Below are 142251 nucleotides of genomic sequence, written 5' to 3' on the forward strand. Positions count from 1 at the left end.
CTGGACAAATCTAATAGCCTGTATTATTAGATTCTGAAAGATTCAGAGCCTTTCCAGGAGAGTTTGAAGAAAGATGATAATTTCTGCCTCGGTCAGTTAGGGTAACCTCATAAGAAACAGACTCATAAAATACAGGGTACATGGGAAGTGGAAATTTACAAAAAACTGTTTAATAAGTTTTGGGGGCTTACAAACACCTGTGCTGGGGCCTCCGCAAAGGGTAAATGTAAATTTACATCAGCAGTGACTCGCCCCCAGTGGCCTGAATGTGTCCATTCAGCCTCCTGTTTGCAGGCCCTAACTCTGGGCGGCCGTCTGTACACATTCCCTCTCACTCTCTCACCATACTCACCAAAGCCCTCCCTTGTACCAGGTCCATGCCAGCCAGCTGTATGTGCAAAGGCACAAAGGGGTGCTGGGAAATGCAAGTTGCTCAGTGTGGCTGGAGCATAAAATTATGCCACTTTTCCTACTTTCTTTTCATCCCACAATAGTGCGATTTGATCAAATTAACTGACATTGTTGAGGACCTATTAGGTGACAAGGACCGTCCTGGGGTACACAGAGCTCTCGGTCAGTCCTCCATCTTTAGGGAAATTAATACAGGTTAAATAGCAACACAAGGTGGTTTAGAGGCACTTCAAAACCAATACCAGCAGGTGTGACAGGCAGGACATATTGACATGATTTTTGTCAGTCATGAAATGTGTGTGCTGAGAGAAGGAAGAAGTCACTCTTGCTTTGCAGAAGAGGAAGCAGAGCTTGATGGTGAAAGTTCAGACTCTGGTACCAAGTTACTCAAGAATTACCTTCCTCCCAGGTAGACTGCATCTTCTCCAAGCCACCACAAGCCCACTGCTGGGGCTGTAGGTTTCAAGACTTAACAGGAGCAAGTCTGAAAATTTCCTGGTTGGGTTTAGCCAACAATCACAGGTCCTTCTGTTAAACATTTTGGGAGCAGGTAAATGGGGATACCCACTCTTTAAGCTGTCCTGTTAATTTTGAATGTAACCCAAGTCTATTTGTCACATTTTCAAAAGCTTTTCTTATGAACTCTGTATCAGTTAGCTATTGCTGCGTAACAAATCATCCTAAAACCTAGTGGCTTAAACAATAGCCGTGTTCTTTGCCCACAAATCTGTATTCTGGGCTAGTTTCTTGTAGGCAGTTCTTTAGCTGGTCTCACCTGGAGTCACTTCTGTGACCGCCATCATCTGGAGACCTAAATGGGACTAGATGATCCAAACTGGCCTCACTCACATGGCTAATGACTCATCTGAGATGGCCAGACAGCTGGGGGCCTTTCCCTGTTGCCTGTCCAGTAGTCCAGACTTTTTTATGTGGCAGTTTGTTTCCACGAAGAGGCAAAGGCAGAAGCTGCCAGGCTTGTTAAGGCCTCAGCCTGGAAATAGCACAGTGTCACTTGTGCCACACTCTATTGGTCAAAGCCAATCACAAGGCCAGCCCAGTTGGACCGGAGGAGAAATAGACTCCACCTCTTCTTGGGAAGAGCGGCATGGGCATACAGGGATGGGGGAGATTTTTGGTGGCCATTTTTGCACGTAATCTACCACTGCTCCCTGGGTTTCATTTTTGCTGTCTCTATATACAAATTTTAATTCAGCCCATGTTACTGCATTTAACCTTTCCAACAAACCTTTAAAAGAACATTGCCTCCATTTTATGATGAGAAAACTGAGGCTTAGAGAGGTCAAACAATTTGTCCACTGTCACAGCAGAGCAGAGAATCAAGCTGGACCGATGCTAGCGCTATGGAGTGTCGGCTTCTGCTGTGCCTTCCCCAGAACGAAGGTCGGTGCTCTTCCTCAGGGAGGCCCACCCTGGAGTCCAGTAACCACCAAACCATTTCCGAATTAACTCCCATGAGGTACGGGGAGTATGTTATGTTATGTAAATTAAAGCAAAGTGGACAACTCTCTGGATGTTTTAATTATTTTAGTAATCTAAGGATCCCTATAACAGACTTTATAACCTCTCAAGAGGTATTCATTTAAGGATGCAATACTTTTATTTGAAGAATTTTGTCCAGCCAAAGATCAAGTCTTTGATGCTATTTCTCCAAATATAGTTTGATAATCATTCACTCTTTCCTTTTATTTTGCTTTGCCTAGGCTAAAAGCTGGCAGCTTCTGGAGAAAGAACACTTTTTCATGGAGAAAGCTGTTTGGGAAAATCTAAACTCCCCCCTCCTCTTTTTTTACTGGATGATTAAAGAAAAATAATCCAAGGTCAGCTTTACATTTGTCACCCAGTGGGTGAAAATGTCACAGGCTGACCACGGAGGGATTTGTCTCCATGGAAATTCTGTTTTCAGCAGGAGAGTTGATTCCGTGATGCTGTAGACACCTCAGTGCTGAGCAGGTAGATGCCGATGGACAATCCATCAGGGACTCTATCTGCGCTTGAGGACTGCGGCCACTGAACATTTTGGACTTGGCTGCCTTCTCATCCCTCTTCCACAGCGGCTGATCTCAGTCTCCAAAACAGAAAATTCTCACATCTTAATTTTACTGTGGGCATTTGATCCAGTGCTTGAGATAAATATAACCCTGTGTAGTACGGAGAAGGTTTAATGGGAAATGGTTGGCATTCTTTCTTGGTCAAGGCCTGGGGAAAGGAGAGAGGGAGAGAGAGAGGGAGGGGGAGGGAGAGAGAGAGAGAGAGAGAGAAGGAGAGAGAGAGAGGGAGAGGCAAACAGCAGTGAGGGAGACAAAAGCAGAGATAAGCAAGGCTCCACGGCAGCCTTGCCTCCAGAACTTGACACTGGCCAGACCCCAGCCAGCATGGTTGTCCTGAATCCAATGACTTTGGGAATTTATCTTCAGCTTTTCTTCCGCTTTATCGTGTCGCAGCCCACTTTCATCAACAGCGTCCTCCCAATTTCAGCAGGTAAATGATGACCACAACTTTCCTCTCTTCCATCTGTCGGGGGCCGGGGAGGAAGAAAGATGGCTTTGCAATGTGTCCTGATATTTTTCCCATTCTACTGTCTGTGGAGGGAGGCTGGGGGCAGACGGTCAACCCAGCAGCGTCCTGTCACCCGAGCTTGTCTCAGAAGCCCCTTCTGTCCTTGTTCCAAATGGCCCCCACCCAGCTGCTCAAAACCAGAGACCCTTTACAAATGTCTTCTGCCTCTCCCACTTCTCCCCGTTTGCTGCATGATTTCATTTTGGTTGGGAATTGTAAGGAGCTTAAAAGAGACAGAGAGAAGCGCAAGTGAGAGAGAAGTGAATCCCCGACGTTTCTATAAATACATCCCTGACCCCTTCTGAAGGCGGCTTAACTCAATGGGGATGTGGTGGAGCGAACACGCCTCTGCCCCACTCACGCAGCATCCACCACCAGGACCATCCCACCAGAAGGAAAGGGAGTCCAGTTGATTCTCCGGGGGGCCAGGGGCTCCCTTGCAGCCTCGGAACTAGGTCTTCCATTTCTCCAGCCCTGTCTGCTTTCCTGTTGTGCCTTCTCTCCCTGGGGTGGGACTTCTGCCTTGATAAGGCAGCTGGAGGTCCCGGGAGAAGGGGGCTTTCTGGGGAGAGATGGAGGGGTTCCAGATTGACAGCCAGGCTTTGAGCGCGGTGTGTCCACCAGGTGTAGGGCTGGGCGATTTGGAGAAAGGGGCTTTTTCTGCCAGCCTGCCAACCTTTTCTGAGGGCACCAGGCTGTTGCCCTTGTCCTAACCGACCCAGAGCAGGGGGAAGTATCGGGTTACCCGCATGGCCTATTAAAACCTTTCTGAGGAAACTCAGATGCCTCTGGAGGGCTGGAGGGAGGCAGGCAGACCCCAGGCTTTGCTGCCTTGTCCCGTCACAGCCTCCCTCCGTGCACCTCAGCCACCCTTGGCTCTCCCCAGCAACGCCAGTTTCAGCCATGCCCTGCAACACGAATCTCATAACTACTTTAATGGAGGAAGAAATTTCACTCTCAGGGCCTTTGCTGGAAACACAGGCTCTCAGAGAGGGCACATTTCTGAATCCAGTCCCCGACCTCTCTCCATTCATAAAATCAGCTCATTGACATGTCGTGCTGCCAACGTTTGTGGGCCCTGAAGGAAGGACTCGGAGAAGGGCATGGGCTAATTATAAAAGTGTGAGGAACTGAAGACGGGGGGAAGAGAATTTGTGGAGAATACTGGGGTGGGGGGGGGAGTGAGAAGTGGGCAGGAAAGGTGGGTGTTTGTGCCACCATGGGTGTGTGCCAACATGCCCCTACAGGTTCAAGTTGAGAGCAGCAAGCTTCTGAGTGTGTGTGTCATTGTCCCCCTATTCAAGGGGGAAGCTTGGGAGTTGATTTGGTCTAACTTGGTGGTTCTTAAGCTTGTTTGGGCCATAGATCCAGCACATTTGAGAATCTGCTGAAGGCCCAGAACTTACGGTAACTTGGGTTTCTGGTCCAGCTCTGCCTCTGTGGGCTCTGACTTCTGGAAGACAGTTGACCTTAGACTGGAAGCATCATGTGGGCAGGGACTGCATCTGTCTTGTACATTATCACCGTTTCCCCAGGGTCAGAACAGTCCCTGGCACGTGGTGGGTGCTCAATAAATATTGGGTGACTGGATGAGTGAATGAAGGAATAAAAACTTTCTCATCCATAGATGGGGGTTTGCCATCATTTTGTGTCAGTTAATTTAGAGAGAGCCAAAATGGCTAATGAGTTCTGAAAGTTAGAAAGAGAAGAAGCTCTGATTTCCTCTGAACTCGTGGCCTTAGAGAGAGCCCTGGCACCGCTTAGACGTCTCTTGGTAAGCTTCTGTACGGTACCAGTCAGGGTAAGGCTCTAGGTAAGGCTGTGTATGGTACAGATCAAGGTAACAGCAGGAAAAAGCAACAGCTCAGATGGTTCTGATGAAAAAACTTGAATGCAGGGACCACTCTCAAAGGTGTGGGTGGGGTTAAGGGAACCACCAAGGAATGCTGAGCAATTAGCGGTGGAGGGAAGCCTTTGTCGCCCTGTGCTTGAAAGGACAAGACGGGGAAAGGGGCAAATGGATCCCAGGAAGATTTGCGACCTTGGAGGAGGGGCCCCTGAGCAGGACCGTTGATCACAGAGGGACCCAAAGCAGGGAGAAAGGGGAGAAGAAATACCCCAATCTCTCGCCTCCAATCCAACCACCTCTTGGCAGTGCCTCCCATTGGCCAAGCCCAACCTGAAGCCAGGGGGCGGGGGAGCCCCTTGATGCCGTCTATGCTGGTTGGCTCTGGGCGCAGAATGAAGGAAGGAGGGGAACGTGGGATAGCTAGCCCACACATCCATAGGCACTGCCTCGGGAACTGCTAAATCCGGATCTTCTGGCTGGGAATGTGGTCTTTAGACATTTGGCAAAACAATGAGGTAGACCCACGGGGAGTCACTAAGGTGACAGCTCAATAGAACAAAAAATACCCGCTTTCTCCTGGAGAGTCACTTGGCTTTGTCCCCTTCATTTCATCTCCAGGGCTTACCTGAGAGCCCAGTTCAGACATAAACGTATGGGGACTGTTCCCTGACACGGGAGAACTTTAATACTTTACAATGCTTTCCAACAATTCGATGTGAAATAGTCTACATTCGGAAGCTTGTAGATTTTCACTCTTCTGAAGAAGACAAGCCCTGTGCACATGGAAACAAGGGCCACAAGGAAGACCTTTTTATTCCACCCACCACCCCTTAGTGAGGGCCTACGGTGTGCCTGGCATGGCGCTGAGTGCTGCAGGGGACCCAGAGACAGGGGGGACACCACCTCTACTCTGGGGAACCCGTGGTCACCTGCTGCTGAAACACGGGCAGCACAGGCCGTGCACTGAGTACCCCAGAGAGGGCACTGATGGAGGAAGAGCTCCTTCAGGCCTGCGGGCTAGGCTTGCCTTCTCTCTTCAGCAAACACTGTATTCCAACAGTGCCCGACACAGCACCAGCTGTCTGGATCAGATGAGCATTACCTGGCAACACACTGCAGGTCTCAGAGGAGAACCTGGAAGGGCGCAAAAAGCATCCAAGAGGCCAAAGTTGATGATAGAAATCCCAGCACTAAAGCACATGCATTTGATTCACAGAAAACGAGCTCAGGCCCTTACTCCAAGCCGATCGACTCTCCCTTTGGGCACCTTGCTAACAGGCATGGAGAGCAGGTTTCTTGAAGGGTGCTGAATTAGCTGTAGCACATTAGATTGCGGGCGGGGGGTGCTGCTGCTTAAGATAGACACGTGACAACAACAAAAAAGACAGCTGATAAAACTGATTATGGGAAAAACGATAGAGAACGAGGGGATAGTTCTGAGATCAAAAAGAATAGGCTGGAGTTATTTCTGGAGCCTCCTTTCTGTGTGTAAGTCCTGAAGGCATCATTGGCTTCCAGCACATTGACTGGTTTCATTGAGATGGCCCTGAATGACCCAGGGAAGACTGAATTGTGTTCATTTTATTTTATTTCAGAGGGCAGATAAGTGTCAGATGTATTTTAGAATGATTTCTATTGAACATGCCCCTAAAATTAAAAACGTCGGGAGCCCGAACTTTGGTGTATTGTTTTGACCATTGTGGGTAATAAATCACGCTAACATTCAGTGGCTTAAACAACAAGCATTTATCACTGAAGTTCATGTGTTTGTGGGCCAACCAAGGAGCAGCTGATCTAGCCCGGGTTTGGCTGGCCCTGGCTGGGCTCACTATGGGTCTGTGGGTTGACTCGGCTCCAATATCCATCCACACATGTAGCTCAGGAGTTGTACAGTTTCTAGAATGTGGTGGCACAGACCCAAGGACAATAATATCTATGGCAGGGCAGACCTTCCAGACATTTCAATTTATGTAATTCTCACTGCACTCCTGGGATAGGTGTGGGGGTCACTCCTACTTTTCAGATGAGGAAATGGAGGCTCAGAGAGGTTAAGTGACTTGCCCAAGATCACACAGCTGGTGTGTGGGAAAGCTGGAGACTGGAATCCGGCCTTCTGATAAGTGTGAGGTTTTTGCCAATGTAGACCAAATTTACTTATGGCCGTGGATAAATAGTGATATTATTAGCTTTTGAAGTCCTGCAGGCTATCCTCCTGTCCTCTGGAAACTCAGCTCTAGATTCTTTATTCTCCGTTCCCTCCTACCTTCTCCTGAGGATATCAGTGCCCAAGGGTCTTAGCAAAAGATTGAAGATTATTTTATACTAAAGTGTGTATGACTTGCCAGGGTTCTGGTTTATCTTTCCTTTGAAGGTATTTGTATTTTAACAGGGATTTAAGATCTCAGCTAAAGGATTCTCTAGAGAGATGAGCTTCATGCAGGGTATTTTGGAGGATGAGGCCTTCCTGGAGTCAAGGAAGGGAATACCACTTCACAGACATTCTCTTCAGCCATTGTGAATGAACCTACCCTAAACCCACGCAGACACATGCGGCTTCCTTCTTCCACCGTAGGATTTCTCAGGCAGGCAGGGACTCTTCAGATGAGATTTGGGTCCAGGTCTCAGGGACCAGATGGTGAGAAGACCTAAATCTCATTCTGCAGAGTGAGATCATGTAGAAGGATGTGGATTCTGTCCGGGTGCCGAAATCTCCTCCTGTTGGCCCCTGGGCTATGACCCACAGCAGGCGTTTTGCAGCCTATGGGACATGATGTCTGGCCCTGTGCGCCCCTGCCTGGAAGCCAGCCAGGGCTCCGCTTAGGAACCAATCATGTGCTTGGCAGTAGATGATGGGCCATTTATTTGCGTCTGATGCTGATCAGCTATTGTTTAATGTTCCATAATGCACTTCCCAGCCGTCTCCTCCGATTTAGCTCCACATATTTCCTCTGGATAATACAATCAGAGAGGGTTCTGAACTTAGAGGGCTCTCCAGGGGTCTCAGCTTTCCCAGTTCACCCCATCCCAAGCCTCTGAATAAAGCAGTGGACTCATCTCCAGCCCAGACAGAGAGAGATGGGATGTACGAATGGGGGGCTTTCCCTTCAGATACCCAGGGCCAGGCCCCTTCATTGCCCTTCGCCACACTCAAGCCTGCTTTCCTCAGATCCACACCCACCACTCCTGCAACCATATGAAACAATGCACTTCCAGAAGGAACAGAAAGCCCCTCTGGCTTCAGTGAGTCTCCAGATAAGCTGGTGCCCGGCTTCTGGAAATGCAGTTCACATTCTAAGTGCTACTGGTATTGCTCTTACAATTGGTACCAATGATCCCCAAACCTCTCATTTTGCAAAGCATTTTCACAGCTACAGCTGTATCTGCTCTTCACAGCGGTTCCTACTGTGTGGGGTCCTGGGTTTGAATCCTGACTCTGTTAGTTATTTGCTGCGATCGTGGGACGGTCACACCACAATTGTGGCGAGCCCCAAATTCTTCATCTAAGTGGCTAAACTAGTCTCTGGTGCACAGGATTGCTATGAGGATTTATTCGTTCATCAAACACTTAGTAAGTGCCAACTGTGTACCTGGACCTGGGGTGCAGCACTGAGCAGACAAAAATATCCCACCGCGTGGAGCTCCTATCGTCCCCTGGGAAGAACTCGTCCAGGCCGGCCGGCTGGTCCCAGGAGGTGAATGAAAGACACCTGCAGCAGCACCGCACCCCTATCCAGCCTCCCAAGCACCAGATCCAGGCTTTTGTTTAACCGTGTTCAGCCTTCATGTTGTACTAAAAAAACAGACAGAAAGATATTTTTTTTTTTTTTAAGATTTTATTATTTTCCTTTTTCTCCCCAAAGCCCCCCGGTACATAGTTGTATATTCTTCGTTGTGGGTTCTTCTAGTTGTGGCATGTGGGACGCTGCTCAGCGTGGTCTGATGAGCAGTGCCATGTCCGCGCCCAGGATTCGAACCAACGAAACACTGGGCCGCCTGCAGCGGAGCGCGCGAACTTAACCACTCGGCCACGGGGCCAGCCCCAGACAGAAAGATATTTTTAAAACTTGCTTTAGTTGGTAACTTTTAAGAATTGAGTGACTTAGTTTTTCAAAATGTATTTCTGATGTCTCTTGAAAAAAAGCTGTCTTGAAAACCAGGACAACCTGGCAGTCAGATATGGCAACGACTTTGGAATGGAGCAGCAGGTGGTCGCTCAGCCCCGGCTCCCAAGTCCCCACTGTGCCCTGTTGTCTTACACCTGGTCCACCTTCCTTAATCCACTCACCTGTCCAGCCCCATCTGGGCATGTGACTTTTTGGCCTCTGGGATCAGAAGCCCTGCTGGCTCGGATTTTGCCTCCTCCTTCTTTAACAGCCTTGGGACATTTTTCCTGAATTCCCAAGCTCTGCAAAGCTCATTTTGAAAGTCTATGTTCTAGATCAGCGGTTCTCGAACTACACCACTGGTTCTCAGCCCTGGCTTGACACAAGAATCACCTGGACTGCTTTACAGAAGCCCAGTGTCCAGGCTGAACAGATCAATTAACTCAGAATCTCTGGGGCATAGGATTGGGCCCACATAGTGTTTAAAGCTCACTAGGTGATTCTGATGACTAGCCAGGGTTAACCAGTCAACTAGAACTAACATCAGAATTACCTGGAAGGTTTGTTAAAATACAGACTGCTGGGTCCCACCTGCAGAGTTTCTGATTCAGCAGGTTTGGAGTGGGGCCCAAGAGTTTGCATTTCTAATAGGATTCCAGGTGCTGCTGATGCTGCTGGTCCATGGACCACTCTTTAAGAACCCTTGCTGAAGATCACCTCTGAGTTCTTAGATTAGTTCCTTGTGGCCACTCAGTGGTCACATTACCTTCTTCTTCAGTGTCAAACCTTCCTCTGCTCTCTCTTATAAGGATATTGTGGTTACATTTAGGGCCCACCTGGATAGTCTCCCCATCTTAAACTTCTAAATTTAATCACACCTGCAAAGTTCCTTTGCCATGTAAGGTAACATCACAGGTTCCAGGAATTAGGATCTGGACCCTTTGGGGCCATCGTTCAGTCTGCCGCAGTTACCTTTTCTCCTGAGTAGAGTGACCCAGGAGTGCTTTCTTTAAGTGACATCAGAATCAAAGGCGTATATACTGTCCTCATCTGGATTTCTCCCCAGAGCAGACCCTGAGCCCAGGATTTGGGTGCACATAATTTATTTGGGAGGTGATCGCAGAAGGGCAGCGAGACAGGGAAGGGAAGTCAGCGAGGGCACGATGATGAGCAGATTGCTGCTGTGGGCAGCTGGGGCTCAGTCCTACTGGGGACCTTGGGGAGACAGACTAAGATATCGATACACCCTCTCCTGGGGACGTGCTTGCCCCAGGCAGCTTCCACAGCTGGAGAAGCTCTCTGGCATAGTCACAAGTGCTTGTGGCAGGAGCTAGAAGCCCATGGGCCCAATGAAGCTGAGGGGTATGGGCAGGGAAGTGGCAGCACCTGCTGTGGATTCTGTACTGTGAGAGAGCTGCAGGAACTCAGCTACCTTGCACTGAGCACTTTCTGTTTGCCAGACTCTTAGCCTATATGACTTCTAATCATCATGACAATTTCACAAGCCATTTGTGCCCCCGTTTTACCAAAGAGGAAAGTAACATTCAGAGAGGTGCAGTCACTTGTCTGAGGGCACACAGTGCCAGGACCAAAATTCCAAATCAGGACTTTCTGACTCCAAAATCATTACAGAGGCAGAGTAGTCTGGTGATTAGGGGTAGGGCCTCTAGGTTCAAATCTGGTGTTTCCTTTAGCTTTGTGATGCAGGGCAGGCAAATTGTCCTGTGTGTGCCTCAGTTTCCCCATCTATAAAATAGGGTTAAAGGTAGGGTTTAACTCATAAAGCAGTTGTGAAGATTCCGTGGGCTAATTATGAACATAAAGTACTTAAAATAGGGCCTGGTATATAATATGTGATGTATAGACGTTTGCTGTCATTATTTCCTGAACCTCACAGTGTCTCTACACATGCCAAGAGGCCATAATTTCCCCTAAGATGCATTTGTGTTAAAAGGCAAAAGTCCCAAACAATAACTTTTTGCTTAAAATATTCAGTGAGTTAAGGCAGAAAGAGGTGGCTCGACTTTTATCTGTTTTGCGTCTATAAACCAGTCCCTAAAGCAGGGACGCGGTGACCAGGAAAGGAGGCTCTTCTCGGGGTGACCGGCTTTCCCAGATGGCTTTAAAAATACACCTGGCCCTATTCCATCTCCCAGCCTACGAGTGTTTAGCTCCATTCAAGCCGGCACTTAGGTCCCCATGGCAACCAACATAAGCACACGCACGAGGCGGGTGTTGGGAGCTAGCGACAGCTGACGGAGAGGCCTCGTGGCTGCTGAGGGCTTTGCACCGTGAACCAGCTGGGGTCTGAAAAAGAGAGAGGAAAGAGGAGAAGGAAACATGAATGCCAGTGGGACAGGCTCCTCCCCTGCTGGGCCTCCCGACTCATCCTGCTGTGCCGCTTACCTGGCCTTCTTGGCGTCTTTCTGAGAAGTCTGGAGAAAGCCCAGGAACTTTTCTGCTGCAGCTGGTAGTTCTTTCTTGGGGCACATGCTCCAGGAGGGACCTTTCAGGGATCTCAGACCTGGCATGTGGATTCTCAGGGACTCAGAGTGTAGGGGATGGGGCGATCATGGCCATCCTACCTATAGAAACCTACCTGCCTGACTGGGACTTTCTTACTTTCACATGACTAAGGTTTGTTCAAGTGTTTGAACTTGTCCCCTATGTGAGGGGCCTGTGGAGTGAGGCATTGTGGTTGAGGGTTCAAAGTGGCCTGCCCCTTTGTGCACAAACAGAACTGGCTCAGTTTCTGAGATCATCTGTTCTGAGGTGGACCTTATGAAGTGGCCCCCAAAAGTCTTCCAAATTCTCTGTGGTCATCCAGAAACCAATTCTCTAGCGGTGAGATTAATGTTCAGGGTTTAGGGGGGCTCCAAGCAAGGACAATGATCCTTTTCCCTCCTGTCCATCTTTCTGAGAGCTGTGTCGGGTAAGGTCATGGTAGGGCAAGTTAACAGTGGAGAAGATGAATGTCTTCTGTTTCCAGGGAGCGGCAGGGCCCTGAGGGAACCGTGTGGCTGTGGGTGGCACGTCCTCTACTCTCTGTGTCTGCCCGTAGAAAGTGAAGCGTGGGAGGCCGAGATGGCTGTCTGGACAATTTGGGCCTTGGAGATGTTTTCCCCAAAGTATCTGAGGTACATAGTTGCTACTCTTTTTTTCTTCACTTTTGGGAGTCAGCTGCCCCGCCCGCACTTCCTCCACTGGGCAGCCCTGAGAGTAAGAGTGCGCCTGCCCGACAGGTGTGGCGCTGGCCACATGGTGATTGCTGCTAAGGATCTCTGTTCAGGCCCATCTAGAAGCAGGGTTGACAGTTTGCCTGTTTACTGATGTTCTTTGAGAGGTATCGCAGTGCAGCAATAAGGCTCTGAGGTAAAATTTGAGAAACCTGGGTTATTTCTCTAGACCTGCATTAACTTCTGGGACATTGTGTAGTATTGTGTTGGACCAGCCATTTGCTCTCTGTGAGACTCAGTTTCCTCATCTGTAAAATGAAGGGATGGACCGGATTTTAAAGATCCCATTAGCCATAGACTTTCTCTGGCTTTGAGGCTAACAAGTTGCTTGCTAATTTACAGAACTCACACCTGCACAAAGAAGGGTTCTTGGCACATGTTTCTCCTCTGAGCATTGACACCTGAGAATCCATGATGTGAGAGTAAAAGGCGTGGGGTTCACGTTCGGATAGCTCTGGACTTGAGTGACAGCTTTGTGACCCACTAGCTGAGTGATCTTGGCCAAGTGGTTTAATTTCTTAACACCTCAGCGTCCTCTGTAAAATGGGGACGATAAGAGTACCTGGCTCATTAAGGCGGAGAGGATTAAATGAGCTCATGGGTGCAGAGCTGTGCAGTGCATCTGGGACACTGTTAAGCTCTCAGTTACTGGCTGCCACCATTATTCCAACTGGTGGTGAGAGAGCTGGAATCCAGGCCACTTCCTCCTCCTGGGATGCTTCATTTCTGCTGTAATCCCACCTCCTCTTATTCAGTGGCTGCAAAGATTTGCTCACGGTGCCGAAGATTCCAGTTCCAGAATTCAGAGTCTCCCTCAAAAGCCTGAGGCTGAGCGGGGACATCACAGCACATGGGCGTTGGAATCAGAGGTCCGGGCTCAGAAGTTCCATGGGACCCTGAATGTCAGAGCCTCAGTTTTGCTTACCTGGAAAAGGTGGACATTATAGCAGGGAATTCAAGGGGTTGTGTGAGGATCAAGGAGAAAGCATGGGAGGGCCCAGCTCTGAGCCAACAGAGTGCGTACTCAGGAGTTGTTGTCCCTTGAGGGGCAACACTGAACTTTCACGAGCTGGAAAGCGTGGGCTCACACGTGAGGTTAATTTCTTACCGTACCGAGTCTTCAGCAGAAAGGCCTGCTGCCGGGCCAAGTCTACCCGCAGGTGGCCCTCCCTGAGGCTGTGACAGAGAAAGCTTCTCACTTCCCCAGACAGGGTCAGCTTCCCAGGAAACCCCCCAAGACCCTGCAGTGCTGACAGCGTCCACCCTATGGAAACTGTGCAATGCTGTGCAGAACCTGGCTGGTAAGACGAGCCCCTCCCCATCTCCAGTTCATCCGTGTCAGGAGAGCGGGGCCTCTGTCCACGCAGCATCTGCCTTGCCCGGAATGTCAGTCTTGCCCCCTTCAAAATCGATGGCAGGTGCCAAGTCACCAGGCTTGCCAGCATGGGTCCTCCTGGGCAATTGGGGGAAGATTATTAAATAGGAAATCTTCAAATGGAATGCCAGTCAACGGTGGCTGATTTGCCACCGTTGCTCAATTTTCTGGCCATATACCCATCTACCGCCACTTTGCATTTTGTGCAATTTTTTTCTAAATGAGGCAATAAAATCCATTTGAATTGATTCAGATCCTCTTTATGAGTAGTACTATTAATATTATGAGCTTGTCAAATCTGTCTCTCGTCTCTGAATTAATTATAACGATTACTTGAGACCTATAGCCTTTGATATACTTCCTGCCAATCAAAGGACCAATATTTATTGCACCTCCTACTACATACTTAACTATTATATTGAACAGGAAGATTCGTAAGACAGACTAACTCAAGGAGCCCATAGTCTATTTGTGGCACTAAAGTGACACAGATGAAAGAGTGAATGAGGAGGGGAGTGGATCGCCATGGCGGGATCTCAGGGTGCACCAGTGGTGGGGTTTGTATGAGAGCAGAGCAATTAAGGCGAGGAGACAACTGGTCTGGGTTCAAGTCATGATCCTGCTGCTTAGCTGGGCACTTCTTTGAGCCTCAGTTTACTTATCTGTCAAATGGAGAAAACATTAGCAACCGTTAAGGCTGTTCTAGGCCAGCGCTTAGCACATATAAGTGCTCAGCACACGTCACCAAGTGTTGTGAGAGTTGATGTTTGCAGGCTACATAAAGGTAATTTAAAGAACGTTTCTGTTTTCTGCTTCAAATCACAGATAAAACGTCTTCTGGAAAAGAAGCAAACAAACAAATGTACCTCTTACACCAGAATGAATTACGAATGAATTAAGATTTAAATATAAACTATGAAGTGATAAAATTATTAGAAGAAACCCTGGGAGATTTGGGGGGTAACTTTAATGGGGGGAAACCCCAGAAACCATAAAAAAAGTCTTCTGCAGTAAATTCTACTCCATAAAAAGAAAAAATTTGTGTGTGGGAAAAACAATCAAAAACAAAGTCAAAAGGCCAAATCAAACTGGGGAAAATATTTGCAAATCACATAATAAAATGCTACTTTCCTTAGATATACGGAAAAAATTGTAAGAGAAGACCAACAACCTAATGGAAAAAAGTACAAATGTCTCTAAAACTCGTGAAAATATCCCAGCCTCATTCCCCATAAGAGAAATGCAAATTAAAACCACACTGAAGCACTGTTCTTCATCTCTCAGGCGGGCGAAATTCAAAAGGTCTGACCTCACGTGTGCTGGCTAGGGTGTTGGAAACAGACTCTCTCATCCTCTGCCCCGACATGGAGGGAATGAGGATTGATGGAGGCTTTGTGGAGATGAACTAGGCAACGTGTGAAAATTACAAATGCACACACTCTTGGACTCAGCAATTCTCCCCTAGGAAGTCATCCAATGGACACACCTACCAACATACACAAAGATGCACGTGGAAGGCTATTTTGTTGTGTCCTTGTTTACATCAGCAAATGTTTGCAAATCACCCAAATGCACATCAGTAGGGGGCAAGGGCAACAAATTATGGTTCTTCCAAATGAAGGAATATTATGCAGCCATAGAAAGGAATGTTGGATGCAGTGTATGTAGTTACACAGAATAATCTTTTAGAAATATGGTGAAGAAACCACGAGAGAGGACCATGTGTATAGTATTATATTACAATAACCCTTTGAGTGAGAGGGGAAAATAATATACCTATCTGTTTTCTCCTGTATGCATAAAATATTCATGGAAGTATACACAGAAGACTAAATAACTGATAGTAAATCATTGGATCTGGGACAGGGGTGGGAGAGTTTTTATGTATACCTGTTTATACTTTTTGAATTTGGAATCACAGGAATGTATGACCCACTCGAAATAATTCAACAAAATTCCACATATCCATACAAAACAGAGCCTCTCATGTGGAGCACAGGGTGGGATTTTTCTGTCTTTAGTAGTCTGTTAGAACCGAATTTGCAGTGGGAATTGAGATCTCAGAGAATTTCCAGAATGGTAGGGCTGCAAAAAGCCTAAGGCGTATCTTGCCAATGTGTTCAATTGAGAAGTTCTATTTCTCAGTTGAGTTCAAGGGGGTCAGCCCGAGGTCACCAACTTTCTGGAATCCAGGGATTTGAGTGACTCTGTGAGACCAATGGGTAGAAATGTCTGTCTGTGCCCGGGGGCTCCTGGGGCCCCTGCTTCCCACCTCCCCACCCGTGGACACTCAGACGACAAATACTGAGGGTGAAGGGCAGGGTTGGGGGGTGCTCTAGGGAGAGGGTTAAGTGAGCCACGTGGTTTTGAATCACGAGCGTCCGTAGAGCTAAAATATCACCATGGAAAAATGAAATCCTGCAAATGTAGGCGGTTGGAAACACAGGGTCTTTCCACTCAGCCCCAGTTGTCAGCAGGGGTTGGAAATAACCCACCCTTTGGGCCCGATGCAATGGCAGGTTTCGTCTCTGACCAATGGCCAGATCTCCCGAATAACTCTAGAGACCGGGCTCCCCTGTCGAGCCATAGCAGAAGATTTAATAGCGCTCGCTGATTTATGCTGGCTGCTGTAATCGAATTCAGAGCCAAGGCGCAGCCAGCCTCGGGGAGGTTTCTTGATGTTTCCTTGGCTCCTAATAACATTGTCTCCTCCTTCCTCTCTATTTACCACAGGCCATTTTGTCAAATTAGGACTTGAACTCGAAAAAGCAGATGCCTTCCTTTAGATAAGGTCCAAAAAAATTCCCCTGTGGGAGGAAAAGAAAATGGGCGTGTCTCCTTGAACCTATGCACAATCAGAGGAGTCGCTTCTGATACATGACTTATTATAACATAACGACCCATAGGAGATGACTTCCTTTCATCCTCGTGGCTAGGCCACACTTTTCCTCCTCAAGGGATCCCTTTGAGGGCGCAGAGGAGAACGTCCTGCTCAAGTCCTTCGTGGAGATTCAGTTACCTGCTCGAGCTCTTCTCCAGGTAGTGCTAGTGCCCTAGCTCTGTGCTGCTCCGGGGGCCCCCAGATATTTGCCAACAAGGGCCTTAGACCCACCCACCCCCAATCCTGCCCTTGTGGAGGTGTCTTCCAGTTCTCTGTTGCCTACTTAACATTTTTTAATTTTATTCTTTTTTATTATGAAAAATTTCAAACATTCAAAAAAGTGGAAAGCATTCTCCAGGGAACATCACTGTGCCTACTGTTACGGGCTGACATGTTCCCTGCACGTGCGTATGTTGAAGCCCTAACCCCCAGTGCCTTAGAATGCGACTGTATTTGGAGACCGGTGCTTTAAAGAGGTGATGAGGGTTAACTAAGGCCATGTGGGTGGCCCGAATCCAAACTGACTGGTGTCCTGAAAAGAAGAGGATTTGGATGCTCACAGAGACACCGGGGATGCAGAACAAGAGGAAAGGCCATGTGAGGACACAGGCAGAAGCAGGCCGTCTGCCAGCCCAGGAGCGAGGCCTCAGAAGAAACTAGACCTTATGAAACCTTCACCTTGGACTCCAGCTTCCAAAACTGTGCAGAATAAATTTCTATTGTTTAAGCCGCCCAGGGACTTCATTATGGCAGCCCTAGCAAAGAGACAGACGGCCACTCAGACCCTGCGATGGTCGTCATTCTGCTGGGTTGGCTCTATCATACAGCTGCTTACCCACCTATGTTGTTTTCTGTTGGATTTCAAAATGAGTTGCACATTCGTTGCCCACTTCGAAGAGTAAACTCTGCAACAGAGAAGGTAAATGCACATTTGACGGAAGGCCACTGGCGCCTGTGACTGAACCCTCTCCGTGGCTAGGATAGTCAGGGAGGCAACTAGAACTGTCTACTCATGACTTTGCAAACCAGGAAGCTAGGCCCCAAAGATGAGTAAGTGTAGAGTTTGACTAGAAAGACACGGAGCTGGGTGTTGGTTAACCCCTCCAACCCCAGCTGGCTGAGACACCGCCTGCCGTTTTTTCTGAGGTTCTCTGCTCCTTCTTTCTGGCTGGGGTGTGTGGGAGTGGGGAGAGGTCTTGGTGCTGGTAACCAAGTATCCAGAAGTCTCCAGGGTCAGACATCTGGATTCACTCCTGGCCTACTGCATCCTGGCTGTGTGTGACCTTAGATGCATCCCTAAATCTCTGAGCCTTGTCTGAAAAGGAGGACACTAATCCACACCTGTGGGGTTGCTGAGGGGATCAGAGAAAGATATTGAATGCTCCTGAATGTTCCCACGGTTGGCGCCTCATGGCCAGGTTAGGGTAATGCTGTCTGCTGTAACAAACAAGCGCCAACATTTTAGTGACATAATGTAATAGAAGTTTATTTTCTGCTCACCCAACAGTCCAGTGTCCATAGCTGGGGGCAGCTCGCCTCCACACTGGCAGTCAGGGATGCAGGCCCTCTCTTTCTGTGGCTCCACCATCCCCCAGGGCCTGAGTCCTCTGCATCTAGGCAGAACTGTGGTAAGAAGAGTCATGTGCCCCAGCGGGTTGTCACTGCAGCTGCTCCTCAGGGACAGCTCTGGGCTGTGGGAGGGGAGCACACGTTTTGGGGGATGCCAGCCTTCTCTGCACAGCCCCATTGCTGAAGAGGTCCTTGACATAAAGTCAGGGGCTAGGAGTTGGGAGTGGAGAGAGCCTGCCGGCCAGGGAAAGGCCAGGTCACAGGGAAAGGGCCCTGCTCCAGGAGAGCGGTAGGAACAGCAGGAGTCGGGGGAGGGGTCGGATGGAGAGCTGTCCCCTAGGGGCTGGGTAAGGGGCTGTGTGCAACATTCCTTTTGAACTCTCACCCCAATTCTGTACTAGCTGTGTGGCCTGGACCAAGTGACTTGGCTTCTCCAAGAGTCCTTTCCTCCTCTGTGAAATGAGGATAATCATGCTGTGAGGATTAAATGCAATAAAGCGTGGGAAGTGTGGAACCCAGTGCTGTCATTGTTTCACGCCGAGGACTTTGCTAAACCAGGGTCAGCAAGTATGCAGCACAGCTGCCACTCCTTCCTCTCATCTTAGGAAGTGCAATACTAATCAGCCACCACCCTCCTTCCTCAGAGTCTTTCTTTTTTTTTTTTTTTGAGGAAGATTAGCCCTGAGCTAACATCTGCTGCCAATCTTCCTCTTTTTGCTGAGGAAGACTGGCCCTGAGCTAACATCCGTGCCCATCTTCCTCCACTTTATATGTGGGACGCCTGCCACAGCATGGCTTGCCAAGTGGTGCCATGTCCGCACCCAGGATCTGAACCGGCAAAGCCCCAGGCCGCCAAAGCGGAACGTGCGCACTTAACCACTGTGCCACCGGGCCGGAACCCCTCAGAGTCTTTCTTAACACAGTGTTCCAGGAAATCTCTATGAATCAGTTCAAGTTAGCAGATGAGATGAAAACTCTGCCCTCCAGAGGCTCGACCATGGGCTTATTCATCTCTGTATCCTGGTGAATTGCAAAGACTTGACACACAGTAAGTGTTCAATAAATGTTTGTGGGCTGAAGTAGAATCTGTATAGGGCTCCCCTGAGTAAAACAGTCAATCTGGAGGTCATGCTAAAGAAAAAATTATTCTGACACTTGTCAAAATGATAAGGAAGACTTTGTTTAAGACTATTGCCATTGGTGGCAAGGCTATCTCAATAGGGAGGAGAGATTGGGCTCAATTCCGAATGCAACAGGAGCAAGTGGGGATTTATAACTGAGGAGTGTGATGGGGCATGGGTGGATAGAAAATCACTAAGAGGAGATGTCAAGGGGAGGGGAATTCTTGCTAAACCCACTTAACAGGATCCTTGCTGAAGGCAGGCCTGGGTGATCAGATATCAAGGGGGTGGGGAGTGGATGAGGAATTTGATCAGATATCTTGAGTGTGATCAGATATCAAGGGTGAGGATTCTCTCTACACTGGCTTAGCAGAACTCTTGCTAAAACCGGTCTCTGTGAGGATGAACACGGATGCCCAAGTTCGTGGCCTTGTTGAGAGCGTGATCAAAGTTTGGTCAAAGAGAGAGTCTTTGTCAGTGGGAAGGTAGAACCCATGTCCTCCAACCTACTTCTCTGCCTGCCCAGGTTTGGGGAGGTGACAGCAGACTTGAGGTGCCCTGGGGCTGGTGGGACCCTAAGCTCTGCCCTCAGACACGTGGTTGTCTTTGCCTCACACTGGGAGCTCTGGGTCCTTGGGAAGGGTGCTGAGTTATCCAAGCCATGGCATGTCTGTGTGCAGCAGGGGTGGGAGACACAGAAGGGGGAAGACACTAAGCAGACTCCACTCTGGTGGGGATCAGCAGGGAACAGTCCTGCCTGTGGCCACAGTGGGGACAGGAACTTCTGGAACAGTGCCCAGAGAGGCAGTATTCCAGAAGTGGTCTTCTGGCCTGGTTGATAAATCCCAGAGCTGCAATTAAGACAAAATACTGTGAATATGACACCTGCTGACAGCTGCAGGAAGGCCCCGGAAACTTTTATTATGAATTAGATTTCGCAGGCAGCTCTGCTGTGGTGAGCTGGTGCTTGGGCAAGGAACCTGAGCCACTCAGCAGGCTGGCGGCCTCCGGGGCAAGGATTGCTCTCTAGGGGAGAGGGGGCGAGAGTGATCCTCCATCCGTGTCCAGGGCCCCTAGGAAGGACCATTTGTGTCTTAGGAGTCATAGCCCCCGGTAGAAGCCAGAGCTGGAAAGGGCGTAGAGCTCATCTGGTGCAACGCTCCCGTTTTACATTTGGGGAAACCAAGGCCCAGTGGGGAAGTGAGTTATCCACGGTCACATAGCAAGTTACTGGCCACACCAGGGCTGGAGACCAGGGTCCCTAATCCCAGGCTGGCACGCTTGGCTGAAGGGCAGGTAACAGTAGTCAAGCATACATCCAGGCACTTGGCTTAAGGAAATTCAACTGTTGATGCTTGGAGAAACAGAGACAGAGAATGAGACAACGTAAGAGATAGGGAGACAGAGAGAATGGGACTGAGACAGGAAAGGGAGTTGCAGAAAAAGAGAAGCATAGAAAGGAGAAAGACAGAAAGAGAGGTTTGTGAGCCTGAGTCGTTAGGTTCAAAAGAGAGATGCAGACACCCGCAGAGCTAGCCAAATCTCAGCGACTGTCTAGTCCAGTCGCCTTTGTTTTTACAATAATGAAACAAAGTATAGCTGAATGTTTCGCATGTGTAAACCTTTTAAGGAAAAGCTTGATGCCAAATGCAAGAAAGTCAATGCTCATTTTGAAATGAGGTTTGAAAAATGAAGAGCTGCAGGAATATGACCCAGCATGGGGGAATTTACGAAAATGGGATGCAGATGGTGTTTCTGCAACTGTCTGGGATCCAGGACTGAGCACTTCATGCCCTCCGTGCTGCTTTCCCTGACGTCTTAGACCCTGTGTTTCTAAGAACAGAGGGAAATGCCCCAGAGAAGGAACAGAGCCTAACTCTTTCCTCTCTGACTCCTCCCACCTTGGTACCAGCAAATCTCTCTGCTTTCAAAGCTCAACGCAAATGCCACCTCTTCCAGGAAGCTTTCCCTGATTGCTCACTTGTAGCCCCCTGCCCCAACTGGTACCCATCACTTCCTGCTGTAAATCCCTCTGGACACCCCAGCCCCATGTTAGCCACTTCTCTTTTTCTACCTTGTATGATAGTTATCTACGAAAATGTTGGTGAAAGAGCCCCTACTCTGTGCCAGGAGCCCCAAAAGCCTTAGCTCTAATCTTCACAAGAAACTAGCGAGGTGTGTTTCGCTATACCCGCTTTACAGATAAGAAAGCTGAGACTCAGAGAGAGTGGATAACTTCCTCAACGTCGTTCAGCTAGGAAGTGGCAAAACCAGGACTCCAGCTCCAAGTTTGCCCTACTCTTTCCACGACACTGACCGTCACAGCCAGACGGCAGGAATGTGTCTAGTCAGTGTCCGGCACACATCTGAGGAGAGTGTGTTTCTGAATGAATGAAGCAGTAAATGAACACAGGAACTCTCCTTTCTTTGGGAAGCTGTTGCTCGGGGCTCAGTGAACTACAGCTGTGGGCCAGGTCCAGCTGGCCTCCTATTTTGTAATAAAGTTTTATTGCAACACAGGCACACTCCATCTTTTATGCACTGTCTCTGGCTGCTTTTGTGGATAACTGCAGAGTTATGTTGCGACAGAGGCCATGTGGCCCATACAGCCTAAAATGTTTACTATCTGGCTCTTTCCAGAAGAAGTTGCAGACTCCTGCTATAGCTTATGGTCTTCACTAAGCCGGTCAAAACAACAGTGCTTATTGCTAAGTACTAATAATCTTGTCTTTCATGATCTGGAATATCGTGAGTGTGCATTGGGTACGCCTGTAAAGTGTCAGCAGATTTCCACGTGTATCTCATATATGCCGCTTTATTAGCTTACAGGCAGGCTTCATCTAAAAAGGTTTGCTCTGCGGGCCCTTTGGAAATACAGTATATACATATGTATATTTTTTGAATTAAGTTTGGCTTGGTTGGCAGCACCTTGGCACAGGCGTGATGAAAGCTGAGGGATCCTGGCAGTGAAGACCTTCGCTGAGGCAGAGGAGGGCGCCCTCCCTCCAGGCCCATGGCGGTGGGGGTGCCTTTGAGGCTTGCCAGAACAGTATTGACAGGGCAGTTTTTGCACCGTGTGAAAAGCAGCCTGTTGATGCATCACACTCGTTTCCTAGCTGCTCACGGGGGCAATCAGTTTGCCAGGCTCCCACCCTCACCTCCTCCTCTGGGCCAGGGGCACACTTTCTCTCCCCAGCCTAGTGCAGGCTCCTGAGAGGCCGGAGCACTGCCTCCCCGTTCCTGCTCCCAGGAGCTCAGCGCTGGCCTCTGGACCCCTGGCATCTGGGGCAGACGCAACACCAAGGCAGGGATTGGCCGACTCCCACCCCAGATGCCCAGCAGGCCAGGCGCTGGGAGCGCTCGGGGGCGTGACAAATCTCAGCCTGTTGCTGGCTGTGTTCCGCGGCCAGTCGGCCCTGGGGGTGGCCCACAATGACGGGCCCATCACTCAGCCTTACTCATCTGCTCACCATTTCAGGATTGCTCTGTTACTCAGCTTGCTGCTGGGGTGAGTTGTGTGAATGTGTGTGTGCGTGCGCTTGTATGTGCATGTGCGGTTTTGGAAAAAAAGACTCTCAGACAGCTGACTGGTTCTGGGAGTTTCGGTAGCCTTTAAATCTTAAACTTCTCAGCAGTGTTGGAATTGCACCATAAAGGGGTTTGACAGTGGAGTCTGTGGGGACCTTGGCATCCACGCGTGCGTGTGTGTGTGTGCACTTGTGTGTGCTCCTCTTGTGACCTTGATTTCGGAGGGGCAGGCTGGCAGCTGCTGCTCTCTTGGCTTTGAAGCAACATCGTGTTCTGTGGTCCGGGGCTGCCCCTGGCAGCGGGTGGAGAGATGCTCTCCATCACTGTCCGGGCTGACTGGCTTGGGGTCATGCAGCTCACTGTCCCACGGGCAGAAGCCACCAAACGGCCTAATCGTTTTCTTTGTAGGTTGTGTCCTCCCTTGCCCCCTATGCCTGCTCAGAGCGAATTGCAAGACGGCCGACTCCTAACGTGCCTTTCAGAGAAGTTGGAATACCTTCAACTTTTAGGATCAGAATTTGTTTTTCAGGGGTGATAGGGGTGGGGCTTGAAGGAAAGCTGTTGGTGAGGCCAACTCCGGAATACATGAATCAGGGAAAAGCAGGCAAGTTACAGCCAGTTAACGTGAGAACTTCACTGTAGCTGAGCCATCCGACTCATGGTCAGAACACTTAGTGATGTCGCAGAGCGTGTGCCCTTCACCTCTCCTCTCCTTGGGCTCCTTCTGGTGCAAGTTCCAACAGGCAGGGCATGGCCCAAAGCAGGAGGAGGAGGAAGCAGGAAGTAGAACAGTCTATCAACTCCATGAGCCGTTGCAGAATAGTGAGCGTATGGCTGCACCTGTAATTTTCCCAGCCTGCAAAGGCAGGATGTTTATGTCACTTCTTTCCTTTGGTGGCTTCTAATGGCACATTTGCTTGATTTGAGGGGGTGCTGCTTGGTGAAAAAAAAAGAGGCAGAAATGGGGAAAGGCTTTCTCGAGTACCCTGTTGACAGGCTGGTCTTGTGAGTGGGAGATCCAGATGGACACAGTGGTGATCCTGGTGTTGTATGTACAAAGAGGACTTTGGAGATGGTTTGGGCCAAACTCCTTGTGGTACAGATGGGGAAACCGAGTCTCAGACTGAAGAAGGGAGTCATGCCAGGTTGCAGCATCACTTGCACTCAGACTCGCACTCTTTGATCCACGCCCCTATATTTCCAAGACTAAGTTGGAGCGAATCACTTTCCAAGGATTTACCCAAGAGTCAAGTGGGTATTGAGTCCAAAGGGCAAAGCCAACATCAACAACAGCAAAAATCCCCCCAAAAGTTCGCCAAAAGCCTGTGCTAGACTCAGCATTGTTTACCCATGATTTGGCACTGCAGTGGCCACATCAATATGACCTTGGTGTCTTTAAGTCAGGGCAAGGGGTCCTGAAATTCTGTGATAGTTGGCATTTCCAAGGCAGCTGCCTGGGGTGGAGCCACGTAGCGCACCCAGGTTTCTGCAGGCCCCGTGTACACACACACACGATTGTTTCCATTACAACAGAGTCTGCTGGGGCTTCTCCAGGCTGGGCCCTGAGCTCAGACATGATTCCACGGGGGCAGCAGAGTCCTGAGAGAGACCCACAGGCCACTTGGATGACACCAAAATAGACATGTGAAGTCCTGGCTTAGCTGACTGGGAGGGAGGGGTGGGGAGGAAGCTGTTCCCAAACACGTCCACCTGATGGAAATATTCTGAGCTGGAATGAGCTGTAAATAAACTAGACTGTGCTAAAAACAAATATCTCCAGGGAGTTGGGGGGGCGGGCAGAAATAGCCAGTCTTCACCTGCTGAAAATGAAGTTAAGTCAAGGAGGAAAGGGCGGGGAGGGCCAAGGAGGGAGGAACAATGCGGATGCCTCAACAGGAAAGCAACTGATGCTTTGTTTTCACTGAGGAGTTCTCTGGTTTCCAGGAAGAAATGAGAGAAGTGATTGCTTTCAGTGATACAGATCTTTCAACAGTAGAAGGCCGCACAGGGTGTGGGGTGAAGGGAGGCATTGGAGGCCATATATGGTCTGGAAAAATAAATGGTGAGGCGTGCAAATTAGCCCTGTGAACCTGCCAGCCTCCCAGGTGCTCCTGGCTGGGAGAGGCTTTGCGGAAAACCATAGCCTCAGCGCTTAGCTGTCTGCTGAGGCCAAACAGAGGCAAAGGAGCCTGCAGCCCCAGGTTGCAGGGAGGGTTCTGGAGTGCTGGTGCGTGTCTGCCAGCTTCTCCACACGCCCCAGGCAGGGAGGAGCAACGGAAGCTGCCCACTCCTAGCCTACTCAACACTCCAGGAAAGAAACTTGGAGAAACTTGAGGAGAAGGCAAGTTTTGTAACAATACAGCCATATTATCTTACCACAGAGAAAGAGAACAGCAGCCCATGACAGCTGGAGTAGGGCTGCCACTCACAGCCAGGCCATGGTGTCCTCCTGTTGAACATACACCGTTTCACGGAACGTGTCAAGGCCACTCTGTGACTTTGATGGATCAGGACAAAAACAAGGCCACCCTGTAACCACATCGGACACAGACAAACCAAGACTATCGTAAACCACAAAGATGACCAACTATCCCTTTCTCCGTGATCGTGAGTGACCGCTGCTTCTTGACCATCACAGCCTCGGTCTCGCTCCGGTCTTCTCCTCGTCCAGATAAGAGTTCAGATACTCAGTCATAGACTAGCCCTTGCTTCCCCACAGCAACCCATCCAGAGCAGAGCCAGACCGTGCCTCCTCATCGTCTCGCCCAGCATCACCTAGCAAAAGCCTAAATCCTAGAATAAATCCTTTCTCACACCCTCTCGCCGAGATGCCCCACGGTTCCCCTGGTGTGCACCCTCCCTGTGGCGATGAGTCAAGAAAGCCAGCTTTGTTCAACCTCAGGTGCGTTCCTGGTGGGCTTGGGTGGAGAGCATTGATACTGTAGGTCTCAGGTGGTTGTTAGGGGCCACCTCGCCGCCTTCTTGGCTCCTGACCTGTATTTCCACCTCCATGCAGTCATAGCACGGAGATTGAGAGGAAGGACTCCTGGTTCTGGCGCTTACTAGTTGCATGACCTTGGGCAAGTTGCTTCACCTCTTTGACTTTGTTAACTGATCTGTAAGATGGGGGTGATGATGTTGATGACAATAATAGTACTTAACTCTCAGGGTTGCTCTGAGGATTAGGTGAATTTATACGTGCAAAGCACTTACATGGGCCCTGGCATATAGTAAAATTTTTTTAAATTAATTCAGCAAACATTTGTGGAATACCCAGTGTATGCCAAGTCCTGTGCTAGATGCAGGGATAAAAAGTGGCTCCCGTCCTCCCAGAAAGCACAGTTTCGCCAGAGAGACACAAGGAGACAGTTCCACCCCATGGATAAGAGCTAACATCAGGCAAACCCGGAGAAAAGCATAGCAGGACCCTTCAAGTTTGGCCTGGGAATCAAGGAAAGCTTCCTGGTGGAGGCAGCCCAGTGCCTGGTAAAGCCTGTGCTCAAATGAACAAATGTCTAACACTGAATTTGGCAGCTTTGCCCACAAACTGGTGCCTCCTCGGACTTTCCCGTCTCCTCCTCTGACCACTGTTGCCCCAGGTCCCCTGTAGCATCAAAACCACCCTTGAGTCTTCCTCCTCTTCCACTCCTGCAGCACATTGGCCCCCAGATTCTTTCTCCCCAGGAATGTCTGCATCGGCCCCTTCCTTTTTGTCCTCATTGCTTCCATGCCAGTGTTGGCCCTGACAGGCCACCTGCACATCCGGCCTGCTGCCTGCTCCCCATTCTCCAAGCTCTCCTCACCCCACCTTTCCTGCACACAGTCCTTTCCACTGCCACTTTGATCCTGTCACTCCCTTACTCAGCACCTTCTGTGGCTCCCTACTGCTCTTTGAATAAAGCCCAAACCTTTCTGTGGGCGATCAAAAACTGTACTGTCTAGCCCCGAACCAACTTTCCAGCCTTCCCCACTCCCAACTATTCTTTCAAGAGCCTCCTTTCCCTTTAGACCAACACCTTGAAACGTCTTGCCTCTGTGCTATATTTAACATATACGGGGTGCCTGCCTGCCGTTGCCCCCTTCCAGAGAACCTTCTCCCACAGCCTCAATTGAGCAGCAACAGATCCAGAGATCCCGCTGAAGACCTGGCCTGGGTGGGTTCTGCTCGGCTGTCCCAGCGACCTGAACTTGGCTGGAAAAGATGAGCAGAGCAGTCAGAGTCCCTGCCATGGATGTTTGAAATAAGAGCCACAGAGGGCTGTTCCAGCCAAAAGAGATGAAAGAGTTGAAGCAAGACTGGTCAGCCGTCATGGGGGGATGGGGAGAGTGAAAATGCTAAAGAAGATAGAATGGAAACAGATGCACAGAAAGAAGCATGAAAGAGAAGAGGGAGAGAGAAGGGAGGAGGAAGAGGGAGAGAAATACAAGGAAAGTGTCATGTCCCTACTGGAACATGGAGTCTTCCTTCCTTCCATCACCCTCTCCCCATCCAGGCCTTCAAGGCTTTGCTCAAGTACCCATGACTTCCCCAGATATTTCCTGAGTCTGGAAAACTTTCTGCCTTATTCTTCCCTCATCTTCTAGAACCAACATGAATGCCACCTTTTCCAGAAAGCCTTCCATGTCCCTCCCAGCGGGCAATCGCCTCTTTCTTGCTTCTCTAAATTCCTTTGATTCCTTGTTAACTTACACGGCCGGGTCGGGGCGGGGGGGGGGGGGGGGGCAGATGCTGCCTTGGTGCTGCGGTGCCAGATTCTGTGGAACCATTTGTGACCAAGCCAATCACAAAGTATGGGATAAGCCAACTGTTTCTCGCAGAGCCACTTCAGAAATTTTCATTTCCGGTTGTCACAACGGCTGGGGTGGGTGGCATCACTGCCTTTGTTGAGCTGGGCCCGGGATGAGGGGTGGCCTGCAATGGGTGGGACAGAATCATGCACCAAGAATGGTTCCATGTCCTACAGGTCTTGGAAATGTCACATGGAATATTCATACCTGTATATAATTATCTCATCCTAGAGCCTAATTCTCCTTCACATCAACATTTTTTGAACTATAATATTAAACTGAGTTTTCTGAGACTACAGCTACTGAGTAATTATTGGGCTTTGTTCAGTTTGAAGTGTTACCTAGTCTGGTTTATCATTTGAGAAAATCACTTCACATGGTGGACGCACCCCTTGTAGCATTTGAGTTGCCGATGCTACGACCTGTATTTGTAGCTGTCACATTCTCTGTGAGTCCATGGGTCGGTGTAAATATCCAACTATATCGTGTTTTCTGATGTACTTGTGCCTGACCACTTACAATCAAAAGATACATTTTTCTATCATAAATTGCTTTTCTTATATCTTTTATATTACATTCACAGCATTATATTGATTTTTAAAAATTGCATAGGTATGCTGTGTTATTTATGAATTTCATTTCAGGATAATGAAGGTGTCTTTACAAAATATTTCTCACAAAAATGGGCATTGGATCTGAGAGGGCTGAGGATCATTGGCCCAGGCCAGTGAAATGCTCTTCCATTGAAGGTGTGAGGGTGTGGATGTGCATGGAGCGACCATTCCTGGGAGCTCTGGGGCTGACACAAGTGGCCTGCACAACCTGATGACTTCTGGGGAGCACCCAGCACTTGCCTGATGTCTGAAGGCAGGTCCTGGAACACAGGGTGGAAACGTAGGTGAGCACTGGTCCCTGGGAGACAAGACTGAAAACTGGGTTCAGAGTTGAGAGGCATGTGGTGGATGACGCGCCCGTCTTCTGTGAGGTCAGAGGCTTGGTGAAAGGGTGGAGGTGAGGGTACCGTCATGGGACCAAAACTGGGAACTGAAAATTACAGCTTTTGGCAATTGTGGGTATTATGGCTATGAATATTCTAGTACATGTGTTCTGGTGAACACGCACCCACTTTTCTGTTGGTAAATAACTAAGAGGGAAACTGCTGGGCTATAATGTACACCTATATTCAGATTTAGTAGACAATGCTGAGCAGTTTTCCAAAGAGGGTGAACCAATTGATACCCTCTCCAGCCAATGTATGAGAGTTCTGTCGTTCTCCGGCCTTGCCAACATTGCTATTTTCCTTCCTTTGCATTTTAGCCGTTCTGGTGGGTGTGGAGTGGTATCAACCCCAAGTTCAGCAGCAGCAGAATAGATAAGGATTTGTGGTCTAGTCACACAGTGGACCTCTATTCAGCAGTAACTACTACAAACAACCACCTGATGACCCCCACAAACACTGTGTTGAGCAAAAGAAGGCAAACACAAGAGTTCATACTGTATGATTCCATTCATATAAAGTCCCCAAACAGGCACAATGAATCCCTAGGGTTAGAAGTCAGGGTGGTGGGGAGGGAGCAGCGCAGAGATTGGAGAGGAGCTGGCGGGGCTTCTGGAGGCTGGGGAGTCCTGTGGTCTGTGTCTTGATCCAGGTGCTGGTTTCTACGGTGTGTTCATTTGTAGAAATCTACTGGGCTATATACTTTCGATCTATGTCCTTTTTGTAAGTTTCAACGTTGAACATATATTAACATTGTATACGTGAAAATGTCACATGTGACATTGAACGTGTGACAATGTGAGACTCCATGTGACAATGAAACTACAAGGGTTCAGGGCCCTCCCTTCATCTCCTCACCATCTATGCATTGAGACTTTAAAGTGTAACTCTCTAGTGAGCATGGGTGACACCGAATGTGTGTGTAGAGCCTGGTGTCAAATATGTGTTTGAAATCATGGCTCCAGGTCTCTTGTAATCATGCTACCTCCCGCCCTGGCTGAACAATTCCTTCTGAGAACAACATCAAAGCTATTAACAAACACTTCCTTCTCCTCAGCTACTGGGGCACATTAGGAGTCCCTTTGAACTTTGCACTCTTTGCCACATCTACAAAGTGACAAGTCAGTCTCTGAAGAAGGGGAAATGGACCTTATAACAGTCTCAGCGTTCATAACCTCTGCTCGTTTATTAACCACCTTAATCTAGCAAGGGCCAGGGAGGACTACGCCAAGTAGCAAACAGGAGTTACGCTCACATCTAATGGTTAGAAATCAGATGTGGGAGTCTGGGTGGCCACGTGGGTCTCCCTTTGGCTTGGTGGGCATGACATAGGCCCGATAGCACTGACCCCATGCTAATGAGCAGCAGTTTTCTCTGCACAGCCCTTCCCGGCCTGGATCAGAAGAAGCGTGGCAGCCACAAAGCATGCTGCCTGCTGACGCCCCCTCCACCCCCACTGTTCCCACCACCATTCTTCAGAGGGGGCCGAAGTCCGGTGAGTACCTTAGGACTCGTGAGAGAACAGAAATGCGGCTGGTCGGTGCCCACTGCACAGCCCCACCCCGCTGCCCCACCACTCGAATTGAGCTGCCTCCAGAAGCTTTTCTGAGGGACCAACCCTTTTCTCGCTGAGCCCTGGATGGACGTTTTTCGGTTTCTGGTGTGTGTCCATTCTCCCACTGTCTTAAATAGGTTACGGAGGGAGATTCTTCTCAGCAGGGACTTGCATGTGGCAAACTGCCTCATCTTCCTGGAAACAATGAGATGAATTTATAACTTTCTGGGCTGCCATCAGCTGCTCAGATATGGAATTTCCTCTTTTGTACTCATTCTCTCCAAGTATTTATGAAATTCCCTTCCACAGCCCATATCTAACATGGACAATTTCCATGAAGTGACACGGGAAATGGTCCTCCTGTAGCCATAATGAGTTGTGAGAGGGAACAGAATTTGAAAATAAAGGAAAAGGTGAGGAAAAGAGCAGGGTTTGGGAAGCTGACCTAAAAAACAACAGACTGGGGCATTCTAGGGACTTGGAATTCACAGATCTTTCTAGAAACTCTTAGACCTGTACTGTCCAATACAGTAGTTACTAGCAATATGTGGCTATTGAACACTTTTAATGTGGCTAGTTTGAGTTGAGATGTGCTGGATGTATAAAATACATGCTGGATTTTGAAGACAGTGTGAAAAAAAGAATGTAAAATATCTCAGTAATTTTTTTATATTGAGCATATTCTGAAGTGATAATATTTGGGGTATATTGGGTTAAATAAAATATGTTATTAAAATTAATTTGACTTGTTTCCTTTTACCTTTTTAATGTGGCTACCAGAAAATTTTAAACTACCTATGTGGCTCACACTGGCGGCTCACATTTTACTTCTATTGGTCAGTGTTGTCCTAGACATTGGATAAAGTCCCCAGAAATGAGCTTCCTAACTCCATCCAAAGTGGCCATTGTATCTCTGTAATCCATTCAAGCCAGGCACATCTCAAGAGCGGATGAGAGAATAGAAACTGGTGGCCCTGAAGGTCGTCTTCTTGGGACACCCATTGGGGTATTAGGGAAGTGCCAGTTTTAGGAGCTGGACTATGGGGCAGTTCTGTGTCCAGCGTGGTGACTCTTCTTTTGTCCCCCAAGTCTGACCTATAACCCTGTGTTGCTTTGCATTGAAGCTTCTCTCCCCAGACATGAACAATCTCATCCTGGAACTCGAGACCGCGCAGTCCCCTTGCGTGCAAGGGTCACTTGGCTCCCCTGGGCCTCCCGGCCCCCAGGTGGGTGCACTCCTCCAGACCCCATCCCGCTGTCTTCTGTTCAGAGCAGCGAAGCCTGCTGGGCAGAGCCTCTTAGGGCTGCTCCTCTTAGCATGATATGGGGGCTGTTTTTCCTTCTCCACCTCCAGAGCCACATGCATAGAACACTGGTTCTTCTCCAGGTGAATTCTGTCCGCCAGCCTTGACTTTCTTATCTCTGCCATGGGGACAATAAGTGCCCCTGCAGTACTGGATTTTGAGGGGGACCAAACGGAGTTCTGCCTAGATGGATGTGGTTATAATTATAGTTATCATCAGACAAACACTTGATGACAATGGGTTGCCCTTTATGTGACCATTGACCCCACCAGGGGACCCAGAGGAGCCTCCAAGCAGTGCAGGAAAGTGGAAGCAAACAGGAACTTATTATCCTGAGCTCATTTGGCCCCCAGATACTGCTCCCAAGCAGCCTACCTCTCCCCACCAAAGCTAAAGGGAAGAGTGAGGAGCAGACAAAATGCTAGAGAAAGGATTTTCTAGGCAAACAAGAGTACCCTCCAAAGACCCTGTCCCACAGACTCCCAGCTCCTTGGGCCTGACTGGGAGAGGGGCTCCATCGAGGAGGAACATTCCCTGGCCTGGGGCGCTGGGCCTTCCATGGAGAAAAGAAAGAGGGTACAGGAGCAGTCAGTTCCCCAAGTGCCTTAGGAATTATGTCACCCCTCCTGGGTAACCCCTCCTGTGGCTCCCATCATGGGAAGACTAAGAGACAAACTCCCACCCTGGATTACAAAGCTCCACATGAGGGGGCCCAGGCTGTATCTCTTATGTCATCTTGTACAACCAACATTGTCCACTGACACAGACACAGTGTGTCTCTTGAGTCCTCAAGCTCCCACGCTTTTTCCAGCCTTAGGTCCTTGGTGCTTGTGGCTCCGGCTGTTTGGAATGTTCTTCCCTCTAGGTTTTACCATGGCCAGCTCCTTTGTCACTAGGAACTCAGTTTACACGCCGCCTCCTCAGAAAGGCCTTCCTCAACCACTCAGGCTACGGTAGCCTTCTCCATCACTCTCCATCCCAATGACCTATTTTAATTCTCTGCATAATTTTCTCATGCTGTCATAGTTTTCTTATTTGGTTTTTTGTCCCTGGTCCCTTTGGTCTCCCCTCTGTGAAATGTAAGCTCCGTGGCAGGGGTTGGCAAACTATGGCCCCCGGGTCAAATCCAGCGGCAGCCTGTCTTTGTCGTCAAAGTTGTACTGTCTCTGGCTGCTTTTGCCCTACGAGGGCAGAGCCGAGTAGTTGTGACAGAGGTGCTGTATCAGAGGCATGGCCGAAGCCATTTACTGTCTGGCTCTTGACAGAAAGAGTCAATGAGAGCAGGGTCTATGAGAGCAGTGGCGTTGTCTATCTTGTACGTACTGTGTGCCCAGTCTACACCAGTGCATGGGTTGTAGAAGGTTCTCCATAAATATTTGTTGAGTGCAATAAAGAAAACAGGACGTTGAATGCCGAGTTGGCCAGAGGCTGCCACAGAGGAGCTAAGTCTGCAGAAAGACACGATGGGCATCCTGAGGAACACGTCTCTGGAGGGTGTCTCTCTTCCCACCTCCCGCAGGCCACGCTCACAGCTCTCAGAGGGTGTGAGAACCCACAGACACGGGAAAGAGAGGGGCATTCTCTGTGGGCCTCAGACCAGCAGCTCTCCTGTCACACTTGCACATCCCTAAACTCACGCAATCTGCTTTGAGTCACATGGAGGCTGTGCTGCCCAACTCCGGGGGACTTTGCAGCCACCTCCGTTCCTTTAGAACACAGTGTGAGTGCGGTCACCACGCAAAGTGAGATCTGTGGACCAGCACCATAAGCCTCCTCTGGGAGCTTGTTAGAAATGCAGAATCTCATCCTGTCCCCACCACACACACCCCCGGCCAATCAGAATCTGCATTTTAACGAGATCCCTGAGTGAATCCCCTGCACGTCAGACTTTGAGAAGCACTGAGCTGGAACACAATGGCCTGGTAAAACAGTTCCAGGCCATTTCAAGAAAAGGATAAAACCAAGGCTTGGGAATCAGAAGAGAATGGGATGGAAACTCTCCTTCCTTCCCTCCCCAAAACAGAAGGAAAATAAACCAAAGACGGCAATTCCCAAATTTACCTGCACATTAGAATCTCCTGGAAGCTTCAAAAAGTCCTGAGGCCTGTGCCCCTCTCCCTGAGATTGGGATGTAGTTGGCCTGGGCTCTGGCCTGGTCTTTGGGACTTTTAAAAGATCCCCCAGGGGATTCTAACGTGCAGATACACTTGGGGACCACTGGCTGAGGGGGGTGTTTGTCATTTGGACAAGTCTCATAGAAATCCTATTTCAAACAGTCCTTGTATTAGGCCTGTTCACTTGCAGATCTTGGAGATGAAGTAGTGGCCTGGGGGGGTTGATGGATTTCCTCTCTGCTCTTCTGGGGCTTTTGGAAAACAGTTAGCCAGCTGAGCATTTCACAGGGGTGTGAGCAGAAAGCAGCTAGCTGTGTTCTGTTGTGGGTGTGCCAAGCTTTAGTGCAATGGGTGCTAGGGTCCCTGAGCTGGAGTCTGCCCCACTCCTGTGGCTGAGTAATGGGTCAAAAATGCACTATTTACTTGCCCACATTCTTAACATCTTAAAGAAAGAAGACTTTTTCTGTACCTGGTACCCAAAGATTGATTCACCCTGGGAATTTCTAAGTCGACTGCTTCTATGTGCAAAGCATAACTTCCCTCTTGTCAGGGCCCCAGGGAAGCTTGGTGAGAGGAGCAGAAAAGACATGAGTGGTGGTGAAGCATCTTTTTTTCAGCAGACAGCATTTCTTCAGGACTCTCTAGTTGCTCTCACCAAAGGCTCAGGATGTTCCTGGCAACACAAGGGTTCCAGGGAGAAAACTAAAATCACAGAGAGTAGACATGAGTGTGTTACAACCACTGGAAACACAGCTCAGAGACAGCTGGAAGAAGAGGAATAGAGAAGAGAAGAATGTGCTGGAAGGCACGAGAGGGTCCTTCATGGGGTCCCTGGAGCCCTCAGTTTACTTAGAGAAGGAGACTGCTATAGGAACCCTGTACCCCAAGACCCCCCTCCCAGTCCTGCCTCCCTCACCACCGGTCCTGCCTTGGTTTGATGTGTACTTTCTTCACTTCTTCCCTTGATTGTGTAGGGTCCACCGGGGCTTCCTGGCAAGACAGGACCAAAGGGAGAAAAGGTATGAGCCACTTTCGTCGACCTACCTCTTCTTGGTAATTCCAGCCTGTTTTCTGGGGGTGCCACTAAGAATTTTCTGGTTGATATTTTAAACCATGCGCTAATTCAGCCTTAGTGTGTGAGGCTAGGCTCCATGATGACTGGGCTGCTGCTGCAGGTATGGAGTCCCATTGGTGTATTTCAAGCTGGCCCAGTGAGATGGCAGGGATGCTGTGAGTGGCCAAGTGACCAAGCCACATGATCATGCCCAGTCATCAGCCTTACCAAGCCCTCTGCTTCCAGAACTTCTCTTCCAAAGCAGCCTCGGCTTACCCGTCTTCTCCATCCACAGGGGGAGCTTGGCCGACCAGGAAGGAAGGTATGGTCCATGCTGTTCTGTGCTCCATGTGTATGTGTGTATGTGCACTCCTAGGGGTGGGGGAGCTACCAATGTGCTTTCACAGCCCCCAGTACCCAAGTGGACAATGATGGCACTGCCATCCTGATGTTGACAGTAGCAGCCTTGCTGTCTCTGCCCACTCCTTCATTTGGAAGCTGAAGCCTGCTCATGACTTCTTCCAGAGGCTGCCAAGCCTGGCCAAATTTCCCCCAGTCTCTGATCATCTCACCCTGCCATCCATCAGAGAAACCCCTCAAGGCCCCAGCCAGCGGCACAAAATGACTCTCACTGTCTGTTTGATTAAACTGGAATAAAGTACCAAACAGATAGAAACAAATGGCTTTTGCTTTTTGGCCCAGCTGGAATAAATGGGAGTTGCTTAAGGTTGCAAGGACTCTGAGTGAACCAAACACATGTTATCAAGACTCTCCTTTGTGTCAGGAAGGAGTAAACCAGCAACCACTCGCTACAGTCAATAGATACTGGAAGTGAAATTCTGGGTCTTGGTGGTAGAAAGAGATACAAAAATTTGCCCAAGAAAGATGTTTATAGTTCTAAATATAAATTACTATTTTTCTGGTTAAGTTTTATACAAATGGTTTCACTATCAATAAGAGCCTCAAACAGACCTTTTCAAGGCAAAGTTACAGCCCTTTAGGATACAAATGACAACTCCAGCCAAGGCACAGTGGCTATTTGAAGGGCTGGGCTGGAAGGGATTCTGGTATGGTTTCCATGCTCAGAACTAACGAGGGCCATAATTGATAAGTGATGTCTGCCATGAATGTGGGTGGCAAGAGTAGAAATGAATACACATACCAGCATTGTGATCTCTAGTTTAGGGGCTAAGCCTTCCACATGTCTAGCTAGGCCTACTGTGAAATTAGCCAGTGGGTGCAGAGGTCAGGATAGCCCCAAATCCCTGCTCCTAATCTCTTACAGTGTGCACTCTCCCATAGCCCCTGGCTTAGGTTGGGTTCCTTGGAAGCAGAGACAGAGATGGCACATGCCATGTGCAAGTGAATTAATTATTAAGGGAGCTCTCTCAAGAGGAGCCTGAGAGGAGGGGGGAGCCGGATGAGGTGGGGGAAGAAGCCCAGCATGGATGTGGTATCAGGTGATATCCAGCTTCAGCCTCATCTCTAGGACAGCTTGGGAGTGTGAATTGCACCATACAGTTTATCCTGCCTTGAGGTAAGGGGGCTGGGCTATTAGCTGCAGGAAGGGGAAGTACATAAATTGCTGGGCAACCCCAATTGCCCACAGGCAAACTCCACAGTTGCAGGTTGCAGGAATGAGCTGTAGAAGAAAGGAAGGTAGCCGCTGTGGGGTGGGCATGCCGAGCAGGTGAAAAATATCTAAAGGGAGTACCCACAGCATCTGCTACTGCTGCCCAAACATAATCCTATCCCATTGTGCACCGCACCCTTGGGGTGAAACTATTGGAATTCAGGGGACATTTGTGTGAGTGTGGGTGAGTGGAGGTGATAAATATTGAAAAACCAAGAAGTTTAGAATCCCTTCCTTACCACTTTCCATTTCTTGAGTAGAATAAGATTTTGTGTGTAGACAATGTGACACCAAGGGATTTAATTTATACCTAAGTGACTCAACTCTTTAAGCTACCAGTCTTTGGAGGTTGGGGATGGGAGTCCTGGGGGCCGTTCTTAGAGGCTCCATACTCCCCTCTGGGCCCCAGAGATAAATCCTACTTCCTGGAAGGAGGGAAACAAACCCAGTTGTCTTGACTTTTGTCTTTCGTCTTTGAAGGGAAGACCTGGCCCCCCGGGTGTTCCTGGCATGCCTGGGCCTGTCGGCTGGCCTGGCCCCGAAGGACCCAGGGTAAGTGGCAAGCTCTCAGGGCTCATATGGTATCAGAGCGTGAGGAGAGAAGATGGCAGCTCCCCTGGCCCCTGGTACGTAGTCAGTGAAACTCACTTCCTCAAGAGAGGGGGAAAGAAGAGAACACGAGGACTGCCCAGAGGTCTCCAAACACTTCCTCCTTCACTTGGGCTGCAAGACCTTGGTTAGTCCAACAGCTCAGACCCTGTGGGAGGAGAAATAAGAGGCTGCTCCCCTCTTTCACAGGGTCCCTGGTTCTCCTTTGTCCTGTGAGCATGCAACTCTTTGATTTCCCTGAGATGACCCAGTAGGGGCTGGCGTCTGGGAAGCTGTTGGCCTGCTGTGTTGATTTGGCAGGGGGCGGAGGGTTGAGGGGACGGGCGTTGGCTGGCTGGAACAACTGAAATCCTACATTCAGAGAGAGATTGCCAAGTGCTGATGAAATCTCCTTCCTCAGGCAAGTTATGGATAGCTAACATCCACACCTGTGCCTTTGTTTATGTTCTTCTCACTGTTGGTCATAGACTATTGGGTGCACAGGCTGTGACTTGGAAATGTGACCTGTAGAAGTCGGGAGGTGGGCCAGAGAATGTCACTTTCTGCTCTGATTTGCTTACTGGTTGTATTTATTATGGGAATAGAAGGTTGTGTTTCCAGTCCCCTTAGGAAAAGTCCCAAGGATATTTCTATAAAAATCTACTGTATGTAGCTGAGGTGTCCAATATGGTAGCCACTCACCATATGTGACTTTCAAGCCCTTGAAATGTGGCTAGTGCAACTAAGGAACTGAATTCTTAAATGGTAATTAATTTAAATTTGAATTTTAAAACTTTCACTCAGTTCAGTTGGGTTTGCAAATGTGTAGGTGTGTTAGGAGCAACTTGAGTGTGTGAACCTGCTTGGCTGCAAACCTAGGCTGAGAGTACAGGAGATGTCTGAAAGCCCCACCCTATGCAACGAGCAAAGCGGGTAGTTTGTTTGGGTGCTGTCACCTTGTTCTCTGAGGCTCCAGTGCCACCACACTCTCTCTCCCACCATCTCACAACCCTCTCTAGGAAAAGATCAAGCTTCAGTCCACTCACAACATCTTAGTGAGCATTCAGTTTGGGGATCTGATCCCCTTGGGGCAATTTCATTTTATATTTAATCTCAAATACCAGAATGAAGTGTGGATCGTGGAGCCTTGGGCCCCTGGGAGTGAGCAAGGGGCATTTGGGGACTTCAGATTCACAAACAAGCCCCAATGTCCCCAGTTCCATCCCAATCTTGCCCTGACTCTCCTGGTTCATTTTCATCACTGTAGGTCTTTTTTTTCCTCTTCTTCTTCTAATTCCCACAGGGTGAAAAAGGTGACCTGGGTATGACGGGCTTGCCAGGGTCAAGAGGACCAATGGGCTCCAAGGTCAGTGTGTGGTCCAGATGGACATTCCCAGGTCTTCTCACTAAGGCCCTGGAGCAGCTGCTATCTACAAAGACAGGGACTGGGTGGGGCTGCCATCCTGGGCTGGGGAAGGTCACAGACGTTGGAGAGTCTGGAAAGCCAGAGTGCTTGTCTTTACCAGCCCTTTGGGGGATGTCATGCCCAGGGATCCAGGAGCATAAGGATGCCATTCCTGCTGTTCTCCTGGGCAGCAAGGGTCAAGCCTCTGGACAACAAAGCAGATGGAAACCTTTGTTCAGGCCTTTGCAGGGGTAAGACAAGTAATGTTGTTTTTCGGCCTGGTGTACACACAGTCCTCAGGGACATCTTTGTGTTTACTGCTGCAACCCCCGTAAAACTTCCAGGGAATGTGGAGACACATGGCATCACTGCATTCAGGAATTCCTTCCACTCTTGCACCAAACCCAAAGGTCATACAGGGCTGGTTGTAAATGCACTTTCTGCTTTTTTTTAGGGCTACCCTGGATCCAGAGGGGAAAAGGTTAGTGCTTGTCTCTGAGGGCTTCCCAGAACCTGGTCTGGGTTATGGGCTCCGGGGTCAGTGATGAGCAGAGAATGGCTGAGGTCTCTCTTTAGTCAGCGACTGCAGCAACCGGTCCTAGATAGTCCCCTGTCCCTTGTCAGTGGGCTGAGAGAGAAGCGAGGGGCCTCCTGAGGCAGGGCAAGTGGCTTAGGGAGGAGCTCCCAATGGAGGTAGGTGCCCCTCCCGTGGAGCAGATGAGCGAGTGAAGGTTGTGCCAGGTGGAGAATGAACGCAGCTTGCATGGGGGTGCTGGAGGACGGTGGCCAACGTGTGTCTTCAGACCAAGCTTCCACCTCACAACCTTCTCATCGGTCAACAACCAAACCAAACCAAACCAAAACACAGCCAGAACCTGGGGACAAATTTCTTATAGGAGGAGAGAGGATCTGGGACCCAGAATTTATGTGAGTTGTCCTTTATTAATGCAAGAGGTCTTTGGGGTCCAAATAGAAGGTAGATCACAAAGCATTCCTTCCCCGGGCAAGTCACCTAAGGTCTGAGCCTGTTTCTTTGCCTGTGAAATGAGGGTGTCAGCTTAGGGACCTTTCAGTTGGAAAGGCTCCACTTTTCCCCCATGCTATTAACTGATTGACTCTCTCCTGTGGTTTCCTCCTAGGGATCCAGAGGTGAAAGGGGTGACTTGGGTCCCAAAGGAGAAAAGGTAATGGCCACTGCATAGAGATGATCAACTACACAAGTGACTGGCTGCCAGGGCTCCATCCTGAAAATGACCCGGCTCTTCCACAGCCCTCGCCCACGTTCTTTCAGAGGCGTTCACTGTATTTGTTGCTCTCTTTACAGGGTTTCCCGGGATTTCCTGGAATGTTGGGGCAGAAAGTAAGTACCTAGAAATCGTAAAAATAGGCCTCCGTAACAAATTAGACCCTCCAAGCACAGCAAAAAGAGGTCTGCCGCTCTGTCCATGAGGCCAGGAAACTGGTTTTCACCGTGGAAGATTCTGCTTTGAAAGAGAAGCAAGCTGCTAAACATGCTGGTGAGAGGGTGCAGGATGGTCTGAGACCTCCCTCCAGTTCAGTGGGAGGGAAAGGACGCCCATCTAGGTGGAGAGAGCCCCTTCTTTGCATTTCCTACCTCTGGGAGGGCCATGGTAATGTTCAAAAGCAGAACGCGTTATGACGAGGGACACAGATCTCAGCTGCGGTGGTCAAGGGTCCCAGTGAGAGGCGCAGGTACCTTTGGCTTAATGCCACTGCTCACTACACCCAGCTCAGCGCTCCTGCACGGGTGCCACACGTACTGCCAGAGGTACTCAGGGTCATTTTAGCTGAGTGACAGCAAACATTTTTTATTTTGATAGTTAAATATTTAGTGGGATTTCATGGACATCTTGTTTGGGACAAGGCTTAATTTAAAAAAGGAGTTAATTCAGTTGGTTTAAAGAAAAGCATTCAGTAAATAACAGAGTAGTGTGCAGATATGACAAAAATTGTGGAGGTGGCAATTGACTGGTAGATTTTTTTGAAACTTATCCTTACGGTTAAGTTCTGGGGAAGAGGAAGAGGAGGCTGGTGAGGGGAGATGTCAGAGAATAAAGAGAGAGAGTGCATAAATGCCGCTGAGCACAGCTCCTGATCTAACATCGGAACGGTGGCTCCTTGTACTGTAAGGCATTGACACGGGAAACTGTTATTTATTTATTTTTTCTTTTTTTTAATTTCTTTTCTTTTCTTTTTTTTTTTTTTTGAGAAAGACTAGCCCTAAGCTAACATCTACCAATCCTCCTCCTTTTGCTGAGGAAGCCTGGCCCTGAGCTAACATCCGTGCCCATCTTCCTCTACTTTATACGTGGACAACCACCACAGCATGGCTCGACAAGCGGTGCCATGTCGGAATGCAGGATCCGAAACTGGTGCACCCCGGGCCGCCAAAGTGGAACGTGCGCACTTAACCACTGCGCCACCGGGCCAGCCCCCGGGAAACTGTTATTTTTACCTTGGCCTCCAAGCATAATATTCTTCAAACATGCAAATGGGATGCTTTCTTAGAATTCTAAGTTTTTTTCAAGTTCGCCTTAATGTTTTATTTTCCAAATTTGAATAAACAATTTTATCTGACCTTCTCCCAGTCAGCAGAGCATATTTAAACAATTTCAATCATCTGACATTAATTTATTATAGTTTATAACTGTCTTAAGCTGTCAAAAACGCTGCTCCTTCTCCCCTAGGTGGAGAGTTGGATTAAAAATAAATAGATTAATTATATAAACAAGTTAAAGGAAACGTTAAGAGAGAAAAAATAATTTTATCTTAAAATATTTAGGTTAGGTTTTCATTCAGAGCAACAGTGAATATCAAAGTATAATAAAACACTGTAAAATTAAATATGACAGCTTCTCTGGTCTCTGCACCATTTGCTAGACTTGCCATCTAGAGTTCTCTTTCCCTTTCATGGCAGGCTGATTTAAGACAGAGCTGATATGATAACCGTAATTAGGTCTTAGGAGAGAAATTAGATCAAGAAATTACTGGCTGCTTCCAGCTGATGAAGAGAAGGGCCACACTTCCTTCGAACAATCTTTTCCAAAATATGATACTGTTATGCTGCTGTTTGCTCCCAGCCAAACAAGACACCCTTTGGCCCGTTCTAAACAGCCGGGGAAAATTGTGCAAACATCTCCATGGCCACGTAGACTCCATCCTATCCTCTCACTCTCTCATTGCCTGGAATACTGAAGGACATGACAGGTTGGAAAGAAAGCATAGGTTTAAGGACAATTCTGCTTGAGGCAAGATATTGGTAGGTTGGGTAGGGACAAATTTGTTACATTAGCTGAGCCAACGGATAACTTCAGAGCTTTATGCTTGAGGCTTACTGTATATTGGTGTTCCCTGGAATTTTCCATTGTGTTATACCTCTTCTGACCTCCGTGTGAAAAGCTGTTGCAGTGTTTATTGTTTTCCCCGAGTGGCTGGGACAGCTCTTCATGGCCACTGGCTGCTGACTAACAGAAACTCTCATAGTTGCTGTTGCTAAACTTAGCTTGTTGGCAGTGCATTCTGGGCCATGGAGGGATTACTGGAGGTAGGGATGATGCCCTGTGGGTTCATGATCCAAAGAAACAGCAAGTGGGCCTGGAATCCTAGAAGAACATGGGGAGAAAGGAAAAAAAACTAAAAAGGAGCCGTGAGTTTTATGAAAGAGCAAACAAACCATGGAATTCTAAAGTTGGTGTGTGTGGTTCTGATAGTTCAAAATAGGGCTTTTCAATTAGGACTATTGTGTACATAGCTTCCCAGGCCTTTTACAATAATTATATTGAGTATTTGAACGTATGTCTGGAACATCTCTCCCCAAAAGAGTTTTCATCTAAATCAAATGGAAGTGAGCTGGAACCCAAAGCAATTTTTACTGAAGAGTGGGAAAATATACAACCCTAAGTAAAGCTCATTACATGAGCAGGAACTTTGGGAAGTTCCTGCTCATATAGTTTCAAAACTGTGTCCAATCATTCAAAAACCCATAGATTTTAATTTATGCTACAAAAAACACTGAAACACAGCATAAAATTTCAACTAAAAGTGAAAGCATTTTTCCCTAGCAGCTTGTGGTGTCACAGGCACATGTGTGACTGAAATGCAGGGGCCTCCCACTTTGGCCATTCTGGAGGGTGACTTGGGACAACAAAATATGTGGTGCTGGGAGCTGGCTTTCTCAGATAATGTCACCCACCCAGGGTAACCTTCTCCTTTCCTTCTTCTTCCTTGAGAATCCTATCTGCCTTTCACATGACCTCATCACTTTCCCAGTCTCCCAGAGCAGCCCACTTGGAAGGGATTTGGAGCCATCAAGTACACTGCCCTCGTGGCCAATGATTGGATAGACCTGTAGAGATGTACCTGCTCCACGTACCCTAATTCCTGTCTTGCATCTCTTTCTTCCTTCCAGGGTGAAATGGGTCCAAAGGGTGAGCCTGGGATAGCAGGACACCGGGGACCCACAGGAAGACCAGGAAAACGAGGCAAGCAGGTAACCATCCCAGGGCTCACACACCTATGCGGTCAGACCCTCCTGGCCTGTGGTGAGGCAGCCGGGTGGAGTCTATCAGAGATGTTCCATAAAGCCAGTCTCCAGCATCCTCTGGGCTGATGGGCAGAAGCAACATCACTTTGAGGACCTCATGGCTTCTCTAGGCTGGCCATAGTTTGAGGAGGATGGGATAGGATGCTCTGATCCAACTCTGTCCAAGGCTAGAAGCAAGAGTGGATCTTTGGATCATAAGAACAGATCTATCTTGACTAAAGCAACTGGGATGGAAACCAAATCTGGTCATTTACCCAGAACACCTGCTTTTTGCCTCAATGCCCCAGACACAAATGGAGTTTTGGAGAACAGCGCAGATATTTCCCTGCTGTTGAAGGGTCTTCTGGGTCTCAACAGTAGTGTGGTTTTGCCCACTCAGGATCCCAATTTGTAAGTGATCCACTTTATTGGCACTATTAAAGGGTTGGGGAAATTTTTCATTCAGAATTCCCCCTGGTAGCAGGCTCTCATGTCAAACCATGTGATATGAGACGGAGAGGAAGGATGAAGGTACATTTGCTTTGGTTGGCTTAGAGCCACCTGAGGGCTCAGAGAAACCTCTCATCTTTGTCCCCATGGACAGTCTTTCCAGAGAGATGTGCCCTTCTATGTGTTTGGTTGTCAGTTTGTTGGCTTTTTACCTCCTTTCTCATTATAAATGTAATATATGATCATTACAGAAAACTTGGAAAATTCACAAAAATAGGAGGGAAATCATCTAAAGACCTAAGACCCAAGACCCAAGCAGAACCACTGTTACCATTTTGATATATTTGTTTTGAGTATTGTTTCTTTTGTGAACTTTCTAGTGTTTTGTTTCTTTGATATCCAATATAGTTATTACATCCTAAATTTTTAACTTAAAATCACTATCTACACATTTTTGCTTGTTACTTCAGATATTCATTAAGAATTTTTAAGTAACTTTTATAAATGTCTGCATCAGATTTTAGTAAATGAGTAAGCAATAGATTGTTTGGACATGAGCGACCTAACCAAGTTATATATGATGCTGAGAGGCAAATATCTTTGGGCACAAAACTTTTTCCATTCTGATATTTCCATTCTTTTCTTAGGCTAGATCCCTGGTTCTCAAACTTTAGCTTACATCAGAATCACCTGAGGGGGCTGCTTAAATACAGATTCCTTGCCTCTCATTGTCCCCAATGCCTAGGCCTTACTTTCAAAAGATTCTGGTATAATTGACCCGGATCTTTAGCATGGGTTGTTATTTTTTTATTTTTATTTTTTGCTGAGGAAGATTAGCCCTGACCTAACATCTGTGACAACATTCCTCCACTTTTATATGTGGGTCGCCTGCCACAGCACCGCTGACAAGTGGTGTAGGTCTATGCCTGGGATCCGAACCCATGAACCCAGCCCACCAATGTGGAGCGTGCCAAACTTAACCACTATGCCATGGCCAGCCCCAGGTTGTTATTTTATTTTTAAAGCTCTCCATGTGATTCTAATATGCAGCTAGGGTTTGGAACCATGAAGCCAATTCTGGTCTTTTCCAAGAGAATTTAGGAATGACACAGGCTCCAACCTGGATAACTCAGATTCTACAATCACTTTTGAAGTCACAAGATGCCAGTTCAATTTTCAAAGTTTTACAATGGGTGGCATGATCATGGCTTTACAATGATGCCACAGAGAGCAATTTCCTAAGGACTAGGCTTAGAAAAATAAGGAAAAAAGGGAAATCTTTTTCCTAAAATCATTTTCTTCCCTACTGCTGATTTCCATCCAGAACTTTTTACGCCTGGGGTTCAAGAAGCCTGTTGCTTCTATCCTCTAGTTCTTTTCTTGGGCAGTGTTTGCCTTTTCCTGGTGAGGACTGAAGCCAAGAAGGCTATTTCTTGACCCTGCTGAGAGTGATTTGGTTGCAACAAGCTTAAAAATGACGCCAGAACATGTCTGGGAGCTCAGAGAAGTTAGGGAAACGAGCTGATCCTTTCTAGAAGATGTTATAAACCACCTAAGTGTTCTCCAAACCCTCAGTGCCTTTCCAGTCAGCAGATACTTGAGTTGTTGGCCTCGGAAGCCTGCTATGGTACTTTCTTTTTATCGTGAATTAATTTCCTAGTGGAATCTTACATGTCGTGTGTTTGTTGGGCCAGTGGTGCTGAGAGTTTCTGGAGGTTATTATAAGTCAATCTAAACCCTGGAAGCAGAAATCCAGAAGGGACTTCAGGAGGTTAGGATTTCAGAGCCGGAGGATTTTAGAGACCAGCTCATCCAATTCCCTCCATTTGGTTAAAAGAACTCTGAGGACCAGGGAAGTGGAGTGGCCGGCCCAGGACCCTCAGCTAAGCCACTTCCAGGTCAGGATTAGAACTTAGGGAGTTGAGACCTGCTTTTCCCCACAACTCATCATCTCTCCACCTGCTTCATGCTTCGGGACCTGCCTTCAAGTAGATCCAAGACAGTAGCTCTTGACTTTACTACAAAACCTTTAGTTAAAAAGACAGAGCAGCCTCCTTGAAAGGGATCATAGGCTTTGTGGCAATAAAGGAATAAAGAATGCTTTTCCTGGAAAGTGCTGCTCGGTGAGTTCTGCTCATAGAGACATGGGTTGTTCTGAGTAGGTGACCCGTTAAGCAGAATATTCCATTACTGCTGGTGTCAGAATTAAGGAGCATTTCCAGCTCCTTCAAGCTGTGCACTTCCTGTGCTCATAGCCAGCTGACATGGCTGTTAGAAAAACAAGCCTTAACTGTGGCTATATTAAGATGGTGTGACTTCCTTTGCCATTCTGGGACCCGTCTTGGTTACTTCAAGGAATGCTTCAGCTTGGGCAAAGGCTTAAGAACTCCCTCCACCAGGATGAAATTGGAAACAAACTCTGACCTCACAGGTCCCATATTAAGAATTTAGGAACTCCTTGGACATTGCTGAGAGAGCCCCCAGGGCCATGTTGACAAGGCAGCAGGTCACATGTCACCGTTGTGATTGGAAGGAGTGCCCAGTATGCCTGCTTCCCAGACTTGGGGAAGATTATGTTTCATCACGGGGGCAAGCCTGCCAAGACACAAGTGTAGAAGAGGGATCCAGGCCAAAGATGTCGGGCATCAATCACTGTCCTGGTTAGGCCTGGGGCAAGAGCAGACAACTAGCAAATTGTTTGGAGAAAGAACCTACAGCACGCACCAGCCTTAGTTTCTGGGGTTATTCTTAGGGGCAGCCCTGAGAAGCGAATGTTTGCTCTTGACCCTCCCACACAGGCAGCAAAGAGGACACCCCATGTGGAATGGCTATTGCTGCAGGTATGCCTCTCTTTAAGAAACCAGGACTTTTCTAAACATGTGAAAAAGTTGCAACCAAGCCGGTTGCTATGATAATCAGCTTGCCCCACATAGCCCTTGGTTCTGTGCAAGCTGCTTTTCCCCCTCTGAGATCTTTGTTAGCCTCACAACAAACTTATGCATGTATATGTTTACTGTCTCCATTTTACAGATGAGAAAACTCAGGCACAAAACAGTGACATGAGTTAGCCAGGATCTCATGGCCAAGGTGAAAACCCAGATCTCCTGACTTATAGCTCAACAACACTGCTTCCTTTTTGTGTTTTCAGCTTCTTCCTCCTCCCTCATTTAATCTGAGGAAGAGAGGTCAACAAGACAGATTCCAGCCCACAGGGAGTCTCGTGAGGAAACATTGATGAAATGAGCACATACATGATAGTGTAGTTATGATCTGGATTAAATGCCATGAAGGAGAAGGGCCACGTTCTGAGAGGCTGTGATGGGGAGGACTGGCTCAGTCTAGCAAGGTTGGGGAAGGCTTTGCTGCAGTACGTTTTAGCTGAGAACTGAAGGATGCGGGGAGTTAACTAGGCAGAGCGGAGGGGAGAGGAGTTTGGGGGAGTGAGAAGGGTCTTGAGGAGGGAAATAAAAGGCACGGTGCTCTTGAAGACCAAAAACACTAAAAGGCTGGCCAGGATGAGACTGGAAAGCCCAGTCATGTGGGGCTTTGTAGACTGAAGTAAGGAGCTGAGTCTTTATCCTGAGAACAATGGGAAGTCATTGGGTGGAAACAGCTCTTGTGAGGAAATAGAAATGGTCCTGACGAGCAGGCAGAAGGCCTGAGTTCTAGGCCCGACTCTGCCGCCTCCATGCTAGGTGAGTGGCAAAAAGCCCTGCTCTTTTCTGAGTCTCTGTTTCCTCATCTACCCAGTGAGAGAGTGGGTTGGGTTGGTTCCTTGAGCTGCCATGTGCCATGTTTCCAGGATGGAGCAAGAAGTAATGTCTGCCAACTTGCAACCATCACAGTCTCAAATGTCGCTTGCCCTGAGCTTTTTAGGAGCTTGGTGGTCAAGAGCTCTGGGGCCGCATCCTGCCCTGGGCTCTTACTCCAAAGTGCAGGGTGGCCCCTGATTTAGAGATAAATGGGGCAGGAAGTTGCCGTGTCATGCTGTCATAACGGGCTCTGCCTTTCTCTCTGTCAGGGGCAGAAGGGAGATAGTGGAGTTGTGGGACCACCAGGCAAGCCTGGGCCTTCTGGTCTTCCTGGCCGTCCAGGTCCCCCAGGACCCCCGGGCCCCCCATCGGCAGGTAAGAGCTGCCCTGCTTCACTGGACCTACAGTGTCACCCTTCTGGCCAGCCTCCCTGGAGAGGGTGCAGGAGATGCCAGCAGAGGGCTGCCTTATGTTTTGAGTTAGAAACTGCCTGAGGTACTTGGATGTATTTATAATTTCTCCACAACTTGGCTCATTCAACTTTTACACAAAAGAGATAAACATCATTCTGGCTTTGTTTTAGCATTTTAGAGAACAAATCGGGGAGAGAAAAAAAGAATTACATTGGTGATGTCATTTATCCTTTAAGTGAAAAAAACCAGACACATATTTCATCATCTAACACCTTTTTCTAGAGAAACATTTCATGGTTCCAAGCAATTCTCTTAACCCTAGAAGTAAAGATGACATTGCAAATGTTTTAATCTTACACAGTGTTATGAAAGAGTTCCTATTGATTTGCACTGAATATAGAAAGAAATCACTAAAAAAAATCCAAGTCCACCATTGAAGGGGGCAAAGCCACACCCTAACTCTGTTTCCCTTTGTTTAATTTGATGAGCTGAGCCCTTTATTTATTTTGCTCCTGTGTAAGCTCAAAGTAAGCCCTTTCCTAGCACAACGTCTATATAAACACAGCCTCTCTAGGTCCAAGAAGATTGTTTACTGACTGTGCAAGATGCTTTGTCCTCAGTTATACAAAAGGAATCAAAACAGGTTTTATTCTAATTTTTTTAAAGAAAATGAAGGCATATTAAAATTCTACAGTGCACTTCTTTCCCTCTATGTTTATGGGAATATATTTGCAACCACATCATGGGGTGGGTTAAGAAGTGTCATTCTTTTGTTAGATCCTTTAAACCAAGTTAAAGTTGGCTCTGAGATTCCACCTGCCAGGATGCCAGGAAAGCTCAACCTCAGGCCTTATTGGGGTTCTCTTCAACCCTTCAATGGCCATGACAGGACTGGGCAAGGATCCTGGGGAATTATGGCAGAAAAAAATCAGGAATTCCCTCCAACCTTTCATCTACCCTGTCCACCTCTGAAATGCCTGTCGTCTGAGGCCATGTGGTTCTTGGGTGCCTGGTGACCACCATCCTCATGCAATGCTTGGGTATCGGAACATTTCCAAGGCTGGAAGTCCTGGTCCCCAAGGTTCAGTTTCCCAAGAAGTTCCCCACAACCATTCCTTCTGAGGACCTTATCCCTTCTCCAGGTTACAGGGGTCCCTGTCTGGGGTGGTCCCTCTTCTTCCAGCCTCCAGCCCCCTCCCTCCTCACGCTCCTCATACAGTGCCACCCCTCTTAGGAGATTTTCTCTTCTGAGAACGAAGATGGAAAGGCAGAAGGCTCAGATAGTACCTGTTTTAAGTAAGGGCAAGAAAGCACAAAGCTTTGCTACCTCCTTGAAAATGGGAGAGGAAGATATACTGGGAAAACAAACGTCAGCTAGCATCCCAATAAGTTATCTTGCCACATCTGTTTCTATTTTGTTAAGGGAACTAGATTTGAGATGCAGCCTAGGCCGTGTGTCCGTCCTTCATAACCTGTTTCTGTGAGTTGAATGGATGATCTTGTTGGGGGTCCTTCCAACTAGTACTCACCCTCCTTGGTCCTGGCATGCGTACCATTCCTCTTGAGCCCCATGACCATGAGCTGCAAGCCCCAGAGACTGAGAGCATGGCCTGAGCCTAGGTTTTGCCTTTAGAAGGGACTCTCTTGGCCCTCGGGGTACTTAGGGGCTTACAAAACTGAGGAGTAGCCAGAGGGTATGAGGGGAAGATGCATCGGGAGGTCCTTGGCAAACTAAGACCTTACTGGTCTCCCTGTGCGTATCAATTTGTAAAGGCCAGCCCTCTTCTGCTTTGAATCCTGGTCCCACTCTGGGACCTGGAGTAGGGGGAGCAGGGTAGGGCCTGGAGACCTCCGCAGGTCACTAAACGCCTACTGTTCTGTCTTGTCTGTCTCTGGTGGATTACAGCCCCATCCCTTTAGCAGGTCCAGCGTAGTCCTATTTTCTCTCCTTGGTCCTTCTCCCCTAGCACGTGTCCCCTTCCCGTGCACCACTCCATCCCCCCCAGATCCCAGCCAGACCGCCTTCTGCCCTCCCGCAGACATGCTGTTGTCTGCAGAGCTGGAACATGTTCCCAGAGTTTCTCAGGGTCCACGTGGCCTGGAATGGTGTTCCTCTCATCCTCTTGACCACTCAACAAAATCCTCTCCTTCCTTCAAAGCCCTCTCTTCACTAAGGCCTTCATTGGTCCCTAACGGATGGCTCTCCCTCCCTGGGGCCCCAGTGGTACATGGCCTCTCTGCTCTGGCCCCTCCAGTGGCAACTTTCCTGCAGGTGTGTTTCATCTTCCTTTTGGATGGCAAGTCCTTGAGGCAGGGTCTGTGGCTGCGTCAGCTTCGCATCCCCACAGCACTGGCAGGTGGGACGGCTGGGCCCGGACCCTACAGGTGCTCACTGGGCTGCTATGGCCCTCAGTCTGTCCCACCTGGGTTATTGCACAGCCGCCGAGCACAACGCGGCCATCTCTTTGATTGATATCTCCTCTCTGCCTTCCTTTGACTCACTTCCTTTCTGAGGAGCCTCCTGGAGTGAGGCAGCTAAAGAAAATGGAGCAATCATCCTGCTCTGTGGAAATGATTTTTGGGAGCTGGGGAGGGAAAGGGGGGTGCAGTTTAAAAGAGACCTTCCCCATGCCTGGGACCAGTCAGATGATCATCAAGAGTTGGAACAGGCCCCCAGAGCAATTCCTGAAACTACTTTTAAGAGTCTGATAAAAGTCCTAAACCCACTCTCAGGGAAAAAAACTGTGTCTACCTACATCCAAGATTCTGCACACTGCTTCCCAGAGTTTCAAACCCCTGGGAAGACCCTCAGGCTCTGTGCACGGTGGGTTAAGCTCCCTGGTCTAGTCCAGTCCTCCCTTTGTAAATAATAACTTTGAGCCTCAGAGAGAAGTGACTTCCCAAGGTCACAGAGCCGACTGGTGGCCACACCTGGTCAAAAATCAGTCTGTGACTCCTGGTCCCCTTTCCCCTCAGCCATGCAGCTACTGCAGGGGCAGAGTGGGAGCTGGGGGTGGCATGGAGATGGTTCTGTGGTTCCTCTGCCTTCTCCCAGTTTCCCCTCTCAGACCTGCTCCTCCTGCGGCAGCCAGTGGAGATGGGAGGATCCTTGGCAAAGATGGAGAGCAGGGTCCTCTGGCTGCAGGGGATGGTGGAAAGGCCAGGCCAGGCCCACGGGATGAGCTCCAGGAGGCCGAGGTGGGGAAGTTCGGGTTGCTGTGCCCTTCAGTGCTGCCTGGCAGGAAACAGGCAGGGGTAACAAATGCCCTCTGACAGCTGGGAGGAAGCAGCAGGGAAACTGCAGCGGTGGCAGGAAGCAGGCTCCCTGCCGTGTCCTGTCGTGCTTTCGGGAGGCTGCCTTTGGCTCTGGTGCCTGGTGCTGTGGGGCGGGATGGTGCTGGGGGAGGTGGCGAGGGTGGGAGCTTTTTATCACCCAAGTTACAGAGAAAGAGGGGCTGGGGGGCAGGGGAGGGAATGAAGGCAATATGCCTTTAGGATGCAATTTGCAATAAACGAATTACAAATTTGGCTGAGTCCTTCCTGCACCCAGACAGGGTATAAGTGAATCAACGTGGTACCTGGGAATTGCCAGCTTCCTGCAAGCATCAATATTCTTGTATGTTTGTCTTTTGAACGGCATAGTGTTAAGTCAAACATGAATTCAGACCTCAGCCTCACCACTAATGGGCTGGATAATGGGACAAACTCTCCATTCTCTCCAAGCCCATGGTTCTAGAGGAGTCGCTGGGGTCACAGAGCCTGCTGGAAGGCTGCTCCGGTGCCACTCTCCGGTCCTTGGCTACAGAGCATTGCCACCTCTGTTTCCCTGGGTGCTTAATTACCCAGAATATTCCTGGGCTGGTGGAGTCTCTGTCTCTCCGGGCACTGCTGAAAATATCAGAACACAAGACTGGAGCTCCTCCCACACGATTGTGTTCACTTTTCTTGTTAGAACGAACAACCGTAACTTGGTAGATGTTGGCAGACCTCCCTTCCCTCAGGCCAGCAGCATTCTGATCTTGGACATACCTGTCCACGAGCCCACGAAGGCTCAGGCTGTGGGGGTCTTCGCACTGGGGTCTCCTCCTCCAGCTGCAGCTGCTTCCCTGGGGTCCTGAACAGACGTCTCCCCTGGGCTCATTTTATTTCCTGCCCTTCTGTGATCTGCAAACGGTGTCCCCAGTTGCTGGCTGCCCCGGATGTTATACAACCTGAAACCCATGGCCGGCTGGTCTCCAGACTCCCCTTATTTTCCCAGGAGGAGAGGTGCTTACTTATTTCCTTTTTCAGTCCCCATCGTTTCCTCTTTCCTCTCCTCCAGTGGATGGCTCTCACTCTAGCACTCTTCTGCCAACCAGAGTGTCACTTCTAGCCTTTTCCGAAGACCTTTTCTTTCCAGTTAGTCTGCATTCATTCATTCAATCATCAAACATGTACCAGGCCCCTACTGTGTGTCAAGCCCTGGTGAATGAAAAAAGGCACCAAGCCTGCCCTTGTGGAACTTATGTCATACGGGGGAGATGGAGCTTGATCCATAACCTCACAATATGCAGAATCGCAGAGAGAAGTGCTGTGAAGAAAAGGCCCAAAGAACTGTGAAATTGTGCCCAAAGTGAACATGATGGAGTGTGAGCATTTGAAAAGGCTCCCCTGAGGAGGTGATGTGTGAACTGAGATCAGGAGTGAGCTAGGAGGCCCCTGGGGAGGAGGAAGGGAGGGCGACGGAGAACAATCTGGTGGGGGAAAGGCTTGTGCAAGGACCACTTCCCAAGACCAGCGGTTCTCACCCTGGTGCAAGCTGGAATCATCTGGAAAGCTTTTAAAAATACGGCTGCCTGGATTCTGGTCTCAGCAGTCTTGCTGGAATTGGTCTGGGGTGTGGCCTGGGCATCAGGGCCTTTAAAAGTTGAGGTGAGAATGGCTCCCTAACAGGTCTCCCACACTGCAGGGAGTAAACTTCCCAACCACGTCCTTTCAGGATGCTCTTCTCAGTACCAAGGCAGAATAAATATGCTGAGCATTTCAAACATTTCATTTTCTTCCAGAAGAAATCAAAGAAACCCACATTCAGGAATTCCTTTGTAAGTCTCCTATATATAAAATTAAATAAAATGAGTAAAAAAATAAAAGTCATCCATCAGCAATGTGTTCATTAGTAAGAAGTCCCTGTTAAAAATGGTCTAAACAAAATTGTTTCTCATGCAACAAGGAAGTCCAGAGGTGGACGATGGCTGGCTTTGGTTCAGACTCCAAGTGTCACTCTCAGGGTCCCAGGCCCCAGGAGGCCCTGATCTTTCCTGCATGTTGGCTTCTCTTCTCACACTTGTTACTTCATGGTTGCAGTATGGCTGCTGCAGCACCAGACATCTTATCTGTCTTCAAGGCAGGAAGAAGGAGGAAGCTATGTCTCCCATCAGCTATGTTTCTCCCTTATCAGGATAGACTTTCCCAGATGCCCACCCTTCTCCCACCACAGTCCTTGCATTGGCTAACAGTTTGGCACATGATCACCTCCAGATGCAAGGGACTCTGGGAAGTAGAATGCCTACCTGTCTAGTCTCTAAAGTATAGAAAGAGGAGAGGGAGAAAGAGGCTTGAGAAAGATGCTGCCACACCTAGCGTGGTTGAGGGACTGCAGAGAACATCGCCTCCTCCGCATCTTAGATCAAAAGCATCTCTTTGAACTTCTCCCTCAGGCCTACCCTGAAATAACATGGACTTCAACCTTCCTTCTGTTGTGAAGGTTGCTCACATCCCCTGGGCTGTGTGGTTTTCTCTTCCTGGGCTCTAGTAACACAGCAATCTGTTGCTTCCTAGGACAACTTGTAATGGGACCCAAAGGGGAAAGAGGATTTCCTGGGCCTCCTGGAAGATGTCTGTGTGGAACCTCCGTGAATGTGAATAACCCTTCCTACGGGGAATCCACGTACGGGCCCAGTTCCACGCGAGTCCCTGTGGTAAGGCTCTTCTGGGTGAAGGCTTGGGTGGTATTCCATTGGGCCCTCCCACCTGATCCTCTCGGGACTTTGTAAAAGCCTTTTAGTAAAACTTATTTCCCCCATTATACTTGGTACACACTCACTATGGGAAATTGGAAAATAAGGGAAAATCAAAAGAAGAAAACCAAACTGTCCATTTGGTCATGGGTCCACTTTGGAGGGTTTTCTTTGTCTTTTTTTAAGAACAAAAAATTATAGAAAATTTCAAATAAATACAAAAGTGGAACAAATCATGTAATGAACCTCCATGTACCCTTCACCCAATTCAACAATCATCATCTCATGGCCAATCTCATGTCCTCTTTACGCCTGCACACTAGTGCCCACCCTCCCTTGGACTATTTTGAAGTAAACCCTGGACACCCATTCATCATAAATATCGTTCGAATGGATGCTTAATCAGCCATCCATCATGTGGCTATGCCGCGATTTGTTTAACCGGTGCCCTCCTGTCGGATATTTATAGGGTACTCCCAAGCTTTTCACTAATGTAAATGACCCTGTAATGAACACCTTTGAGTAGAAGAATTTTTTAAAGAATCATTTCCAGATGTTGAATTACTTGACTAGATGACATCACCCTTTTTTTCAAGTCTTGGGAATATTTTAAATGTTTAAAAAATTATAAATCACGGATATTTTTATTTCAAACTCAGACGTTGGGAAGTGAATTGAGAAGATGTGGGAATCAGCACATTCCTCCCCACATTGGGAGGAACACTGGAGCGTCGTCACAGGCGAACTCCCCTGCCCACTGTTACCAGTCCAAGGACAGAGAGTCTGTTTCCTCCACCAGCTTTTCCCTGGCTCCCTGTAGAGGGGTTTTCTGGAATCCTCACCAGTGTGTTCTCTGGCAGATTTTTGTGGTCAACAACCAGGAGGAGCTTGAGAGGCTGAACACCCAAAATGCCATTGCCTTCCGCAGAGACCAGAGATCTCTGTACTTCAAGGACAGCCTTGGCTGGCTCCCCATCCAGGTACCCAAGGCGGGCACTCAGGTCACACCCTGCCCAGGAAAGGGACACATCTTTAAAGGAAGGGAAGGCCAACACTTGGGCCTGGCACAGAGCTTCCGGCAGTCTGTTTCCATGGAAGGGCTGCGCATCTTTCCTCACTGTTTCTGAGCAGCTCTCCATGCCCCTGCTCCCCAAATAGAACCTCCTCTCTGAGCCCAGGTTCCAGACAATTGCGCGTCCCTGCACTTCCAGGCTGCCATCTTGATCTGGCCCCGCCTTGCTGCCAACAGCCCAGCTCTGGGCGACAGGAAAGGAGTGCCTTTCCCACCCAGGAGGAAGCCGAGGGCTGCCCCCCAGCAGTGTCCCCTTCACCCAGAGCCCATCCCCGGTGCCAACGACCTGCCTGGCGTGCTGTCCCTGGTAACTGTGGTGTGTTTCTTTGGCCAGCTCACCCCTTTCTACCCTGTGGACTACACTGTAGACGACCGCGGCTCCTGCGGGGACGGGGTCCTGCAGCCCGGCGAGGAGTGTGATGATGGGAACAATGATGTGGGCGATGACTGCATCAGTAAGTGGGCCCAGACTAGGGCGGCCTGGAGCTTGAACTGCCAGCGGGGCAGGTCAGGGCAAGTCCTGGACACCAGCTGTGCTGGTTTGGAACCTTTGGAGAGCCGGAGGGTGGGTGTACCCGCCTGCTGTGGGGATGACCCTCCCCCTTCAGGCCAAATGTTAATTCTTCCACCATCCAGGATGTCATGGGGGTTGGTGTCAAGGATCTTGCCCCCAGAGAAGCCACCAGGACCTCCCTTTTTTCTAGATCCTACTTCTTGGCAAAACCTACATTCCAGTCCACAGTGTTTATCAAAAGATAGAGGTGATACAGGAGTGAAAGGCAAAAAGGAGAAGCCAAGAACTTGAATCAAGACTCACTTCCACCAGCCGGAGCCCTAGGAGGAAAACCCTTTTTCGGGGAGGTGGGCTGGCCAGGGCTGCCTTCAGGCATATGGGATGCTCCTGAGAGAGGCGGGCAGCATAGTGCTGGAGGCTTTGCTTTGCTTTCTTTTTTTTTAAAGTAACAAAAGCAGGAGGTGAGGTGGAAAGCCTGGGCTGTAGAGTCAGACAGAACAGAGTCTGAATACCGGCTGAGAAGCAGCGCTGAGAGGCAGCGGCTCACCCTGGGGCTCAGGGAGGGGGCTGCCTGGCAACTGAGGGATGGAGGGCAGTTTACAGCTCTGAGCCTCACTTTCCTCCGCTGAGAGATGGGGATGACTGTACTGACTGCTCTGTCAGTGGACGCGTGCATGGATCATCTGGGGGTAATGGGGGTTTGACACCCCTTCACTGAAGTATTTTTATGCCCTTGCTGTGAGGAGCCAGGCCCCGGCTCAGGGCTGGGGACGTGTAGCTGCAAAGTCGTGTGCCTTGCCCTCAAGAAGCCCAGGGGAAGGATGACAGTGTGGAGGGGAAGGCATGTGCAGTATGGGTGTGGGGATGAGAAGCTGCTGATTCTCTCAGGGTAGCTGCGCTGCCCATGACAGGTCCCAGGACGGTCACCTGGTCACCTGGTTACCCCTGGGAGGCTGGCTTTGCCTGAAGTCCCTTCTGCCCAGGGGGGAGACACCATCAAATAGGAGATCACACAGCAGGAAGGAACTGATGCGGCCTCGAAGCCCTGTGGAGAGGAGAGTGGGGTTCATACTCCAAGACCCTCCCCTTGTGTGAGAACAGAGACCCCGTTGGGGCTCATCTGGCTCCCCAGGGACATGGGCTTACCTACCCTGGAAGCTCTCTGTAGACAGACAAGAGCCCCTGTGGCTGTCACTTGTGCCTGATGCTCACTGTCTCCTGCCCCTCACCACGGGAACCCTCAGTGGTCTGTGAGGGGAGGCGGTGTCCATGCCCCAGGTTCGAGGTAAGGACAGCGGGGCCTGGAGAAGCCAAGTGGCCTGCCTACAGTCCCCCGGCTAGGAGGTGGCCAGTCTGGGCTGAAGCCCGGGCTCCTTGTTCTCTGTCGGTGTGGGACTCAGGGGTCTGAGGGACAGTCCCTGGACTCATCTGAAGCTTTGTGGAGGTCTGTTCAAGGGGGCGCATGCTCTGGGCGGGTCCTTGAGGCCACACATTCCTACAGGCCGAGGCCGGTCTGTGCCAGCCCTGCCCCTTCTCAGGGCTCACTTCCTTGTGTCCTCTCAGGCTGTCACCGGGCGTACTGTGGAGACGGTCACCGGCACAAGGGCGTGGAGGACTGTGATGGCTCCGACTTTGGCTACCTGACGTGCGAGACCTATCTCCCTGGGTAGGGACCGCCTCCCGTGCTATTATGACACCCCTGCCTCCCTCCTCCCCTGCTCTCCTTCACAAATATTTTAAAGTGCCTCTTCTGTTCCTGGTACTTTCTAGACAGTGAGGTATGGTGACAAATAACAAGCACATGGTCCCTGCTCCCCCAGGGGAGACAGGCGATAAACACATAACCGCTCCGTGGCCCTCTCAGAGCAGCCTGCATGCCGCTGAGGCCGAGCTGAGACAGACACAGCCACCAGCTGGGCCGTCTCCCACCCCCGGCAGGCCTGTGGGTGCAAGTGAGATCACGCCAGCTTTAATATCTAATTTTGCTGCCTCTTGGCTCCTCCAAGAAAACCCCGAGAACTTAGTCTTCCCCTCAAGGACCCCCGAGTTATTTCCGAGCCTCTTCAGTGGGTGTTCATGTTGCTCCAGATAAGTATTCTAGTGTCCTGGCCTCCACGTTGACATCTCCTGAGCAAACTGAGGGCCGCTGGCCCTCTGAGGCACTGATTCCATGCCCAGAACATGGCCTCCTAGGCTCCTTTCAAGGTGCAGAATGGTGCCATGTTCCCCTTAATCCTCACAGAACCAGAGTTGTATACACTCTAGGGAAAAGGGGGAGGCCATTCCTCCCCGTTGCCGTCCACATCCTGCTTCTGCCTTGGCTCCAAAGTGGATTGCTGGCCCCTCATACCTCCTAAGTCCCTCAAGAGTCCAAGTTCTCCAGCCCTGGCTTCCAACCCTGTTCTTCTGTTAGGCTTGGATCCAGGCCCTCAGCAGGGCTAGGAAGCAGACACAAGACCTGTCTCTCTATTGCACCCTCCCTGCTCTCTCTTCCAAGGCGGTCTCCTCAGTGCTCACCCCCAGATGCATATCAACATATCAAACCAGGCTGGGGGAACTACAGACTTGTAGTCACCCCCAAACCCTTGAGCACTGTAGGCTTGGCCAGGACCACACTGCCTCTATGTGTCTGTCGGCACTGCCACCTCCCTGAAGTAAGGAGGGCTCCTAATAGGCACCTGCCAGAGAGTTGGTGGAAGGTCTAAGCTGGTTGATGGCTCCATGGAGACAACTGAGTGTAGACAATTGGACATGGAGTACAGGATCACGCAGAGCCCAGGGCTCACCTACTGACTCACTGTGGTCACTCACCTAACCCCTAGAAGCTGCAGGGGATGCTTGTGAATATGGCTATAATGTATAACACATTGTCTCAGGATTGGCACTTGGGCTTACAGAGGTATAGACTGTGTTGTCCAATATGGTAGCCTCTGGCCACATGGGGCTATTTAAATCTAAATTAATGAAAATGAAATAAAATTAAAAATCCAATTCTTCCATCACACTAACCTTATTTCAAGAGCTCAATAGCCACGGATATGGCGAGTGGCTGCCATATTGGACTGCATAGAAATAGAACATCTGCATCAGTACAGTACAATGCAATGGACTGCGCTGGAAGACTTTCAGGCCTTGAGAATGGGGTGAGTCCCTTGGAGATGCTGTGTTAAGAGCAAGGCTGCCAACCCCTTCCACCCAGATCCCTCAGCTGGGCTCAAGGGAAAAAGCCCCAGAGTCCTGGGCTCAGCTGCCCCAAGCCCCTTACCCCAAACGGGAACGAGAACAGCCTCTATAGAACACTGAGCCCTTAGTACTGGGGGAGCAGTGGCTGCTGTTGGGTGAGGTCTGACAAACATCACCAGAGGTGGCCTTTTAGAACTTGGCTTTGTCCTCAGGGCTGGGCAGGAGCCCTCCTGCCCAGTGCCGGGTGTCCGCCCTGACCCGTGTCCGCCTCCCGCAGGTCGTATGGAGACCTGCAGTGCACCCCGTACTGCTACATCGACTCCACGCCCTGCCGCTACTTCACCTGAGGGGCACGAGGAGAGCTGGGCTGCATCCCACGGAACTGGCAGCAGCTTCTCCACCCTCGTCAAGCTGACCTGGCACCACCTGGTCCAGTTTCCACCAACTTCACGCGACAAAAACAAGGACAAACTCTTGCTGCTAAGATGCTCTTCTGACTCAGTCCGACTGGAAGAACTTAGGACCACCACATCCTGTCTTAATCCAAAGTACCCGAAGACCTTCCACATGCCCAACCTGGGAACTGTTCCCCATCACTGCCATTTGGCCAATAGCTGACCCACAGCACCCCTTCTCTTCTGGAGTGTTGCCGCCGCAGGCCGCGCACTGGCTTAGCACTGTTAGACACACTCAGACCTGCGGGGCTGCCTGAGCTTGTTCTCATCCCGTTTGGAGCGTCTGGGGTACAGGCCTCTCTGCTCCTCTGACCTCTGGAAATGCGGGCGTTCTCAGCCAAGACAGCCGGCCATCCGGCCTCTCCAGGCCCGTGAACCACAAAGCAGGGAGGTGGGCCTGTCCTCTTGGGGTGGCTCCCAGCTTTGGACTCGCTGAGGGACCCCTAACTGGCCACAGCCCAGCACAGCCTCATGTGGATGCAGCTCCCCCAGGAAGAGACCCAACTGTGAAAAAGTACTGAGAAAGCCACCAAACCCGTGCTCTGGCCGGGTAGAGGGTGGAGGCTCAGCTGGGTGCTTGCCATGCGGACAATAGCAGAGCAGTGGCCTTTTGCTTCTCAACGTTTCCCAAAGGGGTGGCCCTCGTGGTTTCACCATCCCCCCGCACCATCTTGACCTCGTGGCTCTCTGTACTTTGGCCTCTGTTTTGTGAATGCCCCTCATATCCATTTCTTGTTTAGGAGATTCGCTAGCAGAGGGTGACCTCCTGAGGCCACGCCCAGGCAGGTTCTCGGTCTTTCCTCAGTCATTAGGAAAACACTGCCTGGGGTTCCACACCGGGGACCCCATTACTGAGGACATGCTCTAGGCAGAGACGGTTTCTGTCCTAAGCTCCAGCTCCTGGCTGCCTGCTGACTCCTGTGAGCACCACGACCTCCCTTCTGTGTCCCCATAGTGCATAGCCTGGTCCTCATGTCTGTGTACCAAGCCCCCCACGTCTCTACAGGGTCCTGAGTCCTGCATGTCTGTGGGCTGCCTTTCATCACCATCTTTCCGGAATGGGGTTTTAGCTTTGTTTTGGAAAGGTGTCCCCCGACCGCAGACCTCAAATGGGATTTGCCCATTTGTTACCAGATGGAGAGACACTCCTGGGCTTTTGTACAAAGCCATTTAATGTGCTTGAGTCTCTGGGACTTCAGGCCTAGTGGGCCATCCATCGTCCTGGTGGTCTGTAGTGGACGACATCAGCCCGAGGCGGGGGTGTCTTCAGAGGTGGGCACATTGGTCAGCCCGATTCCCTCAGCCCCTACTGCAAGTCCTCGGGTGATGGCCCCCCTACGTAAAGCCAGCATCTTCATACTGGGATCTCTGGATGGGAAATCAAGAAATAAAGGCAGTTCATTTCCCCACTGTGGCTCTCTCGTCCCTGGGGGTTGGGGGCCAGTGTCTTAGCACTGCTGGTTAAAATGAGGGGGCTGAATTCGTCTGCTACCTAGACTATGCAGAAGGTTCTAGAATGTGGAAGCAGTCCCACTCCCTCAAGGACAAGGGAGGAAACTAAGGTCTGGAGATGTGGAGGGACTTGCTCAAGGTCCTAAAGCCCCATCTTGCTAACTCAGCCCCGCCCCCAGCCTTGTTTTAGGATCTTGTTTAGGACACGACAGAGATCCAGTACTGCCCTTGGACCTGGCCAAGAGTGGCCCTGTCCTGGGTCCCACTCCTTGCAGGGCACTTCTCTGGCCCTCCCCTAGCTGTGACCTTCCCCATAGGGCAGGGAGTCTGGGAAGCCAAGGTGACATGCCCACTGGAGCTGGCACACCCCTCTCCCAGACCAGGCTCCAGCTACCCAGGAAACCACAGTTCCCCACCCAAGCGGTCCTGAGCCTGCTTCCAGGGCTCACACTCTTCCCCATGTCTGTGCTCCTGAGTGTGAGTATGGCCTGCACACACCTGGAAGCACCCACGGTGGCCAGGGGCAAGCTGTTCATAGGGGTTATAGATGGAGCTTAGTTCGCAGGCTTGGGGTTTCCTCTCAGTGTGCGATGGGCCAGGGGCAGGGCTGGGGCCATCTCCTTGTGCTGCCACACGCTGGCACAGAACTTTGACGAATCTAAAAATTCCATATTCAAACCTGGCTTTCCAGGTCTTTCGGAACGTGTACCTGTCACGGTGAGCAGAGAGAACATATCTCAGAACAGTAGTTAGTTGATTAGACTGTAAATCCTGCGACAGAGGGGTGTGAGCCTCCTGCTGTCCTCCATCCCCAGCCCCACAACATTAGAGGGGGGCCTGTCTCCAGCTGTTTCAAGGGAGAGTTCTGAAAGGCTTGGGAGATGAAAGGATTCAAAGTCATACGTCTTAAATATATATATAATAATAGTAATTCCACCCCTTTGGCACTGTGCAATGGAGGATGAAAGATCAGGGAAGCTGGGTGGCCCCCAGCCCTTCCCTGAAATGCTAACTGTGGTGTAGGGAGCAGGTTCCCCAGAGACAGGGGCTTCTGTGAGCAGGCCAGGCAGCCACAGAATAGGTAGCTGAGAGCGCACCTCTGCCAGGTAAACGTGTGCTGAGCTCATCCACTAGTCCGCGGGAAGTTGAGGTGCCGCAGTGTGGTGGGAGGAGCACTGAACTGGGAGTCCTGGGACCTAGGTTCATACCTGGTTCATCATTTCACACAGCCTCCATTTCCTCACCTAAAATAGACTTTAAGCAAGGGCTGGATCTTCTTCCAACTCTAACAGCTTGTGAGTGTGGACTCTGTGCTCCACTGTGACAGGGCACGCCCCAGGAGTGGCAATAGATTACCTCAGCTGCTCCCAAGGCTGTCACATGGAGTGGCTGAGAATATCACAAGGTCTTCAGAGGTCTTCAGAGCCTCAAAGGAGGCTATTGCCAGTCCAGAGGCTCTCGTTGGCAAGTAGCAGGAAATCCAATTTAAATATGATATAAACGACAGGGTAGAATTTATTGGCTCATATAACTTAAAAATTCCTGTAGTGGGGTGGAGATCAGGCATGGTTCAATCAAAGCACCCACTCCATTCCTCTACTTGAGCTATCTTCTCAGCTATTTGCATCTCTCCTGTTAGTCTGAGCCTTAGGGTGGTCATGAGCAGACTGCTGTAGTTGCAGTCTTATTCTGCACCCTGCAATAGCCAGAGGAAGAGAGAACATCTATTCCAGTGGCTCTGAAGAAATTTGTTTCCAGAAGCCCCTTGCAAATCTTGCCTTGAGCCTCACTGGTCATACACCCATTCCTGACCCAATTCCTATCATCAGGAGGATGTCACCTGCTGATTGTATTAGAGCCTGGTTCCTGAAGCCACAGTGGCAAAGGTTATACGATTACTCTTAGCTCACTCCCTGGAGATTCTCCAGAAGCTCACAGGCTACAGGGGAAGGGGTGGCTACTGGACCAAACGCTGCGGAGAAGGAATAGAGAACAGTGCTGGGCACACATCGCCCAGCACAGCGGCCGTCTCTCCACTTTCGCTTTTCCTGTTGGTAGGATCAGGTGCTGAGGCACTTGGGGCAAACATTTGGGAAGACTGCCCATACCCAGCAGGCTTAGTTGTTCTGACAGGTCCACTCAGAGAGGTTGTCTCTCATAGGCTGCTGCAGGTCATGAAAGATGTGGGGCAGATTGTGAAAAAAGCAAAAAATTGGAGCCACACACCTGGACGTGAAGCTCTGTTACCAACTTGCTGTTTAATTATCCTGCATAATTTGCTTAACTTCTCTGAGTCTCTGTTTTCTCATCTATATACTGGGCATAATAGTACCTTATTTCAGGGCTGTGTTGAATTTTAGTGATCACATGGTTAAAATTTCTGACACCTAGAAACTGATTAGGAAGTGTTATTTAATGGCCCAGGCCAATCAATCATCTCTTTGGGGAGCAGGGGTATTTTTCTTCCCTCTTTGAGGCTGGTTACATGAGTTCACTTCTGACAGCAGTTTGGACCACAGCCTTTACTGCAAAGCAGTGAAGAAGAGCAGTGGTCCTCAAACTCTGCTTCACGACAGCCCATCTGATGAATACCCCCTGGGCCGAACCTGCGGATCAACAGAATTAGGTTTACAAACACCAGAGGAACAGTGGGTGTCTCATCACACGCAGACAGACAAGATCACGATAGGATCTGGGGATGGGTGGAGTGTAAGTAGAATGTTAATAAAGCAGTGCTGGGACAGGCGTAAAGGAAAGCAGGCTGTGTATAAAGGGGCTGACGGCAAGCCTGGACTATGAGGTGGACCCAGGTCCTGATTCCTTGGAAAACTACAAAGTTAAGAAAAACGCAGAATGTGGTACCTGAGAACCCCTATCAGAAGTTCTAGGGGCCGGCCCGGTGGCCGAGTGGTTAAGTTTGCACACTCCGCTACGGTGGCCCAGGGTTTCGCTGGTTCGGATCCTGGGCGTGGACGTGGCACTGCTCATCAGGCCACGCTGAGGCGGCGTCCCACACAGCACAACTAGAAGGACCTGCAACTCGAATAAACAACTATATACTGAGGGGCTTTGGGAAGAAGAGGAGGGAAAAAAAAGATTAGCAACAGATGCTAGCGCAGGTGCCAATCTTTGAAAAAAAGTTCTGCATCAGGGTGGAAATTGAAACTGCTTCTCTGTGTCAGTGACTCACGTGGCTCAGGTCTTCCAGGCAAGAGTGGAATGTTCCGTTCTTACTGAGAGGCTTGCAAACTGCAAAGTTTTGACAGTCCATGATTTCAGTCACAGTTTTGCAGTGATTTTGGTTCAGGTGGCAGGCGTGACAAAGCAAGGCTGGGTATGTCATTGGAAAGAAAGCAGGAGTCACTCAAAGGAGTGATTATGACACTTTTGAGCTGTAGCGGTGACCTTGGGAGAAAGACTGCTCCCTGTTAACTTGCAGCTGGCTTCAGTGTCGGCTCCAGGAGTCTCACAAACGGCAGGGCACGGGGCTGACTTTCACTCAGTCTGGACAGGTTTTTTCACTGGTTCTTTCACCAGCAATAGAAGCCCGAGCTCTGCTCAACTATCCCCACAGATCTTCCTGTGGTTGGGATTCTCTGGGCCAGCCCAGAAGCTCCTACCATATCCAGGAAAGTGTGGGGATGGGGTTTGGCCACAGGACTCTTCTCTATCTTCCCGCAAAGCTGTTTGAGTGAGAAGTTTGCAAGCAAAGTAAGGTCTTTGAAGGAAGCTTGGTAACTAGTACTTAGGAACCGGTGCTTGGGAAGTGGGCAGGACAAAGTTTCTGAGCATCGTGGGACACACCGGTCATCCACCACTCAATTAGGGGCATAGAGGGCACATATGTGTCAAACTGCTTAAGAATCGCCAAACCTCGTTATAATTACTGGGCCAACCTGCGGCCCAATGACTGCTTTACTTGAGCTGCTGGCCCCATCTCTTCCCTAGAGTAGAGTGAAGCAATTTAAATTTTCAGTGAAACTCAGATCTTCCATTTGTGTGGTAACAATGAGCTCACAGGTCAAGGACCTTGGTGATTTGCCAAGGAGACTGTTACACATGAGTTACCCATAGTTACCACTGATGGGCCCCGAGGACCCAGGAGTGTGGTTTATTGCCAGCATCTTCATTTCTAACCACTCTGAGAGGGTTGCAAATCACACAAGACTAGTGGGTTAAGGACTCCCCACCCCACCTCATCCAATCCCCGCTGAGAAATACAGGAAGAGAACTCACGTTGCCTTTATCAGAGGGGCTTTCTCTATGGTGGTTCATCTGAGTTCATTTCAGCCCCAGACAGCTGACTTTTTGAGTCAGACAAGTCTACAAGGAACCACCTCATAAAGGAACAAATTGGTTATTTCCCCTGCCCTCTGTCCCCCTTTGCTGCACTCTCTTTAGAAATGAAAAGGGGCCCATGTAACACTGAAATTCTGCTGCTGAGACACTAGTATCATCTTAAGAGCATTTCATTTGTGTTATTTTGGCCCCTATAATTTCTTTAAGGGCAATGGTGAATTTTCTTGTTTGTAATGTTCCAACCCATAAACAGCACCACACTCCACTGCATGCCCCACCCAGGTTACCCTCAATCCAACATCTAGGATGGGAAGTTGAAGGCAGTCATGGGTCATCACTTGAGGCTCACCAAGAGACTTCTGTCCTGGGTCAGTGGTTCCCAAGCTTTAGGGTTCATGAAGTGAAGGGCATGTCAGAACAGATTACTGGGTCCCACCCTCAAGTTTCTGATTCAGTAGGTCTAGGCTGGGGCCTGAGAATTTGCATTTCTAACAGGGTCTCAGAGGATGCTGATGCTGATGGACCAGGGGCCACATTTTAAGAGCCACTGCTCTAGGGAGAGGTCTCATCTGAGAATATTACAGAAGACTAGACCAAAAATACAGGGAGGAAAAGTGGGGACTTGAGTGAGCAGATTTTTATACTTTCCCATTAAAGAGGTGGAGTCTATGTCCTTCCCTCTTGAATCTAGGTGGGCTTTTGATGCTTTGACCAATAGAATACTGTAGATGGAATGCTATGTGACTTCCTAAGCTAGGTCATAAAAGGGCATGCAGCTTCTCAGAACATACATTCTATTCTAGGAGAAAGCAGCCATCACGTAAGAAGACTGACAGCCCTGAAACTGCCATGCTAGAGAGGCCATGTAGGCCCTCTGGTTGATGGTCTCAAATGAGCCTGCTTCCAGCCATCCCCATCATGGCGCCAGACATGTGAGTGAAGCCAACCTGGACTCTCCAGTCGTGTCCACCTGCCAACCGAGTACCAGTGAGGGATCTCAGCTGAAGCCACAAGGAGCAGGATTGCCCATCCAAGCTCTGTCTTAATTCCTAACCAGCAGATTCCATGAGCTAAAATGGCTGTTGTTTTAAGCCACTAAGTTTTGGGGTAGTTTGTTACTCAGCAATAGATAACCAGAATAGTACTCTAGGTTAGAAAGGGTAGGAAGGAAGCAAACTACATGCAGTGAATCAGGAGGAAAGCGCCAAGCCTAGAGGAGCCATTGGCTTGGGTTTGGCGCCCTCTGCAGGAAACATGAATAGAAATCTATCCTCATGCCAGGAGAAACGCCAGAGCTAGGAGGGGCCTCGGTGATCACATGGCCCAGGGTTCTCAACCATGGTGGAGAGCTGGGGTATGTGGAGGTAGTAGACTGATTGCAATAATAGCCATGGTTCTATACCTCCCCACATAGACACCTTTCTAACGTACTTTACAACTCCTCCCATCAACCGGTGGAGTCTATTTCCCCATCCCTTGATTCTAATCTTGGCCCTGTGACTTGCTTTGGCCAAAGACATGTTAGCAGTTGTGACAGAGGCAGTTGTGTTTCCTCTCTCACTCTAGCATCTCTGCCTTTGCCTCGACAATATGCCCTGGCTAGGCTGCCAGAGGATAAGACACATGGAGCCGACCTGAGTTGCCCCAGTTGTGCTGGCCAAGGCCATCCTAGATCAACTGGATTTGTCAACTGTCAGGCATATGAAGGAGGCCAGTCAAGACCAGAACTGTCCAGCCACTCCGGTGTAAATCACTAATCCAGACCTGTGAGCAAAATAAATGCTTATTATTTTAAGCCACTGAGTTTGGGGATGGTTCATTACATGTCATTGTAGTGCCAACAGTTAGCAGAGGGTCAAACACTACCACTTATTTCCCCACTGAGAGTCCTGGTTCAAGTCTAACTCCCATCTCCATCTCAGGAAATAGGAGCCAGTTGCAGAATAAGCAGCAGAGGATTCCCAGCCGAGTTCTCTTAAGGTATAACTGTATTCAATCCAAACTTATGGAGCATCCGTTAGGTGAAAGACACCACAGAGAATTAAAAAGGAATATGGGATCCAAACCGGCAAACCCCGGGCCGCCGAAGCAGAACGTGTGAACTTAACCGCTGCACCACGTGCAGACATGGCACCGCTCATCAAGCCATGCTGAGGCAGGCGTCCCACATATAAAGTAGAGGAAGATGGGCACGGATGTTAGCTCAAGGCCAGTCTTCCTCACCAAAAAGAGGAGGATTGGCAGCAGATGTTAGCTCAGGGCTAATCTTCCTCAAAAATAAATAAATTAATTAATTAAATTTTAAAAAAAGGAATATGGTCAGTACCTACTTAGGAGTTCGCAGTTTATCAGGGGAGCCAAGACCACAAGACAGGCATGGGTATTGCTATATCAGAGGTGTGGAATAGAAGCGGGAGGCAGGATCCTTCCAGCGAGCGGGTGTCAACTGGGGCTCAGAGGTGCATGCGTGTACGTATGGGTGGCATGGCATTCCAGGTGGGGGGAATGGTGAGCTAACAAGCCAAGAGATGTGTAGGGATTCAGTTTAACCCTTTCATGGTTCTCAGACCCAAAGTTAAGCCTGCCTTTCCAGACCAAGGAAACGGCCTCAGATGCCATGTGGCTGGCTAAGGTCATCCTTTAGTTTTGAACTTCACACCTTTTAAAACTGAGGTGTATGTCTAATGATCATAAACTGAAAACTAAAAAGGAATCAATTTAGACAATCAGGCTTAAGCACAAAGGATTCTTAAAAGAACACTACATGTTTCATAGCTTTCTAGTAAAAAATAAAACCCACTAAGACATGAAGTGCATTGCTGACCTTCATTTTTCACTTAAATACAGTGATCTTTTAAGAGAATAAACCAAAAAAACTTCTCACAGCAAATATTTTACATAAATGTAAACATGCACATCTACTTCATAATTAAGCAAAATAAACTTTCAAGCACAAGATTTTAAAAATTATTAAAGAATGAGACAATGAACCCAAGACAGAAATAATAGGAGCAACAAAAATACACATTTCATAACACTTCAATTCAATGGTCTTGTCTTCCAACCTACTGGTTAGCGCCTGAGTTTCAGAAATCCTACCCTCCTTGCCGAACGGACACATCCAATTTGGCTGTACCTAATAGATATCCACATAACAGACTACTCCTCTTCCAAAATAATGGAATAAATACATCTCACACCCCCCCCCCCCCCCCCCGCACACACACACACACACCCCACTTAGCCAGCTTCTCAAATAGAGAAGTAAGGATTTTGGTATTTTCAAGTTTTCCCACCACTGAAGCACATACATATTAACACCACACACAGAAAAAATGATTTGCTATAGAAATAAAATAACGAGTGGCATCATTACAAATCTCTAGCTTGTTTGTACTAAGTTTCCCCAAATCACGTCTTTATGTGTCTTTACTTTCCATGGCTCCTCGGGTACTTTGGACTTAAGTCTTTACACCTCACCTAATGACCCACAGTATAGCAGCCATTGTATGGGACAAAGAAAAAGAAATTTTAACAATTCAGTTAGACTTCAAAATCATGAAAATCAGCATGGATAGTTTCAGCTGTCTCCAAATGCCTGGAATGTTTTCTCTCTGTCTACCCTCTGTACTCCACTGGTTGGTTTTCTGCCTCCTCCCCAGCAGGCTAAAAGCATCTGAATGTCTATTCCTGTGGACACCCAGGGAACAGAGATGAGAATGATGGTCGCTGCTTTTAAGACTTCACACCAACCAGACTCAAGCAAGAGGAAAGTCAGTATGTACGCACAGCACTCCAGGCGGCTGAAACGAAAGGCAGAGTCCAGGAAGACTACCGCCTACAGAGCCTCGGGAGCAGGACCGGTGGGGAGGGGGAGGAGAGACTGAGAAGGCACAGAGGCAGGAAGAACAAATCCAGTTTGGCTGGCATGAGGGTACTCGTGAGTAATAGTCTGTGAGGCCAAATGCTTGATTTCCAAAAAGAAAAGATTCCTTCCCCTGGTGGGTAAAGCTGGAGGGCGGGGGGAGAGAACCACCGAAGGCTTTGTGCAGAGAACAACACGGGAGCCGTGCTGGAGGAAACGGTGTGGTGCCAAGTGGGATGGATGACGGAGAGGGTCTGAAGCTTGGAAAGCTTGACTCACCAAGCCCCAGTGCCACATGCAAGCATTTCCTATAGAAACAAACAGCTTGACCCGACATGCCAAAAACCACAGTTCTGTCTATATAATCAAGACTCTGGGAGAAAAAATAAAGAGAGGCATAGATAGATATTTTCAGTTCAAGTTCCTGGAACCTGCCCAAGCTTGAGCAAGTTAAGAGCAGTGAGACAATTTCCACATCCAGTAACAATTCAAGTCTCCCAATCGTGACCCTCACCTTCCCTGAGCTGTCATTACAAGGAATTATAAAGCTATTATCAATTCATTATAAATAAGTTCCTATCTGCCATTAAATCCACTGAAACCCCACAATGGGCTGAGAACCCACCCCAGGGTACCAGCATGTACCTATTACCTACCCTTGGTAGAGTGGTGTGAGCGTGCTGCTAGACAATGGCTCCTGGCCCACATCTCCAGCTCACTGGGGTCACTATGTGATGAAACAGGTGACTCTACAAGGCTCAACTCTAACCAAGCCCCCACCACGCATCATCTAATTTCTTTCTAGGTCCAGACTGCCTCCCTCCACTAGCTGGGGAGGCAGAGGCCATCTGAGTGGAGCAACCCGAGGAAGGAAAATCATTTCTCATGTTCTTGATACCCACTGAATCATAGATGGAAATTTCTCAAGACATATTCACCCAAATTACAGAAATGGGCTACTCCATACTAATAACAGGACAATATATCACACATTCACTCAATAGGGAACATTTACTAGCGACCAGTTTCCTGCAACAACAGATTCATTTGGAAACTGCACGTTGCAGAAGGCAATCTTGTGACTTTCTTCTAGTTGTATATAAAAAGTAGAAATTGGTCTGGGCGTCAGGCACAAACAGTGGTACAAAAGCATGAACGGAAATACCTTATCAAAGAATGTGCTCGTTTCATACTGCAGAGCTCCTATCTAGCTTCTGGGTTTTGGAAACCTGCTGCTGGTTCACTTGTTTAGAAAGTTTCTTCACTACACCTCTCACCCACTCCTATCTCCCCCTACTAAAATCCACTGAGTGAAGACCTAGTATGGATCCACATGGAACTAAAAGCCCCGATCACTGAGTAATACGCATCAGCACAGTGGCTGCTGGTTTAATCTGCTCACCCAGCCTCATGTATTTAGGTGTCTGGATCTGAATCTGAGCTAGAAGTACCCAACACTTTTGTCTTTTGGAATCCAATAAAAGCTCCAACGTACATCTGTAAGTCTCATGTATAAGAAGCTCTGGTTCCAATAAATGAGATTCAAGGGAGGGAGCAGTGGGAAAAGCCTGGACTGGGGCCAGGAGACTGGCTGGAAACCAGCTGTTTTTCCCTTATTTGTAAACAAGGAGGCTGAAGTAGCAGAGCTCCAGCTCCGACCCAGCTGACACTCTGGGCTCCATCTTGGAGTCCGTTTCTACACAGGCGTGTCAGGCTGGGTCAGACAAACTTCCTCACCACTTTGTGTCAACAACGTAAAGTGGTTTTAACATACTTCTATGCTGCAGTTTAAGGTTTTCCTCTCTCCTACCCCTCGAAGACTGTGTTTCACTTCACTGGTGCAGGCCACTTGGCCAAACTAGTGGTTGCTGAGGTTTAAAACTAAATCACTAGTCTGGTGAAGATATGGCCTTCGTGTAACCTAGACCAGGGCACATTTGTCTGTTCTTCATTAACAGTGTTAACCAAATAGAAATATAACTGTTAGTTCTTCTATAGATCTACTTAAACTTTGAAACACGAGATTGTTCAAAAATTACATGAGAAATTCACCCATTACCACTAAGTTAAAGACTTGAATATCTGAGAGCTCCGGAGCCTCAAACTCCTACTACAGTCTCTGATCCACGACATTTTCCTCCTGGCAATGGACTCCGTGCTAAAGTAGCCTGGTCTTGCAGCATATTTGTGCACCAAAAAGTTGATTTCAAAAGATCCGGCTCTAGTCATCACTGTCACTGCCAGACTCACTCAACTGCAAGTCATTTCCTATAAAAAGAAAACAGAATCAAACCAAAAGTACACAGTTTAAAACAACATCCCCACAATTTTTTGGTTGACTGCCTTGGCTATCACACCCCAGTAAAACCAGGCCAATTAAATTTAATTAGGGAGGAAAATCAATTTGGCTCAGTGACAAAACTGGTACAGTCAACATTTTTAAAGAAATGCTATTTTTGTTACCTGCAAAGCCCAGCAATGCTCCTTACTGGTATAGAACGGGGAGGAATAGACTAGACAGCTTTTAAATGTGTTAATAAATAGCAAAGAAATATTTACAAATAACTAATTCACTGTCTAGCAGAATTGGTCACATTAAGTTGCTTTATAAAAGCTAAAACACCACCAAATTGGGCTTCCCGTTAAGGAAGCTGACTACCGTTTATACCAATAGTATGCTAATCCAACATGGGCCCTGGTACACCTCTTTTCAGGAAATTCACTTAACTTTAAACCTCAAGTCAGAACAAACGAGCTTCGTAAAGCCTCAAATTTTGGTTTAGCGTGCAGAATTTAGGCTTTGGGAGTGAAGAAGATAAGTACCCCACATTTCAATCTAACGGAACAACAACAGGACCCCAGTTGATATCACTTGGATTACAACAAAAGTGAACTTCTGTATTTCTGAGTTGCTAATCGTTAGGCCACCTCTTCTCAAACTTTGTTCTGAGGGCCCTGGGACCCCTGAGATCCTTTTAGAAGAATCTGAGCCCGAGGTCCTTTCTTTTCTAACTACATATCTGTGTGATGCCAGATTTCCTTTATATATCTCAATCTAAACAACTTATGGCAACAGACTGAATTCAGAAGCAGATGTAAGAATCCAGCTTTCTACTAAGCCAGACCTTAAAGAGATTTGCAAAATTTTAAAGCAACGTTACTCATTGAACTAAATATTTTTGTATTTGGAAAATTTATTTTTCATAAAAAAATGTTATTTTTGCTAGCATGATGGTTTATTATTGTTCTTTTAAATGAATTATTGGATATCTTAAATATATCTCAGTTTTAATTTCTAATATGGTAAATATTGATAGATATAAGCCACACACACAAAAGTTCTTTGGGGTCCTCAATAATTTTTACAATAAAGAGGTCTGAGACCAAAAAATGTGACAACTGCTGTTCTAGACTCAGGGAAGGCAACGGGGGCATGGCAACAGCTGGTCACTCCTAATCAGCACGAGCAAGATCTCTTACAAAGTAAGATGATGTGCATGTAACAGGTCAGTGTAATTGGAGTTGAAAATCCAGCTTTGAAATTTCTTATATAACTGATTTGATCCAGGTTCAAACTGATCCATTTGTTTTTTGGGGAGAAGATTTAATACAGGTTACCACTCAGGAAAACCACCTTATTATTACTTTGTGTATTTTTACATCAGGGTTTAGCAAACTTGTGCTATTTACTGTGATTTTAGGGTTTTTAAGTTGGTTCCGGTTGACAATTTTGGTTTAAATAGTTCTAGTATATAACCTTATTGTATATGAGGTATCCAGAGAGTAAATTCTTGCCATTCAAAGAGCTGAAGGACAAGAGGACCTGGAGCCATAAAGAGCTAAAAGGCGTTACAGGCAGGTAGGTAGATAACACCTACGGTGCCATTTTTTGCTCTTTCCTTCTAGGAGGAAGGAATAATTTAGCAGTGACTGGGCAAAATGAGGAACTGAGTTAAAGCTGCAGTGGCTGTCTGGTACTTTTCCACTATGAATACCAAACTCCCAGTGTGAAACTTCCTAACCCTAACCAAAGGAAAAGAGCATCAAAGTACACCCTGACATCCAGAATCTGGGCCCATATCTTGGGATAGCAGACAATATCCTTAAGTGATACCACAACCATGTTGAACTGACTAAGATAGAAGAGCAGGGCCTAGTGTAGTGGCTCTCCAGTCGGGGTGATTTTGAACCCCCAGGAGACATTTGGCAACGTCTTCAGACATTTTTGGTTAACGTAACTCAGAGAGAAGAGGAGGGTGCTTCTGGCATCTAAAGAATAGAGGCCAGGAATACTCTTAACTACCCTACAAAGCATAGGACAGCTTCCCACAACAAAGACTGATCTGGCCTGAAATGTCTGTAGTGCTGAGGGTGAGAACTATCTTTGCCTGTTCCACAGTAACAGGGTTAACTAGGTTAGCTTTCCCACTATTGCCTCCAGACCTTCCAACCTCCTCAAAGGAAGTCATACCACAGGAGAACATTCACTAGGATTCTGGAGGGAGAAGAGTGTAGAGAGCCAGCACTCTCCCCATCTCCAAACAAAGAAACTTGTTCTCGTTCTTGTTTTTCTCTGCTTTACTATCAACTGCATTGAAAGCCACCCAGACACTACAACGTCGCTTCCTTTCCCTCTTGCCAAAGGCTAGTTGGTCTCCAAATCTATCCTAATGGCACAGGTTCCCAGGTCTGTGGGCTGTGGGACACCACAGCCTGGAGTCACCGTGTTCTTGGGACTGTAAAAAGAACTGGAGGCGGGGGACAGTAAGCTGGCAGGCAGCAACCCTAAAGCCTGGTATATGCAAAAATAAAGAACGTAGCTGGTCATGTTTCAGCATTTCCCAGAATTCATAAAACCTAATTTGTGCCAGTGGGAAAAAAGGAAAGAGAAAGAACAGATTTTAGTTTTCTGCTTCCCTTTTTTACTGTTTGGTAACTTACTCCTTTCTGCTCCAAATTATCTTTGTCAGGATCCTTTCTTATGCCTTAAACATTTTCAGGTTTATAGATTCTTGTGTAAGATAAACAGAGCTGTATCTCCAGCCTGACATGCCACCCCTCTCTCAGCCAGCAAAGGGAAAGCACACTTACTGAGCGTGTTCATGAGCTGGTTGCTTCCCTGCGGCCGGCTGGTTCCGTTGGCGACAGCGGGCCTGCTATTGTAGGGCTGCTGGTGTGAAGGCTGCGGAGGAGATGCAGGGCCGTTGTCCTCACCTCCACTGCTGGAGCTGTCATCATCGCTTCCTGATGAGCTGTCAGAGTCTGAGGAGCTGCTCCCGCTGCTGCTGCTCATCTGTTCAATAATGTCAACTTCGGCCCTCAGCTCTGGAATAAAATGACAGGCCGGGGGTCAGTCTGCAACCATTCTCAAGGCAGCACACTGACCTTCTGCAAACAGTAAATCAGCCAAGCCAACAGCAACAAGGACTAAGTGAAAACGAACTCCTACTTCTCAAGTACTTAGCAATGGACAAACAAAATGACCAAAACCAACACAGGAAAACACCTAACCTGTCTCCAGAGGACAATGGAAACATTAAATTCACCCAGAAAGCAAACTGTTTCGGATAATGACTGTCCTGTGTAAGAAATGAATTGTCTGTTTTGCCTTTATCTACTAAAATTTGTGAATTACAGGATTGAACACCAAATAAGAGAAGTGCAATATCATGCTAAGGGGCTGAACAATATACAACAAGGAATTGGAAGGTGTGAGTGCTTGTTTCGGATCTACCTCTAACCAGCAGGCAGACCCAGGTGGAAGTCAACACATTTTCCAAAACACTCCGGAAGAATGACGGGCCAGAGCAGACAGCCCCTGGGGTCCTTTCCATCTTCCCATGAAAAACGGAGGCTCGCAGGAGGAACCATGGTGACTGAAGAATAATGGTGGACCAATTGCTCCTCAGCCCTCTTTACACATTTGAGGGACAGCCATACCTATCAGGTACTGCATTTTCACAGATGAAAAGCCGGGAAGGAAAGACAGGTTTGAGCTAACCATTTCAATGTCACCGAATACAGTAAGGATACATGACAGGATCCATCCAGAAAGAGGCCAGTTTCCTGTCCAAACACACCATGTGGCCTTAAATGGCTGTGGTTCCCTTAAGCATAAGTGGTAACAATTAACCTCTCATAGTCCAATTCCTGTTCAACTGAGGGGAAACCTTCCATAAGCAGCATTCCCACACCCATGAAGAAAAAACATCAAGAGGCGTAATAACCGCACCGCTAGAGAGTGATGTTTGCTAAAAGACAGTATTTCTATAAGGTGGAAACGGCAAACTCCCAAGGATAACTCTTCATCTTTCCCTGTTTACTAGTATTATGTATTTCATTTTTTTTCATGAAACTTTACAAATACGAAATATGACATTTACCCCCATAACTTCCCAAGAGTCTGGACAACTAAAACCGTCCATCGTATGAGAGAAAAGCCAAAGCAACCTTCTTTGTCTCAGGTATGCATCGGATACAGCCTGAGCAGACCTCTAAATCTTTCTAGGCCAATGGCCATTTCCACTGGTCCTCATGGCACTTTCATATTTACGTATTTCGTGTTAGTACAAAGCACTCGTCATGGTATTTTAAATGTCTCTCTAACCTAGATACTATATGAACACCAGTCCATTTGGTTTTCACTCCCAGCACCTTGGAATTTTCTTTTCTAAAGCCTTAAAGGTATGCCACATCGACCTTTAGATGGCAGTCGTGCTTGTTTAAGTCCTGAGCCTCTAACCAGAAAGCTGCAAAGGCAGCCAATACTCAAGTCACCGTTCCTGAACTCCCTCTTGGCAAATGAGACAAGTGGTAAAAGGCCCCACCTCCATCACCACTGGAACGGTGAACTCTGTAGAAAGTTCTTCAATGGCAGAGAATGCTCATCCCGTCATATCAACATGGCAGCCTTGTGATCTCCACAGAAACACCAATACCCTACTCCAAGTTGCTATCATGGTTCCAGAAAATGCTCCCTACCTCTTTTGATGTCATCCAGCTGAGGTTCAGGTGAGGGGTTATCTTTCAAGGGAGAAGTTTTGGGTCCAACTGGAGGCTTCGTTGGAGCTCTGAATGGCATAGGTGGTGGAGGCGGTGGTGGCTGTGACGGCTGCGGGGGGCGAGAGGGCTGCTGTTCCATTCGGGCTTGGATTTTACTGCTCCCCTCAGCCCTGAAATGAGATACAGACATTACGTCAGAGAAGCAAAAACAGTGGTCCTCACATTTATCCAGGTGACCGAGCACCTGGAAGTCTCTGCAGAATTCCATGCTTTTAACAAACTGCTTCAAAATATTGATATTTATAATTTTATCACATGAACTACTCATTCAACAACTGTCTATTGCATTCCAGTACTGCATTATGCACCAGAGAAACAGAGATGAATAAAACTGGCTTGCTGCCCTCAAGGAGCTCATTTTATAACAAGAAGCAGAGAAAACAGATAGGTAGAATACAATGTCACATGAGAACCCATTTTACTTGCAGAAAGTACAACTACATGACTTGTAAACAATACAGAGCTATAATCACAAGTGTATGAGTTACTAAATAAAACTGGCTCTTGAAATACTGGCCAGTTTGCAAATTTTTCCATTATCTACTTGCTGCTTGCTCATTTTGTGACAATCCAGCTCTTGCTGGCAGACAAGCAAAGCATTCCACCCCAAATTGAGAAGATCCTACCCATTAACTATTTATTTATTTTTGGTTTTTTTTAAGATTTTATTTTTTCCTTTTTCTCCCCAAAGCCCCCCAGTACATAGTTGTATATTTCTCGCTGTGGGTTCTTCTAGTTGTGGTATGTGGGACGCTGCCTCAGCGTGGTTTGACGAGCAGTGCCATGTCCGTGTCCAGGATTCGAACCAACAAAACACTGGGCCGCCCGCAGCGGAGCACACGAACTTAACCACTCGGCCACGGGGCCAGCCCCTCATTAACACTTTATTTTGTAAATGGATCAGCCTAGCACTTTTCAAACTTTAGTGTGCACACAAATTACCTGGGGAGCTCATTAAAATGCAGACTCTGACTTAGTAGGTCTTAAAATTCTACTTCTGCACTTTAAACAAGCATCCAAGTGATAAAATGCTGCTAGTCCCCAGACGACACTGAGTAGTAAGAGAAATGCCCACAACTATCAGCTCTGGGAGGAGTAACACCAACCGCCTGAGGGAGCTGGGTTTAGGGAAATCACAGTCTCACTAATCCCCAGTCTCTGCATCTCTGTGTGTTTCTAAAAAGGAGAACAACAGTACCTTTCCAAAAGCTATTTGCAAAGATTAGATAAGATAATGCACAAAAAAACATCTAGCATAGTGCCTGGCACATGATAACCCCTCAGCAATTGGTAGCTACTTCTATTTTCTTGTGGAATGAGTGAAGAAAAATGGCTTGAGGAAGCATAAACAGAAAAACATAAGGCTATACCACTCTCTTTAAAACTTAATTACTATGTTACAATAATTGCTGTATCACAATGTAACAGAACCACTGGGTTACTTCTACTTGTAGCATGAATTTTTGTCTTTAAAATAAAATCTCCTTGGCTTCATATTAGCTGTGTAATGCCTGTTACATTAAATGTTAAAGAGAGCTCACTATTCCAAAAAATTGGCAAAGTTTTATTTTGGTATTATAATGACCTCAAATATATCTTGTAAAAAATTAATGTTTTCACTCTAATCAAGAATATATATTATTCAATTATTCTTTCATAATTATAAGTCTGTAAACTTAAACTTTATCCCTTAGGTGGTACTATACCAACAATCTTGAGATTAACAGAATTGATTTAACTATAAAGTAAGGCCCTTTCCCCAATGGCTTCCACGTTTCAGGTCTTAAAAGATTATTTCTTTTTATCTCATTTGAGGAAAAGATATTTTATTGATCTGTGTGAGAAGACACAGATGGATTTGCTGAGATTGTTGACAGGACACTGAGTACCCAGATGCTCGCATCCTTATAAAATAACTGAACAGATAATGCAAAGATATAGAAACATCAATCTGTATCTGATTATTCACATACCTTGTTTTCTTGACCTGAATGCTGCTACTGAGCTTTTCCAGCACATATTCCCCAGTGTCATGATTAATAATGAGCACGCAGTCTTTCTGATAAGGCCGTTTGTTCCCCTTGAACACAGTCATTGGTGGTGTGGATCCCTATATGCCACAAAAGAGTACGATGATCAAACTACACACACCAGTTATGAATATCAAAACTGAATTTACAGGAGATCTACCTCATCAAACCAAATTAGAGCGACTGAAAAAGGATAGAATAACTGACTGGTATTTTAACTCTCTCTGACTTCCCAGGCAAAAATAAAGAAAGGGGAAATGATACTATAGCAAGAATCTGACGGTTCAACTGGTTCTAAGAAATCAAGAACGGTTATATTACTGTACATTTTTCCAGGGCTTCAGGAAATGTTACAAATAATGGTAAAGTATGAACTGAGAAAAAGAAAGTAACCATTACTTGTATGACACTGAGTAGAGCTTTCATTATGAGAAGTAAAACTAGTGAGTGATCGCTATATTTCCTTGTAAGTGGAGGGTCCAGGGCTTCCCCCTCATGCCAAGTAAACAACAGAACATTCCCCAAGGGGAGCTCACCATTCTGGTTAGCTCAGAGTACGTACATCGTGCCACCACTCAGCTGCCAAAGCCCTTCACTCGCTATCCCATTGCTCTCAGGCCAAAGACAAAATCTTCAAAGCAGCCAGCCGGCCCTTCAGCCTCACCTGCACCACTCGCCCCTCGCTCTGCAGGCTCCAGAGCAGAAGGGGGATGGCCTTCTCTCAGACCCTCAAGGTCTTTCTCGCAGGGCTTTAACAAGGCTTCTGCCTGCAACATCCTGCCCCTCTCTTTTAACTACTCATGCTTCAAATCTGCTCAAAGCTCACTGCCTGAGGGAAGCCTTGATTTTCTAAAACAAGTGCTATGTTTTCTTGTATTTATTTAAACTCCAGACCATAAGCTCCACAAGAGCAAGAAATGTGCTTGTTTTGTTCAAGATTGTATTCTCCCTGCCTAGTAATGGGCCAGCACACAGTAGATACTCAATTAATATTTGCCAAATACAGGATCTAATCCCCTGTATAGAATCAAAAACTGCTTGGCTCCTTGACTCCTTATTCATACGGTAAAAATTTAGAGTTGGAAGCGACCTTAGGGACCATTTATCCAACCCTTTCATTTTACATTTGGGAAACTAAGGTCCAGAGAGAGATGATGTAACCTGCCAGAGGCAACAGGTAATGAAAGAGCAGCTTGAACTGGCAGACAAGCAAGTCTCCTCAGCACAAAGCTTCCCAGGTCCCCCGTCCAGAGCCTTTCCATTCTATCACCAGTTAGCAAGAATTTCCTGGGCTCCAGGACAGGGCTGTGACATGCAATGACACATGGTCTTAAGCGTATTTTGTCTGATCCCTCGGGCTTTGTGATCAGAGTGCCACCTTGGGCAAGGCTTCAAAAAAGCCTCCCTCTGCAAGGGTTCTCAATTCAGCTTTTAACTGGGTTCCTCATCCCTAAATTAGCTGAATGCTCTAAACTTCTGGTTCCTGCCTGAAACTATCAGCTGCACCTCACCCCTTGCCAGATATACATAAGATGTCAATCCTGTCCTGCGTGCCTGCCTGCACCCTGGCTGGCTGGCCCACACTCCTGAACTGTTGTTGCCGTACGTCAACAGGGCACCTAGGGCTCTTCTCTTTGGAGCTGCTTGGGGGAAAAGCTATGCATGTCTAAAGGAGGGGTTAGGTGTCCCGATAGGAACCTGTCTACTTTGTAGCAAATGGGCAAATGGGAGCTTGGGGAAAATGGCAAAGAATCATTTTTTTATTTAATCATCTGGGAAGCATTAATTCCATCCCACCCTACCTCGGAAAATTCTATTTTTCCTTATGTTGGCGCTTCGAAATCTAGAAATTTTTAAACAGTGGAAATTAAAATTGCAATAACAGAATATGACAAATCACTCTGATGCCACATTAAAAACAACAACAACAAAGGAATAAACTTACAGGGATATGTGGCAGCGTGATTGTGACTTCATCTCCTTTGCCAACCTGAAGCTCTCCTTCACAGGAAGTGTCTATAGATGCTGGCTTAAAGTCATCTAAAGAGAAAGGAAAAACAGCATTTATCCACCTGGTTACTTATACTAAGGGCTTCCTGGGAATTCTCATTTAAGAATTAAAATTTTTTTATCACTCAGGTAAATGGAAAATACTAGTAAATTAGAATTTTTAAAAAACTATTTCATTGTGGAAAACTTCACATATACAAAAACAGAGAGAATCGTACAATGAGCCCCTGTGTACCATCACCCAGCTTCAACAATTACCAACTCTTGGACAATCGTATTTCATCTATACCTCCACATACTTCTCTCATCCCCACTGGATTTTTTTGGGGGCGGGGAAGCTAAAATTTATATACCATTTTATTAAGCAAAGACATTCCCCTTCCCTAAGTGTAGATGAAAATTAATGCCTTATTAGCCATAAAAAGGTCTTTTATTAGCGTTGTTGTAAGGATCAAAAGCAACCGAGCATATTAAAAAGATTCTGTAATTGTAAAACCCTATGTGAAATACGCAAGGCCACAGCATCATATGAGCTGATTTCATTTTGCACAGAACTGTCAAAATTAGGATTTGCCACACTCAAGTTCCACAGCTTTACCAAAGCTACACCCTGTAGATGTTCAGGGCAGACGGGTGAGCTGTATCTCCAAAGGCTAACTGCGCCCATGTTTCTGAATTGCAGTTAAAGTACAACATGAACAGCCATCTTACTCCCTTTTCACACACACCTGCCTCAAACTGCAGGCCAGGTGCATATGTGAAGGGTCTCACTTAAATCCCATGTTGCCCTTCACTCTACTAAAACATCAACTTAGTAAACTGTTCAAGAAATGATGCTCTTATCACATTCCCAATAGCCTCCCTCTGAAAGAGCTGATCTGCTGTCAGTAGGAAGCACAGTAATGGCATGGCAAGTGACCACACAAAGATGGAACTTCATTATTTAACACACCCTCTTCCAATGTGTTGAGTCACATCTACTAGCTCCTTTCACAAAAACAAGTCTCAACCAGAATTAGGGCTACCAAGAGGGAAACCAGGAGCCTGTGAATCACAGAGGGATGCTCAGTCAGCCAATTCCTAACAGCCAAATCTTTACCCAGGACATAGAGTGGAAGCGCCCTCCCTCCACAGAGACTGTAATCATGCAGAAAAAGAAGGTTCAGCATAATAACTATGTTGACATTCCTTGCCTGTTCTCTACTGCTTCCAAACATAGATCAAGCTTTAACTTATTCCAGGCTCACAAATTCTGATCTTATTCTTCATCCACAAGGGACTTGGTGCTGAGGCAAAGGCAGGGTACTATAGGCAACCTCAAAAGACATCAAAGTCAAAAGAGGCACGCAAAGCAGATGGAGGGAGACTCCGCTGGGGCGCAGTGAGGATGCAGATTCTCTGGCTGCAGAGGGGATGAAGCGCAGTGTCAGGGTGGCCAGAATCAAGACGGCGAGGAAAGAAAGCTAGGGAAATAGAAGAAGAGAATGGAATAGGAGGAAGTGGATGAGGCTCAGGAGCAAACAGGAGTCCTGTAAATGTGGAGAACCCCAGTGGGTTATCAGAGAGGTGATGGAGTAGAGACAGAAGAACTGGAGTCTGATGCGGGGTCACAGTCTTTCAGTAATAAAGAGGGGGGAGGTCGGGCATAAGGAAGAGCTGGGTGGGGGAATGAAGAAGAAACGGGCCAATGACCTTCGCAAGAAGAGTTTGAGACAAGGCAGAAGAGTTGGGAGTGACGACACGTTTGGTTTGGGAAGAGTAAGCTGAAAAAAGAAGGGCAAGAATTGAGGTCCCGGAGGATCCGGGCTAAGGGAGAAGGGAGCTGACGTTGGCACCGGTACCCTGGACTCGGGAGGGCCGAGGGAGGAAAGGAGGCAGCGCGGGTGGGAGAGGCGGCTGAGCCGGAGAAGGGGACAGCGGGAAGCGCCGACTTACAGCGAATGGTGTGGAAGGAGGCCCGCGGCCGCTTCTCGAAGCTCTCCCCGAGCAGCAGGCAGTGTTCCTCGCGGTCCAGCAGCGGGTTCGCGGTCCCGTTCATGGCCCCGCACCGGCCTCGCGCCCGGACCGGCGCTCTCCGGGCGCGGCCGCGGCCCCAGCCTCCGGCGCCGGCGTCCGGTAGGACGCAGCTCCCCGGACACGGCTCCGGAACGCACAGCGAGCCCAGCCGGCGGCCAACCGGGGCCGGTAGCAAACCCCTTCCTCCGCGTCGGGCTGCGGAAACACTCTGCGGAAGCCAGGCCGCGGCACTTCCGGCGCTGGGGAGGGACTTCTGGGTCCGGAGCGGAAGTGGCGGGGGCGGGGCCATGAGGGAAGAACTCGGCCGGAGCTTCTCGGCGCCGGGGTCTCGACGCTGGCCTGTCCTGGCTCAGGGTGCCCCTGCGGCGGCTCCCCGGTCCTGCTTCCGTGGCCGGGGCCTGGCTGAGGCCGAGTGCGCGCGGCCCTCGCCCTCGAGCTGAAGCTAGGAAGTGATGACGGTGAGCCCAGAGCGCGGCGGACCAGACTAACGTGGGGCTGGAGCCAGGCCGGCCGGCCCTCCACAGTCCCCCGCGGCCCGGGGCCCTAGCTTATCCCGAGGGTCCCGAGACGGTGGGTCCTTGGGACCCTACGCCACGCGACGCTGGGTCTCTTTTCCCCTTCGCGCCGTGGTGGCGGTGTGAGGGCCTCATTCTCTGGAAAGCGACTCCCCCTCTGGTTCGCCAGGCAGCTCCTGTGCGTGCGATCAGAGACTCACGCAGCCCGGGGTCGCTACGTCTTCCCCGAAAAAACGGAGTCTCCCATCCTTAGGCAGCGATGACCCACTTCAGTCTGGCAGTTGACCACCCGCTTCCAGTTCAGGCAGCCCTTGTGGTTGTTTTTAAGTCACCCCTTTCGCTGGCACCGAAAATGGATGAGTATTTCTTCCCCAAGGTTTCTCAGTCAGTTCTTTGGGAATGACCTTTTTCTGAGTGAAACCGGTTTCTTTTAATAGTTGAGTCAAGCTGGTTTGGATTAGAGTTAGGTGCATGAGAGTTTGGGCACTGAATGGAAACCTGAAAGTAGGGGCTGCGTCTCGGTCCTCTTTGTGACCTCTCCTTGTATAGCGCGCAGGGTTTTGTGTAGAGTCAGCATCTAGTGAATGTTTGGTGAATTGAACTGTTTGGTGAAAGATCTGTTCTAGAACCACCAACTCAGCATCTTAAAGAACTGTTCCAGAACCACTAACCAGAATCTCTTTTTCCTGGAAGCAGCCAATGCTGCCTGAGGCGTGAACCCAACCTGAGGAAGCGCATCTGAGAGAACCCTGTCTGTGTCTGCATTATCAACTTGAATTCCTCTGGTTATTCGGGGATGGAGAATCTTTGGCAGTGTTAATGTATTACCATCTACTTAGGAGATGGCTTCTTTGCAAAGGAAAGGGCCGCAGGCCAGGATCCTCAGCTCTGAAGAAGAGGAGAAACTGAAAAGAGACCAAGCTTTAGTGTCTGATTTTAAACAGCAAAAACTGGAAAAAGAGGCTCAGAAGAACTGGGACCTTTTTTACAAAAGAAATAGTACTAATTTCTTCAAGGATAGACACTGGACCACCAGAGAGTTTGAGGAGCTCAGAGCATGTAGAGAGGTGAGCTAACGTTACACCTCATTGGAGCTGTTCTTCATTTAAAATGTGTAGAAGCGGGGTGCTTTATTGCATTCCTATGGGGAGCATTTATGAAGCCTGTCAAAATGCTTTGTACCTTAGAGGGAAATATGCTGTGTGGTCTCAAGTAGCTTTAGCAGTTCATGAGTTGTATAATACATCGGAGACAGAACTTTAGTGGGCATTTTCTGTTTCTTTAGAATCGAGTCTGAAAGTTGTAAATGTTAAATTCATGCTGAGTGACTTCAGTGACAGATTCACATTCGTAGTAATAATGATGATGAACACTTTACCATGGCCCTTTTCGAGAACTTTACATGTGTTCTGTAATTTTAAGCCTTCTAATAACACTGTGACGTAGGCATTGCTGTTGTCCCTACTTGCAGATGAAATTGAGGCACGAAGCTGTTTAAGTGATTTGTCCAAGGCTAGAGCCCGGGTGCGAGGGGAGGAGTCCGGATTTGAGTGAAGGCAGTTTTGCCCGAGAGCCTCTTCTGTTAGCCACGATGCTGTGTTTTCTCCACACCAGACTGCCCGATGTCGGACAACACGTGAAATATCAGTGTTAACTTTTGGTTATTCGTTCACTTGTTTATTCTCTGCTCCATGGGGACAGAGACCTTGTCTCTCATGTGGACCTTTTAGTTTGCTTTGTTTCTTCATGATGCAAATGCAGTGTACGGTAACTTTGGGTTCTCTTTCCTCAGTTTGAAGATCAAAAACTGACTATGCTTGAAGCTGGCTGTGGGGTTGGGAACTGTTTATTTCCACTTTTAGAAGAAGATCCGAATATCTTTGCCTATGCCTGTGATTTTTCTCCAAGGGCAGTTGAGTATGTCAAGGTTGGTGCACCATCCATGTATTCTGTTACCTTTCTGTTTTCTTGGACTTGTTTGACCTGCCCTCTTTACCCATTTGCCCCGTTCCACTCCTCTCCCTGAAGCTAACCAGCTGTGATCACCACGAATATAGTTTTCCTGTTTACATACACATAGTACACATAGAAGCACAGCTTTATTCAGAAAAGTAGAAAGAAATACTATAACACCACCCATGTACTTATACCCAGATTTAATGATTGCCAGCATTTTGCCACTTTTGCTTTATAGACTTTTTTTATTTGCTGAACTGTTTTAAAGTAAATTACAGATATCAAGACACTTCACTCCTAACTATGTCTGCGTACGTTTTCAAAAAATAAAAAGTTTTTCCAGATGACCAAATACAGTTATCGTATCTAACAAAAATAACTCTAATCCCCTAATGTGATTAACACCCAGTCCAGATTCTGATTTCCCAGAATAGTCCCAGGAGTTTTTTACAGTATTTAATCAAGGACTACATCTTACACTTCATTATGTACCTTAAATCTCTTTAGCCTAAAACATTCCTGCCCTACCCCTTGACCTGTTTCCCCACTGACCTTGAGTTTTTGAAGAAGAAGCCATCTTCTATCATGAGGTCCCATATTCCAATTTGGTCTGATTGTTTCTCTGTATCATTGTTTAACTTGTTCCTCTATCCCCTGTACTTCCTGAAAACTAGAAGTTAGATTTAAATCAGGTGAAATCCTTTCGGCAAAAATACTTTAATAAGTGATGTATCTTTCATATTGCATCCTGTCTGGTAATCTCACTATAAGAGTTACTAATTTTAATCACTGAGTTAAAGTAGTAACGACCTAATTCCTTCATTGTACAAATATTTTCCCATTGTAACAAATATATTGGGGGATACTTTGGCAACATGCATATATCTAGTTTTCCATCAACCTTTCACAGTTTTAGCATCCTTAGACTTTTTTTTTAATAGTGGTGTCACATTGTACTATAACTTACTTTCTTTACCTTATATCTTACAGAGTTTTTCCATCTTAGTACATGTGAGTCTGCCACATTTTATTTACTTGTTGTGGTACACCATAGAATCGATATACCATACTTTTAACAATTACCCTGTTAATATTTGTTTATATCATTTCTAATTTTTTGCCCTTACAGTTAGGGTCAGTGTAATCAGCATTATACACCTGCTCCCCAAAACACGTGTGCCCATTTCTCTATGGCAAATAATGGGAGAAGTAGAATTCTTTGGAGAAAGAGCATATACATTTAAATTTTAATAGATAATGCCAAGTTTCCTTCCAGAAAATTATACCAATTTATAATTTCATCAATAATATAAAGATGTCTTTTTTCTATGTCCTGAACATTTTTGATATCAGTCTTTTTTATATCTCCCAATCTTATGGGCAAAAAATAATGTCTCCATATTTTAATTTGTTTATTCCTTGTAACCAGAGAGGTTGAAAACTTAGTAATATGTGAATAAGCATTAGTTTTTCTTCTACTTGTGAGTTCCTTTATTCCACGTATATTTATTGAGAGCCTAATGTGTGCCAATCACCGTTCTAAGTTCTGGGATTAAGTAGTGAACAAAACAGACGAAAGTCCTCACTTACATGGAACTTCTGTTATTTTCAGATTCATCTGTTCATAACCTCTGCCCATTTTTCTGTCAATTTTTTTCTTATTTTTAGGATATATTCTGGGTATTCTGTTATTTTTGTTGCAAGCATTTCTTCCAGTTTATTCAGTGCTGTTTTATGGTGGTGTTTTATGACAGGATTTAAATTACATCAAATTTATTTCTCTTTTCCTTTTGAGATGCTGAGGTTCTATGTCTCATTTAGGAGCTCAGTAATCACCTATATACTCTTTTTATAATTTTGGTTATTTTTTAAAATTAATCTGGAAAAGTTTTGGTCATTATTTCTTCAAATATTTCTTCAGCTCTTGTTCTTCTCCTTCTGGGATTCCGATTATGTGTATGTTACACCGTTTGCCATTGTCCCATAACTCTTGGATGCTGGATCTTTTTGTTTTTAACTTTTTTTCTCTTTGCATTTTCAGTTGGTATAATTTCTGTTGTCCTAACATCAAGTTCACTGATTCCTTCTCAGACACTAGGTTTTGCTATTGATAAGCCTGTCAAAAGCATTGTTCATTTCTGTTACGATGTTTTTGGTTTTTAGCATTTCCAGTTGATTCTTTCTGTAGTTTTTATCTCTCTTCGGAAATCACCTGTGTGATCTTGCATGTTGTCTACCTTTTTTATTAGAGCCTTTAACGTATTAATCATAGTTATTTTAAATGCCCAAACTTGTAGTTCTAACAATTGTGCCATATTTGACACTGGTTCTGATGATTGCTTTGTCTCTTCAGACTGTTTTTCCTCGCCTTTTGCTGTGTCTTGTACTTTTTTGTTGAAAGCCAGATATGTTATGTATGGCTGTGGATACTGAGGTAATGAGGATTTGTAATAATCTAGTCAGGAGTTGGGCTGTGTTTGAAGTCTGTTGTTGCTATAGTTACCTGTGAGGTTTGTTGTTGCTATGGGCACCAGAGACTTCAAACTCTAGTGACTTGGTTTCTGTCTCTCCTCTTGACTTTCAGTCTTCCCTTTGTGCTGTTCCACGTGGAGTCTGTCTCTTGCAGCTCTCTCAGCTGCAATCCACTGTTACTATTACTAGAGACTTGTTGGTAGGGTGTGGAAGAGGGAGGTGTTCTCTAATATTCTGATTCTCAGTTTTTGAATTGTATAGTGGACTTGTGTCTCGGGTGTGGCTTTCACAAGTGTTTCTGCCTCTCCAGGAATAGAGCTTTTCTCTTCTGTCCCTCCCCCAGCTGTAGGAGGTCTCCACCAGTGTCCTCCTCTGTGGTCTTGAGGCCATTCTCCCTGCAGATTCAGACTAGATCTGAGCAGAGGAGTTCCCTTCACCCAGCAGCACCGGCATTCTACCAGTGCCCTAAGGCTCAAGACCTCAAATGACCTTTCCCCTTTGGATTAAACCTTTTCTTCCTTAAAAGAGATGAGAAAGGCCAACATCAGAAAGAGCAGCATCCTCTCTGTGAGAGCCTGGTGAAAACACCTGCAAATGGGTGGAAACATCTCTATGACTTCAGCCCCCAGGAGCTTCACACTGTAACATCCACACTCAGTTTCCAGGGATTTCTCACATATCTAGTTTTATCTTTCCAACCTGGAAGCTTCTGTCTCCTGTAAGTAAATGCTTGCATCCTGTCTCTCCCTGAAGACACCTGTTTCTCTCCAGATTTTGGGATGGCTGGTTGTTGTTTGATCTCTATTCTTTGACGAGTTCACAAAAAAGTCATTGCTTTGCTGTCGAGCTTTTTTCTTGTTATAAGGATGGGAGCTACATTTTTTCCACCTCTGTACATCTCTGAGCTGAAACTGGCAGTCTTTTCATTTGTCTGCGTGGCCAGTTGTCCTTTCATCTGGATAGCTAGTTGTTCGAACACTATAAATTGAATGAGAAATTCATTTTTCCTCCCTGATAATTGTCACCTTTATTATCTCGCTTTTTTAATCTAATTGTCATCTTTGTCACCTGTCATTTGTCATATACAATACTAAATTCCTCTATATTCGTGGGTGTGTTTGGGGGACTCCATTCTGTCTCAGTGATCTATTTGTCCCCATTCTCAGACCACATTGCTGTAGTACTGCATTCTGTAGTGTTTTCACGTCTAGTAGCGTACCTCCTCCTTCATTGTTCTTCATTTTAAAAATTGACGTGGCTATTTCTAAAGATTTTCACTTCCAGATAAATTAGATTCGCTTTGTTAAGTTCCTAGAAATCTGTTAGGATTATTGAGATTGCGTTGGATTTATAAGTGGAACGATAGGTAGAATTGACATCTTTTCAATATTGAATCTTTCCATCCTCTAACTTTATATGTCTCTATTTATTCAAGTCCTTATTTACATTAATGGAGAGTTTAATATTTTTCTTCATAATGCTTTTATATATGTGTCGAAACCCACCAACCGAAATGTACCAGGAACACACTTGTAGTAAAAGTTAGGTATATGCTGCATCAAGGGAAAATCTGCCTGGAATAACTGTGGGAGCATCTTAGAGGAGTTGGAAGGACTTCCCATAGGATTTAGGCTTGTAATGGATGATTCAAAGGAGGATTAAGGAAGCAGAGGCCAGTTTTGGATTATCATCCCTCTGGAAATATACGCTTCTAAAAGGCTCAGTTTTGAATATGTAATAACTGTGTTCTCTCCTCAGTTGCACATGATTTGTTAAAATGAAATCTTACCCATGTAGCAATGTTGAATATTACATGCTTTAGTATGCAAATGATTCATTACTCTGTTTTACCCAGTAAAAATGTGATTGTTGAGGGCTGGCCTGTTGGCATAAGCAGTTAAGTTCACATGCTGTGCTTTGGCAGCCCAGGGCTTGCCGGTTGGGATCCCGGGCACGGACCTAGGCGCCACTTATCAAACCATGCAGTGGCAGGCGTCCCACATATAAAAAATAAAGGAAAATGGGAACAGATGTTGGCTCAGGGCCAATCTTCCCCAGCTAAAAGAGAAGGATTGGTGGTAGATGTTTAGTTCAGGGCGAATCTTCCTCAAAAAAAAAAAGTGATCATGGATTTCTCTGCAGAAGTACACAAGTGGAAATAGGATCTCCTTTTTTTTTTTTCCTTGTGAGAAAGATTCGCCCTGAGCTAACATCTGTGCCAGTCTTCCTCTAGTTTGTATGTGGGATGCCTCCATGGCATGGCTGATGAGTGGAGTAGGTCCGTGCCCAGGATCCAAACCTGTGAACCCCAGACCACCAAAGTGGAGCATGCTGAACTTTAACCACTCAGCCACAGGGCTGGCCCCTAGGATCTCCTTTTGATGCTGTACTTTTCTGTATGTATCAACATGGATGTTGTGTCAAAATTCTGTTTTGTTTTTCCCTTCTAGCAAAATCCTTTATATGACGCTGAAAGATGCAAGGTATTTCAATGTGATCTAACTAAAGATGACCTTCTGGAACATGTGCCCCCAGAGTCTGTGGATGTTGTCATGTTGATATTTGTGCTCTCTGCTGTTCACCCTGATAAGATGCACCTTGTCTTACAAAACATCTACAAGGTTAGTGGTTGGAGCCTGCACTTGAAGGTTGGACGTCCTGACCTTTTTGCTCCCTTGCCTCTGAGGCTCCCGTGCTGTCTAGATTCAGTCTCCCTGCTCTCACTAGGTAGGCTGGGTGGTCAGTGTATGGAAAGGGGCTCTCCTGCCTGAATCAGCTACCCTGAACTCTGATTTGTCTGAGCCCTTTGCGCTCTGCAGAGCTTGGCCAGCCTTGGAGCTGCAGTGACCTGGGGTCTGTGCAGTCCTGCTGTACAATGAGAGGAAGTATGGTTCCGTGGTCAAGAGCACACAGTCTACAGTCAGAGTGCCTAGAGTCAAAACCTGGCTTCCCTGCTTAGGCAAATTCCTCTGCCTCTCTGAGCCTCAGTCATTAGCTGTAGATTGTTGAGATAATAGTTCCTAGATCCTAGGATTTGGGGGAGATTATATGAGATATGTATAAAGTACTTATTAGCACAATGCCTGGAACATGGTAAGTGCCCTTTAAAAGCCAGCCGTTGTTGTTGTTATTGCCCTCATTGTTGTTAGACTGGGGAGGACACAAACTGCCTTGGCCACCAAGAGGCTGCTGTAGCACTCAGGAAGTAAAGCTTCACTCATAAGGCATGTGACTCGAGACAAGCCACCTCATCTTTCCTCCCCAAGCCTGCTTCCTTGTCTGTAAAATGGGTGTGTGTCTCACAGAGTTGTTGTGAGATGCAAGTGAGATCGTGTCTGGGGTGCGTGGTAGCTGCAGTAGAAGCCCTCTTATCTAGACAGACAGTTGTAACAGGGTCGATTAATTTAAAAAACACCTAAAGCAAGAAATTGCAAACTGTAGCACATTCTTACTTTAAACATTTTGTTATACCTTAAAATACATTAATATTCATTCATTACTCTTTTGATGTAGGGCCAAGGCCCTGTCTTTGAGAATGGGGCCATTTATCATCTTTCTTAGATGAAGCACACACATAATAGAGTTTTGGTTTCTTTAAAAGTGGAGCAAGAACTTAAAAACAATTGGGAAGAAATCCGAGAGCAAATTCCTTTATATTTTTACACAAACTTTGACACCGAATTAAATAGCAGTTTACTCAGTGCGTCTTTACCAAGTCTTTCTGAAGTGTTCGACTTACTTTTCGTAGAAAATAAAAATGAGGGGCCCGGCCCGTTGGTGCAGCGGTTAAGTTTGCACGTTCTGCTTCTTGGCGGCCCGGCGTTCACCAGTTCAGATCCCAGGTGCGGACAAGGCACCGCTTGGCAAAAGCCATGCTGTAGTAGGTGTCCCACGTATAAAGTAGAGGAAGATGGGCATGGATGTTAGCTCAGGGCCAGTCTTCCTCAGCAAAAAGAGGAGGATTGGCAGTAGTTAGCTCAGGGCTAATCTTCCTTTAAAAAAAAAAAAAAAGAAAAGAAAAATGCTTTCTATTCACATTGCATTCATATTCATATATTCTCAAGTGTATAATTATAAACCTAAGTACAACTAGTACAAGCAAGTTTGGGAACAAATCCCAGTGACCAGTGGTGAGCATGCAGCCCGTCTGGGGGCACTAAAGTGCAGGGATGAATGCTCTGGAGAGCCTGTAAGCCTCACCTGTTCGGTGAGTCGTGGGCCTCAGTCCGTCTGCTTTACAAGGGAGAGGGGAGCATTCAGCAAGTTGAAAAAGTAAATGTTACGTAAGAGAGCTTCTGTGTATTTAGAACTATACCTTAAAATTTAAACCTGGTTTAATTGTTTTAAAAGAGTAGTGAGGTAGAAATTTCAAGACACTGGAAACCTGTTAGGGAATAATTATTCTCACTTAAAACAATACTGTTTTTTAATTTAAATATTGCTATGCTGATTTTAGCCTTCTGCTTGTGAGATTTTTGTAAGACTTCTTCTCCTTACCTCCCCTTTCCCTGACCCTGTTATCTGAGCAGATGAGAACCCAGCATATAGCCACAAATGGGCCTGGAACTTAAGCTGGGTAAAGAGGGAAGAGAGGGCATCAAGGAAAAGATGGTAGGATCACCTGATCTGAAGGTCCAGGTAAGGGCAAAGGATTATTAAAGATGAGGAGCTAGAGAAAGAGCTGAAAAGATAGGAGGGGTGGTCAGAGAGTGACTTGTCTGACACTGAGAGTGTGGAGGGGTAATACTTTTTAGTATTGACAAGGCCTTGGGACATTACCAGGGGAGTAAGTGGTTTAGGTAGGGTGCGGATAAGATCTTTAGAAGAGAGAAGCTCAAATCAGTAAAAGGCCAAGCGTATTTGGAAGGATAATCCACATATATGTTGAAGTTGAGCAGAATTAAGAATGGAGTAGTATTGAGAATAAGAGAATAAACCAGAAGATAGATTCATCATGAAATGGAGAGAAATGATCCTGGAACAAATAGATGACAGTGACAATAAGGGAGAGTGGATGATAGAATCTGATGACAAGAGATTCAGAGCTGGGGGGTTTAGGGAGGAGAAAGGAGAGTGTGCAGTGAGGAGCAGGGGATACTGTACCATCTCCAAGCCCAGTGGTACAAGGGCAGTGGGAGAAAACACAGCCACGACTTGAAATTAGCACAAAAAATGTGAAGTGAAGGGAACATTCAGAAGAGGTTGTGGATTCAGTGATTTCACTCTGAAGGGTCTCAGGAATTAGAGAGGAGTAGATGGGGACAGAATAAGGCATATCTGGAGCTTTATGGGCATGCAAGTGCCCACTGTCAATACTTCTGTTCAACACTGTACTGGAGCTCCTAGTCAGCTCAAAAAGACACGAAATGGAAAAGATTTAAGGATGAGAAAGAAACAAAACTCATTATTTGTAGATAATATAATTGTCCAGTTAGAAAATATTGAAAGAATTACGAAAGTATAAAAATAAGATGAATGCACTCAATGCCACAGAACTGTACACTTAAAAAAAAGTAACATGCAGTGTGCAACCTTACTTTTCCACTTGATATTATATATTTTATTTTACTTTTTTGTTTGATTGTTTTTGAGTTTTTTGGTAGGTTTTTTGAGGAAATGACAAGCTGATTCTAAATTTACATGAAAGAACAAAGGGTCAAAACACTCCTGAAGAAGAATGAGATAGGGAGATTTATACCCAGCCAGATATAAAAGGCTTGTTGCAGCTACATTAAGAGAGAATGGTATTGGCAGAGAGACAGACAAATTGACAAATGGAATGTGATAGCTTAAAAATAGATCCATGCATATATGGAAATTTGATATATGATAGAGGTGACATGGAAGATCACTGGGAAAAGGACGACTGCTCAATAAATCATGCTGGGACCATTGGTGGTCCACATGGGAAAAAATGAAATTGTATTCCTACTTCACATCGTGTACAAAAATCCTTCTCAGGTGAATTAAAGACTTAAATGGAAAAGGCAAAAGTTTAAGCCTTTCAGAAAAAAATATAGAAGAAAATCTTTATGACCTCAGAGTGGGGAAAATTTTCTCAAAGATGACTCAAGGCATTCTAAGCTATAAAGATGATTATAATAAAATTAAGAATTTCTGTTCTTCAAAAGACAATGTAATGCAAAGAAATTAAAAAAAGACAAATTGAGGGGCTGGCCCGGTGGCACAGCAGTTAAGTTCGCACATTCTGCTTCAGTGGCCCAGGGTTCGCCGGTTTGGATTCCGGGTGCAGACATGGCACGGCTTGTCAAGCCATGCTGTGGCAGGCGTCCCACATATAAAGTAGAGGAAGATGGTCACGGATGTTAGCTCAGGGCCAGTCTTCCTCAGCAAAAAGAGGAGGATTGGTGGCAGATATTAGCTCAGGGCTAATCTTCCTAAAACAAAAGACAAATTGAGAAAAGTAATTTAAAATCTATACCACCGACAGAAGATTAGTATCCAGCATATATAAGGACTTCCTGGATATCAGTAAGAAAGACAGACAAAATGGTCAGGCACGAGTAGTTATTTTATAGACGAGAACACACAAATGGTGAGTTAACATATAGAAAGATAGCCTCAATAACCCAGGCAATGTAAAATAAAACCGTAATGAGACATCATTAGATTAACAAAATTAAGAAGCCATCCTACAACTAGAATATACAACTATGTACTGGGGGGCTTTAGGGAGGAGGAGAAGAAGAAAAAAAGGAAAAGAAGGCAAGTATTGATGAGGATATGCATATTTTTGATTTAATGGAAAGGTACAATAAGTTATCTTTATTTTAGTAGGTATAAAATGTTATGTTAAAAAAAAAATTTGACTTGAGCTGTGCCAATGAACATCTGGCCCCTGCTGTAACCCTTCTGTAGTAACAAATTCCATTTCAGCTGTCCTCCTCTTTTTACCCCTCAATGGAAATCTTTTCTCAGCTGATCTGGAATGAGTTTACAGCAGCAGTGTGATTATGTTCTCTCTGCCGTCATGCATGGTGACTGGTTCGTTAATTTGAAATCGTGTGCTTCATCAGGAAGTTACCAGAAAGTGAAGCAATCTCTCAGCCTCTGACAATGAGACACCCTTTGGACAGCTCTGCAGCCTTGCATGAGCAAGCACAGTAAGACGCGGTTGTAAGGGACATCTCGTTACTCCGGGATGGTGACACCAGAGAAATGGAAAACTACATAATTTTAAACTCAAAGGCAACTTTAAAATTGAATTCCCTCATTTTTGGAATAGAATGGTGAAGTAAAGAGAAACCAATTTGTCATCAGAAAACCTGGATTTTGGTCTACCCTATGCCACCAACTTGCCTTGAAACCTCAGGCGAGTCGCTTTTACTCTGAGCCTTACTTACCGCAAAGTGGGTATAAGGGACCTAACCCACTCACTTCTTGGAGTTGTTGGGAGAATGACAGAACATAACATTCAGAAATGTCTGCTTAACTACACAGCGCTGTGATCAAAGGAGGCATTAGTATCGTAATTACTTTTTACACGCATTCAGAAAGCACATTCAGAGGGATGAAATCACTTGCTCAAGGTCCTTCAACTAGTTAATGGAAGAACTAGGATATGAATCAAGATTCCCAAATTCCCGAGTGAGTGTTCTTTCCACTGTCCGTGCAGCCTTTCCTTCCTTCTGAAATGAAGAATAAGTCATCTCATATGAACGAAAATTTTCAGAATTTTCTCTTCTCAATTATTCACATTTTAAAACAGTATTTCTGACCAAGGTAAAAATGATTTTATCCAAGAGGCTTTTTACTGACAGTATTTAAAATGCATACTAAAAACAAAAATCCACGCTAGCATTGATAAGAATTTACTAAATAAAATCTGCTAGCACACTTAAAAGTATTATGGACAGTTGTTCATTCAGGGAGAAGAAATACATCAAACTACATCAAAAATCTATTATAATAGACAGTATATGTCATATTTTTAAAAATCATCTTGAGGTGAGAGATCAGAATAAGATTTAGTAAAATTAGTGCCCCCTTTGAAGTCCACTCTTATTTGGTAGTGTTACAAGTTTGAAAGGATTTTCACATAGAAAGCAAGTGTCACAGTGCACCGTGCTTTCTTTTCATTCTGAAAAGCATAGCACTATTGGCTTTGTAAGTTCGGAGCAGTTATACCCACACCCTACGGTCTTGCCTGCCAAGTTTTGAGACGTCCACTCTGTGTCCCTGTCTCTGAAAGGCTTTGTCGTGGCCCTCCCGCCCGGGCCTGACACGAATCCCCTTCCTACACTTTTGCGCTCGCCTGGGGATCCGTCCATTCCTGTCAAGGAGTGCAGCACACTGTGGGAAGAGTGCTCACTGACCCCTCCCTCAGAGCTGCTCTCCTCTTGGCAGCAGTGTGAATGGAATTGGAATGCCCACTCCCCCACCCCCAGGGCTAAGAATTGTCTCTGATTCTACAGGTATGATGCCTTTTGACCTAAGTGTGAGTCCCAGCTCCCCTACTTAGTAGCTGATGTGTGATCTGGGCAAATCACCTACCTCTTCAAGAGTCAGTTTCCTCATCTCACATGAGCATAACAGTCACACTCCTTCCTTCCTCCCAGAATTGAAGATCCACTGAGAAAATGTCTGGTAAGCTGTAGAGTGCTAGGCATATATCAGTTGTGGCCATGATGGGCAAGCTATACATAACTGTAGCACAGCGAAACCAGAGCTGACACTCAGATTGAGGAAAGCCACCGGGAATCAGGAAGAAGCCAAAATGACATCGTATTTTTTTAGAGTCTGACTACAGAGTCACATACTAGGAGATGGCTCGTAAAATGTTGGGAGGATGTGCAGTAATGAGCATAAGCCTGTTTCATTTCATGTCTGTAACATTTAGATTGTGTGACACTGGACCTTCCAGAGTGCTCTTATAAGTGCTCAAAAAGTATCCCTCCAATGAGTAGGGCCCTGCCAAGGCCCTTTGATGAGCAGCCCCTTTTTCCTTCATATTATGGGTATTTCACTCTGGCCCCTTTCATAATTATCACAAATGGAAGTTATTTTAATCCCTAAATTGTCAGATTTGATTTTATGGTAAGCTTTGTTTGACCGGATTCCCCAGAGTTAAGTGCAGCTTGCTTTTGTTTCGTAGGTGTTAAAACCAGGCAAAAGTGTCTTGTTTCGTGACTATGGGCTATATGATCATGCCATGCTTAGGTTTAAAGCTGGCAGCAAACTTGGAGAAAACTTTTACGTTAGACAAGATGGAACCAGATCGTATTTTTTTACTGATGGTAAGATTACTGGAATCTAGTCTCTATTTCTGTTTACTTGATTGCATTATCATTGTAATGCTGGTTGGGGGTAGGGGATAGAAGCGCTCCATTTAGCACACGTGCACAAGAGCCTGGAACAGGCTTCCCGAGGCACGCCACTTAGCTGGCACCTGAGACAGTGTAGACATAGCCCCTGGCCATGGAGAGCTCACAAGCCTCCTCGGGGGACAACGTCTACTTAATGACCCTGGTTAATGGACAGGCTCTGAATGTCACATGGATGCCCTACGGAAACTGTGCTGGAAAAGGGGGAGGGCAACTCAGAATCTTCCAAAACTAAAGCAAGACAAGATGGTAGAATGCCTTGAGGTGACTTTCCCGGGCCACAAAGGCAGGAAACCTTTCTCTAGAAAATTGATTGGATCAGTTTGTAAATACACCAATTTGCTGTAGAGGGATCTTTAAAAAGTCATTTTTAATAAGGAAAACATCCAAAAGCTGAACATTATTCAGTCTTTTAGGTATTTTGAACATGAGTTTTAAGCCTACCTAACAATATGGACCATAAGATAATTACCTTCTTAAGCTCTATTTTTTACAAACATTTGTATTTCTTGAAAAGAAATATGCTTTTGGATTCTAAAATGAAACTAAAAATGCATAATTACCATTAAAACTGCAAAGTCATAAAAATGTCAGGTGAAAACCAAATATTTGTTTTAGTGTTTCTGATTGATGAAATCTGCTTAAGCCAATTGTAAATAATTGAGAAGATGCACTAGTATCTGCAAGGTGCTTTGGAGCACGTTCTTTGGAGTAGTGCTCTTAGTAGGAGTCTGCATTTTTGTTACCTAACCATTTATTCTGTTCGTTTCATTTAACGTGTGGTGATGTATTATTTGGGTTGGGTTTTCCTTAGAGTGTATCTCCATCAGGTGATTTTTTTTCCCACTCTGGTCACAGATTTTCCTCCTTCACATTAAGATAGATGAGGTGTTTGATGTAAACAAATTGAACGCCTGTAGACTTTGTATGAATATAGCCAGTCTGGAATTTTGTTTCTTTTTACTCAGACTTTTGTATTTGGGGACTTGTAACAGAGCAAGGTGGACATACTCGAAACGTCCTTAAACTTTTCTGGTTAAATTGTTTAGTTGGAGGTTTCTATTTGGATGTAAGACGATGAGAGGTAGGAGTATGTTACTTTCCAAAATAAAACATTCTTTAAATTTTAGCGTTGAAGTTTTCATTACATTAAAGAACAATGTCTTAGCCCTCCCCTTTCCCACCACAAAGCAAATGTCATGGTGTCAAGGCTGTGAGCATTGTTGCTCTGCTTGTCTTATAGAATTCCTAGCTCAGCTCTTTATGGACACAGGTTATGAAGAAGTGGTGAATGAGTATGTGTTTCGTGAGACAGTGAATAAAAAAGAAGGCCTGTGTGTGCCTAGAGTCTTCCTTCAGAGCAAATTCCGGAAGTCTCCAAAGAACCCACCTGCTGTGACCCCGGGCCTGGGTCACAGGTCCTGACCTTTCACGAGGTTGACGTTTGTGCCTCTCCTTGAAGAAAAAGTTTAAAGCCACTATTTTGTATATTTTTATATTTTAACTTTTTAAAATAAATATATATAATTTTTGTATTAAAAAGTAACAAGTGTGTATGTGTGTGTATTATAGAAATGCAAATTGCAAGGCCTGAAGAGTGAAGAAAGTTTTATGGTATATCGTGATTTAGCCATGTTGTCTGACTGGAAAGTTCCGTGAAGGAAAGCACCAGGCCCCTGTAGCACTTGTCATTACTTGTCTGAGTCTGTAAGTGCGCCTCCAGGCAGCATATCAGACAATTCTGTAGAAAAATGAGGCCAAATAGACTGAAATAACACATCCATATGTATATTTAGCCTGAAGGATTGTTCTCTTCCCTTTTTCCAGTGACTTCTTTTTGCCCATTTTGCTCCGCTTCAGTTCCTTCTTGTACCTCTTAAGACGAGTGTTCCACAAATAGCCCTTTTACAATGTCTCAAGAAGCCATCGTGGCTCCCTGCCTTATTCTTGAGACCCTCTATAATTGGGCCAGTCCCTGACCACACTGCCCAAGGGAGAGGGGGCAGGCCTCCACCTCTCGTCCCCATCTGCCCGATGCAGTTTCTCCGGGACTACAGTGGATGGTCTGTCCCAATTCCCTGTTGGGAAATGAGGAAGCAGTGACTAGGAGGTAAATGACTGGCATGGCCAAAAATACATAGCTAGTGTTGGGGTGGAATATGGAAAAATCCTTAAATTGGTCTGCTGACCTGTTTTGCAAGCATTCTCATATAATGACTTTGTGAATTAAAATCAAAGTTCTTTTGGCCTGTTAACAAAGGTCAGTCCCATAAGCCCTTATGTTTCCCTTTTTGCAGGAAGCTGTCTATGAGAACATTTGTCTTGAGCACAAGTGAACTGCCCTTGCAGCAAGCTAGTGCCCTTCAACCCTGACCAGATCTGAAGAGGGTGGGATGGGGGGTCCCAAGGGGGAGGGGGCTGCATAATAGTCATCGAAGTTCTCTACAGTTAGAATAAATTTGGGGTTGGCCCCGTGGCTGAGCGGTTAAATTCGTGGCCTCTGCTTCAGCAGCCTAGGTTTTCACCCGTTAAGATCCTGAGTGCAGACATGGCACTGCTCATCGGGCCATGCTGAGGCGGCGTCCCACATAGCACAACCAGAAGGACCTATGACTGTACTGGGGGCCTTTGGGGAGAAGAAGAAGAAAAAGAAAGAAATCCTGCTGGTTCCTGGAGTGAAGAGGGCAGGCAAGCGGAGCTCAGACACCATGCTTGCTGGCTGTCCTAACTACCATCTGTCCTCGACTTCTTGGGAGGGGCCTAGGGGATGGGGGAAGCAAGAGGAAGCCCTAGCTCTTGCGGGTCTGTTGCTTTATATATTCTCTCCCGTTCTTTTGAAGGCTGGAGGATGGCTATGCTAGGTGAGAGCAAAACTGATGAGGGATAGTACAGAATTTGTCCTTTGCAGTGTTTTTTGGTCTTTTGAAATCAACTTGTAGAGAAGATGGGCCTCTAGGGAGGCTCACGGGCTTTATAGAGCAAGGGTCAAGCCCTGCCCCAGAGCAGTTTGTTAGGGGAGAGCCAGGACCAGCCCCAGGCTCCCCAATTCCAGTCCAGGGCTCTGTCCTCTCAGCCCCTCCACCTAATGAATCCCACACCCAGCTTCAGTCCAGAACGCTGCCTGATGCCTCTTCCACAGGTGAGGTCCTTTGGCCTATTTCCTCCATGGGGTCTGACTTCTGTTGCTTGGATGTTAGTGGCTGAGCCGGATACAAACAGGATATTTGCAGTAGAAAGTGGGGAGCAGTGTGGTGAGAAGGCTAAGCGTGGGCTTTTGTTATCAGAAGTCATTTGGAATCGTGACCCATCACTTACCCTGTTTGAACCCCAGATGTCCTCATTCGTAAAGCAGGGATAACCATACTGAGAAGTGCCCCTCCTGGAGGGCGCTGATGCAGGGCAGACCATGCGCCTGAGAGACAGGAGTGACCTCTAAAGATGGCTGAACGGGCTGACGAGGACTCTCGCCATAAGAGAAGGCCTCTCTACCTTTGCCAGTAGTTGGCTGAGGGGACACCTGTGAATTAGGCCAAGAGTTTCCTCCAAAAACACCTTGGTGTTGTCTCCATCCACAAGAGCAATCACGGCTCCGAATTCCTACCCCATAAAGCAAAGGCTGCAAAAATTTTCACTTGGAATGTTTAAAGCTTGACCTGATGACGTGCCCACCTCTGATGAGCAAGGTAACCTCTCAGTGACCCCACTTTAGGATATATTGGTTGTAAAATAGTCTTCTAGTTAAATGAAGGAAGTGACAGTCCTTCAGAGTTTTAACTATGAGCCAGCAAATTGGGTTAAGAAAATTAAAAGAAATTAAGAAACAAAAATTTAAGAAGGCTGAGTGTAATAAGAACATGGCTTCAGTCCCACTGCCTCGGTGTCCTGGTGTTCGTTCTCCTTAGGCACATCTCCGTTATTGCCTAGGCACATCTCCGTTATTGCACCCCAGATGAAGACAGCAGAGCAGCAGGGGCTCCTACAGTCGGGTGCCCAGGGACCCAGGAAAGCAGCCCACAGCTGGTTTAGTAGCAAAGCTCTGTTAACAGCATTTATTGAATCAGAAACTACAAGGAGTCAACCAATATTGGCTTGTCTTCACAGGCAAAAAACAGCCCAGAAAGGTAACGAGTCCTGGTTAACAGTACTATAGAAAATAGCATAAGTACTGTAGAACTATATACTATGGTATATTTACTATATAGTATGTACTGTATGTAGTATAGTATATATATGATGCCACACAGTATATGGTGTATACAATACTGTATAGTACTCTGTATTTCTTTGGAGTTCTTGGTGTACACTACATACAATAATACTAATAAAATTATATCATGCGATTTGGAGTACAGACATCTGAGTTCAAGTCCAGGACTTGCCCCATGCCAGTGGCCAGCTTCTCCAAGCCTCAGTCTTCACATCTCTGAGGCTGAGCTCTAGCACGGCCAGCTCAGGGCTGCTGCCAGGATTAAATGGGATCAGCCATGTGGGAGTGCTTTGTTCACTACAAGGCGCCAGTCAAGTGCTAATTATTTCTATCAGTTTGTATTCCCAAGAAAATAACCACTCCCATGATTATTAAATGCAAACTCCTCTTCAAGAATGCTGTCATTTTTCATCTTTGGGTCCCTGAAAAGGGCCTGGGATTTGGATGTGCCACACAAGGTGGCGCTAGATGCCAGATAGATCCCCACTGGCCTCTACTCCCGTCTTAATTACAGTTAGAGCCTGTCCATTTTTATTGTCATTGAAGAGAAAGGAAAATGCTTACAACTGTGTTTCCTAGGTCAACTTTAGCTCGTAAGATCAGTGTTGGCCTCGCCACGGGGATTAGAAAGCAAGAGCGCTTTTATCCAGCATTCAATCTACTTCGCTACTGAAGACAGTTTGCTTTCAACTCAATTTGGGAAACATTTTTAGGTGTTGGGCTCTGAAGGCCTCTGCAAGGCCCCAGGCGTCCCTCATCCCTAAATGGTTCCACGGGTTCTTTTTCCCTCTTGCTGGAGATTAAGGCAAAGCCAGAGAAGGGGCTGCAGCGCCCATACTTGTTCGCCACACACATTGTTCATCATTATCTTTGACAGCGTTCGCTTCCCTACTTCACAGTCGTCAACCGAGGAAGGGGAAATTGTGAAATAACTCATGTATACCAACAGAGTGTTTTGCAGGACCATTTTCACTGTAGGGGAGCAAATATTTAATATAAAATGAAATAGGCTCTGCTATTGAAACCAAATGTTCCATTAAAAATAAAATTAGCGATTTTTTTCACTTCGTGCCACCCTTCTCAAATGTGTGGCATTTCGTTAGACAGTGTTCAATAGGTGCCACGTGGGCACAAGGCACTGTAGGGTCACACTGGCTGGAGTCCAGGGTTGGAGAGGGAGGACAGAGTGGGCACATGCTGAGAGGGAGGGAGACAGCCCCAGCCATACCTCCACTAAAGCAAGTGAGATAGCGAGGAAACCAAACACAAATGCAACACCAGAGGAAAGAAAAAGAGGAAGAAAGGCTACGGAAAACCTGAGTGTGGCCACTGTCACCATCATTTGGAAAGAATATTTCCACATTTTTACAGTAGAGGCGTCATATGCTCTGGCCCAGGGCATGGTCATGGAGATGAGAATGTGACGCATAGCTCCTTAGAGCATCTTACCAAGCACGTCTAGATCCATACGAAAAATGTCAAGACGAGCAAAATGAGACACTTCCCAGAGGAAATGTAACTGCTAACAAAGCAGACAAAATAGTGTAATTAGAAATAATTGTAAATTAAATTAAGACTTCCTTTTTTGCCTATCTAATGGATAAAGCTTAAAAAGTGATAATACTCAATGCTGGTAAAGGAGGAGAGAGAGCAATTATAGCGCTACAAAAAGTATGGTTTCTTTAAAACAGCAGTGTCCACTAGAACTTTCTGAAATGATAGAAATGTTCCGGGGCCGGCCCGGTGGCGCAGTGCTTAAGTGCACACATTCCGCTTTGGCGGCCCAAGGTTCGCCCTTTCGGATCCCGGGTGCAGACATGGTGTAGTAGGCGTCCCACATATAAAGTAGAAGAAGATGGGCATGGATGTTAGCTCAGGGCCGGTCTGCCTCAGCAAAAAGAGGAGGATTGGTGGCAGATGTTAGCTCAGGGCTAATCTTCCTCCAAGAAAAAGAAAAAGAATATTCCTTATCTGCAGTGTCCAATATGGTAGCCACTAGCCACATGTGGCTATTGAGGACTAAGGCTAGTGGCCAAGTGCAACAGAGGAACTGATTTTTAAATTTCATTTAAATTTAAATGTGACTAGGCCACATGTGGCTAGTGGCTACCATATTTCACAATGCTGGTCTAGAACACAAGCAGACATCGTGTAGCAAATTCCTTAAATCTGTACATAATCTTCGATCCAGTAATCCCATGTTTAGGAATCCAATTTAAGGAAATAATCAGAGGCATTTATACAAAGATTTTCATCACTGCTATTTAGAACAGTGAAAAGGTAGCAACAGCTTAAATGTCTGAAAATAGGAGATTGGTTATATAAATTATAGTATAAATTAGAATACTGTGCAGTCATTAAAACCATTGTTTTTGAAAACTTTGAATGACAAGAAAATGCTCATTATATAATGCAAGCAGGAATCTAAAACTATAAGAATGGTTTCAATTCTGTTTAGTAATAAATATTACAAAAGGATAGGTAGATGATTTATTTTTTAAAAGCCCACACAAGAAGGAACCAACCCAAAATGGTTACAGTGTTTCGTTCAGGGTTGCTCAATTACAGCTGAAGCTTTTTCTTCTTTAAACTTTTCTGAAATTTCCATGTTTTCTGTAATGAGCATACATTGCTTTTACCTTAAGAAAAAAAGTGTTCTAGTGTCTTCAGAACTCCTTTCTAAAACATAACGTAAATGAACGTAAATCCTTGTGACAAATCTACTAGCAATGCCATTTCAACTTTATGATTCTTACCCACCAGGAGCTGGAGGACGGCTCCCAGGAATAAGAGAACGGGTGTCTCAGGATATTCTTTTCGTTCCCAGTGCTCTGGACTCGGGGTCAGGTGCCTCAGATGAGGATGTTTTCATCTGTTGGGCTGGATAAAGGCTGCAATGAATTTGAAAATGCACATCCTTCAGTTTGGGGAAATTTACTCAAATTATTTAATGATTCCCCACCATCAACAACACACATACTCATACACCACATATATTTTCTCTCTCTCTCTCTGGAACTCCTATTATTAAAATGTTGAACTTCCTGAACTGATGCTATAATTTAACAATCTGTTCTCTCCTTTTCTGCCATCTCTCTGTCTCAGTGTTTTGCTTTCTAGGAGATTTAACTCACAATTCTTTCACTGGGTTTTTAATACCTGCTTTCATATTTTTAAATTCCAGGAACCCTTTCTTATTCTTTCAATCTTCGTTTTTAAAATAGCAACTTATTTCATGGATACGATGTCTTCTCTCATCTCTCTAAGCATGCCTTCTCCACAGGCCGATATTGTCCCCCAAAGGGGCAAAAATTTAGGGGTTGGCAAAAAAACCTTAGATATTACAATGCTTTGTGGCCCTCCAAAATGCAACCATATCTGACAAAATAATATTCTTTAATATTTAATTTCTCTCATTATGGAAAAATAAGATTTAATTTTTCTCCTTAGAAGTATGATTTAGGTTTTCATCTCCCTGCACAGTCTCTGTGTATTAGTCTGGGTTCTCTAGAGAAATAGAATGAACAGAGATTTACTGTAAGGAATTGGCTTATACAATTATGGAGGCTGAGAAATCCGAGATCTACAGTCGGCAAGCTGGAGACCCAGGAGAGCAGATGGTAGAGCTCCAGTCCGAGTCCGAAGGCCTGAGAAGCAGAAGAATCAATAGCGTAAGTTCCAGTCTGAGTGTGAGTCTGAAGACAGGAGAGGACCAGTGTCCCAGGTCAAAGACAGGCAGAGAGAAAGAGTTCTTTCTTACTCAGCCTGTTATTCTATCCAGGCCTTCAACAGATTGGATGAGGCCCACCTGCACTGGGGAGAGCAATCTGCCTTACTCAGGCTACTGAATCATGTGTGAGTCTCATCCAGAAACACCCTCACGGACACACCTGGAAATGTTGTTTAACCAGCTGTCTGAGTACTCTGAAGCCCTGTCAAGTTGACACATTAAATTAACCATCACAATCTGTTTCCTCTTTTTTTTTTTTTTCTTTCCTGTTTTGGTATCTACCTTTATTATTAGGGGCTTTTCTCTGATGTGTGGTGATCCTTGGTTTTCCATTTGTATTTTAAACTGGGGAACTAAAAATCTGCTTGGAAGCACTGAGCACAAGGGGGAGTTGTCATTGTGGGTCTCTCTGCATGGTTATCTGTTTGGGCTGTTACATTGTATAATCCACCTTTTGATGTTTTTAGATCACTCCAGAAAATAAGCTTCCAGTCCCTGCTTGGTGGACTCCATCCTAGCTACCTATGATCTGGGAGCCAAGTCAGTAAGGAGTGGGGAGATTCTCAGCATTTGGTATGTAAGCTTTCACTTAGCTTACTGTGGAAGTTTTGGGATAGCACCACTGTCAGTAGAGTATCCTCAATTTTGCCTAGAGACTTTTCATTTTTAGCTTCTAGTCTTATTCTGGGACGGGGGATATATAATTGGCTGTGTGGACATGGGGAGGGGATCTGGGGTACAACTGCTCCTTAGAGACTTTCAGCCAGTCCTCCTCTTTTCAGTTCCATCTACACCCACACTTCTAGAGACAGGTGGTGCTATCAAACCCTGAGCCACAAAACCTTGGGGAGTTCTCAGTGCAAACCGAATGGCTTCTTGTCTTTCATCACTATTGGCTGAAGAATCAGCTTCTCAAGTCTGCTAAGTCACTTGCTATTCATCCTTCTGCTTTCCAGCTCCCCACATTTTATCATCTAAGTTTTTGGGCTGTAAAAAAATCCTTTTGCTGTCGTTTTAGTGGAATTTCCAGAAGGAGTTGAAATAAGTGCGTGTGCTTAGCCTGCATCTTTAACCAGTTGGGTTGAGAAGGAAAAGGTAGCACACAGAGACTGATGGACAATTTGAGGAGGAAGTAGGTTGGCCTGATTGTCAAGTGTAAAGGGGTTGAAGGATCTGGAGGGATGGAGGTAATTTGGGGGTAGGGGGTGGGCCACTGAACTTGGTGGTGTGTGCTTAGGACTAAAGGAAGGTTAGTTCCAGGTATTCCCACGGACAGAGTCCGAGATGTTGCTGAATCAGGGTCAGGTAGCTATTTAGAGAGCTACTTCAACCCGTATCCCAGAGGATGTATCAAGGACCTTAGAAATAGTCATACTTTTTTCCCATTAACTTCATTTCTAGCATTCTTTCCTGAAAGAGAAGCTAACATATGTATATAAGGACTTCTTCACAGAGATGTTCATTAGCAGCATTGTTTATAATACCAAGTATTAGAAATAGTCTAAACAAGGGCTCAGCAAACAATGGCCCATGGATAAAATCTAGCCCTCCTCCTATTTTGGTAAATAAAGTTATATTGAAACACAGCCACACTCACGTCCATATTGTTTCTATCTTCTTTCATCCTGTAAACAGTAGGGACTATGACCAGCAAAGCCTAAAATATTTACTATCTGGTTCTTTAGAAAAAAGTTTGCTGACCCCTGGTCTAGATGGTCTGTAGGAGAATGGTTAAGCCAGCTAAGGTGCATCCGTACAACGGACTAGAATATAGTCAATGAGCATTATATTTAGGAGAAAGATGTGGGTTTTTTTAACTGGTAAAAAAACCACATATAACATAAAATTTACCATCTTAACCATTTTTAAGTGTACAGTTCAGTAGTGTTAGCTTTATTCACATTGTTGTAAAACAGAGCTCCAGAACATTTTCATCTTGCACATCTGAAACTATACCAATTAAACAGCACTTCCCTTTTTCTCCCCTCTCCCCAGCCTCTGGTAACCACCATTCTACTTTCTGTTCCTATGAATTTCACTGCTTTAAATACCTCATATAAGTGACAGGATTTCCTTCCTTATTAAGGCTGAATAAAATTTCATTTTATGTATAAACCGCTTTTTGTTTATCTGTTCATCCATTGATGGATATTTGGGTTGTTTCCACCCCTTGGCTGTTGTGAATGATGCTGCTGTGAACATGAGTGTACAGATATCTCTTTGAGACCCTGCTTTCAATTCTTTTGGCTGTATACCCAGAAGTAGGATTGCTGGATCATATGGTAGTCCTATTTTTAATTTTTTTGAGGAATTGCCATACTGTTTTTTATAGTAGTTGTACCATTTTACAATCCTATCAATTGGAATGAGGTTTCCAATTTTTCCACTTCCTCTCCAACATTTATTATTTTACATATTTTTGATAGTAGCCATTCTAATGGGTGTGAGGTGATCTCCCCTTGTGGTTTTGATTTTCATTTCTCTGATAATTAGTGATGTTGAGCATCTTTTCATATGCTTGTTGGCCATTGTATATCATCCTTGGGAAAAGTCTGTTTTAGTCCTTTGCCCATTTTTAATTGGGTTTTTTGATTTTTGTTGTTGTTGAGTTGTAGAAGTTCTTTACATATTCTAGTATGCCCCTTTTGTGCTGGAATCTCTTCTTGGTTTTACAATGGGTGTTGTAGCTTCTCAGCTGGTCTCTAGAGTTCTCACAGAGGTCTTTTAGTTTGTATATTGTGATAACTCGGTGTCTCTGTCAGGGAAGGAGGACCTGTAGCTTCCTAGTGTGCCAACTTGCTGATGTCACTCCCATAGAAAAATGTTTTTAGTTTTTTTTTTTTTTTTGAGGAAGATTAGCCCTGAGCTAACATCTGCTGCCAATCCTCCTCTTTTTGCTGAGGAAGACTGGCCCTGAGTTAACATCCGTGCCCATCTTCCTCTGCTTTATACGTGGGATGCCCACCACAGCATGGCTTGCCAAGAAGTGCCATGTCCACACCCAGGATCAGAACTGGCAAACCCCGGGCTGCCAAAGAGAAGGTGCAAACTTAACCGCTGTGCCACCGGGCTGGCCCCTGTTTGTAGTATTTTAATAGAATGTTCATGTCGTAATATTAAGTTAAAAAAATAAAATCCAAATACAAAATTATACGGTCTGTTCCAAACTATGTAAAAATGTTCATAGAAAAAATAGTGATGATAAATTCAATATCACAAAATGCTAATACTTTTCTATACTCTCTAAATATTTTACAACAAATATATATGCTTTTATAATCAGGAGGGGAGAAGACAATTAAATAAAACAATAAGAAGCTCAGAGGTAGAACTGGGGGTTCAGATTAGGAAAGGAAAGGAGTCCTTGGTCTTCAGGGATCCAAAGAACAGAGAAACAGTGCTCTGGGACCATGCAGGGAAGAGTTAGGAAAAAAAGGACAGAATGGTGCAGAGAGTAAGAGTAAATGAGTAGGAGTCAAGCCAGCACCTTCAGGAGGGTTCGGTGGGAATAAGAGAAGTGCCCCTCCAAGTCAGCCAAGATATGTGAGGGGTTGGCACTAGAACATCCCCATTAGATGCATACTTTGCTTTTTTTGTTTGTTTGTTTTGGGATTTTTTGCTGAGGAAGTATTGCCCTGAGCTAACATCCGCTGCCAATTTTCCTCTGTTTGTATGTGAGCCGCCACCACAGCATGGCCACCGACAGATGAGTGGTGTAGGTCCCCACCCAAGAACTGAACCCAGGCCACCAAAGCAGAGCACGCTGAACTTAACCTCTAGGCCACCGGGGCCGGCCCAGATGCATACTTTGTATGGGAAGACTTCCTCCCACTGTGACATGGTCCATGCCCTTTAAACAAAAGGGTGAATATAAGGCAAAGGAACCATAGGGGAAGAGAAAGAGGAAACACCAGGAATTCAGTCCTTCATATGTGACAGTCCAAAGTTGCCCAACTTGAGGGAATTCTCAAAAGTAGGATGACCAGCCATCCCAGTTTGCCAGGATCATCCTGGTTTTCGCACCGCAGTCCTACATCACAGGAAATCCCTCAGTGCCAGGTGAACTGGGGCAATCACTTACCCTGCAAGCCGTGCTCTACCACACACACACACACACACACACACACACAAACACTGTTACCTAGCTTTGGCTGGCCTTTACGAAGTAACTGAGGATGGGTTTGTCTTTTATTAGACACTTTTCCAGTAGACAGTTTGGTGGAACCCCATTAACGAATGAGTAATTTTGTGCAAAATAGGAAAAGGTCCTGCTCTGGGCAAATGCAGCCCGAGTGTAGCTTGGTGTAGCACCTTTGTGTGGAAGGCACACTCTGGCAGACATAGTCCCTAGCTAAGGTGCACAGCATGACAAGCAGAGCCATGGCTGGTTTTCAGCTCCTGTCCTGTTAGCAGGTACCTTTCTGCGGTACACAAACCACACAAACATTGGTGGCAGCGGCTCTGCCACTCAGACTCCAAAGGAATCAGTTTCTTGTCCCAGATGTCTCTAACATCAGCAGTGCCAGGAAACAAAACACTTTCTTATTCACTGAACTATATATTTTTACCTAGATATTGTGTCTGTCATATGTGTGATATCCAAAATAAACACTAGATTTTTCATTTTCACGCATAGAATAAGGACCTACTGGAAATAGATGAAAAAGAAATAAAAGACATCTGGAGGGGCAATATTAAAGCCAAGGATGAGACTGGAGATGAAACTCAGCCCTTTGAGTCTGCTTCTCTGATTCAAGGAGAAGGACCCACCAGTAGGCACGGCCTGAAGACTACTTGTTTCTTCACAGCAGGCCCATTGCTCATGGTCAGTGCTGTAAAGGCCACCTCTCCAGATCTTCACCACATCTGCAATATTGCCGCTGCCCCCTTCTCTCTCACACCTCCTTCCAGGTCTCTGATGAAATGTATGTTATACTTTGAAAATATATTTTCTATATTTATTATCTTCTGTATTTTCTATCTTTTTTGTCTCTTGGAATGACACTCTGGATAATTTTTTCAGACCTATCCTCCAGTTCTCTAATTCTTTCTTCACTTATATTTTTTTTTGCTCTTAAACTTATCCATTGAGGTTAGTATGTATGTATGTGTTGATGCAAATAATCCATAATCAATCTACAAATCAAAATTGGGGTGAGTTTATTATGAGCCAGGTGTACGACTATAGCCCAGGGCCTTCCTTCCCAAGGAGGGAAGCACACCAAAGAAGTGGGATGTACAGAGTGGTTATATACCATCTTGGGACAAAGAGCATACATCACATATGACAGGAATATCTCTTTTACTACTGTCACAAGATGCTTAGCTGACAGAGCAGGTTGGTGGTCAGGAGGTCAGTAGTCACAAGGTGAGCACAGCAGGTCAGAAATTAATCCTTAGTTTCCAGGAGGAGCTGCTTATCCCTAAAGAAATGCTGATATGGGGGAAGCTACATCCTTATCTTTAAGGGCATCATTCTTGTCTTCCGGACATTGTAAATGTTTAGAGCAGATGTACAATGCATGCTCAACAGGCCACGTCAGACCCTTTTGGAAAAACAAGGTCAGGCTGAATTAGTTTTACACCTAATGGCTTCCTCAAATACTGCAGTATATCCTATTGCTTATCATGTATTTATCGTATGTATTTTGGTTATTGCATTTTTTTCCCTGGAAGTCCTACTTAGTTCTGGGAAGACTACTTCACTTGTTATAGTTTCCTGTTCCCAAAGATAGCAACAAATCTGCCTTGTTGAATTATTTGAGCCCTATATTGAAGGTACCTTTCTTCAAGAAATATTTGTATTTGCTTCTATGACATGTATAGGGGCACTAACAGACTCAAAACACCTTAAACCAAGTTCAAGGATTGACAGTCTCTGACCCAGATAGTTAGCGGTACTACCATATAAAGAAATAAACCTGAAAAATAAAAGAAACACATACACATTTAATACAGAAGATGGGAGCACAAGTGCAGCCTGAGGTTGTCACTGGGGTTCTGGCTCGAGGATGCACTATCTTCTAGATAGCAGCAACAATTCTGTCAACAAGAGCAGGGAGAAGAGTGAACTGCCAGGAAAATATAGATGTGGTGGGGGACTGTGTCAGAAAGCAATCAAAACCATCCCAAACAGGAGACAGAACAGGGTTTGGCTGAGATCTGTTCTAAATCCATGTGCCCAGTACTAGCACAGTGCCTAGTGCAGTTGGAACTCAATTAATATTTGTGGTATAAAAGCATAGGAGGACAAAATAAGTTTTAACTGGGGGGTGAAGAGATGGGGGGTGGCTCAGCATATTTCTGACCAGGGCTTAAAAGCCAGGGCTCTTTTTGTTCTCAGAGTGGCAAATATCCGCTTGACTCCTGTTCTGCACTGAATTGCGTCCCCCACCTCAGTTCATACCCTGAAGCCCTAACCCCCAGTGTGACTGTATTTGGAGAGAGGGCCTTTAAAGAGGTAATTAAGGTTAAATGAGGTCATAAGGGTGGGGCCCTAATCCAATAGTCCTTATGAGAAGAATAGACGCCAGGGGTGTGTGTGCAGAGAAAAGGCCATGTGACGACACAGCAAAATGGTGGCCGTCTGCAAGCCAGAGAGAGACCTCAGGAGAAACCGAACTGCCAGGACTTTGATCTTAGACGTCAAGCCTCCAGAAGTGTGAGAAAATAAACGTCTGTAATTTAAGCCACACGGTCTGTGGTGCTTTGTTATGGCAGCCCGAGCTGACTATACAGCTCCCAAACTGGGAATGGAATGGGAGCCTCTGGTTTCCAGCCTATTTCTGCTTTAACAGCCTTTAACAGAAGACTCAGCCCACAGAGATCTCCCTCAGGGGGTGCTCATCCCGAGGCCCTGAGAGCAGAATCTCCTCTGGGCTAAGTAGTTTTTATGGGAAGATGAGAAAAAGGGCCGTGCCAAATGGAATTTGTGGTACCTCAGGGCTGCTGACTGTTACTTGATGGAAGTGTTTGAATTCCAAGACTTGACGTTCAGGAGCCACGTTCTTGACTCACTGCTTCCTCTTGGCAGCTATCCCCGGATGTTGCCTGTGGCTCCTGGGCTCACTCCTGCCTTTCCACAGTCTCCTCTGTACTTCAGGGGCTGGCAGCCTGGAAACCGCATTTCCCAAACTTCCTTGCCAGCTGGGTTCCTCGCCAATTAAGTTCTGCTAGTGCAAGGCACTTGTGCGAGGTTGGTTGGAAGGCAGGAGGAAGGGAGAAGGCTTTTTTTTTTCCTGTTTGTGACATTAGCAGCAGCTGTGGTAGGTAGCCCTGCAGTGTGGGGTAGAGGAGTGGGGGCAGCAGTGGTGGCTGGGGGTAACTAAGGGCTCCAGCAGCTCTGATGGCAGTTTCAATATGTGAACAGGCGGGCGTCTGGCTTTCTGCGCAATGGGGAAGGCAGTGAATTTAAGCAGCAGCAACACTCCAGATGCATCAGTGGGCAATGAGCTCATGCTCATGGGCTCTGGGTAAAACTACCCTCCCCCTTTTGCCTCCATATTTTAGCTTATGTCAGAATTTCCTACCTTTTTAAGGCTGAATGACATTCCATTGTACATATATACCACATTTTGCTCATCCATTCATCTGTTGATGGACAGGGGTTGCTTCCACGTTTTTGCTATTGTGAATAATCCTGCTATGGACATGGGTGTGCAAATATCTCTTTCAATCCCTGCTTTCAATTCTTTTAGGTCTATACCCAGAAATGGAATTGCTGGATCACATGGTAATTCGATTTTCAATTTTTTGAGGAACCACCATACTGTTTTCCACAACAGCTGTCCCATTTTACGTTCATACCAACAGCACACAGGGGTTCCAATCATTGGTTTCTTAATAACATCATTTTTCCCTGGGGGTCATGGAAAAAAGCTATGAACACCACAAAAGTCGTCTGAATATAAAAGGCCTTGGGTACCAGATCAACACCATGCCTTATACATCACCCGCATTCCGTGACTGTTCTTGAATTGTTGAATTGTAGGAGCTATGCTAAGGATATAGAGGTAACATATCTTCTGTCCTTATTGGCTTCCTGGATGTCCCTGGTTCTAACCTTCTCACTTATCCTTTCTACTACTTGTGGATAAGTCATATGCCTCTCTGGACCTCAGTTTTCCCATCTGTAAAATAAAGTGGTTGAATTGCATAGTTGTTAGCATAACCTGTCTCTGAAACTGTTTCTGAGATTACCTCTTCAGTAATATACTGTAGCAGAATCTTCTAGAGTCAGTGACAGCCCCAAAGCTGGAAAAATGATTGGACTAATTGGGGATCTCTGGGAGGGTCACAAATTGGAAGCCCAAGGATCAGCCAGTCCACAGATATTTGGTTGATTGGCTTAATATTTTTTTAAACTTTGGAATTTGAATTGTTGTAATTACAGATACAAGAGAGTTTAAAATAATAATGAGACTATTAAATGTCACTCTATGGCAGTAAATTTGAAAACTTAAAAAAAATAGATGCTGGCAAAATTTGAAACACCAGAATTGACATAGGAAAAAGTGGGAGGGGCCGGCCTGGTGGTACAGTGGTTAAGAGCGCATGTTCCGCTTTGGCGGCCTGGGGTTCACCGGTTCGGATCCCGGGTGTGGACATGGCACCGCTTGGCAAGCCATGCTGTGGTAGGTGTCCCACATGTAAAGCAGAGGAAGATGGGCACAGATGTTAGCTCAGGGCCAGTCTTCCTCAGCAAAAAGAGGAGGATTGGCAGCAGTTAGCTCAGGGCTAATCTTCCTCAAAAAAAAAGGAAAGAAAGAAAGCTGACAAAGACTGTACCCTCCAAAAAAAAATCCACTGCAGAACAATCTCATTTATGATTAAAAATAAAATCCAGTAATGATAAAAAAATAATACAATAAGACCAAGCACAGTCTATTTCAGGAATACAAGCAGTAGTGTGCTAGGTTAGCAATCAGCTCTCTGGGAAAGAGGAAAAAAGGCCTGATTTGTAGCATTGGTCAATTCCTGTGGTGTAAATACTCCCACCATGACTAATTTTAAGCATAGTTAATTTTAAGCCAATTTTGCTTCTAGCAAAGAATGGTGCTAGTTTTAAGCTACCAACATGACCTCAACCAGCTTGAGAATTCCAATTAAAACAATTGGAAATGCACCAATGAATCCCTTCCATCAATCATTAAAGAAGAGAAACCATATTATCGTATCACAAATACATTTCGGATGAGATGCCTCAGGTGGGTCCATCTCCACTTTGGCACAGGCGTTGTCCTCCGCATTGTCCCTCACCCGGCTGGCTGCCCTGCCCTGCTGGTCCCTGAAGCCCTGTGTGTGCGACACTTGTTTTGCTGCAGGCCGGGCCTAGCCCAGACTTTCTGGGGCCACTTTGCCCCTCTGGTCCTGGCAAGGCCTAGGCCTGATCAGGTCCTCTGGAGGTGGGTGACGAAGCTGTTATCATCACCTCTTCGTTTTTCAGCAGGCAGAGCTGGCAGGGGAAAGTGTGCTGCTTCCTTAATCCGTGGATATCCTGCTTCAGACAAGTTTGCCCTTTCTCAACCCTGGGAGGAGCTGAAGAGAGAAGGCAGGGCCCACCTCCTGTGCCTGGGACACGGGACGGGTTTCCTGCCTCCGTGACGTCCTTGGCTTGCCTTCCTGTCCCCGTAGTTCACCTACTCTGCCCTGCATTTCCTTACTACCGTGGCTTAATCATGCCAGTCCCTCCTGGAACCATGAGCTCTGATATCTTTCCAGTGAATTCCCATTTTATTTAGATATCCAGAGTCCATTTTCATTGCTACTGAACTACTCCTGAACAATACCATTACTCTTGACCAAGAGAGCTAACTAGTACAGGAATCCAGATTGGTATTCATGTCGGCTACAAGGACGACAACCGAACAAATTCATTTTCTGGGCCCTCTGGAAAATGAAGAGGGGACAGTGACATTTTCTGGGGCAGTGGGGTCATCAGCATCTCTCAGGTTTGCCAGCTCTTCAGGGTTCCCAGGTGGTTTCAGGGTTTCTCAAAGAGCTTCAGGGAACAACTGTGTCCTGCATGGTCATCGCCTCTCAGAGGTTACGTTCCTAGGAGAACCGTGTGGCAGCCTGGGAGCGTCCTCCTCCTGACACTGCACTCTCCACCTAGCAGGGACAATGCCACTCCATCTTCCAGCAGAGTGGTGAGAAGTTGACAGAGATTTGCTACATGAGCTTATTTATTCTCAGTGGAACAAATTTTACTTATTTATTCACCTAACAATCCTTAAGCACCTGTTATGGCCACTATGTGCTGGGGATAAGCAGTGAACCAGAGGGATGTAAACCCGAGCCCCATATTCCATCAGGGGAACAGAAAACTAACAGAAACAGCCCTAAAAAGTAAAAGAATAAGGTGATTTTAGGTGGTCATACATGATACGAGGAAAATAAGAGTGGAGAGGAACAGAGAGGAAGGGAGAGGGCTCTGTTGACTCAGAAAGTGAGGGCGGGGCATTCCGGGGAATGAAAGGATCTGAGAGCTGAGTGAGGAGGAAAAGCTAGCCTTGTGAAGCAGAGCGAAAGGAGCTTTCCGGACAGAGGGAGCAGTAAGTGCAAAGCCCGTGAGGTGGGCATGGGCTCAGTGTATCTGAGGAGCCACATGCGGGCTGGTATGGCTGGAGCTCAGTGAGTGAAGGCACGGAGGGGTAGGCAAGGACAGGATCATGCAGTGGCTGGGTACTAAGCACCGAGGCCTTGGATTTTTATTCTAATGGGAATAGGAATGAGAAGTGCTAAGCAGGGAGCTTCATAAGATCTGATTCGTGGTTTGGAAAGGTCGCTGTGGCCGTGCTGTGGAGACTGGACTGTGACGGGGCAGTGGTGGAAGCAGGAGACAGGCTGGGAAGCCGCTGCTGAGGCCAGAGGCGGTGACTGCAGCAAACCATCTGGTATTGAAAGGCTGAGCTTAGTCATCTGAAGCCATTCCTCAAAGACATCTCCACAGTCAGAACCTAGGGCTGCAACCCAGAAACCCAGCAATTACTTGCCAGAAAAAAACATATATTTATGCTGAAACAATAGTAATTACAGAGCACCTAGCTCCTGATTGCCCTAACAATTAACTCCTGCAAGTGAGTGAGCGGCTTAGCCCTCCTGCTCTGGCATTATGGGATGCTTGAGTTCCTCAAGGCCTCTGCCACTCTCTGCATGCCCGACATCCCCAGTGTATAACTTTCATCAGCAGCTTGTTATTACACAGTCAGGGGGATAGAGATCGGATAGATTTTTGGACATGTTTCACATATTACGAATTATTTGGTTACTTTGACATAACCTAGTTATTCATCTCAAATCCTTTATCATTCTGGAAGAATGTATTCACTCATTCCTTTGTCTATTTATTGATTCATTCAGTCAACAGACATCTGTTGAATTCCTACTATATGCCACACCCCGTGCTGGGTAGGAGCTGGAGATACTGAGGAAAAGGCACAGATCCTGCCCCCCGAGAGGGAGTGATCATCTGCAGATTTCATTGTGACTTAGGCACCAACACCAGCCCAGGTTTTCAGGCCACTTTCTCTCTACTGGAAGGAAGAAAACGAAAATTCACATTTACTGAGTATTTACTTGCTGCCAGATACTGTATAAGGTGCTCCTGCAGACCTAACCTCATTTAGTTCTCACAACATCCTGGAAAATGGATATGATTGTCCCCATTCTTACTGAGGAGTGCACTGAGGCTGGGAGAGGTTATACTATTTGCACAATATTATATAGCCAGTTAGTAGCAGAGCAAGGACTGAAACCAGCTCTGTTTGACCCAAAGATCCATGCTCTTTCCACCTCACCACAGATAAAATTTAAAGAGGTAGATCAAGCTCAAATGGAAGGGAAGAACTTGGGCATATGCTGAGGCCCTCCTCTGTCAAAGAAGAGAAAACTGTGCCCTGTAAAGGCAAGAAGGAAGTCACATGTCAGGGATGATAAAATCTCAACAACAACAAAAGGATCTTGAAGACAATAACAACAAACACAAAGGGACATCATGGAAAAACCCAACAGCTGTTGACTTCACAGAATGAGTCATCTCTGAAAGACTTTGGAGAAAGATTAGAAAATGGATACGTTGTGGAATAATTACTCATCTGAGCTGTTTAATGGGAGGCAGAAGCCTGCCAGATGCAGTGCATTTAGCATCCAGCTGCCTGGGGGAGGAGGGGGAGGGTTCTCCTGAGACTTTGAGTTAAAGTCAACCAAATGTGCACACCTCTGGGGTCAGGAAGAGGAGCCCTCTGGGTCCCTGTGTCTCAACCCGGATGCCTGCACTCATAGGGTTATTGGCAGGCCAGAGGGTAGAATAAGCTGCAGGGGAAAGAGGACAGATTTCTTAGGAATGTCCATTTTACTTAAAAATTTGGGCAAAATCAGTAACATTACTTTGATAATAAATGTTAATATCTTATGGAAGAGATGCAGAATTTTACATGAAATTTTAAGATAATACAAGTCTTCAAGGAAGTTTCACGATTTTGGTGGGCTACTTCAGGCTTTGTGCCCAGATCTGTGATCTTTGGTGAGAAATAGTGAGACGCTCCATGCAGGTTATCTCAAACTTGTATCAAATGCATTACCCACATCCAACCCTCAAATCAGTTTTAACCAACATTAACTGAACTCTCATCCTGGGCTGGATTTTCTGCTGGGGCCTGCTTAAGAGTAATAACATGTAGTAGGCCCTAATATACCTCCACAATAGCTGTAATGTAATGTGTTAATATGCCATGGTAGAGGCATCTGGAAAGAGAAACAGGCCCTCAGAGGAGGAGTGACTGCTTCTACCTGAGAGAAGGATCATGGGGGAAGACTTGGCAAAGTAGTTTCAGCTGAGGGGGAAGGACTCTGCCTCAGGGTGCTCACTCACTCATTCTAGGCAGAGGAAGCAGGGAGTCCTTGAAGTGCACAGCTTGTGCAGGGAGGCAGGAAACTGATACCCAACCTCTCAATCTCAAGTTCAAGTTCAAGTGCTCCATGTGCAGTAAGCCAGTCACTGAGATGAGATGTCAGTGCTTAGAGATGGAGAAAGGTTTATTTGAATTGGACAAAATGAGAAGATGGGAACATGTGTTTTCTCCAATCTGTTAACAAGAGAGGAAAACGGGGGTTTTATAGAGCTAAGGGTCTTGGTAGGAGGAGTTTCAGAGAAACAAAGGCGTCATCTGTATTTCTTTCACTCCAGATAAGCCCCTGGGCGATCTGACTTCTGGGCGTCAACAGCATCTGGGGGCTGGTTATCTGGTGATCCTTGAAGGTGTTCTCTTTATTACATAAAACAAGCTCATAAATCCTTGTGATCCTTGAGTCCCTCTCAGGTTAAATGAGAAAACAAATTGACAAGATTAATTTCTTTTCATCTATGTCTGTGTTGGGAACAAGGTTGAAAGGTAATCATGTGCTCACTGAATATTTACAGTAACTCTCAGCTACCTGCTTCAAAAGCAGGGAATTTAGTTCTGTGGCTAGAGTGTGGAGCTCGTAGGAGGCACTCGTTGGTGGTTAGTAAGGTAAATTATTGGTTTCAGATCACACAGGCCTTGAATGTCATTCTGAGCATCCTAGACTTATTCTGGGGACAATGGAGGTTGAGCACTGAAAGATTTAGAATTGGTGAGAAATACCATCAAAGCTGTGTTTTAGAAAGTTAATGAAGGTGGAGGGTGATGTGGAGGGAAGAGGTCTTGTAGTTCAGGTTTCTGGAGCCGACCATTGATGTCTATCCTGAAACCATCCATTTGGGCTGCTCAGCCCGTTCCTGTCACAGTCTCGTGACCAAGATTTAGCACATTTGTGAAGCCCATTCCAGTGCATAATCCCCCTCATAGGGTGAATGTATATATTGCTGTATCGCAATTTCTAGTAGTATTTTGATAAATGGATTTCAATATCATTGGTTTCCTTTGTAATCCAGTGTTTTCTTTTATGCACTTAAAAATATTAAAAAGAAATACTATTAAAAAGAAATATTATTCTGGAAAGACTCCATGGACTTCACCAAACCTCCAAAGGGGCTCACAGCTCAAAGCCTTCAGACATTTGACGATATTACGCAGACCGTCTTCTTTCCTTTCTCTCCATGTAGTAACTCCCGAATCAAGGAAGCATTTATCAAACATCCTCACACATTCAGGGCTGTGTCAGAGGCTACCCTCTGAGAATCTGGAACCTGGCTGCCTGGGCTAGAATCCTGACTCTGCCTGTTCCAGCTGTGTGACTTGGGCCAAAGTACTTTAACCTCCCAGTTTCCTCTTCTGTAAAATGAGGACAATAATAGTGTTCACCTCATGGGGTTGTTGTGAGAATTAAATCAGTTAATGTGTATAAAGCTTTGTCGACGAAAGTAATCCATAACCAATCTATAAATGAAAATTTGGCTGAGTTTATTCTGAGCTTAAATCTTAGGATTATAACCCAGGAGAGTCTTTCCACAAAGGAACAGACCACTCCAAAGAAGTGGGGGTACACAGGGTGGTTATGTACCCTCAAAGAGGGTGTTTCACATATGACTGAAATGTCCCTCCCACAATAGTCACAAGATTGCCCTGTCAGCACAGCGCTTGATGGACACAGCAGGTAGTGGGTCTGCTATCTTGGTGGGCATAGCAGGAGGCAAGTCTATTGTCTTGAGGTGGGCGGTCACAGGTGAGTGCAGCAATCAGCTTCTAGCCTAAGGAAAGATACTTAATCCTTAAGGAGATGCCAACGCTGGGAGGGGGAGAGAAGTTGCACCTTTATCTCAAGGGCCTTTGCTCTTGCCATAGGGAATCTCTAAAGCAGATATACAATGCATGCTCAACGGCCTCGGTCAGGCCCTTTTAGAAAGACAAGGTCAGGCCGAATTAGGTTTATACCAAATGGCTTCCTCATATACTCCAATATATCCTATTGCTTGCCATTTTTATTTGTCATTTTCCCCTTTTGATCTCTAATCTTTCGATAGAAAACATTGATGATCAAAATATTGTCCCTCGGTGCCAGGGTGGTTGCTGCCTGCCCTGGGTCCATCATGTCCCTCGGTGCTAGGCTTTTATTTCATTTATTTGCCTAGTCGTCCATGTTTGGGGGAAATAGTGGACAAGCATAGCGTTATATATATATTAACAGAGGAAGCATTTCATATGTCATGTAATTTCTAATTAATTTTAGATTGTTGTGCAAACATTGTATATGTGCTTTTCTATGACACTTCACATTTACATTGTATATGATTCTAGAACAAGTACAGTAACAATAATAACTCAGCATTTTTAAAAGGATTAGTCTGAAATGAATTCCTAGTCATAGTCCCTATCAGAAAAGGAAATTTGTCCAGGGTTATAAGACAGATCAACAGTCTCAAGCCATTGAGCAATCATTACTCTAGTTTGTATGTTACTCTTACAACACTGAGTAAAGGAAACAACAATTAGTTTGAATATTATGACCAGTACAAGGATTCCAATAAGTAATAGAAATAGGAATTCCAATCCGGATTGAAAAAGGGAACAGGTACTGAAAGGGAGCTAACCAAATAATTCAAGACTGGGTGTCAGATCGCATAAGGCATCCACTTGCTTCTTCATGTATTTTAGCAGAGATGACACATTGGAAGATTCATCACGTATAAAAGCACAGCATCCAGTCTGAATGATTGTATATGTACCACCTTGGGATGCAGTAAGAATATCTAAAGCCATTCTGTTTTGAAGGACAGCCCTTCACATTAAAGACATTTCAGTATTTAATAAGGCTATTCCTGCTTGACTATCATTAAGAGCTTCTTGAGTAAATTTAGTCAGATCTTCCATATGTAATAATGACATCTTTTAGCCCCAAAGAAGAAGCACATATAGTTGCAAATATAGCCATACCAGTGGAGCACTGAACAAGCCCATCTGGCCTTAAAGAGAGGGAGATTGGCAAGAAGTTGTAACTCAGCCTGACTCCTTCCCTGCCTTTAAAGGAAACTCAGGGTGCAGTGTTTTAGCCATCCAGGCAGTAGCCAAGGCCAAAGATTTGTTCCACATAACCACTGAGTTCCATTAGGAGTCACTTGATAAATTCCTGGCCTTCAAGATCAGTCTGTTCCAAATTAATCCCTTTCTTTAAGTATGACAGTATTCCAAACAAATTATAACAAAGGTTTACAGTTTAAGCATAACAAATGCTTAAATGAGGAGATATAAGGTTGGGAATACAGGCCTGGTCCGGAGTCTTGGGACAGCTGTCTACAACAGATGTCGTCTTCTTTTCCTTCTGGTATGGTCCTTTCCAACTGGGCTGTATAGAGTCTTATTTGACGTCTCTTTCAAGAAATAAATTCTTCAGGTTATAGTCCATGATCCTTAAGTTCTGGGAGCTCTGTGAAAGAATCAGCTACCAATCTTTCATTTTACTTTAAGTACCTCGATAAGACTGTGACAACAATGTAATATATCCCTTAAGAAAAGCTGGTTCATATATTTCTTCATCTAATTGCATAGGTTGTTTTATTGTTATTTCAAAATGAGACAGCTGATGTTTACAAAAAGTATAGATCTAAGATTAAGGAGCACTAGCACAAGAGCTTTTGGCCGTGAGAGAGTAAATGCTTCTGAAAGCTTGCCAATTAAGTTCTAGTTGTGCCATTAGTTTTACCAGTCCTGAGGATCGAGGATGGTAAGTGCAGTGGAAATGCTGCAATATTGGCCAAACATTACAAACAGATTTGAGTTCCCCAGTCACTATGTGACTCAGTAGGAATTCCCCAAACAGGAATTATTCTCTCTAATAGTAATTTACCTACTGTTAAAGCCATTGCTCTTCTGTAAGGAAAGGCCTCAAAACAACGTGAGAACATACAGATCATTACAAGATATATTTATCCTTGAGATGGTGGCATTTGGACAAAATCCAATTGTCATACCTCAAAGGGTCCCTTAGGAAGGGGAAAGTGGCCTTGTGACCCATGGAGTGGGTTTCTTATTGGGCCCAAACCACATCTGTGAGGGGGTGTCAAAAATTCCCGCTTTTGACTGCCATATCTGTTTCTCTTGTTCCGTGGCAATTTCTTGAGCCTGTAGAAGGAAATCTTTTACTGGGTTAGCAGAGTTAACAGAAAGTAGCAGGCATTCTTGAGGCTAGACAGTGTAACATCCTAACTTATCATTTAAGTAAGACTCATTTGTAAACCAAATTAAACAATAGAATGCAGTCGTGGTCTTCTCTCCCTTGTGATGTTGGAAGCAAGGTAACAAGGTTAATGGTTGGAGCAAATTATAAATTAGTTCCTGTGTCCAGGGGGCAGGCAGTCAAGAAGACTTCTAGATGTCAGAGTCAAAGCATCTTTTTGCAGCTTGAAAGGTCTCTGATGATGTCATCGGGCGTTCAGGTATCTTTTTGAGTGCCTTACGGCTTACACAGCAACAGACAGGAATCTCTCTTGAGTTTCTATCAAGTCATTCAGCTTCAGTTTGCAAGGTTTCAGGAAAAAGAGCATGATCAATTCTCAATGATTCCAGATGAAAATGAGGTAAACAATTGAAAACATTAGTTTGGAGGTTTGTAACCAGATATTTTGGTAGAAGAATTCAGGATCCAGTTCAGTTCACAGGTAGAAAAAGCCTCAAAGATAATTAACAGAACTAGGATCTAATATCCACAAATGCGTATTATAGTTTTTCACTGAAACATAATTCTTCTCTCTAAAATCACCTTCATTTTTACCAAAGATAGTCAAATTAAGACTAATTGGTTTGCAAAATAAGTTTAGTTTCAAGAAACTTGGCCCAATTATCTACATAAGTGCAGCAAGAATAGCAATTGATCATATAGGCTCTTAAATCTGCTTTTGCTGGAATTTTTTATGAGGAATCTCAGATTGAACTTTAAAGACTTCTCAAGGCCAGAAAAGCCAAGCCAAGGATTTGTGCCGTCAGACCTTGCCTGCAATACCTTAGATTTGGGTGAATTTCTCTCCTTTCTTGAGATTCCCCAGAATATTTCAAGGTTCATTGCACCTGCCAGATAAGCAAGCTTCCTTACTTACCAGGTAAGATTGCTGGAATCTGTCCACGAAAATAATCTGTAACCAATCTGTAAATGAAAATTTGGGTGAGTTTATTCTAAGCTGAAATCTGAGGACCATGGCCTGGGGCCTTTCTTCCCAAAGGAAGAAAAGGCACCGAAGAAGTGGGGTGCACAGAGTGGTTATATACCCCCAAACAGGGTGTTTCACATATGATTGAAATGTCCCTCCCACAATAGTCACAAGATTGCCCTGTCGGCACAGCACTTGATGGACACAGCAGGTAGTGCGTCTGCTATCTTGATGGGTGTAGCAGGAGGCAAAGTCTATTGTCTTGAGCTGGGTGGTCACAGGTGAGTGCAGCAATCAGTTTCTAGCCTAAGGAAAGATGCTTAATCCTTAAGGAGATGCCAACGCTGGGAGGGGCAGGAAAGTTGCACCTTTACCTCAAGGGCCTTTGTTCTTGCCATAGGGAAAATCTAAAGCAGATATACAATGCATGCTCAACGGCCACAGTCAGGCCCTTTTGGAAGACAAGGTCAGGCCGAATTAGGTTTATACCAAATGGCTTCCTCATATACTCCAATATATCCTATTGCTTGCCATTTTTATTTGTCAAATCTCTCTCTATAAAGCAAGGTACCAGGCCTATATTTCCAACTGGCTTTATTTCCAGAAAGTCAACCTTATTCCTCAAAGGCAGTATTGTCATATCTGAGTCTGTATGTTTCTCTCAAATATGACATTACAGTCAAAGTTTTGGTAAGATAACAAATGTACTGTTATAAGGAGAACAGATTCTTATTGAACTTATGCAAATAACTATATTGCCATGAAATAACCATACTCACTCACAAAGAGTTTCCAAATCCTGGAGGGATCAGGTAGGGAGAAAAAGATAAATGTTTCAGTTTTGCTCATAAAGGTATAATTTCACTAATTGCTGTAAGTCATAGTTAGCATAAGAGAAAGATTTTCTTAAATCTGAGAAAACAAAACAACACGTCAAAAACAATATTTCAAACAAAAGTCATAAAAAAATTATAATCTTTCTCAGTTCATTCAGTCCTGTATAACCGGTTCTTGATCTTAATCTTCTGTTAGCAATTTTCTAGGTTGAGCTACCTGTCCAACTGCATCATAAAGGCACAGAGAAACTCCTCAGGTTTTTGATTTTACAGAAGGTCCAGGTTCTGGTCAGGTCCAGCCTGAACTTAACCTCGACTTGGTGACAACAGAAGAGATGATGAGCAAAACAGACAAAGAAAAGAAAAGAAGAGATCAGACCTTGCCCTCATGGCCTCTTCCAGAGGGTTATCAAGATAAGAGTCACACAACAGTTCCTATGCTGGGCACACAACCCCAGCAGGACAGTTCACAGACTAAATCACAGGTCTCCTACCCTTATAACTGACTCAGTAGGTGACTAAAATACTCAATGAGTCAACTGTCAAGAGAGGGCACCCCACTTAGGGTTGCTGGGGTGATCAGGCCCAGAAACCCAAAGTTGGGGCTCCCAGGGGTCGAGCCTTTGACTCTTTAAAGATTCTTTGTTTCCCAGTTGCAAAGCTCAAAAGGAGACGAAAATGGCCATTGTAACTCTAAGAGAGATGAAGACATTTCGGTTAGTTCTATTCAGAAAAACTTTTTGTAAGCGCTTACTTTAAGTCAATGGAATAGAGCTCTTTAGAAAAGAAGAAGGAGATGAACTCGGATTCCAAAGGCAGCTGCAGAGGAGATGGAAGGGATAAGCGGGCTGGGACAGTTTCTGACTTCTTATCCTTTTTTTCAATTCAGATACAGTCTCTGCCAATTTACGGTTAGTCTCCTGTAAAGAATTCACTTTATCATTATTACGTTTTGAAGCCTCTAAATGCCAATCATAATAAGCTTCCTATTCTTTTGCTTTAGTTTTAGAGCTGGCTCTTTCTACTTGTGCGCGCAAATACAGTAGCTTTGAGATATCGAACGTTCCCCACTTTGGCCACTTAAGTCATTCTTAGTTAATCCTTCCCATTTTGTTAGATACTTGCAAGCATTGTTTCCATACAGGGAACCAACTGGAGTCCTATTGGGAGGTTGTCCATCCGGGAGCTGGCCAGCTTTAAAAGCACGGTTTTCCCATTTTCTTTTTGCTTGTCTGTTTTTTTTTTTTAAATAAAGTCTGAACAACTGCTAAGGACAGTGTAGTGGGTCAGAAGTGTGCTGCTTGTGAGTGTTACTCTCTATAGAAAGGTCGTAAACACTCTCTTACGTGCCTCGGTTTTTCCCTCCATCTGCCTAATACCGCCGTGGGAGCTCGGAGCGTGGGGGTGACCAGCCCTTATGTGCGTCCCCGGACGAGCCTGTAATTAATTACCGTGAATGAGAGTGGAGTTCCCTATGGGACCTCTGCACGTCACGAGGATTGATCCTCTGACACTCCCGCTGAGGTCCTTAGTCACCTAAGGGCGCCTTTTGGTAAAGTCCGGGAGGAGCAAGTGTCCCTTTTCTTTGGAGCTGAACACGTTCAGTCTCTCATTTCTCTATCAAGCAGTTTGTTCAGACTTTATAAACACAATTCTTTCCAATTTAAAGCCAAATTAAAAGGACAACCAACCCAGCTCACTCCAAGCTCCTCTAAGTTCCTGCAGCTTAGGAATTCTCTTTAGGTTTTTCTCCACCTAGGAAACGTACCGGTACTCCTCAAAACCTCTAATCTTAAGACCTTACCCAGCTCATATAAACTCTTGGACCATCAACTTAAAATAAGGAGGTCCGGGTCTCAGGAGAACTCACCAAGGTCACCTGAAGAATACAGTGATCCGGGGGGCTCAATGGGCCCTTATTGGTACCGAATACCGGTTCAGTGTAGATTCCAGATGGCCTCCAGTGGGTTTCTCTGAAATCCTGCAGTGACTACGCCAAGAACTGTCGACGAAAATAATCCATAACCAATCTATAAAGGAAAATTTGGCTGAGTTTATTCTGAGCTTAAATCTTAGGATTATAACCTGGGAGAGTCTTTCCACAAAGGAACAGGCCACTCCAAAGAAGTGGGGGTACACAGGGTGGTTATATACCCTCAAAGAGGGTGTTTCACATACGATTGAAATGTCCCTCCCACAATAGTCACAAGATTGCCCTGTCGGCACAGCACTTGATGGATACAGCAGGTAGTGGGTCTGCTATCTTGGTGGGCATAGCAGGAGGCAAGTCTATTGTCTTGAGCTGGGCGGTCACAGGTGAGTGCAGCAATCAGCTTCTAGCCTAAGGAAAGATACTTAATCCTTAAGGAGTTGCCAACGCTGGGAGGGGGAGAGAAGTTGCACCTTTATCTCAAGGGCCTTTGCTCTTGCCATAGGGAATCTCTAAAGCAGATATGCAATGCCCTTTTGGAAAGACAAGGTCAGGCCGAATTAGGTTTATACCAAATGGCTTCCTCATATACTCCAATATATCCTATTGCTTGCCATTTTTATTTGTTAGCTTTAGCACCGAGTTCAGCTCCCTGCCCCCATGGTCTCAGTCACAGTGTGTTTGCAATATAATTAGGGAGGCGTGGTACATTCAGGTGACACTATGTGAGAACAGAGCCAGTATTTGGTACAACTCTCACCATTTTGATTTCTTTGGGTCTTTCTAAGGATGACCCATACATTTCTGCTGAAAAGTAGTAATAGAATCCCTTTAGAGTCTTTACTTATCTAAAATTTTGATAGATGTCTTAGTTGGGCTCCCCCAAAAGTAGACCCTGAGGCAAAGGATTTGCGGCAAATAGTGTATTTGGAAAGTGATCCCAGGAAGCAGAGTGAGGAAGTGGGGAAGTGAGACAGGGAAGAGAGAAAAAGCCAAAAAGGGTAAGTTAATGAGCAGTTACCTCTGAGGGCCACTGGGCCTCAGTCCTGCAGGGTCCCCCCTGAGAGGTTGTGTAGGACACACTTCCAGTTGACCCACCAGGAGTTGGGGGGCTGGTGGATTTGTCTACTAGCTCCTGTCCCTCATCTCTGGAGGGCTGTCCTGGGGGGTTGGTCTTGTTGGTGGGCTGGCACAATACTGTGGCAGAAAAAGCCCTCAGGCATCCAGACCCAGGTGCCTGAGAGAGAAAGCCAGTGTGCACAGGAATTGTCTGCCAAAGCCCCAGGCGACCCCAGGGTGGGGCAGTGACAATGTCTGCTTCAGTGGGGGATGGGCGAGTTCAACACACCTGTCTGTTAAAAGCAAAAGAGACATAAAACAGATTAATTTTGACTTGATTTGATTAAAAATGTGACTGAAAGATGTTCCACCCCAGCCTGGATCTTTCAACTTCTCCTTCCTCCCTACGCAGCTTGTCACGGTCTTTGATTTTCACAGGTTTTCCCTTTAGCAACTTATGTGTGATTTAGTCTTTATGGGTGTGTTTATCAGAAACTCTAACCACCCACTCTTCAAAGTCCACATATTATTATGGGTAAACTTTTCAGTGATTTGAGGGGGTGGTGTCAGAAGATATTCATTATTTTGGTACTTGCTTATTAGCAAAGAAAATTGAGTTCCTGGAGTGTTTCTCTTTTGCTGTTGTCTCTTAAACAAACACGGTAACTTGCGATGGAAAATCTTAGGACCACGAGAAGTTAGATTCATCTGGTTAGGTTTCAATACTATAAGTAGAGCTATAAGAGCTTGCACTTCGTTGAATAAACAAATGACTATCATGGTGTTAAATGCCTTAAAAAGCAGTTACATCTGCTCAATTTCCAGGTGAGACAGTGTGGTTGCTGGAAAGCAAACTTATCATCATTATTTTTAAAAATACTCAATGGTAAAGGAAAAGAAATGTAGAATATCACATTTTTATCTATACTATGAGTACAATAATGTATAAATTATGTAGGTTTATAGGCAAGAACAGGAAGGTAAAATGGGGAAATGAATATTGTTTTGTGAATACTGTCCATTTTCTTTTTAAAATAGGGGGAAAGAGGGGCCGGCCTGGTGGCACAGCGGTTAAGTGCCCCTGTTCCACTTTGGCAGCCTGGGGTTTGCAGGTTCGGATCCCGGGTGCAGACATGGCACCCCTTGGCAAGCCATGCTGTATAAAGCCAGGCATCCTATGTATAAAGTAGAGGAAGATGGGCACAGATGTTAGCTCAGGGCCAGCCTTCCTCAGCAAAAAGAGGAGGCTTGGCAGCAGTTAGCTCAGGGCTAATCTTCCTCCAAAAATAAATAAAAAATAAATAAAAATAAAACAGGAGGAAAGAGAGATCAGCAGTGTCTTGTCATCGAATCGCCGGGTGACATGAAATTTTGAGTGTAGTTTTCATCACCCTTGGCAACTTTTCCAGGCTCAGATCAAGCTACTGAGGAATTTCCCAGAATTTCCTACCACCCGTCTTTGTTTCCTCTAAAAGCAGGCCAAAAGATTGAGACTGGCAAGAACAGCACTGTGAGCACGGATGAACCTCAAACAGTGCGCTAAATGAAAGAAGCCAGACACGAAAGACCACGTGATGTATGATCCCTATCATGTGAAATGTCTTTTTTAAAAAAGGCAAAACTATAAATAGAGAAAGCAGAGCAGTGGTTTTCTAGTGGTTGCTGGAACAGAGACCAAGTCTAAATGGGCATGAGGAAAATTTTCAGGGTGATGGAATTGTCCTAAAACTGCATTATGGTGATGGTTGCACAACTGTGCAAATGTGGTCAAACTCTGAATTTTATGACACGTAAATTATACAATAAAGTTGTTTGACAGAGAGAGAGAGAGAGAGAAGCACTGGGAATTGTGCACTGCCACACCATTTCTAAAATGCAAGGAAAGGTTAGAAAACAATTTCCGGTGACTGTGGGATAGAAAAGGTCACTGAGACTGGAAGAGTGGTAGCACCTCCCCTCGCAGGTATCTCCAGCAGCCCCACAAATAAACCTCCCCAAACACACACACTCTGGGGAAAAACTGGAAGCCCCCGGCCAACAGACGGCCCCACACCCCTGCTGTGCAGAGTGGCTAGAGCAGTGCTGTCCAGCAGAAGTACAACGGGAGCCACCCTTCCGTCCCTCTTCATTTTCTAGTAGACTCATACAAAACGTACCAAGAAACAGGTGAAATTAATTTTAGTCATATATTTTCTTTAACCCAATAAGTCTAAAGTATTATCATTTCAGCATGTAATCAATATAAAAAGTTACTAACGGGATGTTTTACATTCTTTTTTCCATACTAAATCCTCAAAATCCGATATGTCTTACACTTATAGCACATCTCAATTAAGAGTAGTCACATTTTCGAGGGCTCGATAGCCACTGGTGGCTACTGTATTGGACAGCACAGACCTAGAGGCATTCTGGTTATGGATGAGAATCCAGAGACTTCAAGATTATTTGTAAAAAGAGAACGGGGTTTCGTGCAAACATCCAGTGTTAATTAAACAAGCATGTAAAAGTATATGTTGAATTGTGTTCTGTAAAAGCACTCTGTCTCTGTGATCCTCACTTTTTTTTTAACTAGTCACATGGTCCTGAGGATTTTTTTTTTTTTGAGGAAGATTAGCCCTGAGCTAACATCTGTTGCCAATCCTCTTTTTGCTGAGGAAGACTGGCCCTGAGCTAACATCCATGCCCATCTTCGTCTACTTTATATGTGGGACGGCGTGCCAAGCAGTGCCATGTCCGCACCCGGGATCTGAACTGGTGAACCCCAGGCCGCCGAAGTGGAACTTGCGCACTTAACTGCTGCGCCACCAGGCCGGCCCCAGGAAGTTTTTAATGTACTCAATGAGTTTCATTTGTAGGTCTAGGCGGTTAAATCCCTGGGCAGCGCACCCAGCCGTGTTTGAACTTAACCTTGCAGAGGAGCCACTTTGAGACTAGGAATTATGAAGCAAGGATTTTAGTGAAGATTAAAGGTTATGTCCTTCATCAGGAAACTGCATCCTGTCCTCGAAGAGGAACAGCTGTGGTAATCTACACTAATCTGTCTATCTGATTATGCTAATTATTGAACAGACGTTACCAGCAGCCAACTAGAAACTACAGCATCATGGATAAGGATCTGCGGTGGTGGGGAGTGGGGGTCTCAGGTGGGCTTTTTGGTTTGGCTTGATTGGGGGTAGGATAGAGGTTGTCCAGCTTTGGACAGTACAACCTTTGAAGTACTGTCAGGATTCTCATTCTACAGATTCATTGATGGGTTCTAATTTGCTTTCCATTGCAGGAGAATCTGATTTATTCCACAACATTCGCCGTCCGTCTTTGACAATTGTACCTATAGCTGACCCTCCAGCTTTCTTGCAGAATTAAAGTTATTCTGCGGCTGTAGCACCTGGAAAAATATTTCTTTGCCCAGAAACACTGTAACTACATTTTCTCTATAGACCCACAAATCCAAAAAGGAATAAAGCAACCTCATAAAATCAGCAGGAAGGAAGGCAGGTGCTTGAGTTCTCGTTACTGTTGGTGGTTCTTGGAAATCCCCCTTGCTAACGTGACCTTTTGTTTTATTCTTCCTTTCTCTGAGTTAAAATCGTGTCCTGGGGATGCAGGTGTCCCCACTGGGCCCAACTGCTTTTCATCCCTGTCTCTTCTTCCTTTTCTTTTCCTCCCGTGCAGATAGACCCAGAGCCAGAGCTGCTGGGATCCTTAGGGGCTTTGTTCTGGGGCAGGCTCCTCACACAAATGTTGGGAAGGGATACAAACTCTTGTCTTGGCCTTCACCCTTGGTCCCTGCAATTAATCTAGACCACCTCTGCTTCACAGATCTGCCTTACCCACCTTGTTCTCTGACTCTGTAACTTCAGTTCGGTCTTCCCAGGCCTCTGTGATCTGCTGTGAACATTTGTCTCTGTCAACCCGCGGCCTTTTCCAATCCACACCTTCTGCCTCTAGCCTCTGCACTAGGACTGGGAATAAGAAATACTTCCACACCCAGAATCAGCTAGGCTATTCCTCCCCAGCTGCCAGCAGATCCTGGCCAGTACTCACGTCAACTTTGAGACTTACCTTTGCTACCAGTGGTCAGAACTGAATTCCCACTTCTGCAGCTTCAAGGATGGCTCTTCTTCCCAATAGTGGCAGGTTCCCTTTTTGTCCTTGTTCAACAAAGGAACAGCTTTATTTCAAATGTTAAAAAAATACAAACTCCCATCATGCGCCTTGAAGCACGTTTTCCTTTAGGTTCTCCCAAAAACAAGAGCTCAGGTAGAGACTTGGGCCTCGGGTGCAGGTAGCCTTTTTGGGAGGGGAATCGAGGAAGCAGGAGTGGGGAAAGTGAGGAGAAAAAAGCCAGTAAAGGAGGTGGTAATCCTCTGGTTATTGTTGTGGGCAACTGGGGCTCATTCTTCCTGAGCCCCCAGAACTGTACCTCTGAAGATCCTGAGGCTGAGGCCTATTCCACTGACTTTCCATTCCTCCGGTAGTTGAGGGCGGCCTGGGAGTGTTAGCCCCACCCCCTACTCTGGGCTGCCTGTGTGTGGCCTAAGGAAACGACAGGAGCTTCCAAACAACCTGAGGTGGAAAAGCTGAGGGACGCCACAGGCGCTTGGGTGGCACTGCCGGTGTGTGTGGAGAATGTCCACCCTGGCCACAGCTGAAGTCCCAGACAGGCGGAGGGGGTGTGCTGTAGAGCACGAGAAGCATCGGCTACTATTCATGAATGATCATTGAAAGCCATCCTCCTCACCCCCCCGGAAAAAGCAAAAACACCATATGTTTAATGTATGTAAAAGCAACATATGCCAACTCCTGTGTGTTCCTGTGTTAGATGCATCTCACTAGCTCAAGTCAGGCCCAAAAGATAGTCATCTCCAGCTCCCTTCTCTCTCTTCGTCAGAGTCTTTAAGGAAGCTGACACAGAGGTATGTGGAGCTGGGGAGAGGACCTTTCCCCTCCTGTGAAAGGTGAGGCTTTGGGAACATTCAAAGCCAAGATATAAACTGGGCCAAACTGGGACTACAGTTATTGCCACAGCAGAGCATTCCCACACTGATGTCATCAAAGCTAGAGAAGATGGGGGTAGAAGCTCGTCCTCACTGGGGCAACCAAAGCGAGTCTGGAGGGCTGCTGGGAACTTTGGGACTGGGCAGAGGAAAGGCCTGGGGCTGAATGAGGAGCCCTTGGGGCACCACTTATGGGAGACCCTCCGTGTCAACAGATGACTTTCTGAAGCCTGGGACCCCTGAAAGTATTTGCTTAAAATGACACTGCCAGCTATAGGATTCTCAAAGCACCGAGATCGTTCTTAGACAGACAGACACCCTGGACTATGGGACAGGATGACCCAGGAGATCTGGGACCCTTCTTACTAGTTCATGACATCGCTTGGCCTTTTCAGTGAGGATCGGATGTGCGCATAGATATTATTCTTCATGACAGCTACCACTGATTGTACTCAGAATACGTACACAGACCTTTACTCACATTAGCTTATTTAATACACAACTGCAAAGTAGATCTATTATCACCAGTTGACAGATGAGGCAACCGTGGCTCACAGAGCTTAAGGACGCAGTCAGGGTGGCACAGCTTTGGGAAGAGCAGATCTGGGGTTCTAAACTAGCTCGTGGGCAAAGACAGAGATAAGGCTCCTGTTATCATCATATCTACACTTTTTATAGATCCAGGAAGGCGGGCCACCTGATCGGTCAGCCTACCCCTCGATAAACTAGGAGAGCAAATGGTTCAGAGTCAGACTTCAGGGTCAGTAATCTCTTTTGAAGACCATCAGGGAATAGAACTAGATAAGATTTATCTCCACATCTTCCTTACAGTCTGTGATTAAATAAATATTTTTAAATAACAATAGGTTCTGTGTGCACGAGTGTGAGTGTTTTGTCCTGGATGTTTGTCATGAGAAAGTAAATGTTTTCCAGAAAAAAAAATTTGAAACAAACATGACACTTTGTACCCTTCCACAAGTGCATTTGTGTCCTGATTACAGAAATCTGCTTATTCTTTGGGTCGCACATTTATATTTGGCAGCAAATTTCAGAAGTTTGCACCAACCAGCTTCCTTGGGGAGCGTGGAAGGAAGAGCTTGTGCGCACACCCAGCAGAAATGAAACTGCTGGCCTGATGGGTTTGTAGGTCTTCTTCAGCATGGAGGAACCCGTTTGAACATCTACGCTTGCCTCTCTGAGGCCACAATCTTTCTTTTTCATTTTGTTTTTTCTTGAAACTATAGGCATGGATCTCTGTTGCGCTCCATCCAACTTCCCAATGAGCCATCAGGAAGAGATTCCTCATCACATCACAGACAATTAATGAGCTGGGACAGAGTAGGTGCTTCGTGGAGTCAGAGCTCCTCAGAATTGAAAGGGACTTTAAAGGCCATGAACCTGGAGTGGACATCTCTGGTTTTCACTCGTTCATTTTGCAGCAAAACTACTCAAAAGAAGTCTCTATATGTTTGCTGTCTCCACTTGCCCACATCCCCTGTTTTCTTCAAACTCTCCAGGGGACCCTTCAGTCCGCCCTACCCAGTGAAATTGCTCTGGTCAAGGTTTCAGAGAGCCTGAATTCGGCGTCACTTCTCTGTTCCCTGAGTAGCATTCAACACAGTGGACCACTTCTTCCAGCTTGAAATATTCAGGCTTTCGTGAAGCCACAGTCTCTCAGCACCCTCCTGCCTTACCAGCCACTCCTCCTTAATCTCTTTTATTAACTTCCTTGCTGCTGATAGCCTCTGGTTTTTGCCCATCCTGGGGCTCTCTCCACACCAATCTCCTGGAGATATTTCTTCAGGCTGATGATTCTCAAATTTATACTCTGAGCTCCAGACTCAACTACTTAACTGCTTACTTGACGTTGCCTCTTCGATGCCTAACAGACACCTCAAACTTAGTATGTGATGCTCATGTCTCCCAACTTGCTCCTCCCTCAGTCTTTCTCTTTTCAGTTAATGGGACCACCATTAATCCAGTTGCTCAGACCAAAAACTTAGAAATCAGGCTTGATTCCTCTTTCTCTCTTCTCCATATCCAATGATTCAGCAAGTCCCATGGGCTTCCTCTCCATATACGTGTGCCAAATTCATCTCCTTCTCTCAGTTTTCTCCTCTCTCTTCTCTCATCTGGATGACTGCCATAGCCATTACTAGTCTCCCTGTTTTTGCTCTTATTCTCTTATAATCCATTCCCAGAGCAGATCTTTTAAAAACAGAAGTCAGATGATGTGGTTCAGTGGTTTAAAATCCTCCAATGGCTTCCCATCACTTAGAATAAAATTCAGATTCCTCAAAAGACTTATAAGGCACACCATAACTTAGCTGGGGGTCAGCAAACTTTTCTATAAAGGGCTAGATAGTAAATATTTTAGGCTTTGGGAGCCATATGGTCTGTGTTGTAGCTATTCAGTTCTTGCTATTGTAGCAAGATAGCAGCCCTAGACAATATGGGAAACGAATAAATGTGGCTGTGTTCCAATAAAACTTTATTTACAAAATCAGGTAATGGGCTGGAATTTACCTGTGGGTCACAGACTGCTGACCCTGAGGCAGCCCTTTTCTACCTTTTCAACTCCATCACACACCACTCTGCCCTTCACTATGGCTGAGGCACACCAGCTGGTGTAGATAGCCTTCCAATAGGGCTGCCACCAGTTCCTTCCATCCTATTCGCTAATGTCACACACTTTACATATGCTGGCCTCATGACTACTTTGGCCAACGGAAAGTGGTGGAATTGATGTTCTAGGACTTCTGAGCTGAAGCCTTAATAAGATTGGCAGCTTCTGCTTCCTCTCTTGGATTCCAGCCAGCACACTGTGAGAAAACAAAAGCCACACAGAGAAGCCATGTGGAGGAGAACCAAGAAGTTCTGGGCCATAGTCCCAGACAAGCCCCAGCCTGCAGCATCAACTGCCAGCCATGTGAGTGAGCCATCTTGGATATCCCAGACTGCAGTGAGCCAGAATCACATGGAGCAGAGAACTGCCTAGCTTAGTCTGGTCATGTCACAGAACTGTGAGAGATAAAATGCTTATTACCTTAAGCCAGTAAACTTCAGTGCTTTGTTTTACATTAATAGGTAATTGAAACAGTTCCTTCTTTCTATTCCTCAAACCCACCTAGCTCATTCCTCCATCAGCACCAGCTGCCCTGTCTGCCTAGAACACACCTCCCTCAGATCTTAGCTTGGCTGGTCCTTTTCGTCGTTCAGGTTGGGTCTGTAGTGCTTCATTTTGTTTGTTTGTTTTGGAAAGTTACCTTTTCTTTACTTCAGTTCCTGTGGCTGAACCCCTCTCTTCTCATCCTACCCTCATTTGGACTCCAGAATCAACTTGTAATAAAGGCCAAGCCAGCCAGTAATTCTACTCCTTTCACGTCCCACCCACCCAGCCTCAGTTACTGAGTCAGAGATGGACATGTGACCCAAGTCAGTTCAGTAAGAGTCAGTCCCAAGAATTACTGGTGAGAAGAGACTCTTGGTTGAGGTGGTTAAACTGGTTTAACTCAAGCCTGGAGCTGCTGGTGCCCAACTGTCCACCACAAGGGGCAGGCCTGTCTGGGAACAGAGCCAACAGAGAAGAGAGCAGGGAGGAGAGATGGAGCAGGTGAGATAGACTCCTGGATCTAGCGATACTTGAAGCTAGAATTTCCTTGGAGTTTTAAGTTGCATGAACCAATACATCTCCCACTCCACTATCACCCCTCTCTTCCTTTGCTTAAGCTAGTTTGAGTTGTATTTCTGTCACTTGCTCTTAAAATACCATCAATTGCTTGACTCACCCTCCACCATTTCCACCAAGTGTTAGGTTGAACCATATGAAATTACTATTCTTGTAGGTCAAAAATAACTGAATATCAGTTATTTCATATGTCTAACTTGTTTGAACACCTCCAGAGACAAGGAACTCACTGTCTATTGCATCAGCTCAACCAACAGAAAATTAATTTTATAAAACTAAAATCCATGTCCCTGTCCTTCACGGTCTTGAGTGTTCTCCTCTGAACACATTTCCTGTCTAGTGTAACACTTGACTTCAAAACTCCAGGAAGGAGTCTCTCTTAAGTGGAGAAAAGTGAGATTATCACCTCTTCATCTAGACACAATACTTCTAGTAATGCAGCCTAAAACATCTAAGTCTTTTTTAAAAATGTGATATCTTGAGCCATGTCTTCTCCATCTTATTCTAGTTTATTTCAAATTAAGTTCAGGACCTTATATTTACCCCCAGTGAATTTCACTATGTTCTATTTGGCCCACTGACCCTTCCTTTGAAAGCCAAGCTTTGGCCCTGCCCATTGGGTCAAAGTCTTTGTCAATTATTTTCTTTATAGCTGTCTTGATACAACAATATAATGAAAATCCAATGCCAGGATCTTTGTGAATCATGATTGTGTGATCCGGGGTACCATTTCTAGCATCGCGTTTTCTGCAAGTTTGAGAAGCGTGCTTTCTCTATAGTCACCTGAGTCATTGCTACAGATGCTGAAAAGGACAGTGCTGAGAATCAAGCCCAAAGGGATGTGTGTGGTTGGATAGTGATTCATTAGCCTTTAGGTTTGGTTGTCTCGTCAGTCACTACTTCTCTGACTCGGGCTAGCAACCTCCCACGTTTCTCAGCTTGTCTATAGGAAGTCACACGATACCAGCTAAGTGTCTTGCTGAAATATATAAGGGCTCCTCATTACTGGGTGTTCATTAGCCCATTCTTGAAGTTAAGTGGAGCAATGGGTTATTTAAGATAGGCTCAGCCACAGTAACAAATAGACCCAAAGGCTTAATGGCTAAACACAAGGGAATTTTATTTGTAGCTTAGGTAACAACACTTCAGAGAACTCAGGTTGGTGGGGGCACTCTCCTCCATTCAGCCACTGGGGGATCCAGGTTCTTTCCACCTCATGGATCTGCCATTCTCCAGGGCTTCATTGTCAATCTACATCCAGCCACAGAAGAGGAAAGAGCATAAAGGAGCAAACATGGGAAGTTTTTGTGGGACAGGCCTGAAAATGGCATGTCACTGCTGCTCACTTAGTCAACAAAGCCATACCTAGCCAAGTGGTAGGTAGGAAAATGTTGTTTAGCTAAGCGCTTAAAGAATGGGAGAATGGATTCGGTGAACAGCTAGTGGTCTCCATTATAGGCAGCTAGCATCATCATTACACAAAATTAATCCCTAAAACCTGACCACACACACACATCGCTTTCTTTTAAAACCAAGCTCCTGCGCCTGTCTGTTGGGTAAAATCTTTGTCCATTATTTTTTCTACAGATGTCAGGCTACAACAACATAATGCAAATAATATAAAAATTCATGGCAAAGTGAAACTGTCAGTCTTGCAAAATAAGCAAGATTTCAAGAATAGGAAAGCAGTTCTGGGGAAGTGCCCTAATCATTTGCAGAGCCATTGACAACAAGGAAATGGCAGTGTTAGATCAGAGAAAATCTATGAGGATGAGGACCAAAAAGACACCTCAAATGAGAGTGATTTTAACATCAAAGGGGTAAGAGACATAGACTCCTGGGAAAATTAATAAACATCTCAAATATTTTTGCCAAAGTTATATTGTTTGATTGCGCTGTGAAAGTCAAATCTTAATAGAATTTCATATTACTATATGATCTTACAGTTTTATCAGAAAAATATGTCCCCCCCAAAATCCTCGACAGTTAATTGGTCATTTTTGGGGTGGTTGTTGCTATTCTAAGAACGAGCTGGCGGCTGTACTCTTACCTGGCTTCTCCTCTGGGGTCTAACCTCTAGATGTCAGTGTGCCCCAGAGCTTCCTCCTGGTCCTTTCTCCTTCAGCATCTCCCTTTCCTAAGTGATCTCATCCACTCCCTTGGCTTTAAATATCATCTACGTGCAGTTGACTCTCAAATTTACATGTGTGGAGTTGGCCTTCAGTTGTATATCCTACTGTCTACTTGACATCTCCACCTGGGTGTTTCAGAGCCTCTTGGACTTAGGTGTCCAAAATCACTCCCGTTGGTTTCAAACCTGTTCCTCAAGGCTTCCCTACCTCGCTCAGTAAATGGCAGCATCATTCAGCCATTTTTCAAGTCAAAATCTCAAGTCGTTCTTGGTGCTCTGACCCTGCCCACTCCCACAGCTAATGGAACAGCACGTTTTATCTGGCCTATCTTCAAAATACATCCTGAATCGACTCCACTGCATCTCCCCACCAGCACCTAGCCCAGTGGCCACATCTCTCACCAGGGCCCCTGGGACAGCCTCTTCACTGATGTTCCTGCTCCTACTCTTGCCTTCACGGCCATCCTGTTTCCACATGGCAGCCACAGTCATCTTTTAAATGTTTAAATCAGATCGTATCGTTCCTCAGCTTAAATCTCTCCAATGGCTTCTCACCAGATTTATAAAAAAAAATCCAAACTCTCTCCTGTGGGTTCCCAGGCCCGTCTCCTGACTTGGGCACACGTCTCACACCTTATTGCAGCACCCTGTCTTCCTTGCTCACCCTCCGGCTACCACACGGGCTGTCCAGCGGGCTCCCTCCTCAGGGTCTCTGGGTCAGGTTCACTCTTTCCTCAAAGCATGGCTGCCTGCCTCCTCATCGTCAAATTGCAGGTCAAGTACATATTCATAGAGAGGCCCGCTTCCTCTCCCATCTAAGCCAGCCTCCACCCTCCAGCCTTCTTGCATTGGTAATCCTACTTTTTTTTCTTCATAGCAATTATCATTATCACTAACTGCAACTAGTTGTTTATTTATGTATTTAAATTTTTTTCTTGTCTTCCCTTAGACTATAAACCCAGTAAGGGCAGGCATCTTGTCTAATTTGTTCACTGCTATATCTTCATTGCCAGAGGCTGTCACATAATAGATGCTCAGTAAATATTTCTCAACTAATTAAGTTTCTTTTCTTTTCTTTTCTTTTCTTTTTTGGTGAGGAAGATGGGCCCTGAGCTAACATCTATTGCCACTCTTCCTCTTTTTTTTTCTCCCCAAAGCCCTGTACATGGTTTTATATCCTAGTGGTAAGTCCTTCCAGTTCTTCTACGTGGGATGCTGCCACAGCATGGCTTGATGAGTGGTGTGAAGGTCCATGCCCAGGATCTGAACTGGAGAACTTGGGCCACAGAAGCAGAGCATGCTAACTTAACCACTACATCACTGGGGCAGCCCTAAATAGTTTTTAAAATAGAAGAAAAAGCATTTTCATAATTTTGTTTCATTTTGCATGGTAAAGTCTCACTAAAAACCTTTTTTCACTATTTAATATGAAATTTTAGTTTCCTTTATAAGTGGATTTATTTAAGTGGGCTTTTCCTGTACCAGTTATGTTTGAACAACGAACATCTCCTGTCTTGTGTATTTCCTTCCTTCGCTAGACTAATAAACCCGTGGAAGAAGGACATGAGGGCAAGGCTGACATGATTTGCTCTTAGCTAACCCAAGCTGGGTCACGGTAAGCCATCCTTTTTCTTCCAGGGGCACAGAAATACCCTTTTCCGTTTAAAATACATTCAAGAATCGTGTCTGCCATCTGTTACGCTCACTGGTTTGCAGTGTATGGAGCCCTCTTTCTTCTTTTTAATGGAACCCTTTTCCTGTCTCCAGGATTCCCACACCATTTTAAATATCTGCAGGTCCACCAGGCCCCCAGATAAACATTGAAAGTCTCTTTCCTGGGTTCTCTGAGTACTCTGGCCCGTAATGCATCTGGGTCAATTTAGTTCAATTTAGGACACAAATAAAGGTTTTCATTAGAGGGGAATAGACACAGTGCAAGACAATTTGGCAACACACTGATGTCACTGAAGCACGGAATTAAACAGACGCCTCGTTAATGTGGAGGCCTTGATCCCTTTCGAAGAACTGGCTTCTATAGCTCCCTGAGTTCTGAGAACCAGTCATCTGGAGTCGAAAAGTGTTGTTGAAGGCTTTGAGGTCCTCTTTAAAATTCTCTCTCATCTTGCCACATGCCATGATCTTTTGGGGTCGGTGGGAGGAGAAGAGAGAACAGGAGGAAGGCAGAAGGAACCAGCTTCCCTGCGTCACCTGTCCCCCTACCACGGGGCGCTGCGGAGGGTGGGGTTGTGACTTGTGTTGGTGGAAGCAGGTCTGCCAACAGGGCTTTGGGTTAACTTGAGAACATACGCCCTTTCGAAAGGGGTCAGCTGCTCCTCATGTCTCCTCTGGCCTCTTGCCAAGCAGAAAAGCCTGAATTTTCATGTCATATTGCCTAAGTTTTAACTGCTGCTTCAGATTTATATAGCGCCGTGTCTCCTTGTGTCTCCTCTGCCCCCAGCTCCTCAGCGTCCCCGGCCAAGTTCCCACACATTAGCTGGAGAGATTACATGATCACTCCGGATAAAATCCAAACTCCTTACCATGGAAAGGCCCTCCGTGGGCTACCCACCTCAGGCCTCTGACGTCGTCTCCCTCGTTCTCTCCTTGCTGTCTCTGTTCTACCCACACTGATCTCTGCCTTCCCTCCCCCACCGCGAGCATGTTCCCGTCTCAGGACCTCTGCACATGCAGCCTCAGTCGCTGGAGAGATCCTCCCCCAGGGGTCCGTGTGGTTTGCTCTCTCATTTCTTTCAGGTCTTGCCTCAAAGTGCCCTTTTCAGAGCGGCCTTTGCCGGACCCAGAACAGCACCTGCACACCTCATCTCTCTCTTCATTCCCGGCTTCATTTTTGTCCTTAGCACTGATCACCCTGACGTATTATACATTTATTCATACATTCCCTCTCTCCTTCTACTAGAATGTAAGCTCCCTGATGGCAGGGAGTTCATGTCTTTTGTTTGTAGTGGTACCCCTGACTTCTGGCACAGTATCCAAAACATGTTAAATACTCAATAAATATTCGTTGGATGAATAAATGAACAAATGAATGAATGGTGTCTCATTTTCTTCAGTCTATAGTCCAAAATTTTTAGCCCTTCAGGACCTGCCCCAAACTATACTTCATCTAGGCTTCATCTCTTGCTCCTTCCACTCCCCACCATCCATTCCTGGGTTCCAAGTCCGGGTGATCTCCTGCTTTGCTCTTCCTGACCAGTCTGTCCCCTCCGTGATTTCCTCGTGTTATTTACCCTATCTGGGAAGCCCTTTCTTTCTTTGGCAAAACCATCTCCCTTGTTTGTGGAAGTTCTGTTTATTATTCAAGGCCCAGTTTCAGCTTCCCTGTTGACCCATCCTGGCCCTTGCAGGCAGAACAGAGGGATAACTTCTGTGTTGCCACAGAGTGTAAGGCAGCCCTTTTCAGTTGCCAGGAGGGGAAACGCTGCTCCCTTCACCTGTGTTAGAGGCCAGCACTCTCCCCCTTTCTGCTCTAAACTCACTCAAGTTCTCTGAAGTCAGCACATCGCCTCACTTCCTCTCAATTTTCTACTCCCGAAGTTTCACCAGTTTGGGGGAAGAAGAAAAGTTTCTCCTTTCACAAAAAAGGCCAAGGAGCTCAAAATGGTTTAGACTTGAATGTTAGACCTGACACCATAAAACTCCTAGAAGAAAACGTAGGCAGTACACTGTTTGACAGCAGTCTTAGCAGTGACTTTTCAAATACCACGTCTACTCAGGCAAGGGAAACAAAAGAAAAAATAAACAAACGGGACTGTATCAGACTAAAAAGATTCTGCACAGCAAAGGAAACCATGAACAAAATGAAAAGACAACCCACCAACTGAGAGAAAATATTTGCAAATCATATACCCGACAAGGGTTAATTTCCAAAATATATAGAACTCATACAACTCAACAACAAAAAAATGAACAACCCAATCAAAAAATGGGCAGAGGATATGAACAGACATTTCTCCAAAGAAGATATACAGATGGCCAATAGGCACATGAAAACATGTTCAACATCACTAATCATGAGGGAAATGCAAATCAAAACTACGATGAGATATCGCCTCACACCCATCAGAACGGCTATAATTAACAAGACAAAAAATGACAGGTGTTGGAGAGGATGTGGAGAAAAGGGGACCCTCATACATTGCTGGGGGGAATGCAAACTGGTGCAGCCACTATGGAAAACAGTATGGAGATTCCTCAAAAAATGAAAAATAGAAATACTATATGATGCAGCTATCCCACTACTGGGTATTTATCCAAAGAACATGAGATCAATAATTCAAAAAGAGGCATGCACCCCTGTGTTCATTGCAGCTTTATTCACAGTAGCCGAGACGTGTAAGCAATCCAAGTGCCCATCAACAGATGAATGGATAGAGATGTGGTATATAGACAACGGAATACAACTCAGCCATTAAAAAAGATAAAATTGTGCCATTTGCGACCACATGGATGGACCTTGAGGGTATCATGCTAAGTGAAATAAGTCAGACAGAGAAAGACATGCTGCATGAATTCACTCATATGTGGAAAATAAACAAACACATAGATTTGGAGATTAGTGGTTACTAGAGGGGAACGGGGATGGGGGAAGGGTGAAATGGGTAAAGGAGCACATATATATGGTGACAGATAAAAACTCGACTATTGGTGGTGAACAGGATGCAGCCTACATAGAAACTGAAATATAATGTACACCTGAAATTTACACAATGTTATAAGCCAATATGACCTCAATAAAATAATTGGAAAAAAAGTTTAAGGGAAAAAAACGGCCAAGGAGCATTTTAGACACAATTGGAGACCCCTCTGTTCACCTGAAGACAGGAAAATGACACCGCTTGAACATGGCAGGATGTCCTGTGAGTGTTTTTTAAACAAAGCCAACTTTCTCTCCACACCTACAGAAATAGAAACATCCCCAAATGCTCACCGCTCCAACGGGTGGACCAAATAAGGAGCAGGGCTGTTTGCTGGAGACCTGCTTGCTTTATAACACGGAGGGCGAGGCTTGGATTGTAAACGTGTGACATTGGTGAGGAGGTGGGGTTACAAAAGGAGGGGTTGAGTGTAACCCCACGAAAGAAACCAGATCATGACAAATAAGGACCCGTGAGAGAGGAATATGTAAATATAGGCTCATCCTGCCAGATACCTTTTTCCTCCTTCTCTCCAAGTTTCAGCCCACTGTTTTAAATGGCAACTGGGACAGCACAGAGGCTGTGATCTTCACCAGGGAAGATTTACAGCCTGAAGACGTGGTGGAGCAGGGAACAAACACACACAGCGGATTTCCCCTGAGTGTCTGGTCTTACACACACTGCAAGGAGATAGTAAAATTCCCTGGAACAGGAAGTGTGGGCTCCAAGCAAAGCCGTCTTCAGGACTTCTGTGCAGATGTCAGCCACTCCCTATTGCCCATGCCATGCACCATGAGTTCAGGTCCTGCCAAGAAATTGCAGCTTTGATACAAGTGTGCCCTGCACCACTTGGGACCCACTGGATGCCTGGCAAAGCAGAGGCATGTTCTTGGAAACCATGTCACAGACGGAGCGTTATAAAGTTGACGGTTTTCTCCAAAGGAGCAACATTATAATTAGGTGATAAGTTCCTCATAGGAATTGACAAAATATAGATCCTAGGAAATAACCGCAGAAAGGCCACCATCTCCTCCGTTATTTAACATTGTTAAATTATATTTAAAGTCTTTTAAAATGGGCAAAAAGGTACCGTGCCCAAAATACTCTGCCAATGGCCAGCAGGGTTCCTGGGAGGGGGTGTGTATTGTTGGAGTGAAGGCAGAAGTGGAACATTTAAATGTGAATAAAAAAAGGATAATTCACACTAAAGTATACATTTCTTCTTAATCAGTGGTTCTCAAACTTTCCAGTACTCCTTTATATTTTTGTCAATGCTTGAAGATCCCAAAGAACTGTTGTCCATTTGGTTGTATCTACCAGTAGTTACTGTGTAGAAATTAAAACAGAATTTAAAAAACATTTTTAAGTAACTCATCTAAAAATAACAACAATAAATTTATTGTTTGATGATAACATAAATATAATTTTGTGAAAAATAGTTTCCAAAATGAAACATAAAATAGTTTTCAA

General features: G+C 46.0%; 3 protein-coding genes and 2 long non-coding RNA genes across 16 annotated transcripts; 3 read left to right on the plus strand and 2 right to left on the minus strand.

Moving 5' to 3' along the window:
* The first annotated feature begins 2370 nt into the window (after window positions 1–2370).
* Window positions 2371–59875, plus strand: COLQ (collagen like tail subunit of asymmetric acetylcholinesterase). 4 transcript variants are annotated; one of them, XM_008544816.2, is made up of 17 exons: window positions 2371–2910; window positions 29818–29930; window positions 31115–31216; window positions 34383–34427; window positions 34758–34784; window positions 36576–36647; window positions 37987–38049; window positions 38543–38569; window positions 39228–39272; window positions 39413–39448; window positions 42518–42598; window positions 47103–47208; window positions 53064–53203; window positions 54103–54222; window positions 54649–54769; window positions 56392–56494; window positions 58289–59875. In XM_008544816.2, the coding sequence occupies exons 1-17, from the start codon at window positions 2601–2603 to the stop codon at window positions 58356–58358; spliced, it is 1581 nt and encodes a 526-aa protein (XP_008543038.2). In that variant the 5' UTR covers window positions 2371–2600; the 3' UTR covers window positions 58359–59875. The 4 variants fall into 4 exon arrangements, with proteins under 4 accessions (XP_008543038.2, XP_070432117.1, XP_070432116.1 ...); XM_070576015.1 differs by lacking the exon at window positions 2371–2910 and adding an exon at window positions 22302–22630; XM_070576016.1 differs by lacking the exon at window positions 31115–31216 and having other exon boundaries at window positions 2703–2910.
* On the minus strand, window positions 59621–63375 carry LOC103568044 (uncharacterized). 3 transcript variants are annotated; one of them, XR_548837.2, is made up of 4 exons: window positions 63109–63375; window positions 61016–62524; window positions 60417–60627; window positions 59621–59834 (listed from the first exon to the last, which is right to left on the minus strand). It is a non-coding gene; the product is annotated as an uncharacterized lncRNA (long non-coding RNA). The 3 variants fall into 3 exon arrangements; XR_011527152.1 differs by having other exon boundaries at window positions 59699–59834; window positions 61163–62524; XR_011527151.1 differs by having other exon boundaries at window positions 59699–59834; window positions 61163–62524; window positions 62781–63375.
* Window positions 63376–63491: 116 nt separating this feature from the next.
* Window positions 63492–66012, plus strand: LOC103568041 (uncharacterized). Its single transcript, XR_548836.2, has 3 exons — window positions 63492–63629; window positions 65021–65149; window positions 65784–66012. It is a non-coding gene; the product is annotated as an uncharacterized lncRNA (long non-coding RNA).
* Window positions 66013–66949: 937 nt separating this feature from the next.
* On the minus strand, window positions 66950–81489 carry EAF1 (ELL associated factor 1). The gene is made up of 6 exons (XM_008544814.2): window positions 81120–81489; window positions 79120–79214; window positions 77118–77254; window positions 75064–75254; window positions 73174–73407; window positions 66950–70350 (listed from the first exon to the last, which is right to left on the minus strand). Exons 1-6 carry the CDS (start codon window positions 81487–81489, stop codon window positions 70304–70306), a joined length of 1074 nt encoding a protein of 357 aa, XP_008543036.2. The 3' UTR covers window positions 66950–70303.
* Window positions 81490–81517: 28 nt separating this feature from the next.
* Window positions 81518–109356, plus strand: METTL6 (methyltransferase 6, tRNA N3-cytidine). 7 transcript variants are annotated; one of them, XM_008544809.2, is made up of 6 exons: window positions 81518–81658; window positions 82412–82782; window positions 83508–83642; window positions 88594–88764; window positions 95259–95400; window positions 96731–97033. In XM_008544809.2, the coding sequence occupies exons 2-6, from the start codon at window positions 82558–82560 to the stop codon at window positions 96910–96912; spliced, it is 855 nt and encodes a 284-aa protein (XP_008543031.2). In that variant the 5' UTR covers window positions 81518–81658; window positions 82412–82557; the 3' UTR covers window positions 96913–97033. The 7 variants fall into 7 exon arrangements, with proteins under 7 accessions (XP_008543031.2, XP_008543034.2, XP_070432119.1 ...); XM_008544812.2 differs by having other exon boundaries at window positions 96761–97033; XM_008544811.2 differs by having other exon boundaries at window positions 81520–81658; window positions 82409–82782.
* The last annotated feature ends 32895 nt before the right edge of the window (window positions 109357–142251 follow it).

Source organism: Equus przewalskii, chromosome 15 (genome assembly GCF_037783145.1).
Source record: "Equus przewalskii isolate Varuska chromosome 15, EquPr2, whole genome shotgun sequence".
NCBI lineage: Eukaryota > Metazoa > Chordata > Mammalia > Perissodactyla > Equidae > Equus > Equus przewalskii.

Bases quoted from the DNA above. Each gene is read 5' to 3' on its own strand.
- COLQ (XM_008544816.2), top strand. From the start codon at position 2,601: ATGGTTGGCATTCTTTCTTGGTCAAGGCCTGGGGAAAGGAGAGAGGGA. The intron at 31,217-34,382 runs GTGGGTGCACTC...TTGATTGTGTAG, and splicing joins CTGGGCCTCCCGGCCCCCAG to GGTCCACCGGGGCTTCCTGG. The intron at 34,785-36,575 runs GTATGGTCCATG...TCGTCTTTGAAG, and splicing joins TTGGCCGACCAGGAAGGAAG to GGAAGACCTGGCCCCCCGGG.
- EAF1 (XM_008544814.2), bottom strand. From the start codon at position 81,489: ATGGCCCCGCCCCCGCCACTTCCGCTCCGGACCCAGAAGTCCCTCCCC. The intron at 75,255-77,117 runs GTATGTGAATAA...ATCTCATTTCAG, and splicing joins ATTCAGGTCAAGAAAACAAG to GGCTGAGGGGAGCAGTAAAA. The intron at 70,351-73,173 runs GTAAGTGTGCTT...TTCTTTTTATAG, and splicing joins CCAGCTCATGAACACGCTCA to GAAATGACTTGCAGTTGAGT.
- METTL6 (XM_070576018.1), top strand. From the start codon at position 82,558: ATGGCTTCTTTGCAAAGGAAAGGGCCGCAGGCCAGGATCCTCAGCTCT. The intron at 83,643-88,593 runs GTTGGTGCACCA...TTTCCCTTCTAG, and splicing joins GGGCAGTTGAGTATGTCAAG to CAAAATCCTTTATATGACGC. The intron at 88,765-108,060 runs GTTAGTGGTTGG...TTTCACGCATAG, and splicing joins TCTTACAAAACATCTACAAG to AATAAGGACCTACTGGAAAT.